The sequence below is a fragment of the Strigops habroptila genome, chromosome 1 (genome assembly GCF_004027225.2).
Source record: "Strigops habroptila isolate Jane chromosome 1, bStrHab1.2.pri, whole genome shotgun sequence".
Lineage (NCBI taxonomy): Eukaryota > Metazoa > Chordata > Aves > Psittaciformes > Psittacidae > Strigops > Strigops habroptila.
Genome location: NC_044277.2, coordinates 52,707,349 through 52,851,527, shown reverse-complemented (window position 1 = coordinate 52,851,527; position 144,179 = coordinate 52,707,349). Strand labels below are relative to the sequence as shown.

At 41.2% G+C, this 144,179-nt stretch overlaps 2 protein-coding genes across 4 annotated transcripts; one reads left to right on the top strand and one right to left on the bottom strand.

Annotated features, from left to right (window-relative positions):
* Positions 1-56,073: 56,073 nt before the first annotated feature.
* APCDD1 (APC down-regulated 1) lies at positions 56,074-88,551 on the top strand. Its single transcript, XM_030470895.1, has 5 exons — positions 56,074-56,156; positions 65,454-65,637; positions 67,075-67,606; positions 80,969-81,290; positions 83,304-88,551. Exons 1-5 carry the CDS (start codon positions 56,099-56,101, stop codon positions 83,750-83,752), a joined length of 1,545 nt encoding a protein of 514 aa, XP_030326755.1. The 5' UTR covers positions 56,074-56,098; the 3' UTR covers positions 83,753-88,551.
* A 9,340-nt stretch (positions 88,552-97,891) lies between these two features.
* On the bottom strand, positions 97,892-130,374 carry VAPA (VAMP associated protein A). Of its 3 annotated transcripts, none has more exons than XM_030471026.1 (6): positions 129,771-130,374; positions 111,730-111,882; positions 106,777-106,880; positions 104,682-104,762; positions 101,805-101,981; positions 97,892-100,817 (listed from the first exon to the last, which is right to left on the bottom strand). In XM_030471026.1, the coding sequence occupies exons 1-6, from the start codon at positions 129,844-129,846 to the stop codon at positions 100,659-100,661; spliced, it is 750 nt and encodes a 249-aa protein (XP_030326886.1). In that variant the 5' UTR covers positions 129,847-130,374; the 3' UTR covers positions 97,892-100,658. The 3 variants fall into 3 exon arrangements, with proteins under 3 accessions (XP_030326886.1, XP_030327064.1, XP_030326970.1); XM_030471204.1 differs by lacking the exon at positions 129,771-130,374 and adding an exon at positions 118,777-118,809; XM_030471110.1 differs by lacking the exon at positions 129,771-130,374 and adding an exon at positions 118,542-118,726.
* Positions 130,375-144,179: the final 13,805 nt, after the last annotated feature.

Below are 144,179 nucleotides of genomic sequence, written 5' to 3'. Positions count from 1 at the left end.
CTCAAAAATCCCTTCTGATGGAGGTCTTCGGCAAAGCCAGAGAGTTCCATCACCCCATGGGGCCCATCAGCCACCACTACACTGCCCCAGCACAAGTCCTATTGCACCACCTCCCCACTGGTGCCTCCTCTCCTGCTCTCCTCATGCAAGGAGGCAGTGAAATGGGGGGAGGCTTGAGTGTGGAACAATTGTTCATATCTTTGTGCAAGGGAACTTTGGGATTATTTATGGAAATTCAGATGTGGCTAAATAACATGCTCTTCTGAGAAGGAAAATTTCATTTGTTGGGAGGGGCTGTTGGGGGATTTTATTTTTTAAATGCAGTTTAGAAAACAGCTGTAGAGAAATACTGAAATAAAACAAATGTTTCTCAGGGTATACATTTCATGCAGTACCTGCCATCACTGGACTTTGTTGGTACCCCAGCAAAACATGAGACAAACAAGATCTCTCTCTTAATTGCTAAAAAGATAAATATAAATTAACTAGTACTTTATTATCAATTTGGTCCGTGCCCTGTAGAGAATACTTTCTCCCTTTCATGCTATTGCTTTTCTAAGCGTGGCAGAAGAAAAAGACACACATATAATAAGCTGTCCTGGCTTCAGCTGGAATAGAGTTAATATTTTTCCTAATAGCTGGTGCAATGCTGTGCTTCGGCTTTAGTACGAGAACAATGGTGTTAACACACCAATGTTTTTAGTTTTTGCTAAGTAGTGCTAACCCTCATCAAGGACTTTTCAGTCTCATGCTCTGCCACTGAGGAGGGGCACGGGAAGCCAGGAGGAAGCAGAGACAGGACACCTGACCCAAACTAGCCAAAGGGATATTCCATACCACAGCACGTCATGCCCAGTATATAAACTGGGGGGAGTTAGCGAGAAGGCCAATTGCTGCTTAGGGATGAACTGGGTATCGGTCAGTGGCTGGTGAACAGTTGTATTGCACATCACTTGTCTTTCTTGGGTTTTAATGCTCTCTTTTTGTTATCTCCCTCTTTTATTATTATTATTACTACTATTATTGTTGTTGTTATTGTTATAACAATAGCGATAAAAGAAAATTGAGAGAGCGAGAGGAAACAAACAAACTAAGCCAAAAATCCCAAACACCCATGGCTACAAAAATATATCTATATAGATCTATATAGATATAGCTAAGTATGTTTAGAGGGATGGTGCTGTGTGGATCCACACATGGATCTGCTTTGAAGAAACTGTAGCTAATTCCCTCCATCACTTCCAAGTCACTCTTGAGAAGACATGCAGTGACATCTTCCCTTAACATCCTTTTTGTTTTAAAAACATCGTTGTTGCCAAAATCAGCACTTTTTAGTTGACTACACATTGATTTAGTGGTGTTGGGAATTTAGTAGTCAACTAATGAAACCAATCAGTCTAGAACTTGAGAGACTCCAGCCTAAAATCTGCTCTGTCACAGATTTCTGGAGTGACAAAGTCACATTTAGTACATGTCTACACTGTGAAATGTATCCCCAAACCAGGACAAGCCCGAACCACCTCATCTGTACAGCAGGACATGTTCAAAGTAGTGCCTCCAGACTAAGCCTGCTCACCTGCAGCACCCCTGCCTGCACTCCGAGACATTTGAACACACAATCCCTGCCCAGCAATGGATAGAAAGCACAAGGAGAGCCATAGTGGGACATTTGGATACCTCTTCCCCCTGCACCAGCATCTTCATTTGTTGTCACCTTATTTCCACACTGCTCTTCCCTCGCGGCTGCAGCATTCACCTCCAGAAGACTGAGCCATAGGACCATCATTCATTGTACCCTTCCCCTTGCCATAAGTTAGGCTGAGTTTAACAGCTTCCATAGATGTGTCACAAAGTCTGTTTCCAGTTTGTGAGTTCATAGTAAAGCTTTCTTGTCTTCACAGCTACTATGAGAGCAGATGTCCTAATGGATGCAAAGCACCAGACCTTATGGCCTGCATAAGGGGCTGTGTGAGGAACCAAGGAGATTTGGGACCTTGGGTGCAGTTTCACACTATATTACATTGAGATTACTTTTTTTTTCTCATGACGCTGTTTTCTTGTGAAATTGTTAATTCAGCATTGTCAATCCAGCAGTTTTCACCAAGTACACTTTTAGGAGAAAAAAAAAGAGGGAGAGAAACAAAAAGAAATTCTTACTGGGATGGCTGAACATACAAAAAAGTTTGTAAGTGAAACTTTTGTTGAGAAAAAGAAATTACTTCACTAAAAGCCTGGGGGATGAAGTGTAGGGAAGCTTTTCAGTAAGACATCCAAGCTCTGTGTAGTTCCAGTTTGTAAAAACTCTTCCGCCTCTACTAGCTCAGCACAACCATACCCAGGTAGGTGGAAACTACAGCCCACAGCAGAGCAGCTGTAAACTGGCATAGCAGGACAGGGCTGCAGGAGAGAAGCAGCCACCACAGGCACCACAGTGCTTCCATCCCTCCCATTGCTCCAAGGGTACAAATCAGTAGGAACCAAACAGTGTCAGACACCAGCTTTACTATGAAGGTCCTTCACCAGGGAATGAGCTTCAGGACTCACCAGTGGGATCTGCGCAGGACCACACAGCAAAAAGAGAAATTAAAAAGAATGAGGAAAAATGAAAAAGCCCGTACAATCTATGCCCTTTTCACGCCCAAAAAACCTCAACGCACAGGACTGCTATGCAGATTGCCCAACACAACACATTAGCAGCATCCATCTAAGCCAGTCATGCTTTTTCTCTCCTTTCTTTTTTTTATAAATCATGGCAATCATCACACACCCCATTTAATCATATACCACAATCATCATGTCATTCCCACTCATTCTGGCTGTGCAGGACATAACCCATGACAAAAAGTTGAATTATCCAGACTTCATTGCAGTAACTACAGAAGAAACAATAGGGGAGAATTCCGTCCAGTATCACCATCTGTAAAAGTCACAAGGATGCTTTAAAAACAAAATATGAATTTGGGAGATTTCTCAGATACATGTTTCTCAATGTTTCTGCAGAGTGGGTGCCACATAAACGCATGGGCCTTCATCTGGTAAAGGTGATGGCTTTACAAGGTAGAGAATTAGGGAAACAGTATGTAGCTACATCTGTCAAAATAAAAAGTGACACTCAAAAACAATAGCACAGGCTTCCCCATACATCCTAAAAAGGCTGAACCATTAATGCCTCTAAATTTAAACTTTGTCAGAATCCAAAATACACCAGTTTGTTTCTCTACTTAAATCAGAGGTTAGGTAAAAAAAGACACAAGCCAGACTAATCAGACTGCATTAAGATGGTCAAAAAGCTGTTTTCAGGAATGGTTCAGGTTAAAGTGGGATGATAAGTACACCTCATGGGATATACAGCTGTTCTGTCTCTTAAATTATGCCTCTGAGATTCACGCTGGTGCACTAGCTTGAGTTGAAACCTTCAATATGATGAGGGTTCTTGAAATATATGTTGGTTGTAGGAAAAGAAATAGTACCAGCTTTTGCAGGCATATTGGTTTCCGCTAATACATAGTGTCCTAGTCCCAGAAAATGTTTACTGATTGCAGTAAACATTTTGATTACTGGAAAAAAATAATCTTGAATTAAAATACAATAGGTATATTAAGAAATCTCTCAGTAGCAACAGATTAGGAGCATCAAATCCTGCCAGCTCTTACATGTGCGCTTCATTGTAAACTCATCAGTAATCCCAAATTAGGCACACGCAGAAGTGTTGAAAGGACTGGGGCTGTCAGAGAGTCATCCTCCAAGTATTGACAACCTAAGTAATGTGCTAGCTTCAGCTAGACTACTCAGAGTTGCAAGAAGGACCTCGTATGAGGCAACCGCAGAATCAGACCCCAGTTTATGACTGAATACTGGCACCTCACAGCTAAGATGTAAGGCTACCAAGTAGTGTCCTTGGCACTTACTCTGCAAGCATGTAAGTTCATGCATAACTTCAAGACTTCAAATAGTCTTGATTCCATTAAAACAAATCACAGAATCAATTTTTACACCAGAAAAGGTTTTTAGTGAACAAGTACTGCATATAAACTACTTCACAACTTTGAGTGGTAGGACCTAGCTTCAGTGTTTTCCATGGAAGAACACAGCATTGTTACAAATCACCAGATATAACACAGATCATTTTAATAAGAAACAAGCAAAAAGGTATGGAGTTTAATAGCATGGTAGTATATTCAATGCAGAACAATGAATAGTTCCCATCTCTGCAAGCTTATGGTTTAGATGAGAGCAGAGGCAAGTAAAAACCAAGAATACCTTAGAGTGGGAGGAGGAAACAGTTAAATTCATTGAATTCAGAACGAGAAATTATATTTAGATTAAGGCATCTAATGAAAAGTTAATTGGATTAGTGAAGAATAATTGGATTTAAGATGACATATGATTGTCTTTTTGCTATAAACCTGTTGTATATACCAGCCTGGAAATGGGAATCTCTTCATTGTGCTGAGCTTAAAAATAAGCATTAAAAAATTAAGAGGAGACATTTTAAGAGGTTTTTACTTTTAAACTGAGCATGAAGCATTAGCAGACTAGTTTCATATTCAAGAAGGATTTCATTTATTGGTTCCCTTCCCTTAAGTTCATTTAAATATTCAAATATTTGCATGAAGGGTAAGGTTTTTATTCAGTACACTGCAATGGAGTTGGTGACATGTGTATCTACTTAGGCCAAGATGACGTTTCATATTGTTACAGGATGAGAAAAACTAAACAGGCACCCCTTAGATGTTTGTCCCTTACTGAGAGAGAAAAATCCCATAAGAGCCATCAAAGCACAATGCAGACTTAAAATAGCAAATTAGTAATCAAAACTGTCCAACACATTCATCTTCAAAATGATCACTGAATGCATGCTCTGCCTCTCCCCTCAGAGGCAGAGGACTGGGGGGGCTGATGATGATGGAGGGTTTAAGAACACGAATTGAATGCAAATCTGTCAAGGAAGAGAGCAAGGATAGGCTGCTCAGTCACAGAGGGAAGCTCTGCTTTCTCTGTGTAAGTGCTTGTAGAAGACCATTTCTGAGGAAATCCTACCTATAGAATTAGGATCATGAAAAGAAACATTTGTGGTATTGCATAACAAAAGGCAGTTTTGCTAGTTCAAATACAGCATTGCTTAAGCAAGTCTCCACCTGCAAAATGTTGATCACATAGGAAACACCATTTCACTTGTCAACCACGTTTTGCAACGCAGTCTCTAAACAGCATGAGATTTTCAAGAACATTTATGACCCAGCTGCTCCCACTGTGACACTGGAAAATGTATGAAAGTCTTGATTTCTTACATATTGACAGTTTAATTCCTATCAGAGAGAGGGGATTTCAAACATCTTCACAATTGTGTCAGAAATAAAACAGCCAGATATCTAAGGATCACAACAGCAGACTTCAAATAAATAGTCTTGGTCCACCTTCTGCTTGACTGATTGCAAATTTTCCTCTTTTTACCAGTGCTGCCACGGTATCGTTTTTATACAAAAAGGACAACCATGCACCCCACTGAAGAACAAAATGAGTAGGAAAATGCATCTCCAACCACAGGATAAGAGTATATTTCCTAGACCAAATTGCTCATGACCCAGGTTTATAACAAAACAACCAATAATCCAGAAGAAATACAGTGGAGTGGGAGGCAGAAGGGTTTTCAAAGCACAGTGAGATTTCCATTTTACCTAGACCCTTCTAGATGATGCCACTTAGGATGCAGCAGCTGCATGTAACCTGCAGAGCATGTTACTGCTGCCTGACATGCTAAACCATGGCAGACTGCAAGGGAAGGATACCACCACAGGTCCCATAGTGGCCTCCTGAGGAACGCTGCAGAGGAGAATGGCAACATGAAACATGGTCAAAGCCAAAAGGACCCCGTGATAGATATCCACATCAAGCACCACTGAGCCTTGTTCCAAGGTAATGGAAGAGCTGCAGACTGACAGATTCGCTCCTCTTGTGAGGCATGGTGGGCAAAGTACACTTGAAGTGTAAGGAAATGCAGAAAATGGAACCTGACCCTTTGGCAGAGCTAAAAAGGCTTTTTAGTTCCTTTTTTTTTTTTGGACTGTGGCAGAGCTGAACACATGGCAGTGACAGGCAGAGCACTGCTAAGTCACAAGGAGCCTTGAGCTAATGGCCAGGAACACATGCTTACTGTGTGGAGGTCATTCAGCGATTCTCACAAGCAAGATCGGAGTGAAAGGCAAGGGTGCAGTAGTATGTTTCAAAAGAATAAGGGGACCTTTTTCCTTAAAAACAGTGTTGCACTTACAAGCAACTCACCCATTCTATAGATTTATAAGCACCCTTCTCACAGACTTGCCAGACTCTTGCCTTCTCTACATCTCCAAGCCTACCTACGTATGTCTAAAGCCTAAGCCAGCTTTAGGATTCTCTTTATATCACATCTCAAAATCGAGATGTGCCTGCTCTAGAAAAAATATTAAACCCCACAACAACAACCCACCCACCCTGCGACCCATCACATCTTCTCTAAGGCTCCAAAGTTACTTTCCATCTTACTAAAACCTAGTGGTATGCACAAACTCACTCCACCCTTTAGCCCAAGGATTCCCTCTCTAATCACAAACATCTGGTTAGAAAGCATTTCAGCTGCTACTTTGTACTAAAGTTAACAGGTTTGGTAAAGCCGTAAGTACTATTAAAAACATCCGTACCAGCTTACATGCATTTTTTTTTAAAGCCTTTAACTCAAGGCCTTTAACACAAGGCTTTTGCGCATAACTCTGCTGTTTGTTTTACATGCTTTTGTCTAGAAACCACTCTTCCTGGTCTCCCCCAACCCGGAATCCACTCTGCTCCTACCTGCTTTGCTAACCCCCAGCTCTGAATGTCATTAAACCTTTCCCACTAGTACCCACTTTTTAGGACCTCACAGTGAAACTAATCCACCCTGCAACCACTTCCAGCTTGTAGGTAACTCACCTAATCAACAGTGGGTTTAACATGTCTCCAGCCCACTGAGACAGAGAGAACAGAGAACATCCCCACCTAAACCCACCCAAGACCTTGCCAAATATACCATAAGGTGGTGTGTTATGCTAAATGCGTGTCAGACCTTTCTGCCACTGTGGAGCCCACCAGCCCAAGTCTCTGGACTCCAACCAGATTGTTTTAGGTAGTTCCCAGCATCTCCTTCCAGATGTGCCAGATCCTGTTTCAGCCTTAGGAAATAAAACTGCTGACTCCAGTAGAAGTCGGGTTGTGGTCTTTTTTACTAGAGAAAAAAGAGCCTTAGGAAGTCTTAGTAGATATATCACTATAAAGGCAGGGTGAAAGGGGATCAAAGGATTTACTGAATGAATGTGTCATGAGATGTTAAGAAGAGAGCACAACAGGAAGCAAATAACTCACAGAGATGCTGGCAGTGCCTGCAATGGCCCTCAGCACAGAAATCACCCAGAAAGAGTGAAAAAAGTCTATACAAGACTAGAAGACAAATACCATATATCAGTGCATGGGTGGGAAACAGGAAAATAGAAAGGACCGTTCTTCTACTAGTCAGCTTTGCGAAATTGTTCCACCACAACCTGGCAACCTGCTGTTGGATCTGGCTGATTGCTACAGCCAAGGTTCCTCTAAAGTTTACAGTGAGGCTGCTGTAAACAAATGCTTTTCCACTAAAACCCATATAAACAAGCCATCCGCTAACACACTCTCCAACAATTGTATACCGTCAAATGGCATGTGAGGTCCAAAAAGTTACTCATATTCAGAAGCGAGCAGCAGTTGTTTTGCCTATCCCGTTTCAACTTCATTTCGTGAATCAAAATCAGTTTCGCCTACCCCAGGGCAAATCAGAGCTGACTCAAGCCCAGAGACTTTTGTTCACACACAGGACAATAGCAATTCTCATTATGGGGGAAATGGCTACAGCCACTGGAAATCTAACACAGCAAGAGCAGTGCTTTTTTAAGCTACTAAAAGCTGATCTTTCTGCCATGTAGGAATAATACTACATTTCTGCAGCTCTTCTACAGTATTTATTGATTCTGTTACTAAATGTAGATTTGGAGCCACAGCATCATCAGATAAGCAATATAAGCAATTATGCCTGATGACTTAAAATAAAGAAGACAAATATAGTAGTGTTTTTCTAAACACAAATCTAACTGGAACAGTATGAAATTATATTGTAGAGAGAAACTTCATCTGGATCTCAAGATCAAAGCCAGAGTCTGCTGGTTTTTCCTTCTGCAATATCTCTGTATCTAGAGAAGAAACAAAATATTTTCCTGTGTGTTGATATTAAATGTTGAGCTAGCCAGAAGTCCCTGAATAAAAGGCAAATATTAGAGGATTCTTCTGTCAATTCTCTTGTTTAACACATCAGTCAGTAATCAAAGTATTGCTAGTCCTCATACCCTGCTTGAGGTCTCAGGGGAGCCAGGAATGATATTCACTGGGGTTTTCTTCATCTGCCCAAAAAGCCAAAACCAATGCCTTGATCTGTAACCAGACTGCAAATACTGTATGTCATGTGTGGATCAGTCAGAAGACACCACACAACTGTTATGTGCACTTCAACATCGAAATTCATTTCATACTTAGCTCATATCATGCTTTTCAAGATTATACTCTTTCTCTGAACTCCAACAACTTTTAAGCTATAATTGCTGCGTATTTAACTAAACCAGCTGTGTTCTTCAAATACCTATTTAACTCCACCAATAAGTATTTCGATGCAGTAATAAAAGGCTATGTTGAAAACTAGTTATGATTTATAAGGCAGCAGAGCCACAATAACTGAGAAAGCAGTCCCGAAAGGGACCTCAGGAGATAATTGGGTTCACCTTCTGTCCTTGAGACCCTCTCGGTGTCATTCCTTACTGATGTTTGACTGAGCTATTCTTGCTCCAGACTTCATTCTAGTGTTCCCTAGGCACTTCACTAGTCTAGTATTTCAAAATCCCTTCTGTTAGACAGTTTTTCTAATATCTAGCCTGCACCTTTATTGCTGCAGTTTTAAACCCTTTGTAGGTCACCCCTATTCACCAGAAACCTGGAGAAAAAGTCACTCATTTCTCTTTTGTGCTAGTCACTTAAACACTCGAAAACTGTAATCCTATTTCCTTTCAGTCTCCATTTCTGCAACCTGAGTAACCCCAGTGTTTGAAATTTTTTCATAGTTTCTATATCATAGGGTTGTGGGTTTTTTATTATTTCAGTTATTTTTTCCCCTTTTTTCTGGACCCCTCTCATTTTTGCTAGGGAAAATGCCCAAAACCAGATACAGTACTCCAGATGAATCCTAACCATTCTGGAACAGAGCAGGAGCTTTCTTCACACATCTTGCAGGCAAAAACTAGTTTACAAACCAAAGTACAAAGTCCATCTTTAAAAAAAAAACAAACAAAAAACCAAACAACAAAGAAATTATGACTTTCTATTCAAATTGTGACACAAAACAACCCTTGGAGATTTTTCTGCAAGAACTGCTATGTAACCAGTTGTTCTTTCCCTGTTCGTGTAGCTCTTGCTTAACTATACTAATCCAGATTTATAATAGCGACTACTACTACACTACTGAATTCGAAGCTAGTGAATTCAATCCCATTCCCTCAGGCCATTTCTCTAAGCCCATTCTCCAAGCATCCCCTTGGTTAACCCAATTGCTCCTTCTTGTTTCTACCTCCAATCAGAAAATCAGTTCTATAAGCTTATTCATTCAAAAGCAATGGCAGAGATCTCTGTCACAAATCACAGCTATTATGGAATTTTTTACTACAATAAGGAAAAATTTAAGCCAAACACAAATGAAGAAAAATGAATGAAGAGAAGGAAGATAAGAAACTTCTGGGTAGCTGGCCTTTTTCACAAACACACACTTCTGCCAAATGTCTGATAATATGGAATGTGGCATGCTAGGTAAGGAAAGAAAATATTGAATGAGCGAGAGTAAGTGCCATAGGCACAGACAACAGGGTTGGAATCTATCCCTCTCTAGGAAGCATAAGAAGAGAGAAATTCCATCTCCAGATTATAACAAGGAAAAACTTTTTTTCTAAATGTCTTGCATATTCTAACCATGAAGCAATAAAAATCAGACAATTTAAGCCCATAATCTGTTGTCAATATGATCACTCAAGCATGGAGGAATAACCTGGCAGCTGATAAAGACAAAGACATTCATGATTTTGTTTATTCCTGAGACAACTGTTTCACCACATAGCTGTGCATGGAGGAACAGCAGAATTAAATTATCCAGATGAATGTTCCGTACAGTGTCAAAGACAGAGGAACCTGAGATCTGAAGCCGTAAGAGGTTTTTTAATCATAGCCCAGCTACCATCTGGAAAACTTTGTGGTACTATCAGTAATGTCAGAAAACCTTCAAACATTTACTGTGCAAAAGCCTGCAATCCCATGACACTGAATAGGGCCTTTCTCAAACATGGTCACTTGACAGGAGTGGACTGAGAATGCCCAAAGCTAAAAGCAAACATCAGGACCCATCAGCAGTTTTAAACCAGTTTTTCATGGGTAATAAAACTAGCAATACATGATCTCATCTTTTGATTCCTCATTGTCCAATACAGATGCAAGGCCCACTTGAAACTCTTGCCATCATTAGGGATTTCCAGACATCTTTACCTATGGTAGCAGTGCTTACACTCTGGCCCCTCTGTAAGCGTCAATGCTAACATTTCTCCCTCCTCCATCTGTCCAAACTTTTTGAGATGTAAAAGCTTTGTGATTATTACTGACTTTTTGAGGTTGGTTGAAACTGGTCAATGGGTTCCAAAGCGGGTATGAATATCAAAGGAACATGCAAGAGGACATGCAGGTAACAGTTACTCGGGTTTGATGAGCGCTTTCTGACTTGTGGCAAAGCCAACTTCATTGATATCGGAAAGAAGTTTGCTGAAGGATGTTGTCTCCTAGGCTCCACAATAAATATCTTCCTACTCAGTCTTTTTTTTCTTTATCATATGAGGTTTGCACAGATTTAGATAATTTTTAGGCCTTAATTTAATATATGTATATGACTGCATACTGATTATTACAGGCATATTTAAAGATGTGAACCTCTCTAAGTCCCCTCCTAGTTTTCTGGGCTGGGGCATTATTCTGCTTTGTGATTGTGTGGTTATTTTGCTTTTTTGTTCTATTTGCCATCTAATTCAAAATGAGACACACTAAGTCTACTTTTTTTTGGCAAATACCAGACAGAAAACCTTGTCTGTGAGGAAGGAGGAAAAATTATTTGGACAATTAAAAGACTTTGAACTGCAAAACCTCATCCCCAGTTTTAGCACATACTTTGAAGGAACGAAAGAAATAAAAGACATGAAAGAAAGTGGAAAATTTGGGATATAAATTAAGATGGGTTTACCAAAGGTTGAACTTTTCAGAATAATAGATTTTCGTATGAGGGAAATGAACCAATTTTTGTATATCTGGACTTCATTAAAGTTCTTTCTACAGTGTCATATGGGAAAAGACTATGCTGTAGAAAATGGGAATTGAATTCAACAATTGTAAGAGGGTAAGAAACTAACTACAGGGAAGGATGTGCTGACAGCAAAACAATTGGTGGAGGCGGGGGGAGGTTGTCTTGGAATCCTTCAAGAAACTATATATTTTCATTCGTGCCTCTGGCTTAAAAAACTATATGTCAGAAGGATGGACCTATTAATCAAGAGGACAGCCAGAGTGTCAAAGAATGGGGTACCTAAAAATTGTCACTTGTGCATCACCTGCAATATGTGTATTTCAGTAGATAATGTGTATTGTGACTGTAACAGTACGTACACTGGATACCTACCACTACAACTGAAGCTGCTGGAACTTTCTGGTGGCAAGGGACAGAGGGAAGGCAATTCCTAGCTACTCTGTCTGGACATTGCGAAGAACCAGATGACCCTGAGGCATGGTGCTCTGGAAATCAGTCAGCATTTCAGCAGTGCCAAGAACAAGGTCAGGCAGTTAGAAATCCCTAAGATTTTTTTGTCATAGGCTGGGATTTCAGTAGTTTGATGAGGAGCAAAAAAATGAATTAGTCAGTAACAGGAGGAGCAAGAACCACACCTATGCTATCACTGTGAAAGAAAAACATGGTCCTGATATATATGGAGGCAAAATTATTTCGCTATCCAGCAGGAATACAGATTTCATTATATGAAACTTTAATGAAACCACCTCTGTAATATCACACAGTCCCAGTTATGCATGAAAACACATACTGGAATAGGTGTGGATTGCTAGGCTGGATGGGGCTAAATCAATTTGATTTGTACACACTACAAAAAGGAGGTTGAAAGAAGATGTAAACACTATCCACAAAAAATAGCATGGAATATCAAATGCAGATACCGCTAAAAGTTAGTTAAGCTGCAAGACAAGATCAGCATAAGATCAAAAGGTATAAAATAATCATTAATACATTTAAGCTGTAGATTAAAAGCATTTTTCTAAAAACATACAGAACCAATATTCTGACCCTAACCCCAAACTTGTAATAACTCATTGCAAGATACAGTTAGCAACTCAGAAACGCCATTCTAGTCCAGTACTTTTGTATTCTTCCTAATAAATATTCTGACCCTAACCCCAAACCTGTAATAACTCATTGCAAGATACAGTTATAAACTCAGAAACTCCATTCTAGTCCAGTACTTTTGTATTCTTCCTGATAAATAGGCATCCTAGCCTTCTACACACTGAGAAAAAAATAACTAGCCCCAGTATGGTATAAAGCTGGCAAATTAGATTGAGTAACCTGCCAAACTGAGGCCTACCTCAGGCCAAATTAATATGGACAGAATTGATTTTTTCTTATGTGGTAGAGTATGTGTTAGGGAGACTTGTAATCTATAAAGCTAGCTTTCTGCATTTCACGCCAAGATTTTTTCTTGAGACTTGCAGGCTCAACTGTATAATCACTAATCTTTCAAAGTGACTAACTTCAGCCAGAATTACATGCATACTGGGTCAGCCACTTGAATGCATTTTAAAGAAATCCACAAGACATTGGTTCAACACGCTCGAGACTCTGCAAAGCCCCAGTGTGAGGCAGTGCTAATAGGAATTTTCCACTTTTTAATTTCAGTTTGAATACATAAATTTAAATGCATTTCTATAGTGTTCTCATGGTAGTAAATAACAATTTGCAAAAAGAAAAATCCTGAAGCAATCGAATTCCACAGCACTTTAGATGAATCATAGAATCATAGAATCATAGAATCGTAAGGGTTGGAAAGGACCTTAAGATCATCTAGTTCCAACCCCCCTGCCATGGGCAGGGACACCTTGCACTAAACCATGTGGTTCAAGGCTCTGTCCAACCTGGCCTTGAACACCGCCAGGGGTGGAGCATCCGCAACCTCCCTGGGCAACCCATTCCAGTGCCTCACCACCCTCACTGTAAAGAACTTCTTCCTTATAGCTAAGCTAAACTTCCCCTGTTTAAGTTTGAACCCATTACCCCTTGTCCTACCACTACAGTCCCTAAGGAAGAGTCCCTCCGCAGCATGCTTATAGGCCCCCTTCAGATACTGGCAGGCTGCTATGAGGTCTCCATGCAGCCTTCTCTTCTCCAGGCTGAACAGCCCCAACTCTCTCAGCCTGTCTTCATACGGGAGGTGCTCCAGCCCTCTTATCATCCTCGTGGCCCTCCTCTGGACTCGCTCCAACAGCTCCATGTCCTTTTTATGTTGAGGACACCAGAACTGTACACAGTACTCCAAGTGAGGAAGCTACATGAGTTCATGCTGTATTCTGAACTAAAATTTGTCTTGAAGGACAATTGTACCCAAAAGTTGAGATGTGGAAAAAGTTAAGTGTTTTGTAACAGGGGATTATTCCCGGAAACAATTATGCGACTTTGGTGTCCTACTCTCTTAAACAACTTCACTCTTCTTTCATCAGTCTCCATTTGTTTATTTATAGATCATTCATGTATTAATATTCTTTTTCACCAACTCAAAAGACATCTTCCCTATAGAGTCAGAGGGGTATACAATAAGACAGACTGAAAATGGCAAAGTATATGTTTTCCAAGAATAAAAGTTCATCTGTGGCAAATGTTTTCCTATCCAACAAAGGCCAAAAGGAATTACTAGCAAGCTCCTTAGGAGGCCTCACCCCTACAAATAAACACATGGGCTGAAAATGAACCCGTATACAAGGGTTCATTTGAGAACTTGGAAAGTGCTGTCATATTATGTGAATATGCTGGCACCCAGCAAGAGATGACAATTAGTGGAGGGCAACGTACCTTATTGCTTTTGCAGTGTTTATGGAGCACATGGCACCATACCTCATTGCTTATAGAGCATTTTTAACAGCAATGTCTGCAGCAGGGAAAACAGCTACTCCCACAGAAGCAAAGACTGTAAAAGCTTGTGGGAAGTTCAGATATGACTAGAGAGGAGCCAGCTACTGCAGCCTTTCATTACTTACAGGGGCTTATAAGAAAGGTGGAGAAGGACTTCTTATCAGGGCCTGTAATGACAGGACAAGGGGTAACAGTTTTAAACCAGAAGAGGTAGTTTTCTATTAGCTACAAGGAAGAAATTCTTTACTGTGAGGGTGGTGAGGCCCTGAAACAGGTTGCCCGGAGAAGCTGTGGCTGCCCCATCTCTGGCAGTGTTCAAGGCCAGGCTGGACAGGGCTTTGAGCAACCTGGTCTAGCGAAACATGTCTGCCCACAGCAGGGAGGGTGGATTACGTGATCTTTAAAGGTGCCTTCCAACCCAAACCATTCTGTGATTCTACTTAAACATTCAGGTTTCAAAACTAAGAAGCTGCGTGCACTTCCACAAATTATATCAAAAAATTTAATTTCTATTACTAAAAAGTAAAGGATGTTTTAAAAAAATTACTCCACAAGCCTACATAGATTAATCCAGAAAGTGAATCTTACTCTAAGTTGTTTTCATGTCTTTGTTTTTTACAGTTTTTCCAATTTTTCTACATTTAAATGGGGAAAAAAACATCAGCAGAATCCTACTAGTTTAACTGCTATGTAGTTCTGTAGATCTTTCCTGTTGAATAAAGAGTTCTGTTTGCCATGTAAAAGGATACCATCATTATCATAATGAAACACCTCATCAACAAACACGAAGATCTTGTACTGCCCACAAAGAGTTAATACAACCTATTAACCCTGTAAATTAGGGAGGCAGGTGAGAACATTTCAGTGGAAAGAATTGCTTTCTGAGGTCTCTGCCAAGAAGCTCTGAGAAAAGACAAGCTGAAGTTGACCTTTACTTTTTCCCATGGGTGTTTTGATTGTAAAGTAAAACCCAGTGCTTGCAGAAGCAGCATGTTTGAGTGAGATACAGATAAATCACCCCCGTTCAGAGCAAGGAGGAAAATCTAACTGTCTCAGAGACAGTTACAGAGATCTAATCAAAGTCACCCAGACCTATGCTCAAATCTGTATTTCAGACACCCCTCAGTTTGAAAGGGGTATTGAAAGATACCTTTTGCCAACTGAGACTTAAACAAAGGACTCCAGAGTCAAAATGCTCACAAATTTAATCTTCCTTGAGCCTCTGACCCATTGTATGATTTTGAGCCCAACTTTTAATTTTCTTACACCTAAGTCAGCTCAGCTGGAAAACTAGGTAGGAAAATGGCTTCACTGAAAACCAGATGCTTCATCTAAGCCAAATTCCACTGAAAAATAAGGGAACATACACTTTCTTTAAACCAATCACTGCAGTCAATAAATTATGCTGTGGGGGAATGCAAATATAGTCTCTCACAGAATATAAATCATGGATTATGATTTGTTAAAAAAAAAGAAACAACACAAACAGGAGACATACAAAAATATTAGGTTCCACAGAACAAAGTCAGCACTTAAGTCTGGATTCTGCAAATGCACATACATACATATATAGCTTTACTCACATGAGGTATTTTGGAATTAGTGAGATTAATTGTACGCATATAGACTTGACGTATATTTCCATAGAATATGAAAGCGAGATGTTTTCCATGCATTGTAAATTTAGTATCAGATTTATTCCATATTTCCTAGCTGACAGATTCACCAAGCAATGAAGGACCAATAGTGGAAAAATAAATTGCATTGCATCTATCTGTAATGTTCAGAGCACAAGCTGGTATATCAAATAGCGTGCTACTGTTCCTATGCACCTCATTCTTTCTCACTAGTTTAAAACACTCAGCTTACCTTTTTTTTGTCCTGCTTATTTCATCTCCACATAGGCTTGTGCATCCTTGGCACAGAGACCATTTTTACGCACATCGAGGAAGTCTCTGAGGTACCAAATAAACAGTCTCCTCTTAGTGTAGTCTATATATTACCCAGGTCCACAGAAAAAGCAAAGTCAGATAAAGATTATGTTTTAGGGGAGTCCATAAGTAAGTCTGAGGAAATTCTATTTACTTTGGTTAAACTTTGTTTTTCCCTCCCAAAAAAAAGGATGATAAATCAAGGCAAGATGCTATATTATAATCATCACAGGGTATGGAAATACTGAAACAAGAAACAGTAATCATTTTTAATTTTGCAGAGTTTTCTATTTCTTTGGGAAGTCTCTGTGTAAAACAACCCAGTGAACACTAGAAATTGCAAGTTCATTCTGCAAGACCTAAATCTCCCCTCAAGTCTTGCATTTCTCAGCTACTATTTCAGTGCTGGCCTTGTTACCAGTCTTTACTTCCATTAAAGGCTAAAGACTATTTACACATTTCATAACAGGATGTATTCACAAGTGACACAGGACTCCAGTCTTCAGTGCTTTAGTTCTTAACTCCAGCAGGGCTGCCAAAGAACCAGTACAGCAAAAATAGGAATATCATAGTACTGTTCACCCATACCCTATCTAATATCTATGGGGAATAAAGACTAAAAAGTGAAAAAATGTGATTTTGAATACACAGAAATATACCTGCTTCCTTTGCATAATAATGTGATTTCCCCTATGTCATCCATAAGCTTCCTGTTACCAGTGCTCAAAAGGAAAATAGCTAAATTTTAGTGCTGTAGGACTTCCTTTGCACAGCTGCACACATGCAAATTGGTAGAAGTTATTCTAAATAATGGAATTAGGGGTGTACAGAAAGAAATGCAATATGCTGAGAAGAGTCCACACATCTTTTGTAGAAGGAAGTCACATAAGTATGCTGATGTAGCTCCTGGAAGGACTCAGAAACTGTGGACAAGGGGAATTCAAGTGGATCTGATCGTTTTGGATTTCCAAAAAGTCTTTCACCAAAGGCCCTTTTAAAAACTGATTACCTGAACTGGATAAATAAGGTAAGAAAAGACATACATACTCCCACGGAGAAGTAACTGATTCAAAGTCAGGAAGCACAGTGTAGGAATAAACTATGAGTTTCTCAGTGTCCTTCCAGAGGCTCTGTCCATGCTGTTCAGCATATCTCCCAGCACATTCTTGCCCCTGTGAAAAGGGATGAGACTACTGCAGTTTCAAAGATATTCAGAGCGAAGATGAGGCTGACAGTGAGGAGCTGCACAAGGGTTTCATAAAACTGTCTGAGTGACAAAACGGCAAATGAAGTTCAGCGTAAACAAATGCACATGGGCAAAACAAATCCTAATTTAATCTTTACTATTGCCACTTAGGGGCATATGCTTAAAATGGAGAATCATTTTGAGACAGTACTACGGACGTCAAAGTTCACATTGTTAGAAGACATAATTAGACCAATTCATGTAAGAAAAAACTTTTGTGAGCTGTCAGATGTTGAGACACCCACTGCTGGCTCAGGAAACACTTGAACTACATCTCACCAAAGCTTGAACAGTGCACCAGAGGCGTATCATTACAAGCTGCCCAGGTAGCAGCTACCACTGAAGTCAGACCGTTGAGCTGTGTGTGCACGGGGAACGGCTCCTGCTCATGGTCTCCCATGGGTCTGCTTCAACAGCCAATCCATGAATGTTGGATGGCAACATTCCCCAATACAGGTAAATATGATGTCAGGGCATAGGGAGGTTTGGGACCCTGTTCTGTCACCAGCTGGGCTGGAATTTACAATGCCAACAACTTATTCAGTGGGAACAGCAAGAGTTTTTTGCTGCCTTTGGTAGGGCACGGCTCTCCCACCTTTGATGATTTGTTTTATTGTTCTGTGCATCTCTCCATGGACATTTTTCCACGGGACCATGCTGACAGGAGCAAAAACACATTCATTTTGCTGACACTTCCCAAGGGAAAACATGTCCTAAACAAAACCATTTTCAGCAGCTTTCTGTGTGAAGGGGTGATAAGATGGCTCCCCGGAGGATGCGTGCATGTGTCCCCTCAGTAGCTGTCTTCCCTCCTGCCGAGCACAACTTGCTGGAATTGCACGTACAGCCCCAAGGACTGATTTTACTCCACCCACATGCTGCCAGGAGGTTTTTCAGACTTTCATCATGCTGTTTCCAGGGCAACCATTGATCTCAGATTTCAAACATTGCCAGAGCTGCATATCCTATTGCTATTCTCTCCTCCTTACGGAAAAAGACATCTGTGAGCCAAATTTTGCTGTAAGGATACTCTGTATTACACACACTCATGGGGCTCTAACAAGCCCATTACCTAATGCCTGGGGGTTCTTGGTCTGATATCTTATACAGTACGTATGCACCAGGGAGCTAGAAAACACCACCAATCAATGTGCCTTGAGGTAATTGAGTCCTCAATGTTTAATTTCTTCTTCTCCTCAAAAAAAACTTTACAAATACGGGGTTAGATCTTATTCAGGGTATCTAGGTTTTTTGGGGAGGGTCCTTCCAGTGTAAGATGTGTACTATTATTAAACCTCTTTCTGCCACTTCCCACACCATTACTATTCAGGAAAGATAAACAGACTGCAAAGAACAGCCTGCAAGGGAAAACCTAAATTCATGGTGTAAGCATTTGAAAGACAAGAGATAGGAATAAGGCTTCCAGGGTCTCAAGAGGAGAAAAAGAAAGCAAGCAGGACAAATGGAGGCAATTGTACTGCGTGAAGAGACATCCACACATGCTCGACTGCCTCTCTGGATGTGGAGCCTACAGCCCAGGCACAGTATTTCCAGGAAGATCAAGCCTGTTATGAGTCAGCTCTTTGACCTCCTGCAGGCATCCCAGTGGCTGAGCAGCCTCCAGCTCCTGCTCCCCATCAAGAATGGGGCAGGATCAACCGTTCTGGAAAGCAGAGGCAAAGTCCAGCCCTAAATGGGGTTCTTTTATGAGGCCAGTAAATACGAAACCCCTTGGCTTATTTAGCCCCAAAAGTCAGCGTCCTCAAAAGGTCCCCCATAACCACATAGTTAAGGACACAAACTCAAGAAGTCCTGCTAATGCAAAATACCTTGCTGAATCTCATCCTAAGGACTCTGGAGAGAAGAGACAAAAAGCAGCCTTCTTTATGATTCCCTTTTGAACTAGCTGCATTATTTCTGGGCTGTACATTAAAACAGATGTCTCATTGATTTCCCTGTCACAAAGAAATCATTCTTTTCATGTCTTGTGACGAATGTTTCTTCAGATGAACAGCTTCAACTTCAAACAGGATCTTTACCTCATGGAATAACTTTTCCCAAACTGATTTTAAAATATCTATTAGCAAACCAAAACCAGTCTCATTGCGTTTCTTAAGCAAAGGGTGAAGAGAAATACTCTCTTTTCAAAACTATGAAAAAGGTCACTGTCATTTGGCATTTTTGTCCTGCACAGCACTGATCACGATGGGACATAACAGATGCCTAATTAAGGAGCATTTACTTATCCTTTTTTTTTTAATCTCATTATCAGCCCTGAAAGAGTAAGTCCCAGACACATCTATGTTTCATTTTAATCACTTCTCCTTCATTAACAAGGGGAAGTTTAATGTACTTAAAACTTTCTCAAACTACTTTTGTAGGGTTTGCTTATTCTGTAATCCCTGGAAAAACTTTAAAGGAAAGGGAGGGAAAATACAGAAGGCTATAAATAATGTTTTCTACTGTGAAAGTAAAATGCCTTTTGCTGAGCTAAAAGAAAACTGGGGAAATAACTTTATGATTTATTGAAATGCAAAAAGGGTGTAGGTAGTTAAGGTATGGCGGCCGGAAGATATCGCGATGTACGGAAAGAGAGAGCCCCCCCCTAGGTACTCTCACAAGCCCCATAGCATGGAGAGGGGAATTGTGGGGCTAGGCTGGACAATACCATAAAAGGTAAAATTTGTTAACCTGCCCTTCTGATTGGGTCAGAACAGGTACTTCCGTGTGGCCGAAAGGTATAAAGCACCTGCTGTTGTTTAATAAAACGCTATTTGGTCATCCTCCATATTGGTGTCTGTGATCTTCTAGCCCTAAGCCAGGGGTTGGCTTAGTTCTGCAAGTCTTGGCTGAAGCAACGCAGCAAAGGGAAGTGCTTTATATACAGTTTTGGATTTCAGTTTAGAGAAGCACACAATGCTAGAAAGACTACCTTGGTTGTTTCTTCTGAATCCTTGGCAAGACAAATCCTTTGTCCCACTTGAACTCACTATAAATGGGGAATAAACCTCTCCCATGAGCTGCTTCGTTAAATAGAGTCTGGTGGGGGGCAAATGCTTGATGACAACTTTAACACGGCTCTTGATTTAGCAGAGAGAATTTGTAGTGCCATTCTATCCAGCAGATCTTTTTTCTCAAGGGATTACATCAATAGTAAAGAAAAGATCATCTTACAGTGAATATGGCATGAATAGCTGCAAGCACCAATTAAATTCACAGGCTGCTGCTATCTCACCAGAGCACACCTGAGCATCTGCTTCTTCAGAATATGGTTACAGTAGCTGCTGGTTGCCTGTCAAACAGTACTTTAAAAGGTCTCGTACAAGGGACCAAATTACACTCTCAAAATCACTTTGTTAAATCAGCATCAAGCTTGTGAACACCCTTCACATTATAAATTTAATTTAGGAGAAGATCCAGGTTTATGACTTTAGATTAAGTGCAAATATAAGAATTTGAAATGCCAAAGCTTAGTTTCCACAAGGCTCTCTGGCATGGATTGCTCATCTTCATCACAGCTGTATCTAATGACATGGCTGCTTCTGTTTCTCAGATAATACAGTATAATATAAAATGAAGAGTGGTCTTGAAGACTGGAATTTCACATTATGAACTCTGGAGTTTCTGTTCATCTGTGCTGTTCTGTGTGTGTACTGGTGACCGCTCTGTTTACATGCCTGTGTGTACAGACCTGCAAAATAAGGGCGGTACCAAACAAAATAAATGCATAATTCAAAGGTCAGAGCTGCAAGTTTCCCCACCCCAGAAATCTGAAATACCACAACACATCCAAGAATGCCTCTAGTGGGAAAGGTCTCTCTTGGCTCCAAAAATTATTTTCAAGCAGAAACAAGTTTTAAAACAAAATGTCAGTCAATAGGAAATGTTATATTCCATGACTGATCCTTCAACATACCTTCTTCTGTTTTGCTCCTTCTTATCAAAAGCTCTCATGGCTTCTGGTAGAGTAATATAGTCCTGTCCTTGCTTTTTATATGCACAAGTATGGCACTCCGGTTCACATGTGGGTGATACTTGCAGCCACACATCACGAAAACAGGGCCACATATACATATGGTATGTAACATGTGCAGATGTCCGTGACTGCTTATGTGCAAAGGCATGCATGCAAATACCAGCAGACTTGGAGCTCCAGCAACACGGGCTGTGTTATCCCTCAATCCATCCCAGCAAACCAGCTATTTTAGGCACTGTAGGAGCACGGGTTACACTCAATACAAAAACAAACATGTGGGGTGACATCCTCTCCACATGAAAAGACAAGCCTGTAATCTCCCTGGGTGTCAATTTAGCATAATCCCCACAGAAAGGTTTAGCTTGCTTTAAAATACACAGATGTCGTATTTAAGAAGGGCCCATTCATTTCAGACCCAAAATACATAAACATGCCTTGAGTAATAAAGCAAAAAAGGTACTTTTTGCTGATGTGTTGTGGTTTAGAATTTCTGAGGAGGTGAAGTATGGAGCTCAGTTGTTGTTTTCGTTTTCGGTGGGGTTTTTATTAAGTTTTAATTTAGTTTGGCTCAATCTTTATTTTGTAGGTATGTAAATACAAGAAATCCAGTGCCAATAGCTAGAGCAGTAATTCTGGTCAAAATGAAACACAGAGCTTTAGGCTATAAATGTAAGACAAAAATCAAAGGATTTAAATGAAATCTGACAGGGCAACTCATTAAATTCAAGACTATCCATGATATTTTATTAAACATCAGTTAAGTGCATCTTTAAACAAGACGAATGCAAGTTCAGGAAATGAAACAGTCATTGCCTAAATATTTAACATGCTAGAGACAAAGGAAACACACCACTGTTGAACCAAATCAGGGAATTGCCCCAGCTAGCTCATTGCCTTATCTTCAAGACCTGTCCATATTAGCATCTCCAGAGGCATTTGTCTTCTTTCTAGAATAAATTCTTAAACTGGTTTTGAGATTGGATGACTGAAGTGACACAGTATTTCTGATAAGGCCACATCACCATGAAGATATCAGAGCTTTTAACTGTTTGACATCTTATCTCTTAGGCATTTGACCAGTAAGTTTGAGTTCTTTTTTTTTTATATGCTGAACACAAAGCTTTCACAATAACGCTCAAATACTTATTTTCAGGATATAAAAACTGCTATAGCGGGTCAGAATCAAAGTCTCAGCCTGCAGTCCTGTTTCCAACAGTGTCTAGGTAATTCAGTGGAAGACACACAAGACCTACAGCAAGTAACTGAGGTGATCTTCTCTCCTCCTATGTTGGAGATCTGACTTTAGTTTAAGATCTTTTTCTGTGATGATGGTGTTAATTCAGAGTTCCAAATGTTTCTTCCAAAAGCACATTGCTTTATAGCTTTCTTTGAATTTTATGTCATTCACTCAAGCCAGTTAAGCCCCTCTGACATTCTGCCCAGTCACATTTATTGAAATAATTTGGTGCTATTACACCGCTTTTTTTCATCTCTTTTTGTATATCATCAGCAAAGCAGGTAACTTCTCTCTTAGGATATGAATTCAGCTCCCTGTTTGTAAATATTTTTCTATAATATTATTGGGCTTTGTGGGGTGGGTAGGTGTGTTGACTTTCCTGTTTTCTCAAAACACTTTGTTTCTCACACCATGACTATCTAAACCTTTTGTGGGGTTTTTTTACCAAGATGAACAATTAAATTAAAAGTACCAACTTATTTTCCTTTATCTGTTATTTTATTATGATCCAATTTAAGATCATTAATAGACTGCAAAAGCTGTGCCAGATACATTCAAGTATATCGTCATAGTCTTAATCTTTTATTTCACTTTCAATGTTCTTTTTAAGCAAGAAGAATCACTCAATGCAAATGTTGCTGCTCTATAATTACTCGTATCACCTTTTGCTCTTTCAAAAGATACAGATCCAACACAATAAATAAAGCATGTAAATTAAAACAATAAGAATTTTAGGTAGTGAGAACTTTAGATACTTAGCTACTGCCTTAAGCATATAATGTTAAGAAACTGCTCTCTTCCTGTTATATGTGCAAATAACTGGCATGTAGATGAGGTTATAGCAGAGCTTTTTTAAAAATAAGTAGTCCCATTCCTGGCATTTTGAGGGCTAACATAATATATGCTGATCTGCACTACAAACAGCCGTACTGTTCACCTCACTGCTTAGACACACATACATTGTATGGCAATTCAAAACAGATTTTCCCAGTCCACCAAATCAAGTCCTCAATCCCCGGAGGATTAAAAATGGCAAAGAATAGGGAAACTTAAGTAGCTGCCAAAATACATCTGAGTGTGGCCACTCTCCTCAACCTCTCTTGCTTTAACAGGCTACATGAAATGTGGCTTGTTTTACCATACATCTCAGGCCATGGTCGCACTTTCCTATTGTCACAGCTCTGTAAGCTGTGTGCGATGGGTGTGCAGTCTGCTTCTCAGAGGACTCAAGACTGCTACAGATATTATTTTTATCAAAGTTATCACAGGCATTGTATTAAAATCAGAAGTTTTACCAGCAATGCTTTAAAGAAAAATGAGAGAAAAAAAGGGGGAAGGGGGACTTCGGAAAGCTTATCAACTGAGAGGAAGATCAAGTCAAAAACAACCCTGTTTGAACCACAGATGTTTTGCTCTGACAAATTTAAAGAACCAGTTTCCAAAAAGTACTTCTTGGGAGCAGTATGATGGCCATTATACGTGGTTGCCCTATAGATGAAGCAACATTCCTCATTTCATGAGGAAAACCAGTAGTGACTATTCAAGTAGAAAGGAGAAGACTGCTTTTACATGGCAGAATAACTGTCCCTGAAAACGTTAAAAAACATGTACACGAGAGCCTTAGCAACATGGTTTAGTGGTGGACTTGGCAGTCCTGGGGTAAAGGTTGGACTTGATGATCTTAAAGGTCTTTTCCAACCTAGTTGATTCTATGATTCTCTGCATTAATCTACTTCTGGTTGTGAATCCTAAATTGTCCATGTATACAGAGCAGCCGTGTATACAGAGGTCCCAGATACCACTGGTAAGCCAATTTCTTGATTGCTCATAGTGCTTTGGCCTCGGACCATCATGAGTATGTCTGAGCTGCAACTTGTCTGCCCCTCCATGCAGCCTGTTTTCCACATCTTTTGTGGCTTGACATACCTGACACATAGCCCAGCATGACACATAACACATAACCATGTATGCTCCAGCCAGCTTGCAAAACATTGCAACAGGTGCAAGTCTCCCATGTGTGATAACATCATGCCATCATACCCAATCCACTACACAAGAGCTGATCCCTTTGGCCATGGTACGGTCTAAAGAAAGCCTAAGCCTTCTTCACTTTGTCTAGAAGTATGAATGTCACCAGCACTTTCATAAAGACTCTCAAAGCTGGTAGACCTAAGACAAAGTTACTGGTGAGCCATCTCAACACAGATCACACAGGTCAGCAGCCGGTTCTGTAAGACTAAAGGCAAGAAACACAGCCTCATTCTGGGGTGAAAAATTCCTTCTTCAAGTTCAAGGTCAAGTTTCTGACAGTCCACCACTCATACTGTGACCCAACACGCTCCCTGGGGAAACAGGGGATCTCAGCACTATCCAGGAAAAGTAAAACCTCTGTTCACCTAGAGAGGATGGTGTGAATGGCCACAGCATAAGTGTTGAGAAATATAACCCAGGGGACGGGAGAGGGAAATGGAGCAAAGGGAACTTCTATGGCTGAGGACTTTGTCAGAAGGCAGCGGCAAAACAATCACGCGACTGTGGGAGTTTCTTCTAAAGGACACATCATTGGCAGACTGAGTCCAATGTCCATGAGCTCTTTGATCTGAGCTGTGAAAGTAAATTATTTACAGGGCTAGATGGTATCTTTGGGAGTTGTAGTAGTATTGTCTTTAAATTTCCTTTAGCTGTGCATAATGGATGGGCAACATGTTAGTTCAGTCCTCATTTCTCAGAACAACAGAGGTGGAAGGGGAACAGACTGTTTAGTTTTGACATGGACTTCTCTTGGAAAAAGTTCTGCTGAGAGGTTTAGGGATACTTTTTTGTTGTTGCTTTGCATTACCAGTTTGAACTTAAACACCTATCCCACAGCTCTATTGTTCTCCCCTGGAAACTCTTAATCAAAGTTTAAACATTAATCAAAAAGGAAATAAAACTAAAATTACCGTTAAATTACAGTGAGTTATGTCTTGGCAACTCAATCCTTTTGACCCTGCTATCACTTTGATGAATCCAGCCTATTGTGTTGTGTAGTAAAGTGTTGGCTGCAGGAGCTATAACCACAGGCTGCGAAGTAGAATACGACTGGTTTGTAGATGCCTCTTCTACCAAAGCCTCTGAGAGTGTGTAGCAATGTCATAGATTGATTTAAATTAAACTATTGAATAAACCTAATGTTCAGGCAACAACTCCCATTCATCAGAGAAAAGCCTGGAATTGACTTGAGCTTTGTACTGTCTGATGAAGATCAGTAGCTTCAAATTCTCCTAGATCAATGGGGTTGAAATGTTGCAGAGATAGTAGTTTTCCTTAAGAAGAATTGGTCAGGATCTACAATTAGTAGATCTACCATTAGTTGATTGTAATCAATTAATATTAATAATCCACTGTTTGTACTAATAATCCACTCATCTCACTTGTCTTGGCAAGACAAGTAGCAGTTCAAATGGTCTTCCTCCAACCTGTGTAAAGGATCAAAAATCCTTGCATCCGATAGCCTTTGTGTCAGGTTGTCGCACAGAAACCTGTATCAACATCTTCAGCTGCACCCAAAGCAGAGAGCTTGCACTGAAGAACAACTGATATATTCTGCAAGCAACTGGACCTTTATGCTGTAATCATGGTTTCATGTACAAAGGGGACCTCAGGTGTTGCAACTTAGGAAATCCAGAACAAACTCCCAGCTTTGCTGTTGCTCTGTGGTGGGACCTTACCTATGCCATGTCAATGCTCTGCCATTCTCATCATCTCTGCTTTAGCTTGACATTTTGCACTAAACCCACATCGGGTCATGTAGGCAGTAAAAATAATAAAATTCTGTCAAGATCTAGATCTAGCAGTAGGCTGCAATTACCATTGGAAAAAGTGCTTTTCTAGTGATATCATTTCAGTGCTATCAAAGCTGCCTGAAACAAATACTTCATTGTGTTATTGCATAAACATCCCTCTAGGTCATGTCTGCATTGATGAACTTTGTCTATGCCATCAGAGGATGGAAGATGGCAGAAGTAGCCAAAGTGCGTCAGCTCTGCAAACCCACTGTTTCCTGGTTCCACAGCTAACCCAACTGTGTCCACACATCATTGCTGGGGAGCCGGCTCTTTCCCAGAAAGAAAATAGAAAACATACTGTGTCATTGTGGGGCAGCTCCAGCACATTAAATAGAGTCATATACTATCACTTCATAAGCAAAACCTGCTGCTGAGGGGAAAGAAAGGTTATGTTTGGGTTTGAGGTTTTAAAAGCATTTTTTTTTTCTTTTTCTCTTTTACTCTTAACCCAAAGGGATCCAAACCAGAAGTTCCTTCCTGTCTGAAAGAGTTAGGCATAGGACATTTGTGGCCTGATTCTCCTCTCTACTTGAGTTAAGTCAGATATACCTCCAGTGAGCTGACAGAGCTACTTCAGAGTAAAACCAGGGCGAAGGGAAAAAGAATCCACGCCACACTAATGAAGTCATAATGGCAGCAGCTATCCAGAGCAGTGTCAGCATTTTCAAACCAAAATGATGTTGATCTTTCAGCTGGAACACACAAGATTTTGAAGCTCATTCAAGTACGCTGCACCAAAATATTCAATTCCTTTCCAGCATTGTTATATTGCAGTTGATAATATGGGTCTGTAGCCTGCTGAGGCCAAGAAAAATGGCAATGACTTTACCCTCTTTTCTCTGCTTGCCAGTTTTTAACCCAGATGAAAGAGAAGGCTAATTAAAATCACTGACAGTAATGGGTAAGTAACCCTTGCGGGTTCCACAAGGTGTGACATTCTCCAAAGCATCCTGACACTTGGTGACCAGAGGGACTGTCGTGGTCACAGCCTACAGCATGCAGACCACAGAAGTCATCCAGCAACTCCTGCAGTCAGACTACAACTCTTGGGTGACTTGGAAAGTTTAGATTAGAAGAGTTTAGACACTGGAAATTATTTTGAATATTTGCCTCGAGCAAGGAGAAAGAACTATCATCATGTCCCTCAAATCTTTTTCTTTATATAGTTGGTTATCTTCATAGAGTCTACAAAAAGAAGAGTCTCAGAGGATTCTGTCCATGATTGATAAACAAATCTCCTTTCTTTGAAGAAAGTCAAGTGCAGCCTCCAAGTTCGGTCCCTGTAAGAATTTGAGACCCAGAAAAAAGTCAGAGTTTCTGGGCCTAGTTAATCCTGTACAGGTAGACTCTGCCATGTGGGCTATGTATGTTTTCAGCATACAGCGTTCCTTGTCTGCGCAGTCTTTACTTTGGCCTTTGAACCTCATTTGTAATTCCCCACTTAGCTCTTGATCCTTCTTCACAGGCTTCTGATTTGACCTTTGCTATTTTTCTTCTTCCTAATCCTGACCTTCTTGTCTTACATTGCTTAAAACTTATCTCATTTGCTATCCCAGAATCTGCTCTGCAGTTTATGGTCCCTAATCTTGTGGTTAAGCCTCTGAGGACCTTCTTGACCAGACCTTCTAGCTAAGTGCAACCTATTTCCCAGATTCTAATTGGCTGCAGAACCTTCACCCAATCTCGAAACCTGATTGCCATTCGACTCTTGTCAGGGGGGCTGATTAGCCAGCGTGTGTGTTTTACATCACACAGCAAAGGAACATGGCAAAATAGCTCCTGAGTCATCTGTGATGACTGCTAATACCCAGCCTACATTAATTTCTAAGCAGCCCCATCTCTTCCACATCAGAAATTCTCCTCCTTTTGGGGAGATTTTTTGGGCTGAAATTGTTCTGAAATTGCTTGCATTCCTGTACTTAAGCATTTGAATCCAGTAGGGACCCTGAACTATCAGTAGATAAGCTGGACCCACCCTGCACACTCCCAAGATGTCTTTTTCTATGTTTTGTTGTTTTGTTACAGAAGTCGTTTCCCACTCTGTCAATGAACAGCATCAACCCAAGGCAGTGCTAACCATTCAAATGTCCAAGCCTCATGTTATCCTTCCAGTCTCATCGCACCTTTTGCCATAATCCCCTGTTTACCTTACCTCTCCTTCCCACTTCCATCCTGATCTTCGCAGTTCAACAGCTGTATTGACCAGGAGAGGATTCTTGTGGGGTTATTGGGCCCATCTTGTACAGCATATGATTCCTGTCACACAGCTGAATGTTTGGCAATATCAGAGTGGCTGGACACCAAGCAGCCACAAGGGCATTGCCCTTCCTTATGTCTGCCTTTCCTGAACTGAAGATCAGTTCAGGATCTCAACTACTCAACTTCTTCTCCACCTCAACTACTTCTTGAACAAGAGAAGCCCAACCCCACTGATGAATGTAGCTCCCCTGTCCACACCCTGGCTGGATCAGATGGTTCTTTGGGTGGGGAAGGTGGGATGCTTTCTGTCTGCATGCCCAAGCTCTTTAGAAGTCTGGGTGCTACAAACAGCTTCAATTAGACAGCACCATAAACTTAGGATGAGACTGATGAAAAAGCATTGTCCTCTTCCATACCACCAAACTCAGAATCAGCTCAAAGCTACTCAAGCAAAATTAGTTTTAGGTGCTGTTGGCAAAGTCATGACTATTCAGAATAAGTTTCCCATGCACAGGGTATTCAAAAACAGGTGTAAAATTATTTTGACTAATATTAGAAAACCCTGTAAGAACAAGCAGATACTATGCAAAGAATCTTTGTCAGGCTATACAAAGATATGCCTTCTCAAAGTCACAGGCAACTTTTAATAAGTTCTAGAGCCTGTACTATATCCTTCCTTTAATCACCTCCTAATATCTGTAAAGCAGCATGATCCAGAAAGTTGCTGGCCTCTCCAGTAAAGGAAGTAGGGCTGGTGAGTGGTTAGGAATCTAACAGCAAGAAGTTATGTGTTTCTCCTCCTTATCTGTAAAAGATACTCACAGACTGACTTTTTCTTTCCTTTCTGGGGAAATAATCCAATCTGTATGCACTGGCCCACTGATGATTCTCTGACTTTCTGTCTCCCCTCCTGACAGAGCGCACAAGAAACTAAATAGGTGCAGGTTTAGTATTTTATTACTTCTATAGCCTTATTCTGAGATGTTTATAAAGAAGGAAATCGACCTCTTCCTGGATACCAATGAACTGTCAACTTCCTCCAGCCAGCTTCTTTCTAACACATGAAAAGCATTTCTCAGGCAGGATTATTAGCTTTGCTCCAGCTATAAAAGACGAGTGAAAAGAAACCAAAGGGGTTGGAGGAGGAGTGTGCCTCAGATCCTTTCCTTGAACTTTCCTCATACTCACCAGAAACAGGTAAGAGCTCAGTACGTGGCACACATCTCAGGGTGTGTTCATGCTTCTTGAATTTGGAAAGGATTTGAGCAAGGAGAAGGCAGGCAGTGTGTCAGAGCTTCCACCAAAGCAAGGGGGCTTAGACAGGACCTTTCCTGCACACTGAAGTACCCAGAATAAACTGTGCATTGTTCGCAAAGATATAAACAGGAGGTTCTTTAACTTTCAAGCAAGCCCTTGCAATGCAATTTCAATTCTTTCCTTCACATATGTATCTGGAAATGCTCTTTGCTAAAATATAAATGCCCCAATTCTCTGTGTCTCAGCAGGAAACCTGGGATGCCCATCAACAACATTGGAGCTTGCCAATACCCTGAAATCCATAACACTGGGTAAAGCACCTGGTCTCACCGTTCCTAGGTTAATTTTTATGCTTTCTTTTTTTTTATATCAATAAACCTGCAGGCAACTGCATACTTTTCTCAACAAGTCTCTGGAGGAGAGTTCTGTCTTTTCTACCTTAAAGGAGGGTTTGATTTCAATGGTTTTCCAAGCTGGGCTGGGATCACAAATCAGGCTTGAACTATTGACCCACCTCTCTAAACTTCTGGGAGGTAAGCTAGAGAAATTCATGCCCAATACCAGACGTCTGAGCCAGGTGGGGATTTGTAATGCTGGTGCCTTTAGTGGGATTAGGACACCAAGCCACTCATGGCTTTGACAAAGAAATAGCTGTTGATCAAGAAGAGTAAATACACACCTCCTGTGATGTGATTTTGAGTCCTCGTATATGAGAAAAAGACTGGGAAAAGCCCCCTCCTGTACAGTCAGTTGGCATGGTGGCCAAAATAGTGCATAACAGGGGGGTAGATAAAAGTCAGGTTTAGTGCAGAAGGTAGGAGGTGAAAATGAATTACGTTCTTGGGGGTAGAGAGGGGCCTGAACTCTTTCAGGACAAAAATAGCTGAAGCTTCAGAAGAGAGAATAAAAATATATCCCCAGAGACAGCCTAGAGGCACAGTGCTGCACCCTTGCAAGGACCCAGGGGAAGAGACCTTTGAGGTTAGTTGAACTGGTGGGTGGTAGGGGGGGAATTTTTAAGGTTTGATACTGGGATAAGAGAATAGGCAGTTGCTACAGGAAGGAAGCTGGGCCTCGCCTCACTACAGGGAAAAAAGCACTAACAGGAGGAAAGGGAGCCATGCATCTGAGCTTAGGGCACCCACCACTAACAGCTCAAGAAAGCTGCCATGCTGCAAGAGTGGCAGTGCCAAAGGACTAAGAAGTGTGTGACAGGGTTGTGGGCTGATGGTCTGAGACAAATTTGATGGCAGGATCCCATGTTAAGAAACAGGAGAACTTCACAGTCATGTAACTCTCTTGCAGCTACAAGAACATTTCCTATTATTCTCTGTCTGGTCCACTGGTTTACATCGTGCTTTCCCCTGGCATGAGCAGCCCAAAGACTTGTCAGTTCATGCTATCAGCCAAGATAATATTTTGTCTATAGTCCACCCTTGCCCTCCTGGTATCAAACCATTATTTTGGTTCATTTTCAGTTTACAGAAGTTACTGATGTGGCAGCTGCCCTTGCTTCCTGCCAAATGGAAGAAAGAAGAAAAGATAAAAATACCAGGAAACTGTCAGAAACAGTCTTTCTGCAGCCAGCAGGAGAAAACAATCATTGAGAGGCATTTTGCCTCCACCTCTGGAGAAACACAGCACACAAAAAATGGACATTTTTTCCCTGGATTTTTTTTCATCTATTTTGAGTGGTCCTTCTCTCATCATCTTATTGTCCTTTTCCAAAGATTTAAGGGGATTAGTGAGCACTTTATGCTGCGTTTGGAACAATGCCAGGAAGGCTGAAGGAAGCTGAGAACAGACATGTCAGATAGATACCCAAATTTCAGGGCAGTGCTGTTGACCCCTTATGTGCCCAGAACTAGTTTCCAGCCCTAAAGGAACAGGGACAGGAAAAGGTGAACAGGTCTGGACACATCAATATAAACACTGACACAGCAGTTGGTTTCTACTTATATTCTCATATAACTCATGCAAGGCTGTTTATACAGTAAAAAATAAAATCAATGCAAAAAGTAGAATAAATCACCTTGGGGGTTTTTCGCTAGCTATGACACTTCGATGCAGTTTTGCAGCCTGCAGTTTTCCTTTGAAGCACCTCATCCAGAAAGGCTTCTGTTCACTCCTTTTCCAAGCATCTCAGTGCAGACATGCTCCAAATACATAATCAAACATACTAGTCCCAACACTGCTCATGAAACTAGACTTAAAAACTGTTCTGCCAATCCACCTGCAAACAATCCTACTTAAAAGAAGAGAAGAAAGAAAATGAAAACCAGAATACCAGTGCACAGATATGTCAGTTCAAAAAAGGTTCTTCTCCAAGAGCATCAAGTTTGGGTAGCTGAGAAAGCATAAGCCAGGCTCAAAACAACTGCAACACATGCTCACTTCTCAACTTCTCATCAACTTCCTTGGTGCAGCTTGTTTCACCACCTGCTCTGAATTTAGGGCCTGATGCAGCAGTGTTTAACAACAAGCATGGTTACTGCCTATTGGTGTCAATACACATTGGGTTGCTTGCTGCAGGGAGGACCATGCTGGTTTAGCTCTCCAGCATGAAGCTGTGACTGCCTGAAAGGGTCATTTCTGCCTTTGCCCCTACTCTCCAATGTTGTTTCAGTCTTGCACTTGCATTTCCTGTGGCGATCTTGCCCTGACCTTTGACAGGCTCCATGCAGTTAATTAAGTTTGGCTGCAAGTTGCTTCATTTCTAGCTGGGTTTCATTTTGCCTGTTCCCTTTCCCTCTCCACTGCAGGACACAACTCTTCAAGGGAGATGAATTCTGCCTTCAGCTGGAAGTCCAGGGTTTTTTTTTATTGACCTAAATCAAACTCCAGATTTGCATTGACATCAGAATTTAGTGCAAGGACTTTCAAGTCCTGCCAAATTCACAGAAATGGAGAGCAGTATACTTAAAAATCCGCATCTACTCATTAAGGTATTTTAATTAAACATTATTTATAGTACAATTGGACATAGATATGTGCATTTTGAGTGAATATTAATATTTTAAGGTATGCAATTAAGTGAATCATGAAAATAAATTAGATGCCTGTATTCAGGGAGTCAGCAAAAGAGGAAACTTTCTGTAAGAGGATTTCTCCTCTTGTAACTGCTTAAGAGTTGAAATTATATATGCTAATACTAGAAGGTAGCTCTTGAATTAAAATATCACAGAGCCCTCAAAAGAGAATAAAGGGCTAGGTAAGAATGATTTATGTGCCTTTACACAAAGAATGATACTTTTTATATATCTTTGACCTTCTAAGGTCAAAGGGATTATAGGACTGTTTGAAGTTCAGGAGGAGCTGAGCAAGGAAACAAGAGGGCTTTTCATGGGGTGATGAGAAGCTGTGGCTGACATTTCAAGAGCAGAAAGCCTATTTTTATTAACTCCTTCTTCCTCAGGTAAAAAATATTTTTGACAGAAGAAAACAAAACAAGCACACTTTTAGCATGAATATTAATATTTTGTAAATAAATACAGTTATATCCAACACAAAGTAAATTATCTACTTACTCAGCCACAGTGGTAAAGTGTGGAGAAGAGCATTTTCTTCTTTACCTGTTTTGAAATATACTGAATTTTTGTATTTTAATGCCACAGGAAAGTCGTGATGCTGAGTCCTTGCAAAACTTAGGGTCACCAATATAAAAAGAGTCTATTCCAGTGTTCCCAATTCAGCTACCAAACTGAAAATTCAGTGGGGATCTTGTATGGAACACTTGGGTAAGGCTTCAGTTCTCCTTTTTCACTTTTGTCTAAATTTTCTGAGTTTTTATGGGCAAAATTACACTTTCTCACTTTTCCAAAATTACTTTTAATCTTCTAGGTCTAGCACAAAATTGGAATAAAAATATCTCATTTCTTGCTCTCTGCTTACCCTCAAGCTATGAACGCTAGTACTTGACTGTCATTATTGCAGCTTGCTCAACTTACATTAGACTTTCTGAGCATAAGCTGAGGTTGCCAACAAAAGTTTTCCATCTGCATATACAAAAAGACATACACAGGTACTGTTTTCTACAAAAATACAATAAGGGTTCTTCTCAAGAATGAACTTTGGAAACTGAACTAGAAATAGCCTGCAAGCTTAAAGAATGAGTAACTTTATTCCATGCAGAAGAATTGGCTTGGTTATCAGCCTCTTTCCTTGTCTGTACCAGGAAAACACAGGAAGTTTCCATGTTCATGAAGATGCTGCCACAGAAATGTACAATTCTGGAAAATCTATTCAACCCTAATCCAGGCCTCTCTCAGCTCATCCTTTTCAGTAAAGTAGTTTGAAGTAGCTGTTTCCTTTTATTCTTTAATATTCTCTCCATAGATACCCAAATGCCAAAAACAACTTCAACATAGCTTATTCAGTCAAGGGCTTAGACCAAGTACAAAACTATACCTAAAGGTTATGGTATCTGCCCTATAAAATCTACAATTCAAATCCTTTCACTGCCTATAGACCACTCCTACGCCTCTATTTGTGTTGAGAGAAATGCCATGTATAGTCTTGATTTCTAGAGCTTTCTGAAAGAAAAGGTGAATTTCACCTTAAAGGCTTCAATTAGCCCACTGTTTACTCTGGACTCACACTGTAAATTCATGCATGTTCAAGGACATTTTTTATTTGGTGGAGTATCTGCCATGTAATACATGTAGCAAAGGGCAGACTGGTCAAATTCACCAAATCATTTTGGCTTGAAGAAAAGTTAAAAAGGTCAGACGCAGGAAAGCATTAGTTGTGGTATTCTTTTAACTAGAATTATATCAGTTGGAGAACACAGGTGGATGTGAGAAAACACTGACTGGTTTCCTTCCTCTGCCAGAGGAGATGTAAACAATAGCCCACACCTCCCAGAAGTTCACCAATAATATCAACCCTTTTCATATTCAGGGCAGGGTATCTGTCTCAATCTGCCCTGTTAACTAGTTTCATTAGTAATTAAAGAACTTAAGGCATTTCTAAACTGCAGGTTTCCCTCCTTTCAGTTGAGCATTCTACCCATTGGTATAGGGAGAGACATTCACTTGCTCTAGTTGTCTCAATTCCTAAATATCCCATACAGGGTAAAAGAGTTTCAACACAAGAGACTGAGGAAGCTGCACTAAAACCTGACAGTTTGGATGTTCACTGCAGAGATCTGACTTAAAATTCGCTGATTTCTGATTCAGGGGCTTGGTAGCTCATGAAAAGTGAGCTTTACATGTCAGAAGTGGTGAAAGGCTACGCCATGCAAAGAAGGCATGTGTAAACTCACCCTTCATCTTTACCACTGCTGTGCTTCAGAACAGGGGTTGGAGGGAAGGTGCTTTCTTCTGGTCTGCTTTTTCTTAAATTGGAAGGAGTTGGAACACTCCTCTGGGCTCATTTTTGTGTTCCAATCAATGTTTATACAAAGTTGAAAAGTGACAAAACAGGAGAGTTATCTGGCAATAGGTTAAAAGTATCTGACTCCTCCTTTTCATTTTCCAGTTTTGTGAATCTATCCATTTCCTTTGCTTTTCTTGCAACGCTTGGAAAACGAAATGTTTCATTTTGGGTTGAACAGAATGTTTCCTTCAACATAAAATGTAATTTAGAGTTTTTCATTCCTCCTTGAGGAGAAAAAAAAAAAAGGAAAAAAGTCTAGATTCACTCTAATCCAAACCAAAATCTTGATTTTTCTTTTTTTTTTTTTTTTTTTTAACACAGTCCCCAGGAAAAAAAAAAATCAATTCTTCACACAGACTTAATGATATATTCAATCAACTGCAATTGCTACATCTCACTTGCTCAGCTGCTCTAAGAACTCCAGGCTAAAAACCAAATTGCTGCAACAGGAAAAAGTGTGCCAAATACCTCTAAGTAGAAGACAATATGATTATTGTAAGACAGGTGAAAAAGGGAAAGGGGAAATGGGGGAGGAGAGAAGAAAATTGTCTGGTGCTCTCCACAGCAGGGTAATTCCCATTGACAGCCACAGCTATTCTGACTTAGAGAAATGTGAAAAGCATGCAGATAATGGGAAATCTGGATCTGCTGTTCTGTAGCATTAATTAAAAAAAATTAAAAGAAAAGCAAGTCCAAACTCCTACACTTCTAGACTTCCCTGCACGCAAAACCAGGTGAGCCTACGCCAATTCCTTCCAGGATGTGTGTTGAGACTTGGCTGATGCTGCATTCCACAAATAATTCCTCTTCTCTGTGCCTGCAAGACATTTCTGTGTAGGAATGGGAACACAACCCAACACTTTCAATTAAAATAATTATTCAAAACTGGTGAACTCTGAGATACTTCTGCTGTTTCTTGCTTAAGAGGTGGCACTTACTTCAACTTTCAGAGATACAGAAAGGAACTTTGTTTATAGATCAAATGCAGTTCTAAGGAAATCCTGCATCTCATTTGCCTCTCCTGAAGATCATGAAACCCTCTGTATGGCCTCCTTTTAAGAGGACATTGTTAATATGTAGAGATAAGGATCTTACTGCACATTCAGGAAAATGTTCCTAATAAAACACAAACAATATGGCTATAAATTTTGTGCAGTAAAAGGACTATCATCATATAAAATTATTGTATTGCTTGCATAGAACAATGCACCATCTCCCTTTCTAATGCTTTAATATTAAATAAAACATTTCACAACCTTTTTTACATGTTTTACATTAGTTTCTCTATTAACATAGTTCCAAAGGAAAAGATGAGATATTATTTGACTTCTTATTTAGATGGAGAAAAACTAGCTGCCTTCTGGATTCATGAGAATGGCACATATAAACAAATAGCCTTTTTTAAATTACAAACAGCTATTAACTCTCATTTCTTATGTAGGATCATTCTCGCAGAGAAGCTGTTCTGGTGCTACAGGACTTTGAGATTTCTAAGCTCCACTGGTTGGTGTGTGTACATGCATTAGAGCTTTGCTGAGGCAAGTTCTATTCTTTGACTCTAAATGTCTCCCCTGTGGCTCAACCCTTTCCTGTTGCTTTCATGAAAATGAGAAATAGTCCTTGATCACAAAGTTCCCAGGTTTTTCCTCACGTTGACAAAGGAGATTGTTGTTAGCCTGCTGGCAAGTGTTTTGAACTGTACCAAAGAAATGGGATTCAAGTGAATATTCTCATGGATCAGGAAGGGGGTTTATAATCCTCTGTAGAAGCATTAAGGACACAGCAATGGGAGCATGCAAGAGGGGCCAAGGGCAACTCTCCATTAAACACAGCTCTTAAGGCAAATTCTCAGATTTTTCCACTCATGACCTCACTTCCCAGTACACTTCCCGGCTCATGACCCCACTTCTGATTGCAAGCCCTACTCCTGCAATCAAGTTCCCATCAAGCCACCTCTTAAGTACCATGACCTCTTGTTTGTAAACTGGTGTCCTAAGGGTCTGGTAAGGGGTAACTCCCTTGTGGTCCCACAGCACAGATGCTGCCAGCAAACCATAGAGCTGTCAGGCTGCCTGCCTGTATGCTGTACTTCCGACCAGAGGCAAAGATATTTCCACCCAAGATTTTGTCTTGGAGAATAATGGTCATGACATTATGCATCCTAAAAGTATAGAAAAAAGGTGTCTAAAACCTGAAAATACATGTAGGCCAAGATGCCCACAGCATCTCCCCCTGGCCAGCCTGCACCTCTGCCCATGACTGCTCAGGATCAAAGGGACATTTCCACTTACCACCCAGATCTCCACATAGGATGCTGCAGGGCTGAGTGTGGCCACAAAGAGGATGTGAAACCATACCTTGCCATGACTCTTTTGCAATTACTTCACCCACAATTTGCAATGTTCCTTGTGTCACTAATAGAGGGAAGGGGAAACTAAGCCACCCTGGTAAAACTCCCTTGATTTTTAATCCTTCTTCATAAATCAGTTCCTCTGCTCCTTACTCTGTGGCTGCTCATCTCTCTGGCTTTCCTCCATTTTACCATTGAAGTTAGAGAATTTTCAATCATACGACCTTCTTCAGAGGCAGTCTTTAAAAGAGAATATACAACTAATCACAGAAGAACTACAGACTTGGATAGCGATTTAGGACTCACAGATGTTCTCCTCTTCTTGGTATCTCGTCTTTTGAACTGCCCAAAATCCAACTATGTTTCATTTATCAGATTGTAGATGCCACTGCAGATTGGTAGACCCCTACAAGGATTCGTATTCAGTTCTGCATGGAACATGTGCTGTTCAGCTTCAGGTACTTGCATACACATCCCCACAGAGGGGAAAATGCATCCTACAAAAAGATTTTTTGTTGTAATAACAAATAATTCCTGTCAGGGTGTTGGACCATCTGCCACACATGAGAAGTGTCATCTCTAACCGCAATAACCACGTAGGAAACCTTGGATTGAACTGAAACCTTCACATGCATGTTAGTGGTGATGCCACATGACTCCCTTCCTCTACCCTGCCTTTCTGAATACAGGGGAGATCTTCACACCTATGCTCAAAAACACACAAGCATGGATAAACTTTATTTATCTTTTTTTCCCCTTAATGAACATGCTTGCCAAAATGCAAGCCAGGAAATACCAACTTCCATAGGCATTGCCGCTGTGGGTGGTTTGAGGCTGGTGCACCCATCCCTCTGGGGGAACAGATGTTGCCACTGATTCACTTTGCAAGCATGTGAGTCAAAGTCTACATCTGTGACAATTTACAGTAAAGAATTGTGAGCAGCTGCAGAGGAAAAAGCACAGAGTAAAAGTCAATCAAGATGTAAGGCAAGATACTGCATCAAGCCTGAAAACTGACAAATGGAATCCTTTCAATTCAAGCTGTGGCAAATTTACCTGTGCAGAAGAAAGAAAGAGACAGACAACAGTCCACTGAGTGCCCCACGCACAATCTGGGGTGACTGCTCTCTGGTGCCTTACATACCTCCTTTCACATTAAAAAGAGCTGGAAGAGGTCTGTTGGATACTGTAGGACTCCTGGCAAACTTCTGATCCAAGTGCTGCAGCCCTCTGCACCTCCTCCCCATCCCTTCCCTGACCCAGTGAATTACTCTGAGGGTCTGAAATGCTGCCCCTTGCCATTAGCAGTCACAAAAAGGCCTAAGATGTTCTTCATTGCAATGAAAATGTTGATTTAAGTCTGCTGGTCACATTCCATTTCTACCATTTATTTTACCCCTTTGGTACAATACTGGCACACTATCAAACTAAGGGAGGTTGCTTTGAAAGTGGGTATGCCAAAACCCACTTCACACCACAGGCAAGTTGCAGGTCAGATGACAGCAATGTAATCAAAGTTTATGTATTGCTCATTGTTTGTAAAAGGGTTTGGAATTCTCTAGGTGAAAAGTATCGCCTACATAAAGAAGTAAACTACCTCGGTGCCTAAATCGGAGAGTGAATACTGGGAGGAAAAAAAGTCTGCAAATATTTTATCAACTTTCTAAACAAATGTCTCCCAGCTATTTTTTGCTCCTTTACATTTGCTTTTTCTGGATATTTATGATATCTGGTTTTACTAGATCAAGTGTTTGTAGAAGGTAGAAACACACAAGGTTGCGTATTGAGGAAAACAAATTTTAAATGTGCTTTATCCCCTAACTTGACAAGAAGCAGCATTATATTACTGCACTGGTCAGTCACAAAATAGAAACAATTGTTTCACCATCATTTCCAAGTTATTAGTATGTACCCTAAACATTGGCCCTAATATGGAAACTTGTCAGACCCTGCTCTTACGATTTTGCAATAATGAAAACGGATCACTGATGAAAATTGATTCCTTCCTGCCTTTTCAGTAATAACAACTCTTTGACTTTTAGCCAGTGTCTACTTCATTTTTTAATAGCTGTTGTCAAAGGTCTTTCAAAGTCTAAATAAATTTTACCAACTCATTTTCTTATCCACTGACCACTTCGTTGACATACTGCACCTTGAATACCCTGTATAGTTTTGCTCCTCCAACCCCCAAAAGGATATATTTGAAGAGGGAAAGGTTCAGGGAAAGGTCACAAGGATGATCAAAGGTGTGCAACAGCTTCCCCACCAGGAACCACTAAAAAGAATAGGCTGGAAACGAAACGACCTGGCAGGGGTACGACAGAGGTCCATAAATCAGACGTGTGTCATGGGGGGAGCAAGCTGGGCACAATGGGAGCACTGTCTCCTCTGGGCACGAACCAGGGGCATAGCATGAAGCAAGAAGGTGGCAGGTGGAAAACAAGGGAAAACAGAGGCTGTACATGCAACATGTTGTTAAGCTCTGGAGTACTTTTGCCTCGAGATGCTGTGGATACCAGGGGTTTCAAAAATCCACCAAATTTGTGAAACAAAGGTTTGCATGGTACTGCTGCATTTTACAGACACAACTTCCAGCTCGGGGGGGAGGCTGAGCCCCAGATTGCTGGCTGGCAGGAGAGCATACCAGGCCAGTACCACTCACTAAGCACTAAGCCCTGTTCTAATTTTGCCCAGGCATCCATGGCTTGCCAACATTAGAGACAGGACCCTAGGTTAGATGGTGCCTGGTCTGACCAGCACTGCCATTCCTATGTTCCTATTTTCCATCTCTCATGATGAAAACTACTTTTAGTGGCAGATTTTTGCTAGCATCTCAACCATCTCATTTCCAAGTTACCTGCCAACCTTCTTCTGAGAACAACAGCTGGCTTTAGAAACTCTTCTTCCAACATTTCTGTCCTTCATCTTTATCACAGAAGGTGACCTTTCTGGAGATAGGTCTTCTGTGCAGTCATCTGAGGAATGTCCCAGTCATTGATAAAGAACTGCACCTGTATTGAAGTCAAGGGGAACGTGCTTGATGACAGACTTTGGTATTGACGCTGCAGTGTGTAGAAGGTGTGTAAAAAACAGATAAATTAATCCACAGAATACCTGAATCCCTGTGCTTTGGGAACTTAGTCAGCACGACATGTCAGAGCAGAATGACCAAAGGACAGGGTGGGCGGAACCCGACCTGTAAGTTTAAAGCTAAAGAGAAGAATTTTAAATATAAATAAACAAATAAATAAATAAATAAATACCAGAAAATAATCCTGCTTTACTGATGTCCTGCGTAAATGCTTGTATGATATTTCAAAAGCTAAATTGGATTATCTTGTCCTCAATGGTAAAGAAAAGTAAGTTAAAAAAAACCAAAACCAACAAACTTCTTCTAGACAAAACTCCTGTTGTGGAGGAAATGAATAAATATATTTGATTGTCAAGAGGAACTATAATATTTTCAAACTTGTCTAACTGTAATTAAAAATTCAGGGCCTGTCAGCTTTTTGTCTTGTTTACTTGCACTCAAACATTCCCCCATTTGTTCAAAAAAGATACTTTTAAATTCATTTATGCGCACTGAAAGCATAAACACCAAAGCAGCAACAACAGAGCAGCCAACAACAATCCTGGTTGCTAAATTTGACAGGGTCAAGCTAAAAATCCTGTAGCTTGCTTGATAAATGTTCAATCTAAAAAGGGTCTTATCCTGGACTCATCTCAAACTTCAACTCTTCAGAAGACTCTCAAAATAGGCCTTCCATGCCAGTAAGACATCCTGCACTAAGAACTGGCTCCGCTTGGAAAAGAATGGGGCAATATGGACTATTTGACATGAAGAACTAAAGTTTCTGGATTTCATTTCTGGAACTGTCACCAAACCATTATATAATTCAGTCAGCAGGATGGCAGGCATTTTTTCAATTAAAGAGGGTTTTCTTCTATCAAAAAATGTGATTTTTGATGTTTGTGTTTTTTAAACAATCCCAACTGATTTCTTTTTTTATTATTTTTTAAAAGCTTTGACATTTGCTACTTCAAAAGCACAAGAAAACTCTCAATTCTCTCTCTATTATCTTTGTTTAAGTTTTTCTTTGCATTGGGAAGAAAAAGGTCATAAAAAGATACAAAAAACCCAATCAATACTTTAATCTTTCTATACTCAATTCTGGAAAACTGATGAGAGACCAAAAATGCCAATCAAAAATTGTTTAAAATGCGCTTTAAATGATGCAAATTTTTTTTTTACATTTAAATAGGCAAAGTACTGAACTGAAATCTGGCTCACTTCACCCATCATACAAACAATGCCCCAGAGCAGAAACAGCTGAACAACAACCTTAGCCTCGGCTGTAAGTCCAGGACTGTGGGGACTTACGCAGTCCTGGACTCATGGTGCTCTGCATCCCCCAGAGTATACCACTTGGGATACCACCTAACCCTTGGCCAGTCCTTCCTAATGTTCCTGGCAATGGCATAGACATGATCTCCTCATGCTAAAAAGTGACTGGGCTGAGCCATAGTAATTTTTTGGGCAGATATATTCCCTGCTCATGGCCACCAGGTGACCAGAGAGGGGCTCGTGCTGCCCAAAAGGAGTGGCTGCTTTCCTAGATGGGAACAAGCATCCAAAGGCAGAAAATCTAACTTGGTTCTTTCAGTGCCTGCCTGTTAAATTACAGACCCCATCTCTGGGAAGGCTGGACTGAACTTCCCATTTTCCACCGTGAGGTCCTGGCCCCAGGGATGCCAGTGGCCATATTATGGGGAACAGGCAGCTCCTGGAAGGATTCCTCAGGAGGGTGGCCTAGGAAAACTGCCTGTCACCCATGCTCTTTCACCATTGCGTGGTGTGCTGGCCTCCCTGTAGCCCAAAACGCTAGTGAAGGCAAATCCATTCTTCCATGAGAGCACAGCTGATGCTGGCCTCTGTAAATGCTCCACGTGCATGTGCTGCATTCCCGAGTACACAGAATCAGAAACATAGAATCAACTAGGTTGGAAAAGACCTTTAAGATCATCAAGTCCAAGAAATGTCAGAAATGATTATGCTAGAAATTGATGAAATTATGCACAATGTTAGGAGCTTCCAGAAAGGAAATAGGAATGTTTACAAACATATAAGATGACATTTCATCTGAAATAAACTATGTGGACATGGTATCTTGCTTCATTCTGTATAAAAGTACATATATATCACTGCTGATCCAATGCGCTTAACAAAGATAGGAAATAGACCTTAGTCAAAATTAATTTAGCTGCCTGACCTACGGAGTACATGCATGAAAATATAGAGTATGCCTCATCTTTTCCTGTATGTATGTGATAATGCCTACCTACTCCTCAAGGTTATCACAAGAACATTTTAATCTGATTGAATTTAATTCAATGCTTTAGTGCTACTTACCTACAGCTTTAACAGTGAAATGGATGCATCATTCATACACATAGCAGGACAGAGCCATGTCCTCCAGACACAGGTATAGACACTCCCCATATATATAAGATTATTCAAGGACTTGCATGTTCAAGAATGGAACCTAAACTTTGTCTGTGGTGCCTAGACAGTACATTAGTATGTGCTGGACTTGTTATTATTTATTGGTTCTCCTTTTTAATTCTTATTCTTTACTAGCCTGATTTATTTTTCACAGTGGTCAATCATTTCATAGAATAATGTGTCTTTTCTGAAAGTAATCATGCGTTAATTTTTTTTTTCTTTGTTTCTTTTTAGTATTGTACCACTATCTTCTGAATTTCCAAATAAAAGCATGACTGGAATAAAAGACAGTTAAATTACATCCACATGGATACTAATAATCAGTTTCTAAAGTCTCAGACAGTTGCCTAATCAAAACATGAAGCATATGGGAAAGAAGGGAGCCTAACATTATAAAAACCAGCAATTCTGTACTTCAATTGTTTAGTCTGCGCTGTTGAGGGGACATGAGTGTAGGGATAGGAGGACAAGAATTAGAAGCTTAATGCAATTATTTGGATGCATAATGATGTTAAAGGACCTCCACCTACACATGTAGACCAATATGGTATACATTTAGGTCTCTACTCTTCTAAAAGCTTCTATTAATTTTTGTTTCCTCTATATCTGTACATCCAGAAGGTCCAGGACCTGATCTAATGTCATTGCATCCACAGCCTTGTGTAGAAGACTGAACAGTCTTACTCCTAGAAGCTTCACTAAGAGCTCAGAGTGCGTATAAATTATCATCTTTTCAAGGCCCAAAGGTACAGTGCAACACACTGTGCAAAATGAGTCATATGGAGTGGGAATGGCTGCAAGAGTCCTTCAGCCTGACTGAGACTATTGGCAAAAGGCAAAAGGTATGCTGCATCACGACTCAACAGAACAGGATCCCTCATGATTCCCAGTTTGTGCATTTTACTAAGGGACAATTTCAGCTGGGGAAAAGCAAATTTTTTTTCACAACTGCAATTTGCTGTTCTCCTGCTTTCAGTTCTACTCAGGCAGAGAGAGTGAAAAAAGTTTCTTTTTCAAAGCCCACATTTGTTTGCTCTGACACAGGTTTTGGTACGTTGATGCAAAGACAACGGTTTTCTCTGTCACCACCTTGCTCCCAGAACAAGCATTCAAATCTGAGCTATCTTGAGTGGAATCCAGAAAGGGCTGAGAAATTATGGTGTAACATGAAGTGATCCAATTTCCAGAGGAGAATCAGACCTTCACTTGCTGCACTATTCAGCTACTGCTGATCAGTACATCAGGCAGCCAATCTCTATCATCAGCAGTAAGAAAGTACGGCAGTTATAAAGTGATTTTCCCTGGTAGATCATAAAGTGATTGTCCCAGATGGGTAAGTACATCCTCTGCTCACCATGAAGAATCTGGAATTGTTTCCATCTCAAAAGCAATGATGTCTTGTAGACAAACAGTGCCATGCATCTCAGAAAGCTTGGTACCAAGACCTAACTGCAAGACCTGAGATAAATCATGTAGATTATTTTTTAAATGCTCACTAATTTTGGATGCCTCAGATGGAGTCATGTTTTTCTGTATGTTTAATACATGTGTTTTGAAGATGCATGGTTCCCTTGTACGAGAAGGACTCTGATCCCCAGACTCCCTCTTTTAGCCCCAAGCCTCTTCACTAGATTCACAGAGGACATTTTCTGATAAGTAAGGTGAACTTCTTCTCTGGCCTTTCACGGAAGTAGTGAAAAGTTACTAATTTCTTGCTGAATTCTTTGAAAAACATATTTCACCTTAAAGTAGGGACCCAGCTAAGACAACTCAGAAAATTACAAGCCAGTGAAAACAACAGATTACGATGGAGACTGTTATGCAAACTTAATGACTTCAGTTCAGAAGAAGCATTTGCTGAAGTTCAACAGATCATTTAGCTTTAGTTTCTGAATGTATGTGATGAGATTGTTCGAGTTTAAATAATTATAAAAACTTATACGGGTTAATGTTCATTGAATGCAGATACAGCTTGCAAAAATTTCTTACAATGCCAGTGACTTTCCAAACAGATGTTTTATTTTAGTGTTACAAACCCAAGCTGTTTAATCTTGTGATACAATCTACAGTTTGGACATAAAAAGGATTTGGCATAGATACATATAAATACATCTATATATATTTATGTACGTGTGTGTATGTATATATATATACACAAACACATATATGAACATGCATATACTTAAGATATAGCCTAAGTGTTTTAACACTAATATTCATATGCAGAATAGAAATAGTAGCAGAATATAATGTAGTTGGTATGATAAATCATACCCCATTCTGCTTAGTGCTTCTTCAGCCACAAATGTTTACCAAGAGTCCTTCATCAGCAGATAAGTATTTCTTTACAAAAAGCTTATAAAAATTTTCTTGTTAGCACACTTAAGTGTTAACTGTCACTACATCTCTGAGGTGTTACTTCCCCATATCATTATAATAAAGTATCTTTTACCTATAAGTGTTTTGAATTGCCTCTGCTCTGTCCAAGTGTCTGAGACTATTTAGCTAAATCATGTTTTCTTCAACTTCAGCAAGAAGTGACTATGCTATTAATTAAAAGCCTTCTGTTACACAGGAGGTCGGGCTAGACCAGGGGTCCTTTGGTGTTATCACCACAGAGAGAAAAAGGGCCAAGGTCTTATCACATAAAGTCAAGGTATGAAAAAAGAGTGGAGGTACAAAAGCACAGGACCAATGAGGGCTCCATCCACTCTTAAAGTCTGTCTTGCGTTGCTGCAATATAGGCAAATTTCCTTGAAACTTAGACTGTAGAAATGTGCCTCCATTCCCACTCTTATCATTTATACCTTCTTGGAGGCAGGATGCAAAGCATACGTGAAAACTTCTCAGGACTTTGAAAATGAACACTTAAAGCCATTTCCGACCCAAACCAGCTCCTAGCCAACATCAAGGAGGCATAAAAGTGGGTTAAAGAAACCCAATTGTTCACTTAACAGAGAGGATTAAAATGTTGGCACTGTTTTCTAAAACTATTGTACAATTTTTCATTCCGTGTCAGATGTGACCAATTCTAAATGCAGCCCATCACAACTCATGCTCAAGCCTGAACCATTGCCACTTCTCCTACTTTAACTTTTGAATACACAGACGAACATCAATACTATGACTGAGAAAACTGATGGCAAGACCTGCTTTGTGTTGCATGCAAACACCCCAATAATATTCATTTGCTATTCCATCATATTGGATGTGATCAAAAATTTCTACAGCAGCCTCAGGGAACATCTCCTCCCTCTTTTCTTTTCAGTGGGAATGAATCTCCTTCTCTACTTGCAAATTATTTAGAAGCATTTAATTTGTGATAATTTAAATTTTTCATGAGTACACCTTTCAAAGTGAGATTCTGAAAAGTTTTGCAAGAAATAAGTATGCCTGTGAGATTCGGCCTACAGAAATTGAGATAACCAGCATAATGCTAGTTCACGGCTGAGCTAGTACTGGAACTTGGGAGTCCTGCTTCTGAGTTCTCTGATGTGAGATTGTATGGATTTGAAAAGATAGTCATCTTGGACTCCCAGAGGAAAGTGCTCCAGAAGAAATAAATCACTGTCAGAAGTGGGTGAGATTCCACTTAAGTAATGCCAGGGGTGAGTTGAGCAATTCATCTTCAAAGAAGTTCATTGCATCTTATCTCCAGGAAGATATTAATGATATTAATGGCACATTTATGCAATGTAAGTTTCAACACGCAAATTATCTTTATTAGGACCTTTCTTTCAGTTGTTTGCACTTGCTTTCAGCCTGAACTATAAAAGATTTGTCACTAGTCCTACAACCTACCCCGCTTCAGTTGAAACCAAAGGTGAAATTCCCACTGACTGCAGTAGGAAACTACTGAGCTGTATAAACCTGGACAAAATCTGGAACAACATCCTTGGTAGGAGAGGTGCACTTGAAAACTGAAAGAGCAAGTAAAGGGATAAGTACTTTCATTATCGTCAGTGTTGGTAAAAGGTAGGCTAATTGCTATCATTTATTTAAGAACCACTGTGCATCTCTCTGTTCCTGGGATAAAATTTATTCTACCTATCATGCTATAAAGCATTCCCAGTGCTTACACCTAGGACATTTCACCAATGAATAAGGAATACATAGCTCTTCAGAGCAAACTTCTGTACTGTCAAGATGCCGAAAACCAAATATAAGCAAGTAAAAGAAAGTTTGGGGAGCTCATGAATAGCTACAGGCTCATGTCAGACAGGAATGAGATGAGTAATTACAGTTTGGTAATAGCTGATCATGAAAGCATGTGAGCAATTAAATTGCACTTCTTTTGAGTTCTTGATTTCCCAATCTTGACGTTCAAGGGAGGAGAGAATCTATGAGTGGTGGAATGTCTTGAAGAGGGCCCTTTACACCCAGCTGTCTCTACCCCTCTTCCCCTTCCCTTGTCTTCCTTGGAGGTGTTAGCCCATAGGAATGTGGACCCTGTTGTAGTGGCATTGTCAGAAAATTTAATACAATGATAAAAACAGATGGTAGTTACAGAAAGGCACACTGTTTTGCACAGAAAGGCACACTGTTTTGCACTCTGTGAGTGAAATGTTAGCTCCTACCCACTGCCTGGGTCTCTCTGTGCTGTCTCCTCCCAGAAAAACAAAAATCCACGAGGCATATCTGGTATGACCTGAGGAATTTGTATGAACTTCACCTCTCCCTTTTCCTTCAAAATAGCTCTACTCATCACAGGCAGCTTGCTCCCATTTCACACTCAACAAGGCTCAGAAGAAAATTCTGCTCCCCACACGTGCATCAACTAATTGCTCATTTTGACCACATTAGGTTCCTCCAGATCTGGAAGAGTAGAGACCAAAAGTGAAAGCAGCAGCAGCAGCTGTCTGCCCCTTGATTCACAATGGAGGCAACCTCTGCAAAATGCTCCTTTAAAAGTATCTCAGGGAGTTTCCCGCACTTGCATGATGAGCAGGGAGTGCTGTGTGCAAACTCTTTCACATCAGACAATCACTACCAAATGTAATTTTTCTTTCTGTAATGTGATGGGGAACAGTTCAGTAATTAAAGAATGGGCTGCAGAGGATATTTTTAGTAACTTAATAGCTTTAAGATCACTGAATTATCTGCCAGGAGTAAGTCGCACACACGTGTGGTTATAGTTGGAGTAGCCACAATTATTCCAATGGGAAAAACAGTTCCACAAGTCACCTGCTCATGAGGTGTTTATTTGTGCATACATGTGTCCAACAGCGAAAGAGTGTTGTGAGGGTCAGCATGCTTGGCTGCCTGCTCCATGGTCCACATCTCTGCTCTCTGTTTTTGTCCAAGAGCATCCCATGTGCACAGCCCCTTTACTGCACAAGGCAATGCAGGTGCAAGTATGTCCCTTTTGTGCTTTTTACAAACCTCCACAGGTATATGTTCCTTGCTGGTGCAAGGCTAGGCAGCAGTGTGAAGGGAAGGAGCTGAGAAAGGGGGCTGGGGAAGGAGCTGCTGAAGTTCCCAGGGCTGCAGGCAGTGGATGGGATAGGGACAAAGGGCTTCTGCACTGCTGTTAATTTCTCCCATGGCAGGAAGAGAAGGTACTTCTACGCGCTGTTTGACACAAGTTAATTGTAACTTTGTCCAGACAAAACATAAAAGGCAGGAGACATATTCTCTGAACACAGAGACCATGTGATGATCAGTGTAGTTGTCTGTAGTAGGCAAAGATGCAAAAAGGGACAGAGCATCCCCCTGTTACCCTGGGTGGTTACTCACTAGCTATTTTCTAGAGCCAAAATAGCAGCAGCCCCAGAAAACACAGAGGTGACTTGCACCACTCTGGCTGTTATATTCCTACTTCTTGTACTAACTGCAGAAATGGGAGAGGAAAGAAACATGCCAGAATTCAGATGGTTGTTATCTTTCCTTTACTTCTTCTCTTCTCTTTTTCTCACCTACAACTGTAATTTAGCAACTGCTCTGAGAAACTTGTCAGTTCTCTCCAAGAAGGTGCTGGTAATATTTTCCCAGCAGATAAGCAGTTTTCCTACAGGACCTGGCAGCTTTTAAGTAGCCTAGAGAGCACCTTACAGCTGCGGACAGAATTGTCTGGGAAGATTGCAGCTTAATTCAGGTAATCAGCAAACTGGCTGGCTGCATAGGGATTTGAAGAGCATGTGCTTGGATAATGCACTATCCAGATGTTTCAAAGACTTGATGAATATAGAAAATAGACATATTTTATACATATATACATACTGTATATGTACATACATCACCTATACAAATATATGTATATAACATACATTTTACATTGGTAAATAGATGGAAATAATGGAAGGAATTAAAAACTTATTGCAGTTGATTTGGAATACTCTGAGATGGCGCATATACAGGCTGCCCTGTATAGGCTGTAGAGTCTCCCAAGTTGGAGATATTCAAAAGCCATCCGGACATGACCCTGGGCAATTGGCTCTAGGTGGCCCTGCTTGAGCAGGGGAGTTGGACCAGATGACCTCCAGAGGTCCCTTTCGACTTCAACTGCTCCATAATATTTCTTATTTAAAGCCATATAAATGCTGTTCTATGTGTAGGTGAACTCCCACCCCAAGTTAAAGTTCATATTGTACATGCATTGCTTTTTGTTCACAAAGTTATCCACAGATTTGTACTTTTTCCCACTGCTGGGGAAAACGAGGCCCTGAAAAAACAAGCAACTTGCACTGGCCTTGCATATCAAGCCAGAGAAGAAGCTTTGCCCTGGCCTCTCTTCCACCCTAGCTACCAAGACTAGAAACAGTAACTCTCCAAGACTTCTTGTTGCTTATTCTCTTTCCACCTCCTTATTTTCAAACTAAGCGGGAAAAAATATGCTTCTCTGCTTCTTCGAGCCAACTGTGCCCTCAGTGGCCATGCTGATTATGTTTGAAAGCGCATAGAAGTGGTACTCTTTTGCTGAAAGATGCTGGTTAGCCCCCTTTGGGAAGGAGCTTTGGTAAAATGCACTTGTACTTGAACATACAGGCGGGTTTGAGAGCCAGGACCCTGCGACTAGAACTCAGTGAATGGTCTGAACAAGAATCAGCTTTGTAAGGAATGAAGAAAAAATGCCTGCCTGTGGGTATGTTTGAGGCATCTGCAGAACTCCAAAATTGTCACACCTGCAGTTCGAGATCAAGATTGAAAGTGGCTGCTGTAGTATCACACTGAGAAATAACCAACCATAGAATGAGAATGAGGCTGGATGCAAGCCATCCAAATAGCCACTACAAAAACCCAGGGGCACTGTGAGACATGGTCATACTTTCAACTTGTGTTTGGCCATTTGTGTATCTATCTAAGACACGTTACAAGAGACTCATCACCAAACACAAAAACTCAACAAAACCATGAAAGAAAATTTCCCACCCACTCCCTTAAGGCAACACTCAGGGTCCACTGATTCTAGCTGACCACTTGGGTCAGCTATAGGCAGAAGCAGGGCTTCTTCCTCTCCTCGCTGAGGAACGGCTCTATCTGTAACAGAGCTGTGTGGAATAGGTTGTTTCCCAACCTTTGTCCCTCCCCTGCTGCAGAAATTTGCCAAGTGGAAGGAAGACCATGGCCAGTGCTCTGTGAGGGATGAAAATCCTCTTTCCCCAAGGATGTTATTAACCTGGAGAAGCATTGGCCTCAAAAGGACTGCAAGAAGAATATAAACTAAGAAAGTAGTTCCCAGGTGCATTAGCTGCTACTTGAGACTCTTACACAAGCTTGGCAGGTCACATTAATCCATTTTTCAGTTTGGAAATGAAATCTGCTTCTTCGGATGGTTTATAAAAAAATTGCCAGAACTTCCATTTTCTCTAAGAAATTAATCAAAATCAATTTTAACTTCACTCTGAGAAAATATAAGCAGTAATGAACAACACCATATATGTATTTAAATTTTTCCAGAAGCTTTCTTTTGTCTTCAGCAGTGGAAACTGTCATTATGCCAAGCGGTTGCACAGCGCTGCAGAGCAAGAAGATACATGGAGGGCACTTTTGCCCAGACTGCAACAGATTTTCAATCTGCTGGTTTGGCCATGTGGAGTGGTTTGTTGTGTTGTTGGGGGTTTTTAAGTTACAACATCAGAAAGCCACTGTGCAAACAATAGAAGGCATAAACAACATTTATGAAGACATTTTTACCGTGCTCATTCTCATGGTATTTGAGTGCCAAGGATGAAAGAAATGAGCAGCACTGGAGAGGGTTAGGATGGCTGCTCATACATACACTGGATGAAGAAATACCTTTGGCCCCCATCCGCTGTGCTTCCAGATGAATGCCGTCAGTGTACAACAAGCACTAGCTGTTCCAGCTGGCATTTCCAACAGCGTCGTCCAGGTCCTGATCCAGCCCTTGTTATAGTCAATGGCAAGACCCCTGCCAAGCTTGCTGGGAGCTGGACCAGGCCCTAAAGCTCTGGTTGTAACAACAGCACCATGAAATTGTACGTGCTCGTAGAAAAGTAATTCTACACAGAGAAGTTCCTCTTTGGCTCTGAACAATCAAATCACAAGCACATTTTAAATGCCAGAAACAAGTGGAGAAACAAGAAGGAAAGAGCTTATTTTACGGAAAGCCGTTTGCTTTGTTTTAGTTCTTCACATCTTTCTTTGATTTTTTTGTCTGGGATGGCCCGAGCTCTGCACAGTCTACTCTTCACATTGTTTTATACCTTTATTCCCACCTACTTTTCAAACTGGTTTAGGAAAACTAAAAAAATAAATAAATGCTTCAGATAGCTACATTTTTGCGAAACCAGCAAGTCTGTTCTAGCAGATGGGCTCTGTGTGTGTGTGCATACATGTCTCCGCATGTATCTGAAAAATAGAGGGAAAAGAGCCTATCTTTGCCACAAGATCTACATTTTTACTATGTTTGGTCTATATTTTCTATGCCTGCTACCAGCCAGAAGAGCTTCAACATTGTGTCTTAAATGAATAAAATAAATTCATTTCCAAAATACACTTCTCACGCTACTTATCTACCTAAACAAGGAAAAGCAATAAAGGATAGACCTCTGTGGTAACTGATGGCATCTCAGAGTCACAGTCTGCAGGTGAGTGTTACCACAGGTACATGCTTGAGAAAACTAAACCCAGACTGAGCATTCCTTAAAATAATAATGAAATTCCGGTGGCTGCGTTGAAGATCAAATCTCTGGTAGGGGAAGGTGAAATATTCTGCGCAATTTGGGAGCTGAACACCTAGAAAATATTGTCAAAGGTTCTTTCAGTTAGTTTTTTTAACAAGGAATAAGAAAAAGATCAGAAACTTAAACAGCTTAGTCTAAAAATACAAAAATGATAGATGCAGTAACTGACAAACCCTGCTATATCCCATAAACTATAACATTTTCAATCCAAATCAAAAAGAGAAACAAACCAATTGTCATTTGTTTTACATCACAAAACAGTTTAACTTCTCCCTCAAACAGCCAAAGCCAAAATAAGAAGTCACATAGTGCATATTTCTATGTGTCGGACAGGCTCCAGGTGCATCTTGCGGATTCCAGCTCAAGCTGGACATGTAGGAAAACTTCTCTCCAAATCTTCATTAATTTTGATGAATTTGTCATGGACAATTCACAAATAGAAATCTGACAGACACTTCATTCTTTTCGAATTAGTCACCCCACTCCTTTCCAATAAATCCTTATGGCCCACTCCTTTGACTTCTTCAAGAGAACATATTATCTTTTTAAAAACATAATATAGCCATTAGCAAATCATAGTTGTGGCACTGCCAAAGAATTACTGAGTTGAAGAGTGCTGCCCCATCCCATTCTTCTCCATGAAGAATAAAGTGTCCCACATGCTCATTGCCTCTGTTCTTTCCCATCCTCTCTCTCTTTTCTTTCACCACTAGATTGGCATTGGCGGCCGGCCAACCAGCCAGCACTTTAGCTAGACAAGTGCTATGCTGATATGCCTGTATCTTTGAAGTGTCACACAACAAGTCCAACAAGTTAGTTTTCTTCCTATTTTAATACTTTTTGCAGAGGCCCCCAACCACAAACTACATCTCCCATCAGTTTTGGTGGTGTTTTGGTTTCTTTTCAACACAGCTCTTTTCTGTGCAAACTTCTGCTGATGACTTCCTGTTTGAAATGCTTTGACCCGGATGATATTTTTGAGGCTGAGAAATGCCTTTAGAAACGGTTTTACATTGTACCTACATTAGGTATATAGCCTGCCCCAGGAGCCCAAGTTCAGAAAGTCATGGTTGGATTGGCTAATACAATTTTTAATGAGCACTGATGTGACATGCTGCTTAGATCAAAGTGCAAAGAGATGTTATTTGTCACTGCTTCCCATTACAGCACATTCTGAACAGGGGGAGTGTAATGAAACAAGTAGGACTGGCTATATTAAAAAAAAAAAAAAAAAAAAGCATCAGGCTGAAAAAACCCCATATCCTTAAAATAACACAAAATTAAAAAGACAAGTAAATGACAAAGTATCGACTGTGTTGTTTTTGGCAAGTTGTCCTGTGTCTGAACCCATTGAGTATTGATTTCATTTTATTTCATTACCACGTCTGAAGCTGCACTGATAGTAAAACACAAGCAGAGCCTAATTTACCAAGATGGCCAGTGGAGCAATAAAGTCACTGCCCTTTCCTCTTGTGAAAAGCTGTTAATGATGCTGCCATGGGCACTGTCACTTCCCAGGGGAGAAACTGTGGGCTTCTGGGATAATTGATTTTGGGGATAAATTACTTTTTGCAAGCAATTCTGAGCATCATTTTTCTATGTTGCTCGATCTGGGGATGGTAAAGCAGCTTGCGCCTATGGAGAAAGCTTCTCCTTTCAGATGTTGCTGCTTTTATACAATTATACTTCAAAACTGCTAGTCCTTCATTACTGCTCATGGTGATGCTGGCCTACCTTTTACATTCACGTAAATAGCAGGTAACTTACACTGGGAGCCTCCCCATAGGCCCCATTACCTGTATGCCTGCCAAACACGAGACTCTTCAAGCTGGCTTCTTGCACCAGCCAGGACCCTTTCAGGATGATCTGGTGCACACGGCCAACACGGCAAACCCCTTTCCCACATATGCTGCCTTTCACTTCTCCTTTTATCACCCATTTGCGTGCCCAGCGTTATCTCACTGAGCACCTTGACAGGAAATTCTCTTAGGAGAGGCAACCATCACACACAGATCTGAAGTACATCACAGGTACTATAAGCATCTGAAATACAGATGGTTGTACTGTGTTTAGTCACTGTTTTCCTTGCTCACTGGATCTGTTTCACTTACTGAACCTGCGGTTGAATTAAAACTACCTGGGTGTCTCTGCTGCTGTAGGATTGTTACAAGTGGCAAAATCAGAATTTTGTCCTGGATTAGTCCTGAAAGAGGCTTTTTCCAAATGCACTGTGTCTAACAGCATGAATCACCATCCTTCACATGTATGCCTGACAAACACCTCTGTGGCAACTACAAGAATGGGTTGAAGATGAGCAACCGATGTTGGGTAAAGGTACTTCTACAGCCTTATCCAGTGTTACTTGCCCATGTTCATAGACACCTATTTCTTGAAGGATGTTGGTTTTCTCTGTGCACCTCTCGCCAGGCCAGTGAGAGGGTGTCTGACCACTACAGGCTTGTGCAGACCGCCACCAAGTGCTCTGGAAACCATCCTTTCTGGCTGGAAAAACATTTGTGTGAAGGCGCAAGCATAATCCTGAGAATCCAAGGCACTGGAGCTCTAATTCTGACTCACCACTTACTTGTTTCTGTCTCTGTTTCCTCCCTATGTGTGTGAGGAAGGTTAAATTTTTTCTTCCCTCTCAAGGGAGTTGGAAGGACTCATCGTTTGTATTTCTTTTTAACTATGCAGCATTTCAACACTTCAGCTTAGTTAATGTGTTCAAAATTCGGTTACATTGATTTTCGCAAAATTTCCTCCAATTTGTTACACATTCTTCGTCATGAGGCCTTCCAGCTGATCCCACAAGTCCAAACACACGCTAGGAAGGATGGTGTCCAGGGGACACTACAGACGAAAGCCTCGTGCTTAAACTCAGGTACGAGTCACTCACATGCACAATGTTAAGTCCATGCGTGTTTGCATGATCAGGGCCTAAGACTAGACTAAAAAGCAAAACTAACCAATACCAGACATGTGAAGAAGCATACAGGAGGGTGCAGCAGCAAAGAGGGTAACCTTGGCATTTATCTTTTAAAATGCCTGATTGAGGTGGAAGCCGTAACCAGACAGAGGTTTCTTTTCGAGGCAAGGACGCACGACAGCTTTCCTTCTCCCCAGCTCACGGGCGCAGCGGCGGGGACCTGCTTCGCGTCCGCAGGGCAGTGGGATTCGGCCACCGGCACCTCCTGCCCTGCTCGGGCGCTGTCCGCGCACCTGAGGACGGCCCCACAGCGCCGCACGCCCTCACACGCCTCCTCCAGCCCCCACGGGCACATCCTCCCCGGCGCCCCATTTCACCACCCCAGGGCTGCCCCCCACTACAGGCCCCGTGGGGTCCCCTTCCCCCGTCGTGGGAGCGGTGTCCGTCGGGGCCGCCCCCCTCCCCGCCCCGGGAGGAGTCCCCACCTCCCGACCCCTCCTCCTCCTCCTGCTGGAAGGGGAAATATGAAGCGGAGCCGCCGCTGCGCTGTGCGGAGACGGCGAGGGACGCAGCGGCGGCGGAGCGGGCACCCTCGGGCACCGAGCCGCGGCCGAGCCGGAGCGCTGCCGGGGCGGTGCGCAGGGCGGGAGCGCTGAGGAGCGGGAGCGGCGGCCCCCGGACCCGGAGGGTGCCCGGCGGCGCGGGCCCCGCCAGCCGCCTGCCCCCCAGCGCCGGGCCGTGGGCTGCCCGCGGCGGCGCTGAGGCGCGGGCGGCGCGGCGGGAGGCGGCAGCCGGGGCGAAGGAGCGGAGAAGGGGCGCGGCGCGGCGATGTCCGCCCTGTACGGCAGCCTGATGAGATACCTATTCCCAGCCCTGCTGCTGCACGGTGAGTGCGGGGCCAGAGACCGGGGACTACGCGTGGTGCGCCCGAAAAGCCGGCCGGGTTGCGGGGAGCAGAGGGTCGTGGGTGCGTGCGCTCGCCCGTCGTGGCTGCGGGCGCTGAGTCCCGGCTGCTCAGGACGAGGAAAGGTCCCTATGGATGCCGAAGCAGGCAGAGACCTTGTGCGTTCAGCCTGACCCCCTCGTTGGCGGCACCCCTTCGCACATCGCGGGGGTGCGGCGCGGAGCGACATCCAGCCGAGGTGGGGGAAATCACGCAGGAAGCGCCCCGCTCCGAAGTTTGGGTCGGCGGCGTTATGGTGCACTCTTGTAGCTGCTCGGCTGGAGCTAGTCCGGGCACCTCACACCGAGATGCTTTACTCACTTCCAGGCGAGGGGCTGGCTCCACCGAACGCCGGGGAGCTTGGGTGAGACATCCCGCGGGACCCGCATTTCATCTGCGGGAGAAAAGGGGTTTGCCATGGAGGTGATAGCTGGGAAGCCTTTGGCAGCAGGTTATGCCAGCACCAGGTCGTGTACCCAACTACAAACGTTTTGTTGAAGAGCACAAAGATTCTGGGTGTCATTATGCCCAGTCCTGCTGTGACATTCTCCCAGCTTAACCCCGGATTGGCATTTCACTGAAACTGCACAGTAGGCAAAATTTTAGTGAGAAAAGCCAGCATGTTTAAGCTTAAACTTACAAGTTCCGCTTGTAAATCCATATTTAGGCACTCTATCCAGATAACCCATCTTTCCAGAAAGCCAGTGTCCTTCAAGAACGACTTCTGAAAAGGAGGTTATTTAATGAGCTGCTTAGGTATGTCTAACATTTGGCAGCCAGATTTGAAAAATCTGGGCGCGATATTGTTCTGAAAGTGTGACTCAATCTACTCGGTTACAGCATCGTTTTGAAGAGTGTTCCTAATTCTGAAGTACTTTGTAGCATCCAGCCTTCTTCAGTTAAATTTCTTAGGACCCCAAGCTAACTCATAAAAGGAGAATTCTTTTTTAACTGTTACAATGCAAGTGACCTACATGGATTCAGTGTGAGATCTGTGAGCCGGGGTAAGGATTTCAAAGCGATTCCTGGGGTTGATTTTGCGGAGCAGGAATTGTCTCTCCCTGTGTTTGTACAAGTGCTAAGCACACAGATGGTATTTAATAAATAATAAAGAGCATGGGCTTCTGATTGTGTATTTTGTTTTGAGTAAGAAAGAGCAGGAGACCCCATTCCCCAGGAGGTGGTTTTATACCGGTCTCACAGCTCAGCCATGAAATCCGGAGAGCATAGAAACGTGTTTAGCTGAGCCAGACCTGCCAGGATGCCAGAGGTGTTCTTTAAAACTCTGTGATCTCAGATGTAAAAGTTGAAATGGGAGGTTTGAAGTTAGAGGGTAAAGAGAGGAGGTGTAATTACAGGGTTGGACTCCTCGGCTCATCTGCTTGGAATTACAGAGCAGAGCTGAACCCTGGCTGGAGCAGGAAACAAATCAGGGCCAGTGATCAGATCAAAACAGCAGCTGCCAAAAGAGGATGAAGGAGGAAAATCATCAATTTCTTCCATCTGCAGTTACGTTTCACCAAATAACATAAACCTAAGTTCATGTAGAAATAACTCAGCACCTTGTGTATAAAGACAAGCACCTTGGTAGTGCAGTTTGGATCTGAGCTTCCAGCGCTGGGAAACTACTGCCCTCTTACAAACTTGAAAATGACATCAGTAGCATATAATGCACTGAAACGTAGCCTGTCTAAATGTATTTATTTACCCCGTTAGCTTTAACTTGGCCTAGAGCTTTTCCCTTTGTACCATAGAGTCAGTAGGAACATATGTTGGTCAGCGGCTAGCCTGAATTGGTAATATGTAAGAATAAACCAGCAGTCCCAGGGGATCACAGTGTTAAGCCTCTTTACAGCACACGATGTTTTCTTTTGCATTTCTATTGCACATGGCAATTTAAGGGTTAAAAGCGAGTGAGTGTGTGTGGGTGGTTGAGGATTTTTACGGCTTAAAGCTTTATAACACAAGTTAAAATGTCCTGTAAGGCTAAAGCTTCAGCTTTCATTACATTAAGAAATGCGTACTTTAGCATCACTGAATTGAAATTTGGAAAAACTTGTCTTCATTAATCAAAATAAAACCTGTATAGTGTCAAAAAAAGAAAAAAAAGTTTGCAGCTGGAAGTTGTCCATTATCACTGTTTTCTTTGCTTAGACAAAAAGCCACAGAAGTTTCAGATGTCAAATGCTAAGATCATTCAGCTCCAGAAAAAGTGATTAATAGAGGCTACGTTCAAGTGGATTCAAAACAAATTTGGCTAATTTCTCTTGTAGATGTAATTTTTTTTTACAAATACAGATGCTCAGAAGAAACTTTAGGGTATTTCTCATTACGTTACTGTTAGAGTAATGAATTGGAAACTTTAAAACAATTTGTTGATAATGGAAATAGTACTAATAAAGACAGGACTGCTAGGCATTTCAGAGAAAAACTGTTTATGCTTTTAAAAGTTTTCTGGCGATGTTGCTTAAATTACTTACATGGAAGTGTTTTATTTCAAAACTCACTCAGGAAAATAGTAAGTAAATGTATTGGAAGATATAAATACCTGTTATCCATAAAATGGGCAAATATTCTGCTTCATGCTAGAGGCATGTGTGGTCTGTACCCTTAGTAAAATACTGCATGTGGAAATCTGGAAGACAATAAAGAGAAAAAGAGCAGAAGACACATTGCTTAGTGTAAGACTTGCAGAGTTTGCAGGGACATGGACTCAATTTTATTCACAATTTCATCAGTGTAAATTTGATTTCACTCATCTCTGTAGCTTGACTCTGGGAGAAGTGTGGTACAATGTGGGTGTCATGAACAGTAAGGGCAATTTTTGCTCTCCATAGGATGTCCGTATGAGGTAGGCTGACAGGCAATGAGGCCCAAAACTAGCCTCAACCGCGCTGAAGGCAAATACGTTCAGCTATTAAAGGCAAGGCTAGTATTTTATTACCAATGTGATGCTTTAAGCAGGGCTGATAGGGGGTAGGATTATACTCAACAAGCTTTTTTACAGTTGTCTTTATGCAGACACAAATCCCATCCATGCTGAGGGCTGTTCCACCTGAATAAATCCCAGTGCCAAGGTGTGGGTGGAGGACAGGGCAGAGGTCTGCGGGCTGTGCAGCAGATGTCTCTGACAGAGAGCAGATGTTTCCTCTAAAGCGGGCAAAACCAAACTACCACCAATATTGAACCGCGCTTACAGCCCAGTGCTGCACCCGCTCGTGCCAGTGGCAGAATTCCCAGTGCCCTGAAGGGAGTTGGGCTTTAACCCTTTGGGGTTTCATAAAGAAGCCCATGATCCAGGCAGTGGTGTTTCACCCTCCACATGTAGCAGTAGTCATCTCTGCTAAACTGAAGATTATGGCTGTGTAGCTGCTTGGTTCTTGGTCCTCTGACCTCTTCCAAGTTGGGGCACTGAGTAAGGACTGAGCTGTAGGATAACAGAGAACCTCTATTTTGGGCCTGTCAGCCTTGGAGGAGATTCTTTTTAGCTGATCCATCTAAATATACTTTAGATGTCTCTTCAGGATCTTCAACACTCTGAAACATTGGAGTCTCTTTGAAAGCTGTACCTGGAAACTCTGTATGCCCAAGAAAAGCAACAGATACACGTGAAAGGAAATCATTGTCCTATCCGCTTCCATGGCCATAAAACTTAGCTTTCCTTTCCCAACCCTTTTGTTTGCAATAGCTAATTTAGGTCCCAATCCTGTGAGAACTCTTTGAAGTTTCAAGTGCAGGGAAAACACTGGTAAACACAGACTGAGGCTTGGAAACAGGACATTATATTCTCCATGGCAATTACGTAAATTTGTGCTGTAGCTAAAAGCCTGTCACGGACATTATCTAACACCGTCCCACATCAAGACAGAGAGTAATCCAAATATCTATTTATTTAATTGTGCAGGGCAACTGCCCAGATAAGGAAAACTATAAACTTAATCCAGCCAGTTATTCATTATCTGTTGCAAGGTTTTTTAAGTTTTGAACAAGTTCTAACTTGAAAAGAGTTTGCTGCAGAAATAAAGCACGAATGTTAATATGTTTCTACTGGAGTTGAAGCCATCACATAGTTTGAACTTGTACTATCACTTGAGCTTGTTTTAATTTGTAATAAAATTGTGTGCTTCTGGATTTACATTGCCATAAGTGAAAGAAAACATGAAGTGGTTTCTGCTGAGCAATCCCAATCTAAATACAGGTTTGAAGCCTATTTTCAGGTAGCATTTATTCTCCCATTTAGCAAAAGGTGAACCTGCTGAACACCTAACAGCTTGGAGTCTGGTTTGAAGCACTACACTTGGACATGTTGAAAGCCATGGTTTACATTCTGGTAGAGGAGTCCATTAAACTGATTAAATCTAAACGGTTTAAGATTATTTGCATTATATTTTGCAATCTGGCATAAAACAGAATTTGGCCAGGAAGTTTAGGCAGGAACTATAAGAATTTGTGTTCAAGCACAACTCTACTTAGCATTATCTATGTTGCAGTTGTACATTATTTGCATACTGTTTTTCAGAAAACCAAAACATTTATTCTAGCATCTTGCAGTTTTTTGCAGAAATGTTGGCAGAGATCTTTGTTGTAGCCAGTTTTGAAACATGTTTAGGTAACGGACTGCCAACAGATTGCCCTTTCAAGATTTTTATTTCACTCCCAGCTATGTGCAGAAATCTTTGAAGAACTTGAAAGTAACCTATCTTCCCTTAACAATTATTTTTATCTTGAATGGTTGTTCCCACATCAGATACAGGTTTATAGGTGAATTCCCACATCAGATACAGGTTTATAGGTGAACCTGAGAGCCTGAAGTCCTCTTGTCTGGTGTAGTGTGTGCTCCTATCCACGTCTTACTGGAGTGGCAGCTGTGCAGATCTCCACTTTCCCACTCAGATGAATGTTGCATTTGCCCCAGTAAAGTGTGATCTGTGAGGTCCTGGGCAGGGATCCCCAGCTAGCTGTAGCACCTCTTACACTATTTTCAATTAGTTTGATGCTAAAGCTGTGATCTATGCTGCCAGAGCTCGATTATGAAAGAGAAGCTGGATATCAACTCATCAGAAAATGCATTTCTTTTGCTTTGTTTTTCTAGCTGGCATTTCTGATGTATTCTGGAGTTTTCCTTTGGGGCTTGCTTCTTTACGTTAACAGCCAACATGGGGTGGGTGATAGAATCTTATGACCTCCGGTTGTGGTGTAGCTAAAGTAAAGGCCAGCCAGTGGCTTCACAGAGTTATTACTATTAGTCTTGTGCAGAGATTGGTTTTCATTTAAAGTCTGCCACACTTTTTAGTAATAACATGGTGGATTTTTTTTAATTTTTTTTTTTTTTCTTAACAAGTGGGTAAGGTTCCTTCATAACACACGAAAATTTGAAAGTCAGTCAGTCAGAGAGAGCCTGAGATACTCAGTTGAGCCTGAGATGCTTACATGGCATGTTATGGAGGTCCTGAAACCTACCATCTGTCTGTGCTGTAGAGAATAGAAGACTTGGATCTCTTTGAATGAAAGTAATGGCTCCAACTATGTTGCAACTGCATCTAGGCTCCAAAGTGGGCTTTAAAAGAGCCATGAAATTCTTTTCCCAGTTTCGTGAAAGCACATTTTAACCTTGAGCCTTCCAGCAATGTCCCATTTAACATGGCCACATGGATCTTTCAAAAGTAAAATTAGTGACATCATCCCTGCAAGACCTCAGCTTTGCAGAACACCTCATAGTGTACTGCCAAGGATGGAGCAGGGGGACACTGCACTGTCCTTGAGCACCTGCTGCTAGGAAAAGCACAGGAAGACAGTGTTCAGTTTACTGCCCTGTGTGGGAAGCGTATTACTAGTCTTGCTGTTTGATCTTCAGATGGTACAAGGGGAAGTTATGGCTCCTTTGTATGGCAGTCATACGTACAGACATGTCAGTAAATTCAAAAGCGTGGAAATGATTACTTGGTAAGGAAGAAATCCAAGCTGAATTATTTCTTTGCCCCAGCAACATAAACATAGGTAAAGGTCCCATTGCTGTCTTTTAATTTTATACCGTAATTCATATTCTGATATTCACATCCTATTTATGTCATGTTGCCTAGTATGTGTGTGTTTTCTACATCCCTTCCTCTGTCTCTGCAGCCTTCATTATGTTCTCATGCCTGTCTTGATTACTTAAAGTTGTTCTTGTCCTCATTTGTCTCAGTTGGATGGATAGAGTCCCAAACAAATACCGTCTTCACAGGTACTGATCTCTGGGGCTGTCAAGGCAAATCTCCCTTCTGCCCACTGGTTACATTTATCATTTGCAAGTTGCAGACAGACTTACATACATGTGACACGGAGAGCTGAGACCCAGTTGCTTTAGAGCTATATCAAAGACAAGACACTGTATAATACCACATAAAGTTTGACTCCTTTTCGAAAAATCTTTCTTTTCATTACTTCCCCCAGGGAATAATTGGGAATGTATAATGTGGTTACTGCATTTTCTCCTTTGATATGTGCACATCCAAGATGGTATCCTCCCACAGAAGGATTTTTGCTTGGAGAAATGAAATGCCCAAGTATGTTTAAATTAATAAATCATGCATTTTTAAGTGTGTCTGCATTCATGAATCATATGACATGAGCTAGGCAAAATACAACTGCTTAAAAGCAAGTGGTATAATAAATATGCCTTGGAAATAGCCACTTGAACCATTTCAAAGCCTCTTCTTAATGGCAGATTTCAAATGCTTAACAACTTCAAGTGGAAATGTAAATTTTCAAAGATTTTTTCATTGTGAGATAATTTGTCTGCAGGAGACATCCTGACAGCTATGTTTAAAGTTAGTAGCCCTGGGGAGTAGTGGAGTCACCATCCCTGGAAGTTATTAAAAGATATGTAGACGTGGCACTTAGGGACATCATTTAGTGGTTGGAGTCAATGATCTTAAAGGTCTTTTCCAACCTAACCCATTCTATTAATGGCTACAGCCTCTACCAGGTACCTTGCAGGAGGTGTCTCTTCTGACCTAAAAGATGCTCTGCCCCATGGACAGGAGTGCTCACTCCATTTCATAATGAGGTGCTGAAAGAATGTAGGCTTTTTGAGTGTGTGACGGCAAGCTCTCAGTCACTAGCTGTGATTCATAACTACAAAAATAAATACACTGGTAAACTCACCAGTACCTGGCTGAGGTGGTTCTCCTGGTGGTGTGAAGACTTGTGATATCCACTCCATACCCACAAGGCTTCAGATAAACCAAATAAGCCCAGATTTTTGAGAGTGTCAAGTGCTCCAGGTCAGGCACAGCACAGCGCTGCTGTGCAGAGATGCTGGCTTCAGCCCAGGAGGTTGCACCTCTGGGTACATGAAGCACTGACCCAATCTAGTAAATCCTGCCTCTCCAAAGATGTAGTCAGTGCAATCTGAGAAATGGTATGGCCACAACAGCTTCACCCTGCCATGGCCATACCATTTCTCAAGCAGTAATGTTTCTGGCTGTAGAATGGAACTTGTTTGGCACTAACATGAATGACTCTGCTCAGCAATGTAGAAATGCCTGAGAAGCCTTGACTTCCAGAAATGGAGAAATATTGACCCCCTGAAAATCAGACTCCTTTAACGCCAACTCAGATGGCATGCTCAAATATCAAAGCATCTCTAGTATTTATTACACTTTAGAAAGTAAAGCTGTAAATTCCCATTCACATGGAATAATTGTATGTACCCTGCAACAAAGCTACCAGATTTTCCAGTAAAGACTTTGTGAGGTTGTATTCACTGATCTCATTAAATCTTGAGATCACTCAGTACTAAGCACTGCTTACATTCAGGTATTTATTGTATTCTTTCTGATCATTCTTTATATCCTGCTAAACAGATAAGTCCTTGACTTTGTTTAGCTTAGGAATTGATATTTTTAAATGGTTGACATGTATTTATATTTTTAGCAATGCCATTTTCCCAGGTGTTACCCAAGTTTCTTCCGGAAGATCTAGCCAACATAATGAATCACCGACACCGTTCTCTTTTTTGCAATAGGAAATGGCAAATGTTTGAAACAGTGTTTAATCGAAATAAATAATACTGATTTTCTTGTAATTTCTGTAGCAATGCTGTGTGCTGCCCAAGCATGTGCCAAAGTGTTAGATGAGGCCTGGGGAATAAAGCATAGGATGCTGTGATAGGCAGCTCAGCACGGTGCAGGGTTGCACCATGCACTGGTTATTCCCAACAGCCCAGTTCCTGAGCTGCTTCAGCCGAGAGGGAACCAGAAAAGACAGGGGTGAATCCCAGACCCTGCCCCTGGGAGCATGTGTTAGAAAGACATCCCTCTCCCAGGACGGCTGCCCTGACTTCCCCGGCACACAACCAGCCCCCTACTTCACCCCATATTGATTTTCTAGCCTGCTGGTTCTTAAATTCCTTCTGGCAATGAAATGCAGTTTTCAACCCATTATGTAAGGTTCATGTTTGTCACCTCTTAACCTCTGGATATGTGTTTTTCTTTTGATCTGTGTTTCCAACATATCTAAGAGGAGGCTGTGCCTAAAAGAGTAAAGACTCATTCCTTCTGAGGCTGCATATTCATTTTGTTCAATTAATATTGTGGAGAGAGAGTGCTGGTGGGTTTTGTATGTATGCATTACTAGAAACCAAAATGACTGTGTGCTGGAGATAAAATTAGCTTTTGAAATTCCTTTTCGCCTTTAAAACAAAAATAGCAGGATCTGCCTTTAATTGACCACCTCAGTCATCACAGAGGCTTCCTGCGTGCAGAGGCTTTGCTTTTAGTATCTGTTTCGCCTTGGCTTTAAAGAGTAGTCCTTATTTGCAAGTTTATTATAGAAGCATTCAAATTAGAGGTGGGCTAAAACCGCAAAGTGTATGTCTGGATCTGGATGCAACTTTCTAAAAGTTTCAAGGTCCAGGTTTTTGATTGGCCTGACCAGAGATTACAGAGGTGTCTGTACAATTCAGGTTCAAAGCCACGTCTCCTGGGTGTGGAAATGCAACACTTCTGTTAAAACTCTTTTCCTCAGTGTATATCTTAAAGCAAATTTCTTCAGTGTATTTTTAGTTGGCTGACAGAGAGGGAGAGCTTCCCATATATTTACATTTTTTTTTAAGATGAGAAAAGAAATGCAAACATTACTTTCCAAGACACATAATGCAAACAAGCGTCATTGAACACAAGACGTTCACAACCTACTTTATCATATTGAAGGCCTTCTCAGCAGTGTCTCATGATAATTTACACTTTTCTATCACAGGGCTGGGAGAAGGTTCTGCTCTTCTTCACCCGGACGGCAGGTCCCACCCTCGGTCCTTGGAGAAGAGTGCATGGAGGGCTTTCAAGGAGTCACAGTGTCATCATATGCTGAAACACCTTCACAATGGAGCCCGGATCACTGTGCAGATGCCTCCCAATATTGAGGGGCACTGGGTCTCTACTGGGTAAGGAAAGCTAAAACAAGACACTTGATTGATATATGTGGAAGAGAAGAGGGGAAGGAAGCAGAGAAGGAAGGATGAATATTCCTGCTTTAAGCATCAGAGGAAGTATTTTCTTTAATATGGTGATGCTCTGAATTCCAGATGCTTTCTATATGTTTATGCATAAAAGAAGGAGTGCGTTATGTACACTAGAATAGGATGCTATAAAGCTGTCTTGATGAACCAATTTATAGTCTGGAATTTGAAGAGCATGCTGTGAAATATCTTTAAATCTCTCCTTGAATAGGAAGGAGCCCAACAAGTTGCCAAAATGAATGCTTATTCAAACATAACGTTGTGCTATCTTCGACTACATGCATTAGATCCATTGAATGCGTCCTTGGTTTCAGAGCATGTGTCTAGCACAGGTTTTATTCGCAAAAGAAAATAAGAAGGTGTATTTCACCACTTCTATTACCCTCTATACATGGTGACTTGTAATTCAGAGAGCTGTTTTGCTTCCTGTATCTCAGCAGGCAATATTCACATGCTTACTTGAAGTGACTTGTAATTCAGAGAGCTGTTTTGCTTCCTGTATCTCAGCAGGCAATATTCACATGCTTACTTGAAGTGACTTGTAGTAGGAAAGACTGGGGCTTTTAACAGAAAACAGTGTATTTATAGTAACCTGTGTGGATGTGAAAACGGGGACAAGTTTGAAAGCACAGAAGGACTTTCTACAGCAAGTAGAATTTAACTGCCATTTACAGCTTCAGGGAAAAAAAGGGGAGGGGGGGGAGAAACAACCCACCACAAAACCTGAATAATGCATGGTCCAATTCAAGCCAAATAGAAGTTTTGCATTAACAGTCAGAAGACTGTATTAGCTGCCACTCCTGTTGAAAGTTCGAGTGGAAAAGCTGAGGACGCGATTCTGCGTGTCCTGTGCAGACCAGAGCTGGAGGAACTTCACTGGTGGAGCTTCTACAGCAGCATAAAAGCCAGTTCTTTGTACTTCTTCTGTGGATGTTTGGCATTTCACTTTCTGATGTTATCAGTCCTTTTGCTCAATCTACCACGTAAAAGAGAAGAATAGATGTTTAATAAGCTGCTACTTTTTTTCAGAGAAGAATTGAGTCACATGGTGGTCCCAGACAAAAATAAAAGTGAAACATGACCCAAGGTGTTTAAACATACAAAGATAAAACCCCTAGCTATGATCACCATAAAGCAGGATATTAATAAGTGTTACAGCAGAGGAAATCATTGGTTAGTTGGCAGCCCACAGATGCCCAGTTCCTATTTAATCCCATTCATTTAATCCCAATCCCAAGAGGGACTTCAGTCCCAAGTGTCTCTATGGACCCAATGTGGGTTTGCTCAGTCTTGTTACCTGTAGTGCACATGATGTGCCACCTTGCTAAAATGTTGCTTCCATCGCTTTCTGTCTTCCCACAGCTGCGAAGTTAGAGCAGGTCCAGAGTTCATCACAAGATCTTACAGATTCTACCACAATAATACATTTAAGGCCTACCAGTTTTATTACGGTGGCAATCGCTGCACAAACCCTATCTACACATTAGTTATACGTGGCAAAATACGTCTCCGCCAAGCATCCTGGATCATCCGAGGGGGTACAGAAGCTGATTATCAGCTACGCAACATACAGATCATATGCCACAATGAAGCAGTAGCCAAAAAATTAAGTGAGTTGGTGAACCATACGTGTCCTGGATTTATACCAGAAGATAGTCCCTGGGAGCAGGATGTGAGCTATGATTTACTGAGAGAAGAGAATGGCTGTGAATGCACCAAAGCTCTGAATTTTGCCATGCATGAACTCCAGCTGATCCGCGTGGAGAAGCAGTACCTGCACCACAATTTAGACCACCTTGTGGAGGAGCTATTTCTCGGAGACGTTCATACTGATGCTACTCAGAGGAGGTACTATCGGCCCTCTAGTTACCAACCTCCTCTTCAAAATGCCAAGGTACGTGTGTGTATATACGCCCTCTTTTTAAGATCCTAGTGACAAAGCCCATGTTATTCAGCTCTTCTGAGTCAGCGCACTAGCGTAACCTAAAATGTAGATGTGCTTCTAATACAAGAAGTCAACAGCAGCCTTACAGATGATGCAGCCAATTAACAAAAGATCACAGAATGTATTTTGTGGGTGACCACTTTGCTGTGGTTTATGTGACTGCATCAGATATGCAAAAAAAGTAGTCTGATGAACTAAGGTCAGTACAGGCCACTCTGAAGATGGAATCAAAGACTCATATGCAGAGGTAGGAGTGGTTGGCTGGAACCACGGCTGTAGGCTAGCAACTGAGAAGAAAGCTTCATACAGGACTTGAGAACGGAGAAGAGAAACAAGCATCAGTGGATGCTTGTATAGCTGTGGGAGTGCCAGGAAGCAAGGAAATCAAATTTTATCAGCATATGGAAGTTGTGTGATCCATAACCTGAAGAGAAAAAGAGGAAATTAGAGGGTGGACACATGAAAGGAGCAGCATGAAGGAAAAAAAACTGATGGGCTGTACAGGTCATGTATCCAGATGCAGGCACACACATTAATAAAATGAAAAACAGGTGAATTTCAAATGGGGCTCTAATTCCATTTGATAATTCAGTTGTTAAAGGGGCCTCAAAGTGCCCTCAGCTTCATTGGGAACTGATCAACTCATAGTAAGCTAAATAAAAATCAAACAGGAAGAGTAGACACTGTTGGCCTCTAGCAGGAGGGCTGTCTATAGATCTTTCCTGGTGACATTTCAAAGGCAGACGGCGATTAGAACCACATTGCCGGGTGCCACTGCCATTGGTGTGCTCCAGCTGGGCGCTGCCACAGCATCGCTTCCAGCTAATGGGTTATCACGATTTTTAATCATCTCATCACAAACGATTCAAAAATCAGCTACAGCTTATCAACAATAGCAGGAAACACAACAGGGGAGGGGTGAGTTTTGATGAGAAAGCCTTGGCTTTCCCTTCCATTCAAAACCGTCTGCCTGGGGTTGTGTCTGCCTCCTTTGAACATCAGATTTCAATAGTTCTGGACCTTCCGTGATCTGCTTTTAATCATTTTAATAGCCTCGCCTAGGGATAATTTTAATCCATGGTCACCTCTGTTTCTGTATGAAAGCTGCTGTCATTTCTGTCATTCTTATGCTCTCTTCAAGTGACCAAGGACAAATTTGCATTTTCATTTTAAACATATTTCCCAAAATGGAGAGTTTCAGCAGCAGCAGATGAACCACAGCATGTTCATCATCAAAATTTTGCTTTTCTTCAATTAATTCAAGCAAGCACATTGACAACATCTTTGCTTATTTGGGAGTGAGAGTTCCTTCCTAAATCTCTTCCTTGCAGGTATCTGTAGGTACAAACTACCTGGCACTAGCTATATGTTGTAGCTGTAGAAAATATTGTATATCTTTTTCTGACCACATGAAACAGAGAAAAAATCTTGATTTAATTCACCCTAGCTAATTATTTTTTCTGGTCAAATCTAATTGTCTTATGAAGTTGTCTTATTATGAACTGATAGATAACATCAGAAATGCTTACACTTCCACTTTGTGGTAATTTCATTACAGTCAGAATGATCAGGGGTACTATCAAGCAGCTTTTTAAAAGTAAGAGTTTTGTCCAGGTCTGCTGTAATTTTAGGACACATTGATAACAGTTTTCCTGCCTGTTCTCTTCTGCTATTGTAGCATCAGTATTTCTGTTTAAAATATAATCCCTCTAAAATATAATGCTCAAATTTAAGGGATTGAGTCTTTCAAAAGAGGTCTGTTTCTTGAGCCAGGTTAGCTAAATAAACTGTAGAGCACTGAACCTCTCATTTATGTTCACAAAGCTCATTATTTCAGGCATGAGCGGATCCATTCTGACCTGAGTGGGTGATTTCTCTTTCTGGAAGATAAGAGCAGCCTCAGCCTGCCTGCCTGAGTCACTCTGCACACCATTATCCCTCAGTCCCACGTGTCCAGACTGGCAGTTCCTGCCCCAGGGGTACTCATGTGCTCCAATCACAAAAAGCCTGCTGTGTGGACCCCAGGGGAATCTTCCCCATCATATATTTAGAAGAACTGCGGGAGAACAAGCCAACTAGTTATCCATTGGTATTCATGAATACCAGATGAATACCAAAGAATACCAAATACAATTTTTGGTAGCCAGGTCTTGTCAAAGGCTGAATCTTGAGGCTGAATTTATGACTCTGGAAGCCCATTCATATTAATACTATTGCCTACAGAAAATCCTGTTAGTATAGAAAGCAAAGGCTAACTTTGGGTACACCAAAATATGTATAGATTCCAGCACTCTGTGATGAAACTCCTGCAGTTTAATAAATGGGGGCTCCAGGTCCTGACTTGCAGGCCACTGCTTAACTCTCAGTTTGGCCAGTTATGACTTCTTGGCAAGTTACATTACCTCTGTTCTTCCTCCAGCCATTGCCTGCATGATCTGCTTGGCTCCCACAATGTATATATACAGCATCTGGGTTTCTGGGACACCAGTCTCAGTTAGAGCCTTTCAACAGGAAAAGACGCATAGGTTTAACACAAGTTTTAAGTGTGCAACACTTAAAATAAGCGCCGCTTCTTTTTGTGGTTTTTGGTAGGTTCTTCTTGCTCAGATTTGATGTGAGATTTCTTTTTTATCAAGAGAAGGTAGTCCTGACGATACTAGGCTTTCAGCACAATATAAAGAAACATACCCCTAAAAAATGAACCTTTGCCTCAGGGGCCATGAAAGATTCCTGGGTGTTGGTTTGTATCTGACCATGAAGTGATCTACACCAACAGGTTCTCAACCCGGCTGTCTGACCTCGTGTTTGCCAAATGTAGGAAGAATAGTAACAGAGATGGGGTTTTTTTTAAAGGTCCAGGCAAACATACCGTTGAAAGGTTATAACCCTTCTTCTTTGAACTCTTTTCCTTTTCTAATTGTTGCTCCACTGGGACCCAGCTGAAAATGAGTTTAAATGCTAAACTGAGTTTAAAACTACAAGTCACAGACTCCTCTGGAAACTGGACACCATGAATAAATAGAAACGTTAAATCAACTTGTTTTTTTAAGGTTTCTACAGTCATACCAAAAGGTTAGGGAGGCCAGGAAATTGCTTCTGAAGTGAATCAGGTGTATTGTGTGGAATCTTTCATTTAAGGCTTTTTTCATTTCCTTTTTATTTATTTTTATTTTAAACTTATAAAGGCCTGCCTAAAATAAGTTAAGAGGATTCACATTTTGAGTTAAATTTATGGTTAAGCCTCTATATAGAAGAAAGTTCCACCCAGCTCAAGAGTTTACACAACCTGTAAGTTGGATGTGGTAGCCACATTCATTACTTATGTGGTTGAAATGAATGGTAATTAAAAGCAAATGATTGCTGGATACGTTAGTAATGCCAAAGCCACATGATCAGGACTTTAAACAAATAGAATTGGATCTTCTCCAAATTCCTGCAGTGATTTCACCACAGGATGGTAAATCAAAAGGGCTGTCCAAAAACCAGACAGCTTTATGCTGAGCTACAAATCTGCATAAATTCACAGATTACCGTATCTCAAGGGTTCATATAATATCAGGGAGCTTTTCAAAATATATAATATGTCATCTCTTAAGACTTTACAAATACCCTTAGATAAGAGCATACCTTAAACAAATTCCTCCTGTAAAATACATGGAAGTTCCTAACTGCAGCTGAATAGGCCAATGTATAGATTTATCTTAACAGTCCTCTAGCCTGGCTCAAGATACCAGTTAGGACTTCCTGATGAACAGGGCTGAACATTTTGATGTCTCTTGACCTTGAGAGTTTATCAAGGGATTCAAGCTATTGCCCATGCAGCTTTTTCAGCCAGCATAACAGACCACATGGGTAAAAAGGGCAGGATGGGGAACTGCTTGGCCATCATCACACATATTATACAAAATATTCCCAATTAGGACAACACCAAGGAGTCTGGCTGATGGGTTGTAAAATCACATCTTATTTACGCATACATCCTTGGACTTGTAGCACGAAAGAAGGCTCGAATGCAGTATTCATCTGATATGCAGAAGGACAGAAGATGTTTTCAGAGATAACTGCTCTAAAACTACAGGAAATGTGTGCAACAGCAATACTGGAACACTTACTCCACATGTAATTGCCTCAGCAATAGTGCTTTGAAAACAAAGAACTCCTTATGCTATTTTATCATCTGACAGAGTAACGGGAAAGATCAGAGCAGAGCTGTGATGACCGGTCATTCTAGTTGGATCATTATTTACAAAAAAGTTGGAATGGTCTGGAACATCACAAGCAACCGAGGATAACCTTCCTTCTGCCTTTGCCACGCTCGAGCATTTGCTGGCCATGCACTTTCAGTAGGACATTTTCCCTTGAAAATACAATTCCAATGGATTGATTCTCTATTACAAGTTTATTTGCCACTGGGAGCTGACTTCCAGCAGCATCTCGCATTTGCAGCTAATGCAGATTCAACATATGAAGGCTGGTGTTTGGGCTTTTCTCTATCAGGCAGTGAAAGAACAAAGTGCTTAACGTTTTTTGTGCTTTTCAAAATTTGAGTCTTCATCTCTTTGAAACTCAGTGACTTCATCTATAGGGGAATGCTATGTCCTTGAGGAGCTCCCAGGGAAATGTGAGCATAAATCAATAAATGGATGTTAAACGTGAAGTGTCTCAGAGAAATGTGCAAAACATTATCTCAAACAAAAAGCGTAATCTTGGAGGACAAAACTCCTTTGTTTGTCAGAGTAGTGTAACTAGACTTCTAGATTAACCAACACTTGAAGGGATTCTTTTGTTCATTATTACTTGCAAAAGGCTCTTGGTTAGGGCAAGCAAAGAAAGAATATTCGAAAGAATGCTCAAATAGGTTAATTCCAGGTTTATGAGCAATAACAGCACGTGTGATGCCCTCCAGAGATGAGAGAAGCAAACAACTTCTAGTTGAGGCTGGTCCTTGTGGGACTCGGCAGCGCTGTTGGCTGTGGCCTTACAGAAGAGTGCTCCTCTGAAGGTGCCACCCTGCATCTACCGCCTACTCCAGCATCAGTGCTAGGCGAGGGCTAGAGCAAAAGGTTGCTTCTCTGTGTGAACCTTTGAAAGCTGTGTTGCTTTTAAAACCCTATTCGCCTTTGTTGATTTAACTACCACTGCAACTGCAGTGAAAGCCTGCCCCAACACAAATACAGTACCAGGGATCGAAATTAACTCTTTAGCATAGCAAAAGAAAACACGGGCCTTCAGATCAACTCAACATATGTATTTAGCCTACTAACACCTTCCTTATTGCTGGCATCTAACCACAATTGCTTCATCCTTTGTAAGAGCGGAGGGAGGACTCGCTGGTAACATTGCTACATGGTTCAGAGGTTGATTTTGAAGACATAATGAACACATAAGGCAGCGTTAGTTTGGAATACTCTGTTCCTGAAAATGGACATTCAAACTGTCCCTTCGGGTTTTCCACGATTTTTTCTTGTTTGATCCTTCCCGAAATATTCATGTCATCATCAATTACTATCAGTTTAGTGGGAAAGATGACATGCAAGCACATTCATCTGAGAAAAAGGCCATTTTTCTCTTTGTTCTTGCCTTTTGCCGAGGCTAAAGTAGTTTATATCAGAAAAGAACAAACAAAAGACTTTGGTGTTTCATGTTGGTTGTGATTATTTCTGTTTTATGCAGGCTTGTGCAACAGAATTGTTGTCTAATGGTAGTGCCTTCAGATTCCTTCACTATCTTCCCCTTCATGAGAGCGGTTAATAAAAACCATTCCTCGATATCTTAAAATATATGGTACGCACTTGCAGATAAATCTGAGCATATCTCCACCCTCCTTCTTGCTTGCAGCACCTCTGTTCCCCACCAAAAGAAATCCCAAACTGACAGCCCTGCAAAGGAGTTACAGCTCTCTCCAGCAGTTCACTTGCTTCAAGATTTTTAATTAAAGTTTTAAATCTTTGTTAGTCTTCATTCCATTTGGCAGGCTGAATTATAACTGTGTCAAGCCGTGCTCGTCAACTCCCCAGAGCCAGCCTAATGCACATTAGCCAGCTCAGCTTTATATGAGGTCATGGAAAGCCTGCAAATTATCACTTTTGTGGTGGAGAGAGATTGTAGCCATTTGTTAAACTGTTGTCTTGGTCTGCAGTTATCTAGAGCAGTGGAGGAGCGGAGCTTGATACTGAGTGATAAAAGTGTCCTTTCTGTGGACTCGGCTCCTTGGCACTGTGAGGCAAAGCTATCTAACTTGTTTTGATGAGTTGGAAGCATTTCCGTGATTTGAATTGGTTCTCCCGAGGGTTTCCATCTGTACTCATCCTGGGAGCACTCAATTTCTAGCGCTAAAGCCTGGCACCTGTTTTTCTTGGGTGGTGAGGTTTAAAGCATCCTGACCAGGCATGCCTTGTTCCAGTCGCATCTAGCCCTGCCCGTGACACATGATATTCAGGTGGGTGTGAGAGAGCATTACTAAGCGTGGCTTTTTTTTCCCCTCCTCTTCAGTCCTTTCCCTCATGGTAATCCATACATTCACACAGCAGGGGTTTCCTACCCCAGCTTTTGTGACTGTTAGACCCTGCAAGATCCCAGACCACCAGTTAGGTCTACACTGCACACACAGTTCAGTCCTGAGCACATGCTTGAGGAAAATCCATGCCTGGTCCCTCACCACACATCTTCCTGCAAAAAGGATATACTGGGTGCAACATACCAGACCCAGTCAGTGCTACATGGCCCATTTGGTAACATTGCATAGTCAATGTCAGATAAGCTGGCCACAGGATCCACCCTAAAAGGAAAGCCCCCAATGCAAGAACAACCCGAACTTGTGAACAACTAAAGCCTAGGCTGCCTTGCGTGGGCTCCGCAGCCTGGTCAGGAGCCTCTTCCCCAGTGATGGGAGGGTGCAGAAGGGCATTGGGGTGTGCTGGGGCTTTTGCTAGCCCTTGCTTCTCATGATACCATATAGATGCAACCTGTCCTCTTTTTCCAACCATGAATGAGACCTGCTTCTTGCCATGCACTGGCAATCAGTGCAAATCAGGGCTGGCCAAATGTGAGAACCTGGATATTTCCATCAAGCTTCCCATGCTACAGCCACCAGCACAGACATGGGGGCTCAGACAGCACAAGTAGTGTTGTAGAAATATTATTAATGTCAATACATGACTTGACAAAGGCAGGATATTGCTACAGAAATTTGAAGTAAGTGACTTCAGTATGGTCTTACCGTAAGTGAGCGGGGGGGGGGGTGGCAGCAGCCCTTCAGGAGAGACCAGGGAGGGAAGGGTGTATTTAGAATAGCCACGTTGAATATCTTGGTTTGAGTAAAAGGTGAAAGTTGAAAGGCCTGAGCCCCAGGGGAGGTATTACAGAAAGAAGCCACTGCTCTGCCCAGGGTTTCAGGTTGGGTTTGACACTGGCATTGCTGCGAGGGAAGAGGAGAACAAGGAGAAGTCCAAAGGCAGCCCAGCTGATTGTGAAGAGTATGTGCTTTTCCATCGTACTGAGGCAGACCTGTTACCTGAATCTTTTAACCAGGTTATGGTATGGGAAGGATATGTCCACCATGCAGTGGCTCCAGGTAAAAAGAGAAGGAGAGACGATTTCCCAAATTGATTCAGGAAACTCCTGTGTAATTCCATGCAAATTTAAAGACCTTGCGGGTGTAAAGCAAACTGCTACTGAGAAAGCTAATTGGGTTCACTGCTTCTCAGAATTGTCCGCTGCTTCTCCTTAGCCTGGGTCAGCTCTGAACAGCAGCAGTCCCACATCTGCCCCAACACCAGGCTTCCTATAACAGCAGTTGCCCTATCTTTGGATGGTTTAGGACCTTACTGCACATCTCTACCTTCTATGCTTTTGTCTTAATGTGTCTGGTCTGGTAAAATACCAACTGTTTGCAACTATAAAAGATGACAGAGGGAGCCTGTCAGAAAATGGTCAAAATTCTCCATTAAAATGTCCTTTTTAAAAGAAGAATCTAATGAAGACTATCGCATTAATTTTTCACTTTGTTCTGCTAAGAACACACTGCATCTCTCATAAGTAGTCTGAGCAATGAATCTTCCATTAAAAAACAGTAATTTCTAGTTGAGATTATGTTAATTTTCCATTAAGTATCCAAATATCAGAATAGTCATCTGTTGTAATTCTACAGGAGAAAGGTTGAGTTACAATTTGAGCTGTTTCAGACAAATAGTGCTTTAAGTTTTCAGATTGAAATACAGACACATTTTCAAGATATAAAGAATAAATAGATTGATAAAGAAATATGTTTTGAACAAAGTGTTCAGTTGGAAAATAACTGTATTACTCCTTACTATTAGTGCTTGTTTGTTTTGTCCCTAAATACAGCTTACAGTACATCCTGCAGGTCTTTTCTTCAATACTAAGCATTTATTTCAGCTTCTGCTTGAACCACAAGGAAAAGGTAGATTTTCTGTACATTTTGAAAAGGGTTTGGTCCGTTGATGTCTTATTCTTATATAGGTACATACACAGATGTCAACGGCATTGAAATGTAAAGGTGTTCAAAGAAAACTAGAACACCTTCCAAAAAGATCTTTCTAGCTGTTACTCAAAGCTTATTTCACCATTGCTCAGAGAGCAATTGTGTGATAGTTTCTTTGGCCTGGGCCATAAAAAAACCACTATGAAATGATTAGAAGCAAATTAGCCCTAGGCAGCCAACGAACCCCGTGGAATTTAAGAGAAAATTAAATGATGCTGAGAGGGTTTATGTTTCTGACTATCCACAACAATTGGGAAAAAGATCAAGGAACCTCATCCTTGTTTGCCTTTTTTTATTAGAAACCTCCCTGCTTGGCTTCCAGAGCTCTCTGGCCTTGTTACCACTTCAGCTGAGACAGCAGGAGGGAGGGATAAGGAAAAATGTTTTTGTGGAAATTCTCAGATCACAAACTGGTTTCTCCCCAATACAAGAACTGTGTTTCCAGCCAAAGATTCAAGCTTGTTTCAGGCCACATGGCCTCATGGATTAATTGATAATTTGCTTTAAAGAAACACCTGGGAGAGTGAGGAGTTGGGGCACCATGGGTTTGGCACTGCAGAGCTGCAGGGAGGCATCCTGTATGGGAAGGGATCTTCCAGTTATTAGGCAGCAACCATTTCAGGGACTGGTCCTTCTAGTCAGGCCCCACGATTAAAAGTATTGCATTGTACACCTAAGATAATCAGAACATAAAACAGATGTTCATCCTGTCCACTGCTCATTTTATTGCTTTTTAGTTTATGTCATGCCCAAATGAGCTTTTTATTAGAGAGTACTTAATCGTGTTTGGACACGAATGTCCTCTGCCTGTGTTCCCTATTTTCTTTGAACTCTGTTTTTAGAAAATAATCTTTCCGTGAGACACATGGAAAGGGAGTGATTTGCAAAGCCTCAGCTAGTGTAATTAAGAGCCAAGAGCAGCTGACCTGAAAAAGCAACAGTGAAAAATACACTCAATTGTTAAACGTAAATTACTCCATAATTAAGTCAAATTGCCTCATAACAAAGCTAGATCTTTCCATCATCCATTACTTGGACAGAATTGTACTGAGGGAGTTCACACGTGGCATATTCTTCCACTAAGAAGTTCATAACTCTGTGAAAGATAGTATCACAGGAAAAAACCCCAAACATTTATGTGGGCTTAGATACAAGCGCTTGTCTCAGGGAGCGATGCGTTGAGGCTGTATGAGGTGCCTGAGCCTGCCTCATGTCTCACTGTTGTGAAAGGGATACTTCTGCTCCCATCCTCACCACACCAACCTCTCCCTGTCCCACTCCCTTTTCATTGCAAAATGTGCCCATTCACCTCAGTCCCTCCATCCAGGCACAACGTCAGTAGCTAGAAGGTAGGCAGCAGCGCAACTGGACAGACCTTCTGAGCTGGTGCAAAGCCTTTGGAATTAGAAGAGCTGCACAGAGTTACAGCAGTTCAGCACTGCAGAGATCAAAGAGCCAGGTGAGCTACAGAAAACTCACAGAAATCAAAGTGAAGTTTAGCACTGAGTTAACCTGGGCCTTCCTTGAGTTGGCCCAAGGAGTCACCTCCACTCATAGTGTAATGACAGACATTGTAGTCACACTGCATGACTTTCGTAAGTTTTGGGAACTCTTCCTTTTGCCTTAAGACGTGAACCCACCCCTGATAAGGAGAAATGGGCTGCTTGTAGGTATGAATTTTTTTCCACCATGGAGTTCCATGGACGTTCTGCCTAGTCTGCTGCTGGCCACAGCCAAGGGACTAAGCAGCTGCAAGTGTTGCCAGTCTACACCTTCTACACTCACTTCCAGTATGATGGAGAAGATGTCAAACTATGGTAATACTTCCAGCCCAGCATCAGAGCCTTGACTCATCATACCCATTTTTTTTAACATTGTAGAGGAGAGGTGAAACCTAAGATCACTGCTAGAAGAACAGCAAAGAGAACATTTATGCTTGATAGTCCTTCCTGGTCAAGAAAGTAAAAAAAAAAAAAAAATGTTGCTGCAAATAGGATTGATTACACATCTCCTTCTTGTCCATTCACTAGACCTGAGAAACAACAGAGGAATCCCACAAACAGCCAAGGGTGACCAAGAAGACAACAGGCTGGGTTTCCAGATTGGTTTTTTTCAGATTTTGAACAAGGGCAACAAAAAACACTGGTTCCCAGGTTCAATTGCTTTTGGCTCACAAACTGATTGTGGAGGATGGGCTCCTGAGGGGAAAATGGGAGTATAAACCAAACCAAATATTGCGCTGCCAGGGTCTCCTCTGGGAGCTGATAAGAGCTCTCAACTTCAATAGAGAAGGGACTGTATCAGAAATTGTCTTCTTCTATTGACCAATTCAGCTTTTATAAGCTATGTTTAGTTTTACAACACTGTCTTTTCCTCACTTTCTTACTTCACTTTATGTGAGTGGGGCAATCACAGCAATAAAGTTCCTGTCATCAGGGCAGTTTATTAGCCCTTAAAGTGTTAGGAAGCAGTGACACCAGTCTGCCCTGTGGCAGAACAGCCACTCTGGAGAAATGAGTGCTTGATAGACACCAGCATCTTCCCCAGAGCAACCCCTTGGCCTGGATCACTGCAGGTGTCCGTGCAAGGCAGCAGAGGCATCTTTTTAGATACTGATTCCCAAGAAGAGAAAGTGTTATTTCTATAACAGTTCAAAAATGTGTGTTTCCTTGGTGCTTTGGTTGGCAGTGAACAGAATCGCACACCACATCCAACAGTTCCCTTGCGCACCAGCAGCGCTCAGCTTCTGGCATCCTCCTTGGAGCTCAATGGAAACAGGGCAGCTCTGCTGCTGCCCGACGTGTGCCAAGGTAGTCTCCACCTTTCCCCAGCACCAATTCATTTCCTAGTCATTTATAAGTCATCTGCCCCCCAACAACCCTGAGCCACGAACCAGTAAACCAGACTGCTTTCCAGAGAAAAAGACTGACATCTGCTGAAGACAGCTAGGGATTCAACAGACTGGTTCTGTAACTCCCAAACAACCTTGCAGAGGAAACCTGCTGAGATTTTATTGTAGGCAAGAGGAAGGTGGACACTGGGATTCTATCAGATTGTATTGGAAGGTTTGTTCTAGGAATAGAGCTACACACTATTAGAATATTAATGTTAGTATTAGTAACTGTTAGGTAGTTTGTTGGGTATTTTATTTTATTTTATTTTATTTTATTTTATTTTATTTTATTTTAAATCCAGGCCCCTGAAATTTCTGTCTGCTTTCTGACAGTTCAGTGTCTTTATTTAGCCGCCTACCAGCCCTGTCTTAAACAGAAAAGCTGTAATTGTCTGTGTTTCTATGAAATGAGGTTAAGTTACACAGGAGGGCCACACAAGAAACATACATCATAATACGAAACATAACTGGATCTTGGTTCCGCTCTTGACCATCAGAAAATCCAACCTGAAATTTGCAATCTCAGAAAATGGCTCAGTTTCACAGTCCTTATGCATTATCTGTGCTTTCAATGTTCAGGAGAGCCAGGAGTTTTGCACCAGCCTCTGCTATTACTACGGCACAACTGTGCTAACTTCACCAGCTGCAGTTAAATTACTCGATTAAGTGTTCTTTGTATTTTCACTGAGATACTAATGGCCCTTGCACCTGCTTGCAGAATTTACCTGAAAAAAAAGAAGTATCTTAAAATTGGTTAATAAACTCCACAGTGAGAAAGAACTGCATCCACTTCAATAGCATGCTGACATGTGGTTCACTAAAGACCACATGTTTTGGGGTGGAAAGACCCTCTGAAGGTCACCAAGTCCAACCTCCTTCCTCCTCAGAGAGGGGCTGTTGGCCAGCACTAGTTCAGATCAACCTGAGCTACATCATTCATAATTATTTTGCACATAGACCATTATTCTAAATCGCAGGAATGCAGAACAGCAGACTTTGCATGGATCTCACTGACTTTTGGTGTCTATCTGGTCTGGGATGGGGCAAATATAAACCCTGTTTAATGTGTGTGAGAGGGATATACCATGGGAGTTTTATGTTGATTCTCTGAAGACAGCTACAGTCACATTACTGGAGAAACTCAGGGCACTAGCGAAGGTTGTGTAAATGTCACCCCTGAAGTGCGCCATGAGCTGAAGGCAGTGAGTGGAGAAATGCTGACTCCATAGCAGCTCACATGGACTTTAAAGTATGAGCGATGAATATGAGCATTTACATTACAGAGAGACCTCAGAGAAATCTCAGAAAAGAGGACTGGAAACGGGTGCAAATTAAACATATTTGTATAAATTTCCCGCCCCCGTGGCTTCATAGGGAGCTTCTGCTCTTAACCCAGTGCACTCTGAATTGCACCTCATGAAAACACCCCGCACTTTGAACAAGATGGATGTGAGGAAAAATGTCCTTAGGACACTGTTGTCTATCTACAAAAGGAACTAAAAGGAAAGCAGATGCAAAATAAGAGCAAATGCATTCATTTCTAACAGAAGTGTTGCCAAGTCCCTACCATAGTAAATTAACATCTGCCAGCTTCTCACACTATTTGAAGGATAAAGTCAGCCTTTTCTAGATCCTATAAAAAGCTGAACTAAAATGTTCAGATAAATGCAGATGAGGGAATTAATCTCTTAACTGCTCTCCTGTTGTGCAGCCTTATATATACAAAACCAAATGGTGCCATGTTTCAAGTGGTTTGAAGGGTGAGACTAACAGGAGAACACTAACTGGATAATGAATGACAATGTATTCTTTAAAATGTGCAGTTGGTGTCACTTCAGCACAAAACGGATGGCCTTATTCATTGCCCTGTATCGCGGATAATGCCTAACGAGGGTTTCTCTCTGCTTCGTTTCAGAACCATGACCGCACGTGCATCGCATGCAGAATCATCTACCGTTCGGATGAGCACCATCCTCCCATCTTACCCCCCAAGGCAGATCTGACCATAGGGCTACATGGAGAGTGGGTGAGCCAGCGCTGCGAGGTGCGACCAGAAGTCCTCTTCCTCACTCGGCACTTCATCTTCCATGACAACAACAACACCTGGGAAGGTCACTACTACCACTACTCCGACCCCATCTGCAAGCACCCCACCTTCACCATCTATGCTAAAGGACGCTACAGCCGGGGAGTGCACTCATCCAAAGTCATGGGTGGCACAGAGTTTGTGTTCAAAGGTAGAGTGTCTTGTTAAATGGGGGCAGAGCTGGTCAAATAGTTATGGATCAGAGCAGAGTTCACTTGTAACAGTTTGGTTGGTGATTATTTCATTGTGTCGTTTTCAGGGGTTAGTCATTTCTTGGGAAGCTCACTGGCAATGTGTCAATGCCAGCCAAACTACACAGCTGCACGGCATTTCACACCACTGAAGCAATTCTCATTTGAGGGAGAGATCTTTAAGTACAGCACAAGAAAATAAGATTTCACATCACTAAGTGTTGGAGTCCAGTGGCCAGATTTCAAGCATCTAAGCAGGCGTCTAAGATTAGATCTGTGTCTTAGGGCTCCCCTCAGGAGAGAGAAGAAAGCACCTTCAGAAGGCATTTCAGGTCTGAGGTGGTATAAATAATTTTCTGCCAAAGACATGTAACAGCATGCGTCTTCATCAGCTTCCAAGGAGCCCTAGAGGAAGTAAGGATGTCCCTAAAGACCGCTGATTAATCCCACCACAGTGAAGATGAGATGTATCTAACCGAAACCCCTCAAGTACTTTGGGAAGCAGCACACAGCGGTGACGCTATCCGGGTCACTGCGGCTGAGAAGCCTTCCTGTGTAAACAGCCCCATAGCGCTCTGCTTAGAAAGAGCGCAGTGGCTTTAACCACTCACACAAACAAACATCTCCAAAACACAATGTTCTGCCATGGCACCAGCCCCAGCAGAGCTTCTGAAAGCCCCAAGCACTCTGTGGTCTTTTTCCTCCTTCTTTCAGTTACCATGTGAGAAGCATAATTGCATGGCTCCAATTTAGGAAAGCATCTATCTATAAAAAACAATTTACTAATCTGGGATTTTCATAGGAGGCAGGAGATGCCCTTGCCTGTCAGAACATCTGCTCTTTAGAGCTGCATGCAGCATGTCCCAGCTCACCCCCTGGAGAGAAGTCCAGTTTTTTCTTGACTTTCTGGTTGATGATATGCCAACTTACATTATGGGTCAAGGTGACTAACTTGGTTTTGCTAAAACTTTTAGATTCAGTTTCTATAAATTACCTTTTACACCAGTCAGGGCAAATAATGTGAACTGTAGAGTCATTGCGTCAAATGTCTGTTTATAAAACCTCAGAATAAAACTCCCAACAAGCCTTACTATAAAATGACAGCAAGAGAATTGGGATTTTAGTGTGCTGGGAGGCATGATGGCTCATTATTTCCTCCTGTTTTGTTCAGCACTGATCCATTCAGATCCCCTTTTCTTGATGCAGTGTCAAATGCACACCAGGAAAAAAATCTATCCAGCTTCTATAGGCTCATTCAGTTTGATTTTCCCCAAACTTTTAAACTGGGCTGAAAAATAAAACTTTGTGTCTTAAGCTCTTTAGAAATACAGGCAGGTTAGAATTGCAGAAGCTGCAGCACTTCTACATTTGATACTGCAAGCTGCAGCCATTGTTGAGATATGAGAAAAAGCATCTCTCTGTAGTTCAGCTATATTTTATAGTTCATGCAAAAAAGGACAAGTAATATAGGAAGATAGTGCAGCTGTGGTACTTTCCAAATCTTCCAACTGGAACCAATTATTTCATTAGCTTTACGGCGTAACAGATATTAAAAAATTATGAAAAATACATGATAAAAAGCCCTACTTACAGGTTAACAGAGATGGTAATAAAACATGATTAAAGTTTTATTGTTTCCTCTTTTACCTATCTCCTAATACAACAAACCAGGCTTTTATCTGTAAAGGATTGTCTGGAATTTATGAAAAGCTCTGCTTAATCTCTGACTGAGATATGCAGCCATCAGGTTTTCTTCAACTGCATTGGGGTGTGTGTGTGTTCTGTGCGAGAAGCAATTGCATCAAAGACAGATGATGCAAATAGATCTGCTAGCAACACCTGCAGTATGAAAATTTGATTTAAAATGAACAGGGAGAGACAATTCTGATTTTGCAGGTACACTCCAACCCGCCTGCTGTCTTTGCTTTTGTTTTCATCCCTCTGCTAATAGCTCCTCTCTTCCTCTCTCGCAGTGAATCACATGAAGGTCACTCCCATGGATATATCCACAGCCTCGCTGCTCAATGTCTTCAATGGGAATGAATGCGGAGCACAGGGGTCCTGGCAAGTTGGGGTTCAGCAGGATGTCACCCACACGAACGGCTGCATCGCGCTCGGTATCCGCCTACCTCACACCGAGTACGAGATCTTCAAAATGGAGCAGGATGCCCGGGGCAGGTACTTGCTGTACAACGGCCAGAGACCAAGCGACGGGTCCAGCCCAGACCGACCAGAGAAAAGAGCCACTTCCTACCAGATGCCTTTAATTCAGTGTGCTTCTTCTGTACCCAGATCTGAAGAGTCACCAGAGGAGAATAAAATAAGGCTGTATAGCAGCAGGGCACCACAAAAATATCCCGGCACCTCAGCTCTTGCTTTGGTGTTTATTTGTACTGTGTCATATTGGGACATTCTCAGCTAGAAGTGGAAAAAACCCTTATTTTTCATGACTACAAAGCCAGGATTCCACCAGACTGAGGGTTGTTTTTCTTCTGAAAGAAAGGAACATTTATTTTCTTGATGCACTTGAATGCCTGAGAACTGTTGTTCTTTTCCTTACTTCCCCCCTCCTCCTCGAATCTCGAACGGCACTCGTTTGATGTTTGTGCTTTGAACTTCATCCAGTCTGATCCCTGGCCTGACATGACTGCACAAAAGTAATTGCACTTTAGGACTGCAGAATTCTGGGGGGAGGGAGGAGGTCTCCTTTTATTATTTTTTTTAACTGCTGGGGTGAACGTTATGATCCTGCTTCAGCCGTCTCTGCCATCTTACCATTGTGGTACTCTTCTCCCCAACACCCCGTTTCTCATCAGAATATAGCTCTGGGGAAGGGCTCAGTATTGTGCCAGTACTGTGATAGCAGCTTCCCTCTCTGACTTCACAGCTCTGATGTAGATATGTATATAAGGAGGAAACACACAAAGATTTATCTTGTCATTATCTCACAGCTCGTAACACACAAAGAAACAGCAAAGCAACAGCCCTCTGTTCAGATAGTGCTAAACAGTTGATACCTCTGATGAAAAAAATAGTCCAAGTAATTTAAGCTATTTTTACAATCATTAAGTTGTAAAAATAACCAGTGGTTTAAATATTTCCTTTTTCTATTTCCTTAGCTATGTAATTGCTTCAAGACCTCCCTTTGTTTCTAGTGAGTAGTTACAACCAAGCCGCCTTAAAGCCAGACAGAAGCATTTCTGTCGGATGCACACAGTGCAGGTAAGCTGCAATACAAGGCTGCAGGGACGACTTACGTTTTCACATTGCTGAGGCCTTACAAGCTCTGCCCATGGTGTTTGTGCCTTGGATTTGCTGTCAGTCAGGTGGGCAAAGTAAAAAAATGAGTGGAGTCGTAACATGCAACCCTATTTAGACTGGCCCAGTCTTACCAGAGGAAGGAGCAAGAGTGGCACAAACACAGCCACATCCTCCCTTTACTCCTTGTGGGACAGACTGAACAGACTAGGGATAATGTGGGCCCTCTCCGGAAGCTATCAGGAGAACTGGCTACTCTGGATTTGGAGAAGGCTGAGAGGAAAGGATCAGGTTCAAGATCATCTTAGGAACCTGAACGTGCACAAGTCCATGGGACCTGATGAAATCCATCCGCAGGTCCTGAAGGAGCTGGCGAATGAAGTTGCTAAGCCACTGTCCATTATGGCAGTCAGGTGAAGTTCCCAACAACTGGAAAAAGGGAAATATAACCCCCCAGGGAACTACAGACCAGTCAGTCTCATCTCTGTGCCTGGCAAAATCTTGGAGCAGTTTCTCCTGGAAAGCATGCTAAGGCACATGAAAAACACCGAGGTGGTTGGTGACAGCCAACATGGCTTCACTAAGGGGAAATCCTGCCTGACCAATTTGGTGGCCTTCTATGATGGAGCCACGGAACTGATGGACAGGGGCAGAGCAGTTGACGTCATCTACCTGGACTTGTGCAAAGCATTCGACACTGTCCTGCATGACATCCTTGTCTCTAAATTGGAGAGACATCAATTTGATGGATGGACCACTCAGTGGATAAAGAACTGGCTGGATGGCTGCACGCGAAGAGTTGTGGTAAATGGCTCAATGTCCGGTTGGAAACCTGTAATGAGTGGCGTCCCTCAGGGATCGGTGTTGGGACCGGTCCTGTTCAACATCTTTGTTGGCGACATGGACAATGGGATTGAGTGCGCCCTCAGCAAGTTTGCCGATGACACCAAGCTGTGTGGATCGGTTGATACGCTGGAGGGAAGGGATGCCATCCAGAGGGACCTTGACACGCTTGTGAGGTGGGCCGATGCCAACCTTATGAAGTTTAACCAAGCCAAGTGCAAGGTCCGATACCTGGGTTGGACCAATCCCAGGCACAGCTACAGGTTGGGCGGGAAGAGATTCAGAGCAGCCCTGCAGAGAAGGACTTGGGGGTGTTGGCTGATGAGAAACTGAACATGAGCCAGCAGTATGTGCTTGCAGCCCAGAAAGCCAACGTATGCTGGGCTGCATCAAAAGCAGCATGACCAGCAGGTCAAAGGAGGTGATCCTGCCCCTCTACTCTGCTCTCGTGAGACCTCACTTGGAGTACTGTGTACAGTTCTGGTGTCCTCAACATAAAAAGGACATGGAGCTGTTGGAGCGAGTCCAGAGGAGGGCCACGAGGATGATAAGGGGGCTGGAGCACCTCCCGTATGAAGACAGGCGGAGAAAGTTGGGGCTGTTCAGCCTGGAGAAGAGAAGGCTGCGTGGAGACCTCATAGCAGCCTTCCAGTATCTGAAGGGGGCCTACAGGGATGCTGGGGAGGGACATGCAAGTTCATAGATGAACCATGCTCCCCTGCTTTAACGGGGAACAAGCTGAGGGTATGTCTTAACCTTGAGGCATTTGGGTGGTGGCTTTTACTGACATACACATGTGTTTTGGCTCACAGGAGGAACAGGAAGCTGTGTAAGAAATGTAAGGAGTAAGGTCATAATGTATGAGCAATCTTCATCAGTATGAGCAACTTCTAACTTCTCATACGAGTACTGTGTGAGAAAAAAAGCCTTTAATGTGTTATTTTCAACATCATAGGAAAAGTATGTCTTGAATGAAGGTCCTTCAGCTTTACATAGGTGAGTCTCCATACCGTCTGCTATAGCAAAAGCGCTCTTTGAAAACACAGTGACAGCATGGACCTTGCTAGCAAAGCAGCAGAAAAAAGACATTTCAGCAATAAATGGTTATGCTTAGACTTCCCATCTCCTCAAAGTCCATACCTTCTTGACAGTTTTCCAACTTGGTATCAGCCTCGGATGTAAATTTCCTCAGAGTTGGAACAAAATCGGTTCACCTAATTTTGAGACAGCAGGAGGAGGGAGAAGGAACAGTATCATAGACTCACTGCCAGGTCAGGTCACATCTTCGACATTGTTTCCTCAGACAGATGAAAAGTCACAGAAAACTCATTAAGAGTCAGGAACAAGGCTCACAATGGCTCAGCAGTCACTGGAAGAAGTGTTCAACCATCCACCTGATATCAGATCCTCCTTCAGCCTGATGGAAGATGCTGAAAGCCGATGCACCATGATGGATCGACCCTTCATGAACAACAGCTGCTCTGATCAGCATTTCTCAGTGGTTGTCTGCTCCACAGAGTCAAACCTACTTGAAGAGTCAGTTCTAGATGAGTAGGTAGGGAGGCATCAGAAGCACAGTTTTAACTGGAGGGTCAAAAAGGAAACACAACACCTCTGAAAGAGAAGCTAAGAACCAGAACGGAATTTGGTTTTCTCTAGCTATAGACTTGAGTTGTATATTCAGCAGACTGACACCAGCTTATCTCCAGCTGAGTTACTGAGCTATTACAGTCAAACAAGTGCCTTAAATACAAGCTTTGCTTCTGACTTCTGTTTGAGACTGAGTGGCATATGACTTGAATTCATATTAGCTTTTATTCATGAGGATAGGTGTGGCGTGATGTTCCTTAAATTACACGAGACAAGCTTCTTCCACCATTGTTAACCATTCATTCCCATGTTAGGTGGTCCTATCTCTGGAAAACTATCAATGGCTAGGAGTTGTCAGAACAGTTGTCACTGTTCCTTCTCTATGCAAGTGCCACCACAACTCAGTCCCCGCTGAAATCTGCCCATGCTGGTGATGCAGGATGGAGCAACAGAACTGCTCTGCAGCACAATGTTCTACATTCATCAAAGTAAAGATCTACAGTTTATTAGTGCGTGTGGCTCCTCTGCAAATTGCCCAATGCCAGAAATATTACAACAGTTTCAAGAGAAAGGACTGTCTAGTTCTTACCTGACTGGGCCCTCATTTACTTTATTTGTAGCATTGCCCAGAAACATAATTTTATGATCTGGGTTCTTAGTGTATGCTGCACCAGCTGTCCTCCATGTGCCTGTATATTTTTTCTTTCTATTAGCCAATATAAGTCAAGTTGGAAAAAGATGGAAGTCCTCAGAGTGTATAGTTTATTTGCCAACCCATGCTCTCTCCAAGGCTTCTCCTAGGTTACAGGCACAGAACTAGGAGCTAAGGTTCCTTGATCCTCTGGTTTCATCACACACTAAACTGCTGCACAGCACTGTCCACATCTATGACGCAGTATATTCCATTCATTTTATTTCTCCAGCCTGACCTCATGTGCTGGCAGGCCTGGCTTTTGAAGAAGTTGAGCTGCAAGTAGTTTAGCACCAGAAGACCTACAAACTGAGTGATTTGTCCCATTGCAGAAGCTTTAAAAACAATAAAGAAACAATTAATGGTGGTATCTTCAAGAACCACTAGTGTTGCCAGGACAGGTGGAAGTTTTTCGCTCAGTTATATCCTACTCAAGGAGCCACCTGACAGAAGGAATGGTAACCTGAAAAAGTTGTTGGGCAAATTGTTTTAACAGCTCCTATTTAAGAAATAAGACAAAAAGGATCAGGAAAAAAAAATAAACAAGTATTCTTGCTCTGTTCCTATAACGTTTACATATTGTGCCTGCTGCCCTGGGGTAGAATGTCATTTTTATGAACAGAAGTCCGTATTTTAAGATATGTCTGTCTTGCTTGAGTTGGAGTGTGCTTGCTTAAAGTGCAGGATTTAAAAAAAAAAAACAAAAAAACCCACAACTTTTTATTTTTGTAAAGTTATAGAAAATATTTTTCCTCTTAAACTATGTTCCAGATTAAACTGCTGGGGAAGTTTAAGCACTTGTTAAACTATTGATTGAAATAAAAAAGCCTAACTGAAAAATTAAGGATTTCTTTGCCTCCTATACTTGTTAGTTTTCTGCACTGTGGACTTAATACCTGTACGAAAAAATGACAGATGTCCCAGAAAGCGATAACCAAAAATCCCTCTCTTGAGTAATTTGTGCACAGAAAAGCTCATTTCTTACTACATACACAAGAAAACATCTTTTCTTGAGAACAAATCACTAGAAACAGCTCTGATGGGCACAGCTGGGATGCTTTGGGTTTCACAGCACATCTTCATGTTCTCTGAATAAAATGGGGGTTGGAATTGCCCAGTGCGTAATGATGGTGGTAGCTTTTAAGGAGAGCACGGTCAAAGCAGCTGTGTCATGACAAAGGGTGTACTTCAACAGAAACCAAGTATTTTTCATAAATGAGATGTAAGCAAACCAACCAGCATTACTGCTCTACTGTTGCATCTCACTTGCTTTAATGGCTACAACCTGGGAGAGGGAGCAGGGAGGGATCAGAAAGGACACTTTTCTTAAACAGGAATTAAAACCCGAAATGAACTGAGAAGGGAGAGCAAGCCACAGGATAACAAAAGCATCTTTCCTCAGTGCTGTGCAGTTTCACCCCTGCCTAACTTGCATACAGAGAGAAGATGTGAAATGCAGACTGTGAGACTTCTATCACCACCACCACAGGCTTTGGAGTTGAGGGACTTCTGAGTGACTCAGGAGATCCCTGAAAGATGAGCTTGGTTTGCAGGAAGCATGCCCTAAATTACAAGGTACTCCGAATGCTGTAGCCACAGCCTGTGAAGAAATGACCTCCCTTCCACAAAAAGCAGTGGGTGCATATGTATTCAGGCATAAATAGATTCTATGTGGTGTAATTTACTCACTCCTGACACAACAGGGAAGACTAGGCGATAAAAACCAGCACCGCTCTTTCTGAATTCTATAGTTTCATTAGTGTTCCATCATTTTCCCCTCTTGCTACAAGTATTTGTCAGGAATTTTTTCCTTCTAGTCTTCTCCTCTAGTGCAATCACTATAGGATTTTTTTTAATTGCTATTTGCTGCCAGCAATAAACAATAATAAGGAAATGAAGAAACAAAATTCCCACTCCACCACTGAATCAGGAAGAAACAATCATGGCTGTGAGAAACGAAACCATGAGTACCTTCAATAGCTAAGGAAACAGCAATGTTGGCCTGACCAATTATTTATCTGGCACCTTCTCCCACCCTTCTTCACAAGTCTGCTCCAGGACATATGATCAGTCCATCCGATGAACTCTAGTTATGGCGCTACCAAGACCCAAAGACAGTAATTAATTCCTACATGTCTTCCACTAATGGGAACTGCCTGTCATCATCCCTTTGAAGCAGGAAGACACGACTCCCAACATCCTTTTCCCATGGGAACTACATCAGTCCTTGTCTGCTGCCACTTCCAAGATGGGCTATTGGAAAATGAGAAAGCAAGCTGTGCAAGCCAGTGCTGTCTTCAAATAAAGAAATGGAAAAAGTCGAGGGGAAGTTAGGTAGGGGGGAAGAAAAGCTGGGAAAAAGTTTACACTTGGAGTTGTTAGGCATTAGATCTCCTAGATGAACTCTGCTGAATTCTGCAATTCCACCCACAGAAAAAGCCCGGGATCAGACCTCTACGTACTTTCATCCAGAAGACACATGCTTGCTAGACAGAGACAAGGCATTATGAATTCTCTCAATAAATGCCCAGCTACTGGATCACTTTTAGCACCAAACAGTAGCTTGAAGACCCCCAAAGATAAATCAAAACAATATATAGAGATCAGCCTTATTTAATGCCCTATTTAAGGTCCTATGTACGGTTGTAAACAACCGTATCTTCCAGCAATCAGAATTAATAGCTTCAACATTGTAAGCAAGAGACACACAGGCCGCCAAATACTCCGCCACAGAACCGAGCTGTACATGGGAACCCGAGCAGACATCGCCATCTGGCGGCTAACACCTTCTCAACAGCCGGTCTCCTGGTAGCTTTCCTCCCTCCTCCCCAAAATTCCAACGGGAATGCAATTAGAGGAGCCGGGAGGCAGGGGCGACCAAAATCAGCCACGCTTTAAGGTTTAGTCCCCTTTATCAAGGACAATAAGCAGCAGCAGAGCTCAAGTGAAAGAGAGGCCAGGCATGCTTTCCTTTAGTCTGCTTATAGTAATTTAGACCACTTGAGAAGGTGAAATAGTAATTATGGAGCAGAGTGCCAGCAAGTTAAGGTGACACCACCATCTCTCATAAAAGATCATCAGAGCCTGGGTAACTGGGTAAATTAAGAGGAATGCATATTGGTCCTGAAGCAAGTTCTTCTACTGAGCCCAAGGTTTTAGCACACAGAAAACAAAACATACACACATATTTTAAAAACATTTTACAAGTCTTCCCTCAGGATCAGACTAACACTACATTTTCATTTGACATGACACTCTCTCCTTACCAGAGGGGCACACCATCCATGGGAATGGTAGTGATAAAAGAAATCACAGGAACTATACTTGGAAATCTTAAACTACGCTTCCAAGAGTTAAGAAATGCCCAAATGAAGCTTTGCCCCTGCAGCCTTCACAGCAGCCTCTCCTGCATGCCCACTGCCCAACAGTCAGGGCAAAACTTGTTGAATCTATGCAGCATGCACTAAAGGAATCTCTTCTTCACACTCCATAAGGGATACTGGGGAAATGATTGTGTGGTCTAAGCCGTACCAACCATTTCTGCATGTTTTGTTTTAAACTAATACTTGAAAACACTATTACTAAGCTGCAAACCTTGCATTGCTTCAACATATTCCTATCTGTCAAAAAATGTATACATAAATGGCAACTGAAAATGTATATATATACACATATACATGTATGTATATGCAGCCCACATGCAAGTACCTTATCCCTGGAATTACCAAAACTTTTAATGAGGAGTATCACACATTCACTAAACTCTTCTAAGAGCCATACAAACTCTCAACCACACTACATATGCTAAAAAATATTGCTAAATTTTGACACACTATGATTTTATATCTTATGATTATTATCAGCTCACCCTGTTATAAGAGCAAGTGTTTTAGCTTCCATGATTCCAACCTGGACTAGGCAATAGCTACCAATGCACAGCTACAGGAAAGGGAGACTTGGAAGCCAGCAGGTATGAGACTGGGAAGGATTTCCTGTAAAAAAAATAAAGAATGTATACTTGCAGAGGCTCAGAGTGCATTTAAGAGGGGGGGGGTTTACAAGATGGCTCCTATTTGGCAAGAATAAAGTATTTCTGCACCCAGTTGCCTTCAAAATTAGCAATTTTAACTCAAAAATTAGAAGCAGTCAAAGGAGGAAAACCAGAGGCAATTGAAGCAATTACAAACATATAACACATTGTAAAGGCCTATAGTAACCCACTATATAGTGGCCTATATGTAAAGGCCACTGTAACCACCAGTTTGCATATCAGCATACAGGCACCCCAGAAAGATTTACAAATCAGATGCAAATATGAATGTATAGAGACACACACAACGGTTTTGCATAACCCTGTTATTACGCCTGCCCACAGGGCGACTAATGCTTGTGTGGCTCACCTTATGAGCCGCGCTGCATGCACAGAGCGCCAGAGGACTTGGTTCACACAATGCTTTCTCTGCTGCACTCTCAGAGCAGTAGCCAGGGAGATCAGGAGACACTGTCTGAATGCTGCTGGTTAGGTTGCTGAAAATGCTTGTCTCCAATTAGCTCTTTCATTTCTATGCCTCTAGGTCCACAAATGCAACTTCTACATACCTAGACAAGTGGTCTTACAAAACCACAGTTATCTGGTCTACGAGAAGCTTTGAGCTCAGTTACGGCTACCCTGAACACTCCTCCCACTCATTTGCAATCATCAAATCATTAGTATTTTCTGCTGTAATACCTGAGCAGAGCAGGTTGGAGAAGTGAGGATGCATACATGGAGGGCTACACCTTCTTCCAACTCTCAGTGTTTCTCACTCCATTATTTAGCAGCTTTCTTGCATCGCCTCCTTCCTGCCTCCAGGTAGACCAAGCTCCATTCCCACCCTACACACCTGCCATGAGCTTACTACAGTGAGAGGCTGAGTTCTCGCCCAACATGCCTGGTAACCTGCTCCCTTGCAACACGCTCATCTCCTGCCCACATTGCTACCACCAGCAGCTGCCAGGGTGTTTGATCTATGGCCATGCTGACAGCTTGGCAAGCACATCAGCAATAACTGGTCAAACAGCAACAAGCAGGGCAAGTATCCTTCCAGCTCACTGTGAAGGCTTGCCCTGGATGGAAGCACCAATCTAAATGTCTTTCATCTCAGCTCCGATTTTCCTGTAATTGGAAGTAGTTGGTATCTGTGAAACATCAACCTCTCTATCAAATGTGGCTTGAATTAAAGAGTTCAAATTCACACATCATGAAGATGCTGCAATCACATAAACCTTGTCAGTTTCAGTTAAGTTTTTCCACAAATCCTGGAAGCAGGATAAAGATATAATTTCACCTCATCAAGAAAATCAAAACAGATTGCTTTCCTGAAGCTGGGACATGAAATAAGAGGCCCAAGGGATGAAGTATCTCAAGGTATTATGCAAGAAGTTAAAGTCTTAAAGCAGTGCTGTGACATTAAAGGTCGTGTTGGAAATCCAAAGTTAGACAATCCTGAGCATGAACACAGTGAAAATCCTTCTCCTGGCATTCTCCTGTTTACAAGAGGGGTCACCGTGTTTGAGGCTTTACATGCTGAGCTTGGAGAGAAATTCCCATTCCTGGAGAAGGCCGCAGCAGTTTCCAGCATAAATCCAGGGAGAAGGCAGGAGCTTTCTAACAGCCCAGATGTCCTGGAAAGACAAAGCCATTTCTGAAGTAGTCAACCTCGCTCTTCTCATGGTCTCTTCCTACCATACTCCTTTTTCATTCATTCGACACCAGCCTCTCCTGAGATGTGGGACAGGCATCTCATTTCAAAACATTAAACCTGAGGTGACTAAGACAATCAAGGAAATTGGCCACTGCCTGAGCTCCCATCTTCTATGAACCACTCCATTCATTATGAAAGCTGCACACTTTAGTAACTCCGATTACAGCTCTAGAGGCCTGTCTCTACTTGACCCAGGGTTCGAGTTTTGTTTTCTGTAGACCTTCCTCCTAAGCCTTTCCAAAACACAGTTCTATAAAGAACTACAGACTGTCCTACAAAACAATATAAAGCAATGCCTCTCAACCATTAACAGAGCTACATCTTTATAATTTAGATTCTCATTAATATTCCTCATACTAGTGCAGAAGTGTACTGCAGCCTGAAAAGCAGTACTAACAGCAAAGCATTTATTCATTTTGATTGAAAACACGTTAGCGGATTTAACCTCTGGCAAGAGCCTACTATTGCTGGAGCACCTTCACTTGCAGGAGTCAAACATGCTTAGGTTTTAAAGAATTGTTTGGCTCTTCTGAAGAACTGCCTCTGAAAGTCAGTGTAGCTGTCTGTATCATCTGTATCTGGACTATCAAAATAGCAAAGGAAAAATATGTTGCCAGTCCTGTGGGTAAAGCAATTGTGATGGGTTAACCCTGGCTGGACACCAGGTGCCCATCAAAGCTGCTCTATCACTCCCCTTTCTCAACTGGACAGGGAAGAGAAAATACAATTAAAGACTTGTGGGTCAAGATAAGGACAGGGAGAGATCACCCACCAATTACCATCACAGGCAAAACAGACTCAACTTGGGGAAATTAACTTATTACCAAATCAGTGCAGGGTACTGAGAAAAATAAAAACCAATCTTGTACCACCTTCCTCCCACTACCCTCTTCTTCCTGAGCCTAACTTCACTCCCAAATTCTCTACCTCCTCCCCCCCAGCAGCACAGGGGGACAGGGAATAGGGTTGTGGTCAGTGCATCACGCATTTCTTCCACTCCTCACATTCTTCCTCTGCTCCAGTATGGGGTCCCTCCCACAGCAGACAGTCCTCCATGAACTTCTCCAACGCGAGTCCTTCCCATGGGGTACAGTTCTTCATGAACTGCTCCAACATGGGTCCCTTCCATGGGGTGCAGCCCTTCATCAGGAACAGACTGCTCCAGCGTGGGTCCTTTCCACGGGGTGCAGCCCTTCATCAGGAACAGACTGCTCCAGCGCAGGTTCCTCCATGGGGCCACAAGTCCTGACAGCAAACCTGCTCCATTCCGGGCTTCCCACAGCCCTGTCACAGCCACCTTCAGGCATCACCCTGCTCTGGCGTGGGGTCCTCCACAGGCTGCAGTTGGATATCTGCTCCATCGTGGACCTCCATGGGCTGCAGGGGCACAGCCTGTCCCACCATAGTCTGCACCATGGGCTGCAGGGGAATCTCTGCTCTGGCACCTGGACCATCTCCTCCCTTCCTTCTGCACTGACTGCAGGGTGTCTGCAGAGTTGTTCTCACACATCCTCACTCTTCTCTCTGGCTGCAGTTGCTGTTATGCAGGTTTTTCCCCCTTCTTAAGTCTGTTATCCCAGAGGTGCTACCACCATCAATGATGGGCTCAGCCTCGGCCAGTGGTGGGTCCATCTTGGAGCTGGCTGGCATTGGCTCTATTGGACACAGGGGAAGCTTCTGGCAGCTTCTCACAAAAGCCACCCCTGCAGCCCCCCTGCTACAAGCACAACCTTGCCACACAAATGCCATACTAACAGGGTAGTTGTACAGATTTAGGACTATTTGTTTTCTTTTAAAGTACAAATAGCACTGTTTCCACTGAAGTTTTTTTGCTACACAGACACATTTTTACGTTCCAAGACTACAAACACTTGCCCAAACGTTTAGTGTCTTCCCTCCCTTCTCCCCCAGCATCTTTAACAGAGGTCAGGCATTGTAATCCTAGTGAGCACAATCCACTGTTAGAACACCTCCCCAGCAGCCATGTTTTCTGTCTGTTTAACACTTGGCTTCAAGGAACAGAGAAGCCAACAGCTAAATCTTTAGGAAGGTACTTTAAAAGCCTATGAGAGACTTCCAAGCAAGATGAAGCAGCATTTTGGAAATCAAAACCAAACAAAATAAAAAGCAAGCAAACAAACAAAAGACTTGGACAAGGCTCAAGGAAGGCTTGATAAGAAATGGAACGGAGTGTGCACTAGAGAACAAGAGCTGTGCCTAACCCAACCCGCCCATTCATTTGTCCCAACACTTATGCCTCAGCTTCCCCATCTCTAAAGCCTCCTCATCTTGTAAGGAGGATAAACCCTCCTTACAAGGCAGACTGAGACACTTAAGAGATTGCTATTTAATTACTACCCACTCCAAGAACAGCCTAAACATTCATCACCAGTAACAATCTGAATTCACCTCTGCATGTGAACCTGCAACAGCACTAGTAAAAACTTTCAAGAACAGCCTGAAATAATTATTCCCAGACTATGGCAAGTTTTTGTTTTAGAACTTGAATGATAAACAGACTAATTTTAAAAACAAATCAAAACAACTCACAACACTTTTTTCTTATACATGTTTAGAAGTTACGAATAACTACTTCAGTCACCTTTCAATTAATTTTTCATTTATTTCAAGTGTTAGAGCTCAGACTGCTTATCTATAATAGCTGTCTGCCTCACGCCTCTGTGCCTGGATACCATAACACCCTTGCAATTTCTAAAGAGGAGGGAGGGAAAGAGCAGCATTCCACCCTGCCAGCAACAGAAGTAGCTCCTACATAAACAGGGATTCAATACCCTGCTGGCAGTGTTATCAACATTACATAAACTGGTACCAAGCTTTAAATAAAATGGTGGGAGATTCTTATTTCACGATGTAGTTGAAACATAATTTGTAGGGGATGAAACAATGGATTTCATCTAAAGCAGTTTCCAGATCCAGGTCACCTGCAAATACATAAACCCTTGTCCCAGTAAATGAGGAACAGGCACTGACCTTACCATCTAGCAGTAACGAGGAAGCCAGATAAAAGATAAGACTCAATTATTTTGCTTTTGCACAAGACCTCATTTCAACATATCCATTTGTCACTTAAAGGGCAAGCAAATAAAGATGACAACACCGTCACTACCTCTGCTTATGCAGCCCTGTCAGACTGAGCAATTCTTAAACACACACAACCTGTAATGAAAAACAGCACAACCGACCAACTTCGATGATATACTTGGTTACATTGAGTGCCCCTGCAAAAGAAATTTAGACAGGAAATAAAGAAATTGGTCTCATTCAATCGTCGTTAGTTTCAGTCCTTCCTACAGGAGCTAACCCCTGTGAAAACTGACTCCTGTGTTTAGCTCCCCCTTTAGTCCAACATTTAAGTGTGCCACCAGCCTAAAGCTACCACAGCACCTCACAATCAGCAAAGATGAAGCCTCCTGGCAGCAGTGGTCAGTGCTATATGCGGATGTGCCTTTCAGGACACACTGCCAAAGCCATTCCAACAGGAACCAGTGCAGAAAGCAAAGCAGCAAACTCTTATGTTCACAGCAAAGTGGCTGAACAGACAAGCTAGAAAATTTCAATCGCACGCAGAGGGGGGCATTTCAATGTTACAGTAAATGTTTATTGGGGTTGCTCTGTAACTGCGTAGCTCTTGTTCCACCTTTCGGCACAGACTGAAGCAAGTGTTTGCCCTGGCAAGTCAGTTCAACTATAAATACCAACAGACTCCAAACAGGAACAAGGAAAATTTTGTCATGACAACTACTGTCAATCTGATAAACCACCAGTATCCTCAGTGTTGCCTGGATTCAGGCACCTGCTCTTCACTCCAACGCTAAGTCTTCATCCCAAGCAGCTTCATGCTATTTACTGGCAGTACCTAGAAGCAGGGCAGTTACACCGCCTGCAAGGTGGACTAGAAACACCTATTCAGTATCAGCAGTCTACAGAACATATAGCCAAGGAGAAGTTCCAAAATAAAAAGAACACTACTACGTTTTTAATGGTTTATTAACACTTCAACTTTTAATATCTTTGAAGGCAGCCTGAAAGATAAATTTTGCTTGCTGACTTTGTCTTTTCTCCTTTGGCAAAATGCCACCTTCCACGTCCTCCCTTCACCATCCCACCTCCCAAAAGGTTAATGAAATTTCAAACTAGTGTCTGGTTGCTTCTTATATGGAAATCAACTTCAATCACAGCAGCAGCAACATACAAGCCTGGGCAATAGTGTTTATCAACAGCTTTTAGAGAATGCATAGAAATGCACAAGTTACTTGTGACTTGTGCATTGATACAAATAACGTTTTCTTAAATGAACTTCAAATATATACATATATAAAAGTGGGTTAAATTTGGTGCCCCAAATTATTACATAAGCTGTATCTTCTATTTAACTACGCTTTCCTCCCGCCCCAACCGTCATACTACCTTTTTTTAAAGTATTACATTATAAAAACTTTAAAATACTACTTTGATATCACATACTTGTTCTATCTTGCCCTTTTGAGAAATCAGAAGGGTAATGACCTACAGTGACCTACAATACGTACTTAACTGAAGATACGCATTTATCCTCACACAACTTTATGGGCATACCAATAGAAAGCAGTGGAGAGACTGTATTCCCCCATGCTTACATACACAAGTAAGCAGGCAGACAAAGCAAGAAGTTCTAACCATTTCAGGAACAAAGACAAACCATTTAATCCATATTACATAATTCACTGAATACAGTTGATCTCATCCAAAGTGACTCCTGAGAGCAAAATAGTTTCAGCATTACATTTTATATATAGCTATGAAGGGATTACTGGAAACCAAGACAGTGTCCTTATACCATCATTAAGTTACAATGGTTACGAGACCGCTGCACACTTTTTACTTTGAAGACATCACTTAAACCACGACCAAGTTTTACCACCACCTGTTATTTATGAAAAAAAGTTATTTCAATCTGATTTTATCTTTTACCTTATTTCTGCTGCCAGACATCAAAATCTAAGACAGCTGCATTGAGCAGTGGCTCCTTTTTCTGTTCTCAAGTCCTGAAAGTGCTAGCTACCCTTGAAAGCCTCCATACATCATGCAGTAAACATCTTAGTAAGCATCTTAAGATCTTCCAGAGGATTTTTTTTTTCCCTCATTTCCCTTCAAGGCAGGAATGACTGCTCTCTCTGAAGCAAACTACATCCTGCACACTATTGCTTTCATTATTTTCCATGTAATCAGCTTGGAACAGGCTATGAAAGTTTGATGTGGCAACGTTCTGTTAGAAAAAAGATCAGGAGAATTACACCATTCTGAACCAGCGGAACCAAAATAATCAAGACCTTAACATTTTTTCCAGTCACTGGGATGGAAGGAGACTTGAATGCAGACACTGGAACAAGTAATTGGAAACATCTGTGCTTGCATGCGTAAGTGAAAAGATAAGCAGTATTTGCATTTTCTTCATCATCTTCCTTGCATTTACGCAAGATTTTATAAAAAAAGTTTATCACAGACAGCAATGACAGAACATGATGTAATTATAGTTTGGGGTTTGGTTGGTTTTTTTTTTTAAAGCACTAGAAATCAAAGGCAATCAAGATAATGTACATCTTCTCCAGAACATTTTTCTCAGCTACATAAGGTGTTCTTATACCAAGGTCTAACACACTTAGCTGCACCACATCAAGTCAAGCCGTCCAAGACCATACACAATTTTGCTTACAGGAGTATACCCCTTCCACAATTTTTCAAGTTTACAAGTAATTCCCTGTATTGGGAATTCCCTGTATTAAATTATGCTAAATAAGAAGTACAGGTAATATTTTGTTCCAATACTATTGTTTGTTTTTATGACATATTCAGAGATGAGACAAGACATAAGATTAAGTGCAGGGAAGCAATTCAGACCCCTCCCCAAATGCATTCTTTAAAACTTAGCTGTACATTGTTAACACAGGTAGATCTGCCAAGAGTTGCATAAAATGACTTTCGTTTTCAAAAGGTGAGCAACTGAGGCTCACTCAGCAAGTATCAACTCTTCTGAATCATGGAATTCACTATGGGTGTCTGAATAATTCAACTTGCACTTTTGAATATCAGGTAAAACAGAACTACAAACTGAGCAAGTTAGTATAAGTGAATTGAGTACCCTTACGAAATCGAAGAATAACTTTGACTCCTGGAAGACACCCAGAAAACCCAAAGATGGAACAGAAGGTTGATTATTACACTCCCGCACAAACCAAGCAAATTGTTGCTATACCGAAAACATTCACGTCTGGTATTTGTACCTGCTGGGTATACAAATTATTCTGTCCCAGATCAAGTTTGATAACCATCCTCTCTGTAGCTGAAACCAGCCAGAAAACAATTTATTTTTTTAAACAAATGGAATGGAAACCTTTTTCCCCACCCCCCGAGCTTCAATTACAACAGTCTAAGCCAGAGACTTAAGCAAATAAACTTCAAAATAGCCATTTGTTACAAGTAGCAAATTACCATGAACAATGAATTGTTAGGAATCCCTTCTAAAAGTACGACACACACAAACAGGCTACCCAGCAGAAAAATCTGTTAACAATTTTATTTCTTTTGTAATGTTAAATATTATGGGACAAGATTGTAAGGGTGAAGAACTTTCAACAATGCCTCACAAGGAATAAGAAAGAAATTCTGCCATGATATTAGCAAAGTAAGGTAAGGAGAAAATTTACACAGTAAGAGGCACCATTTTCCCCAGAATACCTCTTGTCATATTCCTGAATGAGTGGGATTAGCAATCTAATAAATCATTTTTCAAGAGGTAACAGCAACAGATAAAATTTTAAAGGATTATTAAAATAACATTTACAAGACTCTGAACAATTTTTGAATTCTTATTAAAACCACAGAAAGAAAGAACAATTCTTTATTTATGAATTTTCATAAAGGACTGACTGTGCAACTGACACCTGCTATTGATGACATAATGTACAATTTTGTCCAGTAGCCGAACAGTTTGTCTTTTCAAGATTGTGTTTTCTAACCGTGCGAGATCATTAAAGGCAAAGCCTGTTATGATGCTGTACACAAAAATGGCCACTTGGGCCATACTACCAATGAAGTGGTAGGTAAACAAATCTTTTTCTGGCCAAGAAGGAAAAAAAAAAAAAAAAAAAGAAGAAGAAAAAAAAAGGAAGCTGCATTTTGCATGCTTCTCTCACTCATTCTTTCTACAAGATGAACTTCCCTAGAAAGAATCCAATGAAAATGGCTGCAATTACAACAAGAAGTGAAGGAAGAGAATTAGAGCCATTATCTCTGAGGGCCAAAGCTGTGGGTGATCCAGATTTATCCGAGTGCGCTACCTTTCTGAGCCTCAAGCCTTCATCCTAAGTCGGGGGGGAAAAACACAGATGGAAAAAAGTTTATGAACACATCTTCTTTACAATAGTTAAAAACTGAACTCAAAGACCAAATTTACTGGTTAACATTTAAATAAAGTTAAAAAAAAAAAAAAAACAAAAAAAAAACCACACCAACCAAAAAAACCAAACAAAAAACCACACACATACTTTACACCACACCAAAATCCAAAATATGAACACAGCAAACCATAATGTTTCAAATAAGGACAGGTAATCCACTAGTCTCCCTCCCTGCTCTTGTTAAGAAAGATTCTGAAATTCTTACTACACACAATGAAGAATCCTGCTTTTACTTACTATGTATTAGAATATCAATAATTCCTTATTGTGAATGAAAACCATCTGCTTTGTGTACTGCTTCTCCAAATGTTCCAACGTATCAGAATTAAAGATCTGGAGACATTTCATGGTTCTTTAACAGGCTACTATGGCCAATGACATTGTTAGATATCCAAAAGCAAATATATAGAAAGTCACATTAAGTCACGTATTGACAAGTTACAGGTTACTGAATAGGACCTTTACATAAAAGCACTGGAAAGTTGTTTTTGCTTACTTCCTCTGGCCAAACCATTGCTCTTGTTCACTAACGATTTGTGATACAGAACGTCACCACTTTGGATCTCATTTACTCATTCTTAATGAATAATAATGCACTTTTAATAAAAGCTACTAATTCGGTATCTCTGATTTAGACTTCAAGTAACTAAACCCACCTTAAATAGAAGAAAACTATGTATCTCAATATCTCATCCAGGACAATTACAAAGTCTGAGAAATTCAAAGTACACAGTATACACAGGACAGTAAAATCGTATTACAAATCAATCTTGACATTCTAACAGTTGTATCTACTTTCTGGAATACACATCTATTAGCCTAACTAGAAACTAGATCTTTCAATGAAGAGGAGTGAAACCACTACAACATAAGCATGGAAGCAGAACTTACTCTCAGGTGCTGATTTTCATCCGTCAGCTTCATAACCTCTGCTTGAAGTCTTTTGCACTCCTCCACTAGCTTCCTTGTTTCAGTATCATTAAGTGAAACACTATGTGGTTTTGGCATCGGTCCATCCTGCTTAGATGTATTCAGTACTGGGGCGGGTTTGCTTGCATCTATATCATTCTACAAATATTAAGAATGACTTGAGAATGTTACTTACCTAGAGAAAAATCACTCACATCTTAAAACTGAAACAATCCAGCTACTAATATAGTTTAAAGAAGTTTATATTTACAGTAATCTGAACGAGACTTCTGTTAACAGTTCAATTCTGACTAGCTCAGCCGTTAAAAAGCAAGTGAAGATTGGACTGTCAGTACTACATGCTCCTGAGATAAAAATTTATACTTTAGCTGCTTAAAACTGACCCAGTGGACATCCAAAAGATGGCATAAAACACAAATGGAAAATACATGGAATTTAAGTTTCATGGCATTTCTGAAATACACATTACTAATTTTCAATACAAGTGAAAAGTCACATGAAAAGCTGTGAAAAAAAAAGCCAAAAATAAAATGAAAAATCTAGTTCCCACAGCTCTGCTCAAAATTTACAATAATCTTCAGTAGACATTAGTAATACAGCAGATTCAACTGTATAGCCGGGTTACTATGTGTAAAAACACAGCATTCATATGGCAATACACTCAAACAGCTCGTATTCAGATTCAGGCTTCTGTATTCCTAGTTGCTTGGCTGCGCAGCTATGTCATTTAAACCACCATACTGCGTCTTTAATAACCAAAGTAGTCCAAAGTACTAAATGTAACTGAAAACCTATCAGAAGATAAACACATCTATGTGATAACACAACATCAAAAAAAAAAAAAAAAAGGCAAGAATTTAGTTCCCATGCAAGTAGCAGTAATTTGGTCTACAGCATCTACTTGCATTTTACATTTCTTGCAATGCAGCCATACACAGCCTAAAAGCCAGCTCCTGCTACTGCCCACAGGTACTCTTAACTGGATTTAAAAGGACCAACATATCTGTATCATGAGGAAGCAGATCAGGATCTGTTGCTTTTTTAATTGGTTTGCTAGCTGAACTGAATTCCTTTAGTAGAACTGAAACTTCACTACAGACCTAAGACTTATCTCTCTGGAACAAACCTCCCTCCTTCTGCTGTTTGACCTCACTGACTGGTTTCTTCGTGACAATCTTCTGGCTATGACTGGTAGGCATCTGAAGAAAGTTGTTGCTGACTGGAGTAAAATACTTGTATCCTCATGTAGGTATATCCTGAGGTGACAGGTGAGGCCTACCCTCAGGACTTGTCAGATTTCTCATTGCTAGGTTTAAGGGACTAAATCACCTGCTGAAGCAGGGTTTTGCAACCCTATGCTGCTACTCAGAAAAATACAAATACCATGTACAGTCAACACTGAAAACATCACATTAGAGGAAGTACAAAAGGAGGTCGTTCTGTATAATCCACTACATTTCTCTCACTACATTATACATTTTATAAAATTAAAAACAAGTGTTATTTTTCTAATATCTAAAGGTAATTCAGTAAGAAGCTAAAAAAAACCCCACAGCAAGTAGATAATTAAGTGCCTTGATAATAAATGCTTAACCTTTACAGTTTTAGCATTTAACACAGGCTTAGGCAGCTTACACCTAAATAAAAGGGTGCATCTCATAAATTATCCTTTACCAAAAAGGGGGAAAAAAAGTACACCAAAAACATTATGCTGACATTGCATCTGAAAAACATCTTTACATTACAGTCCAAAAACTGTATTAAAAGAACTGTTGCAAACACAGCTACTGGTCAGCTAGCAGCATTCACCGAGACCCTTTATGTATGTAAATAATGAGACTGTTTTTACATGTATGGATTCATGCTACTTTCCCCCAACATGCCTTACAGACTACTATAAAAGCTGGACAGTACTGAAAATAAAAGTCAAGGTCATAAAGTGAATAAGGTTGTTTACAGAAATCGTACTTTAGCACTCTCATTTACAATGCTAATATTAAATTAATAAAATAATAATGTAATAAAACCAAAAAGTAAAACATAAAAAAAACCCACCACCCCAAACAACCCAGAATATACAGTATTAAGATTATATAAATCAGAATTTCAAGTATGAGGGTAAATAAAAAGTTCATGCAGAAGAATGTAGTCATAGTCTACAATACTTCTAGGTAACTGACAGATAACTACTATTCCAAATATCAGGCAACACAGACATCTTCAGTCTGTATACAATGAAACTGTCATCTCCTACACAATTGGAATAGATTTTGTCTGAAAGCAAGAGCAAGTAAGATGTGATTTTTACTTTTTTTTGTCTGATTATCTGTCTTTACCATTACCTTAAAAAATGCATTTAAGATTCCTAAAGCAATTTCTAATTAATACTTCCTGAATTAGAAACAGGATTTTTGAAATTGAAAAGCATGTAATACTTTAAAACGAAATGATGCAATTCACTTTTCACTGTACGCAGTATTGTAGATTCTCTTTTTTTAATCTGACAGCAATAAAATCCTAAGCAAATCGATAATAACAAAAAGATAATAATTTTTGGCACTAGTGTCCATTGCTGGAGGCTTTTAAGATGCAGTCGGACAGGGTGCTCCCTTTCCAACAAAGGATGGTTGGACCAGATGGTGTTTTAAGGTCCCTTTCAACCTGAGCTGTTCTAAGATCCTATAAATACTTGAAAAGTTATATTCTAAATACCTTTTCTGTCTCATTTAGTACAAATTCCTACAATCCATTTAATCAACAAATCAAATAGGTTTAAAAAATTTCAAAACAGATTTTCCCAAGTTCCTACCAGTCAGTGTATGACAGTTCGTTACTTACCAGTTTATCATTTTCATTGGGCATTTCAAACACACATCTCAATTTGGAGTCCATTAACTCATCAGGCTTTGCTTCTTTCCACTAAGATAACAATTAATATAGATTGTTACTTAACATGCTGCACTCATGCAAACACCTAAACAGTTCATAAGCTTGCTCTTAGTACTAGCTCTTAGGAAAACACTATCCTTACCCTAGCTGCAATTTTCAGATTTGCTTCTGAACAATGGGTTTTTTTATTCACTTTGACTACTGTGAAGTAATGAGAGCTAGAAATGGCTAATTAAGTCTGGAAATGGAAATGAGTAACTTGAATGCAAGGATGGATCCAGAGGTTTTTTGGGGTCAGGGAGGCAACCATACAGCGTGTCTAACACACAATAAGGAATAAGTACCATCTGACTCAGTTTAAGAACAAAGTTACCACTCCTTGGTAAATGTACTCCTCATGTCCCATCTTGGAAGCACCAATTTTAAACAAAAGATTGAAAGACACCTTTCAGTAACTCTGTATTTAGTTTCAGAGTAGATTTCTTTAGTTCTTCCTATTTTAGATTTTTAACCACTTCCTGCTTTTACTGCATAACACATTACAATTCGGGCCTAGAGAATTTTTCAAAGCCGTTTATAAAAACATTTTACATTCTAATGGTTATCAATATATTTAAATAATTGTGAAATACGCTGGAATTTCTCTAACTAACGGACAATTAGCTATCAAAGCATACACTTCACATAGTTGCCTTAAATCTTTAGGCCCAGAGACTGATCTCATTTGTGGCAATTTTTCCAACATTAGGTCCTCTGAAGTTACCTTAGAATCTTACAGACTAGAATATCCAGGCTTTTCATAACATCCTCTCCCCACACATACACTTCTTCTGTTGTTGTTGGCTTTTTTCAGTAGCACTAGTTGTACAGTAACTTCTAACTACCATTACTGATTTTCCACAAGATCTGATTCTCAGTATTCTATACTTGAACACACTGAGTTACTTCAAAGGTATTTCTAAAGTGGATTTTATATCCTCACCAAATAGTTACGCTTCGCTTACCACACATAATGAAGAACTATCCAAGCATACTAATAAAAAGTAAAATCAGACCAACAAGGAAGAGAGATGTTAACTTTCTACTTAACATGTCTCAAAACTTTAACAAAATCTAACAGGCTTTCCACTGTTGCCAGTGAAGAGTGATGCCACAGTAATCTTTGCCTTCAGTAAGGGGACATAGACTAAACTTGCAGGTCTAGCGGATTTCAGTGATTTATAAAACCTCATCTTTATCATTTGTTTTCCCTCTCCTCCTCTGCCTTGAATGAATATTGAATATTTCTGTGTAAATTCAGGCATTCCTTAAAACAGTCTCTAGAGACAAATGCCTGTGCATCATTCCCTTCCACCTTAATACACATGCTTATGAGAGTTCACATACACTCTAAAGGGTATGTTCTGACACCTGAAGGCTTCTTTCCCATTGCTGCCAGCTTGTAACACCAGAAACAGGTGTCCTTACTTCCAAACTAACAAGTATAAACCTAAATAGCTTCTTTCTGGATCTTTCATCAGACCAATCCTGCCTAAGAACTGAATCTACAACATATTCTATTAAAACAGAAAATAAACCTATCGTTTTTGCTGTGTTCAGCCATGTGGTATCTTAGTCTTCCAAATGTTTTAATTCATTATAATCTCATTCAACGTTTCTCCTAAACACTTTTCAGACCTAATGCACCCATTTCATACACCTTCAGGCTTGTTTAAATATACTCAATTCCTTCAAATACAACATTTATCCCTTCAGATTAGCTGCACAGAAGGTACAACATGCCAAAATTTTACCACTGAACTGACCTTACCTTAGATGCACTACTATTTCCATTCAACCAGTTCACTAGGCAGTTCTAAGAACTGAGCTTGTATTTAATACTAAAAACCCTGAATCACACATGGAAGTCATACTTGTTCAGAGAAAACCCAATTCTTCTACAAAAGAAAACTGCAAAAACACAATTCATTTACACTTAATCCTGAATTGTTAAGGGGGAAAAAAAAAATCATATATACACATAAGTCATTTTACTTTTACTTACCACTGCCTCCAAGTCTGAAATATTTGGTGGTGCATAGGTTGTTTGTACCATAAACTTGTGTTTACTCTTCTCATTTGGGTCATAGTCGAAAGGCTGCAGCATTACTGTTCAAAAGAAAAAATAAAGCATAAAACTGTGATTCTTCAGCTAATCACTGTGACAGGTAATTCACCATATTCACAGCATGCTGTCCACTTTAAACTTGCTTTTCCCTGAGCAGGTACTGAAAGTCAAAATGGAATATAGAGCAGATATACACTGTAGCAACGGGTACTGAAAGGAAAAATCTTTAAAGTTTTTCAGAGTCTGGTGTAGCTGATATCATTATTTCCGTAATTACTATAGCTAAATGACATTTCATATACTAATATGAACAAACCTATCCTCTAAGGCAGACCAGAAACAAACAAACAAACAAAAAAAACACAAGCCAAGCAAACACCACAGGATATTTCTTTGAAATAAACACATTTTATGAGTAAGTGAATGCAAAGTTAAAGAACTGTAGCACACATTATGACAGCTACACATTATGAACCAACATTAGGTAGACCACCAAGCAGCGGGGCAAGTGCAACTGACTTCTAACGGTATATTAATCTAAACTGGGAGCAAAACCACTAAAATACTTAATTCAAACTACAGTTATAGGAGGTAAAGCTACCTGGGCCTTTCATAATACATCTTTAAAACACTTTCAAATTGAGCTCTTTAAAAATATACATATATATAATTACACAACATATTTTACTCATGTTTTAACATTCTTAAGTATAAGTCCAGTCTAACAGCTAACATTTGTCCAAAAGTATACCAAAATCCAGGTACACACTTGAATTCTATGGCAAGTTTTGAGCCTCCACTGCATTTTACCAGTGAAGAAAGAGGGACAGGATTCAAAATCAAATTCCCTATAAAGTTAAAACTCATAATACCTGCTCCTAGCATTTTATCTTAGGTATTTTCTCACTGCGTTTTCAGCTTTCAATATATTGTAATGCAGATATTAACAAAAAAAGCCTTCTGATTGAATCCAGACATTTTTTACACAGCACTGTTTGTGGTGTAAGTCCCAGAAGTAGAGCCTGCAAGCAGCCCAGACTTTCTGCATGACAGCCTTTTTACTATACTTTCAGCTTTCCAAAGCTGAAAACTCTCGTCGGTCAAGAACAGAAACTTGTTTCTAAAGTATTTGTTGTGAAGTGTGCATAAGCTCAGTGAAAAAAAAAATTACATCACTGACACTATTTATAGATTCCCTTATTTCTACAGCACTACAATACTTTTACATGAAAACTTTAATTACATAAGCATAGTAATTTCATCCCAGTTATAAAAACATATAGTCTGCTGGATGGATACATCACATAAGGGTTGTCCAGGTCACCCTGGCATCACTATTTTGTGTGTAGTTTCTTTAGTTCAAAGGGACTGAAATAACATGACGTCTATAACAGACCAGGAGATTAGAGTTTTTATAGGATACAGTTGCATATCCAGGTGCATAAGGGTTTGCAGGAATACTTGAATATACAAGGTTTGTTATGGTAGTGTTGGGCACTACTGAAGCAGAGGGATGGATACACAACCAGCAGTCCAATGCCAACCATGCTGGCTGGCTGGCTGTCTGGAACAGGCCCTGAAACAAACTATCGTGTTAGCCCCCTTGTCTCCTTTCAGACATAGTAAGTTGCCTGACACCTGACTGAAGCACAGGACCACACAAATTTTATTTACAGCAATGAAAAAGCTCTAGCAGAAATACTGATTTAGCTAGAAAACACACTGTATGCTCTGAACAACCTTATCATATATTCTAAACCAATTCAGTCTACAGACTTTGATACTGCTACAGTTTTTACCAATTCGGTTATATTTTGCACAATTCTGAATCTTCACTTGATGTACGGTTCAACATGCTTCCCTTCACACAGAGAGTGAATTCTTCATAGGAGGGTTGAATTACATTAGTTTATAAAATATTAAGTACAGTATCAAAATTACTAAGTTGGCCTTTCCAAATTCACTAGTACCTACGGAAAAAAGGTACTTCTAAATTTAATTACAGTGACACCTAATTTCAGGCATTAAATATTTACAAGTTGGAGATGTTTACTACAGGGTGGATTTTTTTTTCCCTTTAAATGTTACATACAGCATAATCAAAGGATAAGTAAATAATCTCAATCAAATATATTTCACAAATAATCATAAAACAATTGCAGTATTTGAAATGCTTTCAAACAATCCTATTTGGAAAGGTTTAAAGTCAGGTTTCCTTTATCACTGGTCTTACTGCAGTCCAAAACATAACTGATCAAACTAAATTCTTTTTCCAGGTATGAATGCTATAGCAATTTATCTCTAAGAATTGTTCCAACAACAGACTACTGAGTAGCATGTAGTACTTCAGTTTCCAAAAGCCAAGTAACCTGAAAGATTACTTTCTATCATTAGAGAACTTCTTCACAGGCTGGCAGAATCCTTGGATAACTAGTTAAATAACTTTATGTTCTTTGACCACTCCGTAACAGCTGAAAACCCGACTGAACTAAAAAGCAGCAGAAAAAGACAGTCCACAAGTTCAAAGGGCTCTTCAAGCTCTTCACAGTTTTTAGTAATCACAGAAAAATCTCATGAATACACAAATCCGGTTTTAAACATGTTTTTGGAACCCCCAAGTAATCCAGAGATCACTTCTAAGGGAATTGCAACAAATAGCAAGCCTCTTGTCAATAGGCCTGGCTTTTCTACACAGGAGGGCTTTATCTCCACAAAACAAATGTCAACAAAGTCTGAAACCAGAAGGAAGAACAGTAACAAGTAACAGTAACAAGTTGTAAAGGAAGTAAAGCAACATGCTATATTCTGAAAAGAAAAATCAACAATTGTTAACAAGCAGTACATATGATAACAAATAGCTAATTTAGGGCACCAAGGCAAAGAAAAACAGGTCTTACAAAATTAGTATTTTGGGGGGAAAAAAAAAAGTATGAATGTGATTCACAATTGAACAATAAACAAAGTGCCCATGCACTTCCCTAAAATGGCTATTAAATCACATTTCCCACAATGAATTTAAAAACTGGCTTGACTCCGCATCAGCACAACACAATATACAGGCTGAAGACAGCTAACACTACCTCAATATTTACTTTTGAACACAGGGCTTCACTCCATGGTATCCTACAGTGATTTCTGTCTGCACAACAATGTGAGAGAAATCTATTTTTAATTATATGAAAGATGAGTCGGCACTGAAAACATTCAGTTGAGAGACTGATGAGATAACAAAGTGGGTCAGTAGAAAAATTATCTGCGCAATCAGCTTACCAAGTGATCCAAAAGAAACTGTATGCCTAAAAACTAAAAAGATGAAGCTGATACTTTGGGGAAGAGAACTTAATTTTGGAAAGCACTGTGGAGTCACTATAACCGAACAACTGCACATGAAAGTATCTTCACTGTAGCTGAATCACTGCTTGAGAATCCAGTAATGCAAAGAAAGGGATATCAAAGATTCCTTGCTATGCAAACTGAGAAGTCAAGCAGTATAATACTGTTTTCCTTTACTGGAGAACCTGAAGCTGAAATCTTGTTTACAGCTCCAATACTGTCTCATTTGAAAAACTGAAATACTCAAAGCATTAAAAGGATTTGTAACTATGAAAACACTCTTTAGAAAAGGCAAATGGAATCCTTCAATCTATTCGATTCCCTGAAGAGAAAGCCCAGCAATGTCTTGGTCATGATGTTTGACTACCTACAGGAAAAGATCCCCAATACCAGATCAAATGCATAGTTAAGACAAATTGGCACTAAGTTGAAGACAGAAATAAAGTAGGCTTTTGACTTCTTGAATCTTCAACCAATTCTCAGCAAAATGCTCTTTCATCCACAAGATGCTGGACTGTCCACAGTAAGCAATACTGAAGTTTTAAAGGGTCACATTCTACCAATTATATTAGATTAGAAAACTGGTGTCTCTCCTACAAGGAAAGTTACTCTAAGGTTTAAATCAATCCCCATGTTTTCCTGAGTTATTCCTTGCAACTTCCAAAAATACCACATGAAGCTAGTTCTCCAGCTTCTTTCAAACTTGCCAAAGGGTATAAGGATATGAATCTAAAAAGCTCTGAGGATTGTTCCATGTTTCCCTTTTACTTTGCTACATCTCTCCAAGGGTTCTATAAAGATCAGCTTGCTTAGCACAGGAGACCTAGGAGGTCACACCAGTATTGCTTGTGATCTCTACAGCCTGTAAGACCACAGCCTACAAAAAGGCTCTCCAAGTTGGGAAATATGGTTAGTCCAGAGAAATAAAAGAGGTTCTTTTTTTAATCCCCTCACCCAAAAACAAAATAAGAAGAGAGTGTCTCTCTAGTGAAACATACCAGATTTTTCAAATTTAAGGGCTACAAACTGCTCCATTTACCTAAAATAACAGCAAATAATTTTTTTTTTTAAAGCAATTTAATGATTGCCAGTTAACATATACTACTGTGATAAATAATAGAGTTCAGTGATCAATACTATGGTCAACACAACTAAGGTACAGTTATGAACAAATTTTTTTTTTAATGTGATGAACTGCCCGATGCTAAACTTTAAACACATCAGAGCAACAGAAATGTGCCCTACTTCAAGATACAACCACAAATGTAGTAGTCTGAAGCAAAGGTACTGTTAATGTCAATGCCCATTTCAGAGAGCTGCAGATAAATGTGACAAATGGCAAGCATTTCTGTATGGAGGATTTTTCATGTATCACTGCAGCTCTACGTCAAGTTGACATTGCACTAATGAAGTGGAACAGTTATATCAAAAAAAAAAAAAGAAAAGACTTTTTAAAAAGCTGACATATTTCAAACAGCCTCAAAGATCAAGCTTTAGAAAACTTCATGGAAGTTGGCTAAACCCACCTAACCTACAACTGCATGTATTTGGTTTTACCTGAAACAATTACAGATGATCCAGGGTCAATAATTCCGCTGTTCGGCCTCACACAGTATCGACGAGGCGCTGTGGTCTTCACTTTGAAGCATACTTTTCTCTCTGATGGATTTCGTAGTTTAAGATTTGTAGTTACTACATCTGTAAAGGGACCTGAAAAAATGGATTTTTTTATTTTAAATATGCATGTATCTCTGGAAAATAAATCTGTTTGTACAGTATAAATTACTCTTAAAATATAACTTAATGGCAATAAGCTTCTAAAAGCAGGTTAAATCACACATGTTAAGTACATATACTGTTACATGCAAAGCACATTATCACCTTAGTTATAATAATATACATTACAGCAATGAACAAATTACTCTTAAATAGTATGAAAGACTCATGCTGGTGCAAAAATTCATATATACGTATGTTAATTTTACCAAATCATTCTTAACATTTTAAATATCTAGAAGGTAATGATCATATAGAAAAGTAAATTTTGCTGGATTTCTTTTTAGGAATAGAAGCAATGCTCTATTGGAACTCTTTCAAATGTTTAAAGAAAGAAAATGCTGTGATACTGAAACATACTGTTTTCTGTTCTGCTTCTGCACTCCTATAGACTTACAGAAACAGACATCAACCTCATCTTTTAAATTCAAAGCAGGCAAGAGAGATGATACTCTGTTTATGCATATACTCTAACTGATCCACAGAAAAGAAGCTGTAGTTGCCGCATTTACATATTCAATGCGGTGTATTCTCTAAACTGTGTTTACGTTAAATCACCAAATAGGAATTGCTTTTAAGACTGGATCAGACAAGAGGCATAATTTCAATGTCACATCTTCCAACAGAGTTAAACCTCCGTGTAATGCCATACAGTAACAGCACAAAAAGCAAGTAAAGTTCACAGTGTTCTGAGCTGTGTTAATCTCCCTTATGCTATTTCATCTGAAAGCAAGGCTGCACAGGCATGAAAAGACTGTAACTCAGAAACTGGAATTTCGTATGAACATGACATATATGCAATAATATTTCATGTGTACGTTAACTTTTAAGAATCTTCTTTATCGTTCTTTAAAAATTACACATTAAATTACTACAAAATAATTCTCATCAGTACTGAAAACATGACAATTACTCTTCCATTATAAAAAAAGCACAAAGAAAGCAAACTTTGGGTTAAATTGGATGAAAATTATATGTGATACGAGTAAGTGGTAAGGTACAACAAAACCACTAATTGCATAAGACAAAGGAATTCAACTCTTTCTGAACACCTTATTCCACAGAAGTGTCTGGACTACGCTGAGGGAAAAGGTACTGGCCACTATCAAACATGTTACTACACTAGAGGGCTCACTATCTGACCTATGTCATCGTTTCTATAACTCGCTCTCATTCTGAATCCTTGATTTTGAGAATGTGTTAAACAATCTTGACACAAAACACCAAGACACAAATTAATAAAGGGCCAAAAGGAGAATTACTGAGAATACCAAGATGTAGATAAAGATACATGTGAGAGAGTTTCACATTCAACGAGGCTCTTTTGAGAAAATAGGAACTAGTATTACTTGTCTGAAGCTTCATGTCTAATCTGGCTTTATACAGTGGATGAAACAGTCACCCTCACAAGCCAAGCAAATTTGAATCCAAGAGGAAAATTTACAAAACTACTTAAAAGTTTCCTCCCACTTGCCTCTTGATGGCTCTTGCAGGATCCAGTTGCATTTACTTATAGAGTGTGATCCAAAAATAACTCGCATTACCCATACCCACAAGCTGCGCTAAAACCAGGCAGCTGAATACTCCGTTAAATCTTAAACTGGCGATACACACAGAAAAGACCAAACATTTATTTTTTCGAACTACACAAACATTTTTGAGGAAGTTATTCTGGGAGTTCTACTAATAGCCACCTAGGCGTTGCCTCTGCAGTGCTCATTGGCATACACCTCGAATCTGGCTTTCAAAGGTGTGGGCTGTTTTTTTTTAAATTTCAACCCTAAGCAACCTAAGGAGCTCTACTTCTCAATCTTCTCAACTACTTTTACTAAAGGAATTATGTTCAAAGGAAAAAAAAAAAGGCAAAGTTCAGAGGCTCATTTTGAAAGGCAGTAATCTAGAAAAGGAGCTGTACTATTTGAAAACAGCTTCTTTCAAGACAAAGTAGCAGTGAATTTATAAACTGATGATAAACTGAGTTTTAAACTTGGAAAAAAAAAGATGATCTGTTTCTTTTGAGACATGAAAGGTCCCTTCATGCCTGCCTTCCCAAAGTGCATAATAATGAGACAGGATTCAAAATACTCTTCCAATTATTCTGATATTTATTGTCAGTTCTACCGCCACAGATAATTAATTAACAAAAATAATAATCTGCTTTTGTTCCCCAGCTACATGAATGCAATGACCTCCTTTGCATTTCCTGGATACTTCCTAAAAAAGTGCCTTTAGCTCAGGGACATTTTTTTGTATCAGACATTTCCTTCAGAGGGGAGTGAAATATTTTCTGAGGTCTAGAGTACCCTTCTGAAAGCTTTACCTTTCACCTGCTTTCTAAAAGCTTTAAAGAAAAAAAAGAAAGCTGCATAAAGCCTCTCAAGACTCACAACTATCAGACTTAAATAGCTGGTAACAAACTGGTGCTCGAAAGAATAAAGTGACTGAATTTCAGTGTTCGTGCAGAACCTGGATTTTTTGGTAGTTTTGTGGCATACCGACAGACATGGACAGGCAGGAGCACACCCAAGGATAGCAAACCCAAAAAAATAAAAATAAAAAATTCTATCACCATTCAGAGGAGTCTCACGATCTAAATTAGCACGTCATAGCCTTCAAAAAAAGAAACCATGCAATAGCAGAAGAGGATTCTGGAGTTCACATTCACACAAACACTTGGGGGAGTGGGGAAACAAAACACAAGCTGGCACTAAAAGCCTGAGTGCAAAAGCCTAAATCACGATGGTTCCTTGAGAAAACAAGACGGGGAACAGAGAAAACCAGGAAGGAGAGATATTTTAAGCCATACCACACAGACCACATATAAACAAGGAAAAGAACAGGCAAAGATGGATACAGGCATTCCGCACACACGAAGATGGACAAATGCATGCCAACTTCATCGCAGAAGACATACAGCTACACTAGCACAATATTTATTCTCAAAAAGAGCACCTCAATCCCTGCTTGCATGATACCCAGGCCAAAACTGCTTTTTATTTGAGCACTTAAATCTTAGACAGGCTCATGTCTAAATATGCCCACCACACAAAATACCTCATGAGTACTCATCTACTGTTGTTTGCCCAATACTTCCATTGTAAACTGCTTAAGACTATCTTTTCTCTTGCATTTGTACAACTTAAGACAATGGACTTCTGGATCTGCAACTAGGGTTTTTAGAAGCTGTGGTAATTTAACTAACAAAGTCCTCAAACTCTACTGATGTAACCGTGATGTCTAAAGACAAGAGATCATTACTATATAAACCTATAATTTCAATCTAACAATCTCTGGGAGTCAGAGCTACTTTAAAGGGGACAGGGAGTTCAGCAACACCCTTAGTAGTGTAAATTCTTTTTACCAATTACTGCATCTTCCTAGAATAAAAGTTGTGAGAGTGCCAGGTTATTCCAACTGTTTTGAACGGAGCAGTGCAACCCATGCAGAGATTTTTCCCCTCTTTTAGACTTATGAAGGCCTTACAAAGAAATGGCAGACACGTGCCTAATCACACTCAGAAATACTAGAGATCTCCAAAAACACTGTGTACTGAATTTCTATTCCGCAATCTTACAGTACAGCCACCACAACATTAATGCCGGGGCTGTCTCTGGCAATTACACATCTCAGACTACAGCAGCTAGTGGGCAGGAAGAATGACACCGATTCTGTAGAGCCAGTTTCCACAGCTGAAACACAGTGCCAAGTTTCCCGGCTTGCCACAAGCTTGCAAGTTCCAGTGCAGTAAAACCAAAAGACTATTTATTACTGGACACATAGGACCTGTATAGACATCTTTCTGATCAGTGCTGTCATTTTCTTTTCAAAATGAGGTCTCCTTCAGTTCCTCAGCCCCCAGTGTCATCCTTCTACTGCCTGGGATGGTCAAACATAAGGGAAAAAATGATTACATGAATACGCCTTTCTGAAGGGGTTAGAAAAAACTCCTCAGCCTGTGGTACCCCTGGGAAAGGTGATACAGATCACTGTCAGTATCTCTAGTTGTTGGTAATACAGAGCACATATAAAAAGTTACTGAGAAGCAGACAGGTTTGGTTATCAAGAAGCTCCATTTGAAACTAGTAAGGCTGTCATAACGTACACACAGAGCTTGTCATAGAATATTGCCTCTACCTAAAATTGGTAAGAAATTCTAATTTTATTAAATTACATAAAATCTTTGATAATTAGAAGGCAGATAACTGGCAGAGTTGTAAAAAATGAGCATGCATTATGAAACAAGTTCAACAGCATTTTATATGAAACAGCTTAAGTATATTGTCCTCTTCGATTTAAGACATTGAACTGTAGCTGTTGTAAAAGCTAATACCTAGGCTGTCTCTGTCAGAAAGCACTCTATTCCATAAACAGAACTAAAGTTTATTTAAGCTGTAAACTGGCACAATAAAGTGATACATTCAGCCACACCTAAAACAATACAAGTACACATTAAAAAGTACACAGACTGGCAAAAGGAACCCAAACACTTTAAAATGCGTATGTTAACACTATAACTTCAAAAACTATTGGGATTATATGCTTTAAGTCGGATGCTGTTTTTTCACAACTGCTTCACTGCCTTTGAAATTCCAAGAGCACTTTAAACGTACACAACACTTCATGGCATCTTTACCAAAACAAACTTAGGCAGAGTATTTTTCTTTCAGCACAAAATAAAGTCAGGTTGGGCTGACAGAGAAAAATAATTTATTGCATTTGACAACGTGACCACTAATGAATGAGAATGAAGTTAAAATCAGCAGGATAGAAACTAACAGTAATATTAAAAGCCAGCAAGACAAATTTTGAGAACAAGTTAAATGACTTTTACAATAGACCTGACAGGAACAGAAGATCTCCATCAATTCATTGTGCCAGAATTGGAAGTAACAATGGAATAAAGACATTAAATTTGCATAGCCCCATGTAATCTACATTCGCATGATGTAAAAGAGTTGGATTTTTTTTTTTTCTTTTTAATTAGGCCCAAATTAAACTGGTTTTCTTTCCAATCATTTGTTATGGGAATCGCGGAATGGGACCTGTGGAGGTCCCCTCCCTCTGGAAGTCATCGGGGCCAAACCCCCTGCTCAAGCAGGGACACCCAGAGCCAGTTGCCCAGGACTGTGTCCAGAGAGCATGTGAGTGTCTCCAAGGACAGAGACGACAGAGACTCCACAGCTTTCCCGGCCAACCTGTGCCCATGCTTGGTCATTCCCACAGTTAAAAAACAAAAATAAATTGTTTCCCGATTTCAGAGGGAACCTCCTGTGTTTCAGGCTGTGATCACTGCACACCGTCCTGTCACTGGGCACCACTGGAAAGAGCCTGGCTCTGTCCTCTTTGCAACCTCCCTTCAGGTACTTGGAGACACTGATAAGATTACCACCCTGAACCTTCTCTTCTCCAGGCTCAATAGTCCCAGCTCCCTCAGCCTTTCCTCATAGGAGAGATACTCCAGTCCCTTCATAACCTTCCCGGTTCTTCAGGACACTCTCTAGTATGTCCATGTGTCTCTTACAATGAGCTCAGAACCAGACCCAGCACTCCAGTTGTGGCCTCACCAACATTAAGCAGAGGAGAAGGACCTTCCCTCGACCTACTGGCAACACTCCTCCTCATGCAGCCCAGGATACTACCGGCCACCTTTGCAGCAAGGGCACATTGCTGGGCTCTTAGTCAACCTGGTGTCCACCAGGACCCCCACGGCCTGTTCTGCAAAGCTGCTCTCCAGCTGGGCAGCCCCCAGACTGTACTGGTGTATGGGGTTGTTCCTCCCCCGGCGCAGGACTTTACACTTCTTGTTGAACTTCACAAGGTTCCTGTCAGCCCATTTCTGCATCTGCCAGCCCCCTCAGCACTTGTGGGTGCATTCCATGAGGGCCCTAAGACTTAAGTATGTCCAATTTACTTAAATATTCCCTGACCTGAGCATCTTCCACCAAGGGTACTGAAGGAAGTATGTCTAAAAATGAAAGACCAGTGTTCTGCAGTGAGTCAAAACTACCTTGACTGTCAGATAAAAAAGCTAATATTAAAATATGTGCAAAGCACTCTACTGTTTCAAATCAATTTTATAGTACTTTCTGAAAAAGCATAAGTGACACAACAGACACAGAAGAAAGGAATGGGGTTTATTTCCATAAATTAGTTTTAAGAAATTAATATTCAGACCTCTGTGAAAATAATCTGAAGAAAATCCATAACGTGCATTGCCAATGAACACAACTCCTTCCTCTTGAAATAGCAAGACCATGACCATTCAAATACCTTCTTGAAAAATTCGGATTCTAACAAATCACCTATATTAAAATTATTCACAGTCTATGAAGCGTAACAGTTTAAGTTTCATGGATTGATGCTTCAATATTATAGGTCTGAATGATCAGGACTAATCAGTGGATGAAGGTGCGAGATTAGTAATACTACAAATAACCGTGGCTTTTAGGTAGACACGCACGTATTAGAGCAATAATACAATATCTTTCGCTTTTCTTCCTACCCTGGCACTTGAGAAAGAGTTATTAGTTTTATCATCAACTTGCATGTAAATGTCAGAATGCAAAAAATGCTTTATAAGGAAGCTGACACACCACAACGTCCACAGCTTCTGAAGCCTAATTCTAGGCTAGCACTGTTTACTATGGGTAACATCAGATTTTATCTGAGCTCCCCACAATGACATGCTGTCAGCATCCATGCTGCTATGTTTCTGTCAAAGGTTTTTCCTTCTAAAAAGTGCTGAGACAATGCCCAGGTTTTAATCCTAAAAGAGCTCATCTTCCTCTGTCAAAGGAGCAGGCATGCATGTATGGCTATACAGCTTACTAGAGGTGCTTGTGCAGACGCTGGCATGCATGCTTCACTGGAAGCTGGTGTAAAAAAAATGGGAATTTAAACCTTTTGCCTACCATTCTGACAAAAAAATAAAAGAGGAATACAATACAGTGGCATTTCAAAGCAGACAAAACAAACAATTTTTTTTTTGTTTGTTACATTTGCTGGATCAAAATTTCCTATTCACCCCAGCCTGTTACTGACAAGTTGTTAGCAGCAAAAAAAATACAGTAAAAATGCAATAAGCATCTATCTCAATGGTAAAGTACAGCCACAGAGCATTACCACGAATTCTGGTAAAGAGAACATTATCTACTTTATATATTAGATAAAACACAGACTAAAAGGAAATTGTCCTGCATTTAATGTTAAATATGGAAAATGGTTTCTTTAGCCTCAACGACAAACACCGCTAATAGAACAGAATAGAATAACATCAAATAACTTCATCCAAAGATAATGCATTTAGCAAAAACTTAAAAATCTAGCAGTGAGTCATATGTCTATTCTTGATATTTTTCCTATTGAATGAGTGCCATCACTAAAGAACTGTCATGTTACTAACATCAAAGGCATGTCTGTTACTTAAACTTAACCTCCACGTTACTGTGAATTCCTTATTTGCAATTTAGCTTTATTTAGTTATATTGTTATTCTTGCTGCCGCTAAAAGCATACTAAAATTGGCAGCTCATAATACTACTAGGATAAAGTCTTATGAATCTAATGATACAGTATTAGTCATCCCAAAATGCTCTCACCACTGAAATAACAAGAGCAGTGGAAATATTTTACTATTGCTAAACAAGAACATTTAAACCAGCAAATTAATCCCGAGGTCCTGAAACAACTAAGTAATACGTACAAGCAATCTTTCAGCACAGATGTAATAGTAACAATTTCGGTCAGTACAGAGAGCGTTATAAACCCTTCCTGCTGCAGTAACTATTCCCTTTATTTGCATAAGGTAGGATAACTAATGAATTTGACAATTACAGAGGCTGTTAGGTATCAAGAATACCAGCAAATTTGAACAGAACCAAATAAACAAGTAACTTCTCCCTTTCTTTTTCCTTTGAAACTTGCTTGGTATTTTAAACTGCTATATAGCTTACAAAAGGCTTCAGTGATGCTGAAAAGCCCGGATCTGCCATTTAAAATATTCAAATATTCAGCATCCTAAAATATGCATGCATCCTCAAATACAAAATTTCCAATTGGATACACCTTTCTGCTCTGAATTGTAACATATGAGATACTCTTCAAACTCTACAGCAGTAATCAGAATCCTTGTAATCATCTCAGATGACAGCTGCAGCGGCACATAGAAAATCAGTCTTTCCACAGAAGACCTGACCAAAAGCTGTTACCTAGCACTTTTCCCAGTGTCCTCCAAGAACTGGGTATCAGAGGCCTGGCTCAAACATTAAACAGAACACCAGAGCTCTCGTGGTTTTCACCAGTTTCCTTGCAAGTAGTATCCCAACAGTGCAACAAAGTAACTTTAAAAATAAATCCATTTCACGCTTCTCCAGTGTGGGCAAAAGCCCATGCGTTCTTAAGGGGGGGGAGAACCAACCACCAAAACAAGAGTTTCAGGTGTCTGATGGTTAGATAGTGTCTAACCTCAGCACATAACACAGGGCCCAGTCTAAACAGGCTTATACATCAGACATTAAAATTTCCAACAGACAGGTCTAGCTAATACTGGACTGCCTACCAAAGACAGGAACAGTTCACTTCACTTGCGACGTGACCTTTCATTTTTCTGGAAGCACAGACTACAGGTCTCTGTCTCCCAAATCTCTGACAGCCAAGTACCCTAAAGTCACTCAGGAACACAAAGACAAGCTTTAAATGCAAGTTCCATTCAGTCACAGTCTTGTCCCTCCTCACCTTCACGCCACAGTACTGAGGTGAGCTAATGCAGCCATGCTTCCCAGGACCACTCAGCTCGCTTCTACAGACGCAGCTGGAGTTCCAACTTGAGCTGTAGCACGGAACATGTCTAGTAGATGTCTAATAGACATCCAAATTAGAAACCAAATAGTTTATACTTTCATTTGGTCTACCAGACTTAGTGGCCATATTAACATCATACTGTTAACATGTTAAACATGTTAAATCAACATCATACTCCTATGAATTATAATCACTAAGTTTACTTCACACACAGAGCAGTTAATCCTAGGTATACAATTTTTTATTAATGAACACCCCTTCTTACAAAGAAAAAAACATTAAATACCTGTCTCACTCATGCTATTCTAACGTCTTGGAATGTAATATGACATACCAGCTTCTAGCTTAAGTACATAATTAGGTACCACCGCTGTCCTACCAAACTTTCAAGAATATCATAACCTCATGACCTAGGAAAAGCCTTCTAAAGGCCATACTATTTTGTAAGATGGTATCTGATGAATTTATAACTATTTTTGCCCACATAGTTTTTAGAAGGTTGGTTCAGACTGTCATGGTTCAGATTTGAAATTTAACTAATTTCTAATGATCTAAATACATTCATAGACACTTGATGTCAATTCATTTTTGTACCAATCCTGCCCTTTAGCCTACATAGCTTTTCTTTTCCCCAGTGCTTACTTCTTCTGATATATTTATAGATAGCAATTAGATCCCCTTTCAGTCTTCATTTTGCTAAGATAAACAATCCAATCTATTCTCCTTCACTTATGTTAATAACTTTTTATTTGCACCATTCCCATTTGGGTTCATTTTCTCTTGACTAGGTTGCCAGGGATGCATTCAAGTAAAGCTTCATCAGTGCCATAAATCCTGATATTAATACTTCCCTCATTACAAAACTACAGTCTCATATTTGCCCCATTTCATGACTCATCACACTCACAGTAAACCTGTGATGAAGTACTGGTCTCTAGTTTTATTTCTTCATCATTTCCAACTAAAATGAGAAAATAACAGTGCTATTACTAGCACACATCAAATGCACAATTTTTGGGAGGGTTCACCACATCTAACTTCACATTACCCGTGAACTCTACCAACACAGTCCCACCCATACAAAGGTCATAAATGAAGATACTAAATAAAGCTCAAACACAACACCAGTCCATCCTTTAGAAATGCCCTCATTAAGCTTCCAATAGCCCAACAGCTGTGCTGCAGTTTACAGCTTGTTCCCTTCTCCACCTTACCTTTTGCCACTAAGCTCTTTCACCTGCAACTTAATTATTAGTTTTGCAGATACTTCTGTATCAAATAATCAATATTCAGATCATAGGGCAGAGCCTCCTGAAAGATGTTGAAATATATGGAGCTGGAAACAGCCAACATGGCTTCACCATGGTCTAATCATGCCTGACTAATCTAGTGGTCTTCTATGATAGAGTGACTGCATCAGTGGACAAGGAAGGAGCTATGGATGTTACCTACCTCCATTCCTGTAAGGCCTTTGATACGGTCTCCCACAACATTCTTACCTCTGAATTGGAGACATAGTTTTGAGGATAGACTGTTAAGATGGATAAGGAATCGGCTGGGTGGTCTTGTCCAAAGGGTATATTCAATGCCTCAATGCCAAGTGGAAACCAGTAATGGGTGGTATCCCTCAAGGATCCATATAGGAACCAACACTATTCAACACCTTCATCAATGACATAGTGGGATTGAGTGCAACCTCAGCAAGTTTACAGATGACTCCAAGATCAGTGGTGATGTTGATTTCCTTGAGTGAAGGAATGCCATCCAGAGGGACCTTGATAGGCTTGAGAGGTGGGTCCATGTGAACCTCATGAAGTTCAACAAGGCCAAGCGCAAGGTCCTGCACCTGGGCTGGGGCAATCCACAACATAAATACAGACTGAGGGATGAACGGATTGAGAGCAGCTCTGTGGAGATGGACTTGGGGATACCAGAGGATGAAAAATTGAATAAGACTTGGCAACACGCATTTGCAGCCCAGAACGCAAATACTACTCTGGGCTGCATAAACAGAAGCAGGGCCAGCAGGTCAAGGGAGGTGATCGTACCCCTTCCTGCTCTGTTCCCTACTGCTCTCCTACCCCTGGAGTACCGCATCCAGCACAAGACAGACCTGGAACTGTTAGACTAGGGTACAGAGGAGAGACACAAAAACAATCAGAGGGCTGGAGCACCTCTGCTGCAAAGATGATCTAAGACAGTCGGGGTTGTTCAGCCTGGAGAAGTCTCCTAGGAGACCTTATTGTGGCCTTTCAATATATAAAGTGGGCTTCTAAGAATGATGAAAAAAGACTCTTTACCAGGTCTGCAGTGATAGGACAAGGGGCAACAGAGTTTAAACTGAAAAGAGGGTAGGTTTGGACTGGACAAAGGAAAAAAATTTTTTACAATAAGGGTGATGAGGCACTGGAACAGGTTGCCCAGAAAAGCTGTGGATGCCCCATCTCTGGAAGCAGGTTGGACGGGGCTTTGAGAACCTGGTCTAGTGAAACATGTCCCTCCCAATAGGAAGGGATTCGGACTATTTAAAGGTCCCTTCCAACCCAAACCGATCAACGGTTCTATGAAAAAATTTAATGAAATCCAGTGGTAAGATCCATTTTTGTTTGACAGAGGCACACAGAAGAGATGAAAAAAGGAGACACAGAGAAGGAGGTCTCAGATCAGACTGGCACATCGTACCCGGGACACTCATGCTGCATTTTATTCCACGTTCCACTTATCTCCATGTCTTTAATTGTTCTTTCCTCTAAGGCTTTGCATACTATCAAGGTCAGACCTATTCAAGCACTGAAGTATCAAATTAAGAATTACTCCAAATGAGATCTCATTTTGAGAAACACAGAAGGGAAAAATTCTGATGTGATGTCTTTTTAAAATTCAGGCAAACAGTTGTTTTCCTTGTCTTTCTTACCCATGTTATTAAGAACCAAACACCTGAAGTCCTACACCAGGATAATATTTTGCAATCTATCTTAACTTTCAAGATCTTGTTCATATAGAAATAAACTGAAAATACTTACTTTATATAACCATGTATTTCTAAATACTTTCAAACCATAAAATGAAATATGACATCTACATTGCCAAATAATTTAAAATGCAATGAAATTAACTGTATGCAATACAAAAAAAAACTGAAAGGCAAGAGAAGCTAAAGAGGCCAAGATCAACTATGCACCAGATAAAGTCTTAACTACCTGAAGGAAAACAAAGTTTCTAAAGTTCTAACTTGTGTTTCTGCATTTTTATTTTCAACAATACCACATCAGAAATTATCTTGGTCATTTTGCCAATCCTCCCTCCCCCCCCCCCCCCCCCCCCCCCCAAATTAGCTTATACACACCTATCTGGCTCATCTAGCAATAAATGCCTTGAAAATTAACCATTTTCACACTGGAAAATGTCATACTTATCTAACTAGTTGGTGATTATTTGGTTTTTTCCACTTTACACACAGCAAGTTCTCTCCAGCAGCCTTTTCCAACCTGAATTTATGGCTTGCAAGCTAAGCATGTAATAACCCTTTAATGACTGATGGTCACAAAGACCTGGTTAACAAACATCTCCCAAAGACAAAGTTGGTCAGAAAGTAAAACATATTCACAAACCACAGTGAAGCCAAAACAGGAACAATTTATAATACCACAATGGACAATCAGTACACTAAATGTTCAGACCTATTAACTGACACATAAACAAGCACCTGCGGTAAGTTTCTACTTTTCGACTTGGACTTGAACAATGGCACAATGTTCATGTATAGTACAGGGTTTTTTACAATATTAACATTGATGTATTACAGTGACCTAGAACTCTTCCTTAAGGTCTCAACCAGCATGATGAGTAGACACTATGCTACTTACAATGTAAAAATGAAGCTTTTATAACCAATGACTACACTAGAAGTACAAGATAGTGAGGTTTGGCTAGTGTTTCTCTGTTCAGTGAAGATGCAATATTAAGTAAAACAGAGTCCTACAAATTGCAGGCAAAGGAAAAACTTCCAAACCTTCACTGCTGTATACCTCTGTCATCACAAGATCTTCCATTATTGAGTCTTAAAACAAATGGCAAACTAGATCTCCCAAAATATAACCTAACACCTGTAACATGCCTGACTTCAGAGATCAACATAACTGCCATTTGTCAGATTTAAATGCAGTCTAACACCATGGTAGAGACGTGTATTAACATATCACCTCATAAGCAACATGTGGTAAAAAACATTATCTTCTTTTCTTTTCCTCAACACATTACCACTAATCATTTTGTGCCTTGATTTTCATTAATAACTATTTTAAAAATTACTAATGTTACATCTGAGCCAGAAAACAGTGGATAGAAGTACAGATATACAGCAAGAATAAACAATTCCAGGAATTCCTCTTGGATTAAAAAAAAGTCAAAGACTACTTGTTGAATACTGAGTCATTGTATGGGATGGTCAATCTTTGTCATTACACAATACTCAGCCAGCAAAAACATTAACTTCAATGGAATCATTTCTAAGTATCAAGAAGCCACAACTGTTAGTAATCACAACCAGTTTTTCCCCTCTGCAATCCCATTGTTTAGCTTCAAAAATGTTCTTGAATGAAGATACCGGAAAACTGACATCCCAATTGCCTTTTTTTTTTTTTTTAACCTTAGAAATCTGGGACATTACAAATTTGCTGGTCCTTTGAATAAAGTGAAAACAGGCACAAAATTTGACATAAGCAAGACTTACAAATAAGGCAACAAACTTTAAATCCTGCCTACACTAAAAGATATTCTGTGCCAATTCTGGCAACGGACCTTGAGGGCAGGGGATGCATTTAACGTTGAGCTATTTTTACCTTTAAATTCCACCTTCTCGACTTGCAGCAACACACAGCCTGTGGCTTTCAATGTTACCAAGAGCAGCGTAGTGATTACGAAATAATCTATAGCAATATTCTTGTATTATTTAAAAGGTCATCAAAACCTGCATTTCAGAATGAGCCATAATACTTAAATGAAGTGCTCTCTGCCTCACCTGGAAAGAGTCATTTGAACAGATCAGGTGGTTTTATACACTAAAAATCCTATATTATGAATCAGACTAATAATCAGAAATTAAATATCATCTGTTATACTGATGTCTCCCAGTAACTCAAACAGTCAAAGGGAAAATTCATTGCACACAGACATGCTCAAAGTGGACGTTAGTCTGCTCACTTGCTGACTTATTTCTAGCCTCGAGGTAACAACAAAAACAAAAAAAAAAAGCGTGCTCATTATTTTGAGATGTTTACAAAAGTAACAGAACTGGATTTCACAAACTTGTAAGCACAAACTTCAATAAAGGGTATCAATTTAGAATATCCAGACATTTTTATATTGCTAGTCAGACATCTCTGAATCACACGAAGTTCAAATTCTGAACACTGTCTACTAATCTTCCAAGGCTCATCAAATCAACTAGAGTTGATTTTCAATTAGATGTTGCAGAACCATGTCTGATTTAAAGATTTGGTGAAGGTTTTTTAAAAAGGACCATCATCCAAGACCAACCTAAACTGCTACTGTTACTTACAATTGCAAAACTGGCTTCTTAAAGAAGACTGAGTTTCCATAAAAATGCTAGAAATCTCTGAACTGAAAACTTCAAGTGCTGCTATTAAACTACACACTGCTTAAAAAAAAAATAAAATGCATTTACTCACAAGGAGCCAATTCCAGATTACCATAATCTTCACTAAACTACAGCTACAGCCAATGATGACATGCATGAGTCATATGAAAAAGACCCCAGTAAGAGGCAGAAGATGTTAGTTTGTTTTAAGTGACTCATGTTTCCATTCTTCCTATCCAGTCCTAAACAAACCCAAAACTTCAGATTTTTTAAGCTCAACAAAATACATTAGACTAAAATACAGAAGAAAGCTAACCTACATAGGAGTAATATGGCTGAAGACCTGGATGCAAGTACCACAAGGCAAATTCTCAATGCTCCATGCTGAGCCTCTGAAACCCATATTACATAGTTTATCAACTGCCTCTTAGTTGCATCACTTTAAGTACCATTTTGCCCCTTGTCACATTTGCACAATACTCTGAAACGTGCTTATTTGTTTTGCCATTTTCTTTAGGTATTCCTGATGGTTCCAAAATCCAAAGAAATCTAGCTATCACAAAAGCAGAGGCAATTAACCATGACCCAAAATACCATTAATGACTGAAATTTCTAGGAATACAAAGTACTATACAAACAGGATTCTAATCTTTTGGTCACCAAGGGAAATGTGTAATGTGTTAGCCACCATGGGACCTGTTCTTTAGACTTCCCCCTGAAATGGAATAAAATTCAGAACAAATGTATTACAGACCTTGGTTTTGCTAATCAAGTGAAGCAGATTAAAAAAAAATTACATGAGGCAATGACAAATTTAAAGCCTTGTTAACAGCTCCTTAAGACAAGTCCTATATACTTTTTAACCTAAATAATTCTTTACATGAGGGCATACCAACACATTTTACTGTCACTGTTACCCTAAAGGTCAGCACATCCTGAGGCAAGAAAACCAACAAAATTATTTGTCCAATTTAGATAATTAGACTTAAACTTGATCTCTGTTATACACACACCAGCAGTATTACATTGTCCCAATAAAAAAAATCCTGAACAATCAGCTGCACTGAAAAAAATTACTTTTTCCTACACTAAATTACACTTATTCTGAGTAATACGTTCTCTTACTAACCAATTACTTTTTAAAAGATAACACTCAGAATCCCCTCCTGCTAATACTGTATTCTTCAATGCAGTATTTTAGAACTGAATTAGTTCGTGCCCACGAACCTTTTTAAATACCTCAGAATAATAAGCAGTTAAAAAATATTTATTGAGAGTGCACTCGATCCTCTTCCAATAGATAGCTCTTTCTATAGTATATTACTGTAATAACATAGTAATAGACAGTGCTTTCCATGGAATATTAAGACTGCAGTCTCGTTATGTTTCAGATTTTGGTTTTGCTCAGTCTGCTTTATAGGAATTTTGCTAATACATGCATTAGCCTGAAACCAGAGTTTATACCTAAAGAATACACATTTCATGCTTTAAGTACATAAACACGCAGCACAATAAAGATCATTGACTGACAATGGCTTCATACCGACAGAATTTCTAATCTAGTATTTATTCTGTATTCCCTGTATCATCACTTCGCTTCATATCACACACACATGGCTTCCAGCTTAAGACAGTTCAACGCTTGAAAGCTCTGAATTAGACATAGTAGCTTTTTAATTTAAATTTTCCATTTTCCTCCAACCTGTTCTTGCAGTAAGAATGCAGTGTATTGCAATCTGAGTGCAGCCAGACCTGGCAGCATTTTCAAACACAAAACAGAAGGTTTTGTGAAAAAGGTAAGTTCCTTACTGAAAAAGGTAAGTTCCAGCTATGACTCTGTCTATGAATGTGCAATTTAAAAACTGAAGCTATCAAGAAATTAGTATGTGTGAACAGACAGATTCTGGGGTTTAACTGATTTGATGGATCAATGATGCAAGTATAGTTTGTTAAAAGACTGTCTAAAAGCCAGACCAGCAAAAGGTATTTTGGGAGACTAGTGTTCTCCTCTAACATAAACATTAATTTGTTCTAGTTGTCCATTTAAAGATTTTTTTTACACCATCAAGAATTCCACTCCGTCCCTCTAAAACAATGAAAGATAAGTCTGCTAAAAATGAAATAGAATAAAATGGAAACATTTATAAGATTAGGTAAGCACATGTGCTGCTAAGTTCGGATAACATTAACAGCTTAAAAAAAAAAATCTAATATTGCAGATTCTAAATCTGAAACGTTCCGAAATTTTTATCAGTGCCCCTACGGGTATAAAATATAACCACAGCATACTACTGAAAATGACTTATTCTAGCATGCTTGTGTTTCTGCCCTTACCTTTCAAGAATCACTCATCTTTGGAAGAACCTTCCTTTTCACAACTATCTATTTTATTAGCAGAGAAAAAGCCCCACATGGTAACAGCACTAACTGGGACCTATGTTGATAGAAACGTGTCATGCCAGTCACAGTTGTGCGCTCAGCATGTAATACCCAATACACAGAAACTTCTGAAATGCACGCATTCCCTTCCTTCGTTCCCAAGAAAGGAGCGAGCTGGCTGTTTACGTACCGAGAACCTGTCTGAAACATGACAACTTGGGGGAAAGGGCGGGGAGCCATTTACCAGGCCAGCGGGCCAGGCTGCACCGGGAGAGCGTGCGAGCGCCTGCACATCGGCCACTCGCACACCCTACAGTGATGGTGCAAAACCGCAGCAGCACCGGCGGGGACGCCGGCAGGGCAGGGCCGGGTTCTGACCAGTGCCCGCAGCCGGCCCGCAGGACGCGGAGGGGGAAACACCAGGCGTCAGGGTCGCCCCGTGAATCGTGTTTCCCTCACACACACCCCCCGCTCCCTGGCACGGCGGCAAGACTTCAACCGCCCGCCTCGGGGCCCCGCCGACCCTCTACAGCCAGAGGGACACCCCACGGAGAGCGACCGGCGGCCACGCAGACCCTCGCGGATCCAGAAAAGACATGAGAGTGATTCGCCCTCCCCGGACCCCGCTACTCCAGGGCCGGGCCTCCCGAGCGGAGCGGCGCCCGGCATGCGGGGGGACGCCCCGAGGCAGGGGGCGGACTGGCGCAGCGGCTGGGGCCGGAAGGGGGCGGCCGGCCCCCGAGCGCCGCGCCCGGCAGAGCGGGCGGCGGGCGGGCACCCGCGGGGGCCGCGGACACGCTCTCGAGTCCCCACGGGATCCCAAGATGGCGGCGGCCGAGCCCGTTCACCGGCTCGGCGGCGCCCCCCCACCCCCTGACGGACCCGAGCGGGCAGGGCCCGGCTCGGCGGCCCCGGGGAAGGAACGCGGCGCCTGGAGGCGGCCCAGCACCGAGGCGAAAGGGGACACCCCGCCGGGCTGGGTTGGGTTGGGTTGGGTTGGGCCGGGGCGTCCCGCCGCCCCCTCCCCGCGCCGGGCTCCCCCTCACCTTTGAATTTGAGGTCGGTGGGCGGATCGAGCACCAGGATCTGCTCGTGCTTCGCCAGCGACCCTGCGGCCGCCATCTCGCTCGCTCGCTCCGGCGGGAGGAGGAGTGGGGGGAGGGATGAGGAGGAGGAGGAGGAGGAGGAGGAGGAGGAGGAGGAGGAGGAGGAGGAGGAGAAGGAGGGCGGGAGGGGGAGGCCGGCCGGCGGCGGCGCCGCTCCCTCGCGGCAGGCAGTGTCTCGGCGCGGCTGCGGGCGCTGCCGGCGGGGCGCGGGCCGAAGGCGGGCGCTGCCGCTGTGCGCGCTCCTGCCGCCGCGAGCCCCGCTCGCCGCCCCGCCCGCGTGACTGGCTCAACGGCCGGCCGGCAACGCCACCCCTCCGCGGGCACGAGGGCGGCGGAGGCGGCGGGGCGCCCTTGCGCGCATGCGCCTCGCGCCCGGCGGCTCCCTCTGTTCCCCCCCCGCTTCCCTTCCGTTCCCGCGCCGGCGGTCGGAGGGAGACCCCGCGGCCCGGCCCTCAGAGCCAGCCGCCGAGGAGAAGCGGCACCCCGCCGGGTTCACACGCACACAGAGCCCGGGCAGAGGCGGCCGGAGCAGCACGCGTGCGCTGCCAATCGCCGGAAGGGAAAGGGCGCCGCCAGCTCGGGGCTCCCGGGGGCTACAGCGCCGCTGGGGGAACTACCACTCCCGGCGGGCCGCGCGGCAGGGCTCGGAGCCTGCCGGGAGCTGTAGTCCTTGAGCTGCGCCGAGGTGGGCGCCCTTCCGTCGGGCCTCAAGGGACTGTGGAGGTGGTATGGCCGGCCCTTCCCTCGTAGCTGGAGGAGGGAGGGCGGGCCCGGATGGTGGGTCCCTGAGGGATAGGTGGGAAAGGGGCAAATTGGGCAAATAATCTCAAACTCACCATGGGCACTGGTCGCTCTGGCTTGGGTTCACGCTTGAGGTGTTGGAGTCAGCTCCTGGCTGCTGTGAGGCACCTGCACCTGGGTGGCTGTGGCTCTGCCTAAAGTCACCTCTGTCACCCTGCCGGGCAGCAGCTGGACACTGAGGTGGATGGGCCTGGCTCACAAACAGGCCTGGAAAATGGCCAAAAACTCTCCTCAAGCAGGAAAGTTTCTGTTAGGTGAAGGGTTAGAATTGTTAACAGAGAGTTGATGCTGAGGGAGATTGAGCTCTTGCAAAACTTGAGCAAGAAGTTACAGTCGTTATTTATTAGTAGGCAGGAACATGGGGTATTTGCTGTCCTTCTCACTTGCACATTTTGTCAGACACAGCGTTTTCACAGTAGGCCTTTTCATTAAAGCCATCCTTTCAAGCAGATGGTGCATCTTAGGATATCTGAATACAGCAGTAACAAACAAACAAGAAAAAACAGACAGACAAACCCATCTGAGCCTTGATGATTCCTATGTCCTAAATCTACTCTGAAGACTCTGACTGTAACATATATAAACTTGTACTCATCCAAGGTTGGTGTACAGATGATGGAAATGAAGTCAGAAGAATTAACACACTTCTTTTTCTGCTCTTGCAGTCTGGTGTAGGTGTGCTAAGAACATGTATAGGAATACAATAACCCATTTGAAAAATACCTCCTGATAATAAATGCATTGAAATTACATAAATGCTTTACCTTCAAAATCAGCTCATCATGTGTGGATCACGTACTTTCTTTGGTAAACATCTCTATCTCAGCCCCAACCACGAAGGAGGGGTTTTGAGGCCATTCGGCAGGGGAGACCCTCTGGGTAATTCATGTTCAGGCTCTGCCTTGGCTCCACAGTGTCTTCACCCTCTGTTTCAGCTGCCTGCCTTTCCAGGCCTGCCACCATCATGCTTGCCTGTTTCAGCACTTTTCTCCATGCTTCTCTTGCCAACAGCAAATGACCATGTGACTTTTAATACTATTGCTGACTGAAGAAGAAATAAGTGCTGTAGAAAAGTACTTCAGAGCAGTTTTACCTGATTGGAATTGGCTTCAATAGGTGGAGGTACGTGGTATAGACGTAAAAATGTCACTAGAGGTCTGCAACTACTCTGGCTGCAGTTTGTCTGCTACAGACTTATTTTATGATGTGCATAAAACAGCATCTTAAATTACATCCTTTATTTACAGTGTAATATTTAAAATTATTGTCCGGTGGTCTGCTGGGCTTTGTTAGTAAAACCAGTGTTCCACTCTGTTTATACATTCTTATCCTTCGGATGTGGAAGATCAACTGGAAGATAGAGGGGTTTCTCCTGCCCTAGTGTATTTTTTTCTTCTTCTGTTAACATGGGCCCTTACTCTATTACATGCATTCTCCATTTCTGTTCATGAATCCACTGAAGATCAAGCCATGGTGTACACTTCTCAGAAATGGTAATTCAGCTCCAGAATTACTTGGTGATTGCATACCAGAAGAACTGGGTCTCAGCTTGCAAAGAATCAAGACATGGGGAACTGGTGCAAAATACTAAATGCTACAAGAGGCTCCGTCTTTTCTTCTTTTAATGGGGTTAAAAAGTAACAGTAAAGAGTACAAATTCAAGAGAAGCTTCCTCTGTGCAGATTTAGAAGACAGAAACACCTGTGATTTCTAATTCTCATATCATCTCGTGTAAGAAAATCTGAGGGGAACCAGAAATTAAGTTCTCTCCTTAATATGACAACAGGTCTTAGAGGTTTTGTTTGGCACAGCTGTGCAATAGATATTACTGACGTAAGGGGATGTGCACTGGTAGGGGAAGGACTAGGTTAATCCTTATCACCAGCATATGGAGAGGCAGTGAATGAAGGCTAGGGCACAGCCTCAAGCTGCAGCTCACAGAGGGAGTATCACAGCATCACTGAGGCTGGAGGGGACCCCAGGAGGGACGTAGTTCAATTTCCAACTCAAAGTAGGGTCAAAACTGAATACAGGCCGTGTCACTCAGGGCTTTGGCCTGTGGGGTCATAAAAACCTCCAAGGACAGAGATTTCACAGCCTCCTCGCACAGCCCAGCTCAGTTCTTGCCTGTCCAGCTTCAATCTGCTCATTTTGTGTTATAGTAATGGCAAAAAACATAAAACACTGAGTGGGTGGCTTAATGGTAATTATGTACGAACATGTTTTTTTAATGTAGGCTTTGTTGTTGTTTGAACACATTGAGAACCTTAATAATGCATTAATCTGTTTTGTTGCATTTAGTATCATTTCTGATCTAATGCTTCTATTTAATCCAGATTGATGGCATTTTTTATATTAAACAACACCTGTGCTGTTGATCAGCAGTATCTGGCAGCCTTCTCCGACATCTGATTCATTTTATTTTAACACCTCATAGCGCAGTTCAGGAATGAAATCTTGGATCTACTGCAGTCAGTAGAACTCCTCTCACTGATTTTGGTGAGATCATGATGTCGTTCCAGAAGTGTCTTTAGTGTATTCAGGACTGACTGCTTGCAAAAGGATAACATTTGCTTTATCTGAGCTCAACTTCTGTCTTGTTTGTTTGCAGATCTTCATGTTTGTCACATTGTGAATTCAGTATCATGTTATAGTATCTCAGTTGGGGTATGGTTTGACGTTTTTCAAAACTGTTTGCTATTATATATTGAATAAGTTCTCTCTCTACCTGAGAAGTAACAGAATAGATTCCATTTCATAATAGCATTTTTCACTGTATATTTTGCAGGTAGTTTATTCAGTCCCACCAATTCTGAACTTGAAAATGTTTTGCAGTGAAACAATATCATGACCTTCTTTGCAATTTTTTGCTATTATTAAGACTGTCAGAAAAAGCAACCACGTGCCTCATTACTTGTCATTTAATGGGAAAATTCTAGATTTCATGCAGTGAAGTATCTGTCTCATGCATCCCGCACTGCTAAGTCAGTGAATATTGTAAAATGCAAAGGTATAAAGGTAAGAGTATGTTTTAATTTCTCTTTAAAGAAATACGCAGCCTTTTGGTGCTGCTTCTGAAATACAGAATTGTTCATACAGCAGGCTCTAGTCATCATTTACTTGACTGCTAATGAGTTACATATATAATTTCAGGCTCACTTGTTATATTGTAAATCAAAGGTAAAACTGCAGTCCACACTATTATTGAATATTTATGGCATTGTTCAAATGTTGCCACAGATTGGAAAAGTAGATGAGTTGAATACCTTCAAGTTTGTTCATCTGTATTTCTTTGCTCACTGACATTATTATAAAAACATACAATGCCTGTTGAATATTCAAGTAGAGAGAAGCCAATAACACATAATGGGATTCTCATAAACAGCTATAGCATAAAATTTGTGTCCTTTTCCTATTTTGGACCCAGTTCTGTTCTGAACACAAAAATGCCCTAGACCATTAATTTTTGAACAAGGAACAAGACAAAAATGTCATCTTTTTGACATCAAATGAGATCAAAAATGTCAGCTTTTTGTTTAAAGTAGCATTTAAAGAACTGAATGATTCCTTGGCCAATTTCAGATGTGCTAAGCCATTAATCCTTTGGTAAAGGACAAAGTTATTAAGGAAATTAGTTTTTGAATAGTGTTTTCAAGAATTGATTCTTACAGGTCATATACATTTGTGAGGGATGTAATGAGGCAATTCAATATACAAAATATGAAACGTGTATATTGGTTGTTGTTTCCTGGTGTTGCATTTGTAAAAATGCACACACTCCTAAAAAGTAGCCCAAAATCAAATATGTGTAAGTAAGTGTACAAACATAAGTACGTAGTTGAAGCTCACCTCCAGAAGAGAAAAACTATCTTAAGTAACAGTCTTAACCTGAGAAGTAATTCTGCAGAACCAGCATCATGGTGCCCTGTGGTCATTGCATGTCTTTCTCAATCTGATATTCTGGCAAGCAACATCATGGTTTTTCTCAGTCTCAGTTTGGAGAACTTATCTGGCAACAGGTATTCAAATCTCCCCTTTCATTTGCTTTGTTAATACACATAGCAGCTCTGCAATACTAGCTTTGCCCTCAGCATCTCCTGAGCGGTCCCAGGAAGCCCTCCAATTGTATTGTTAAATTAGGCCTAGGTTCAGTTCTAATGAGTCACAAAGTAAATAGGAGCAAATAATGTCATATCAATGTGTGAAAGACAAGTATTGTACTCAGACTGTGCGTGGCACGTGAAGTGCTTTCCCTCTACTGAGCACTGAGAAGACCTGCACTGAAATGCTGCATCCAGTTTTGGGCACTATCCTTCAGGAAAGACGTGCAATAATTGAAGGGAGTCCAAAATAGAGGACCTGTAATGACTAAGATCCAGAAAACAGATTGAAACATGAGAACAGATAGAAATACCGAGGTTGTTTAGTCTAAGGAAGACAAGATTGACTCACGTGTTTGGTCTTCAAATACATTAAAAGCTGTTGCAAGGAGAAAGAAAATAGTCTGCTCTTGTTTGCTTTGAATAGGACAGGAAGTAATGGGTGTAGATCAGGGCAAGAACTGATTTAGAGCAGATATGAAGAACTTTTTAAGAGTAAGGATAATTAACAAAAGAGATTGCCTGAAAGTGCAATCCATGGAGTCCCAGTCACTGACCTTTAAGAACAGGTTAGGCATCTGTTGGGGGATATAAATTTACCTGATCTTGCCTTGAGATGTGACCTCTGAAGTCCCTTCCAGCCCTATGGGTCTATCACTGTGTAAATTCCAGCATGCTCAAAGATTAAACTTATCATCCACAGTGGAAATGTCCATTCCCCAAGGTCTGAGCTAAAGTCCATTAAAATCAGGGGGAATTTTTCCAGTTGCTTGAATAAGCATTGGATCAGGCCCTAATTGAGTGTGTAATTTGGAGCTGTGCATGGAATTTGGTCCACAATTCTGTTAATGGTATTTGCAAATGAGAAGAATCCAGCTCCTTTTCCCAGGGTACATTAGTTTGCAAAGGTTCCAAGAGCAAGTAAACATACACTGAAGAAGCAGTGCTAGATTTTTCTTACAAAATTGAGTAGAATTGACTGAATACAGACACAAGGAAAAGATCTCGGGGGGAAAATTAGCAACTTTTCTCAAGGAAGAACATTTCAGACAGCTATTTTTTACATCAATTAGGCAGGGCCAGACAGAAAGAGACAGTGAAAACTATGTTAACAACACTTTAAAAATAAATAGGTATTGCGGACGTGAGAAAGAAATGTTTGTCTCTGCTGAAAGACCAAATTAGCTGAGAGTCTGAAAATGGGCAAAGCAGAAGAAGGGGAAACATGGAGAAACTCAAATTGGCAGTGCATTCAGTCAGTTGTACAGTGACTGATGAGAAATATCCGTTCCCCCATAGTCAGTTACCAAATAACATAAAGATTTTCCTCCACTCTGAATGATCAATTAAATCACAAGCACTTATGCCAGCTAAAGCTCTGCCTCTGCAATTGCACATCTATGCAATCCAGAGGAATACCAATATGCATAAAGTTAAGATTTTGCAGATTTGCAGAATCACATCTCCTGTGGGCATCCACAGCCGCTCTGCTTTCATGAGTTGTGTGCATCTCCTGGAAATTCTTTGTTACCCTTGTCTTGTGGCAGGAAAGAGGCAAGAGCTCAAAATGCTCCCCTAACAGGTGCAGGAAGCTAAGGTTACTAATGTGGGGCTAATACACGTGAAAGATCTTTGCTCTTGATTAATTCATTATCTCTAGGAGTAAAGACACAAGGTTTCTAGAATCATCTCCCCACTCTGGTCTGCTTGTTGCAGACATGTTCTGTGCACACAAGCTTGAACATCCTACCTGAGAGATCATTTATGAAATGTTTATTTACTTTGGATTTGGGTGAGAAAAAAAGAAAGAAGTCTGCATAACATTATTGATGAAATCTTTGACTGCCAAATACTGAATTATTTATAGCTCGTTGTACAAATGATACCCACGAGGACCTGTTAGATTGTGATATGCAGTTGATACACTGGATGAAAACAGGGTTCTGTCTTTCAGACTTTGTTCTGGTACTTTGGTGGGTCACCTTAAAACAGGTATGAACCCTTTGCAGAGGCAAAGCTGGAAAACCTGACAGCATTTTTGAAGCTGCAGAAAGCCCCATGTAGCAAAAGATGCTTTGACCTCAATTACCCCATGTGAGACCTTTCCACTCCCATGTGCACCCATCGGCCAGTGATCCATCACATTGTACGCAATTCCCTGATGCTCCCGCTCCCTGTGGGTAACCCAGACCCTTCTGCCTTTCAGCAGATCCTACCTACAGTATGGGCACTGCAACCCTCTTCATGGCTCTCCACCTACAACCATGAATATTCACCATTTTCCTCCCACAGCACCAAGCACTAACAGGGAAGGTTAGGAAAGCATACCTACTCACCCACTACTTTGGTCCTGTGCCTACCTACATGTTGCAGATAAAAATGTAAATAAATTTTTCTCTCTTAAATTCATCAAGTTAAATAGTTAAATGGTTGTAAATATTTTGTGAGCATGCTTTTTAATAGAGGTGTAAATTGTGCAATCACTACTTTCACTCCACAGGATTCCTGGCTTCAATTCTGCTTTGCAGAGGAAAACACTTTCAGTGCATTGAGGCCATTCTGCTCCCACTCCATCACCCCATGACTACTTATGTCTTATTTTGCTGTTTGGTTGGGGGTTTTTTGCCTTCCTTTCTCCTAATCCACATTGTTCCTGCCTCTGTCTTCCTGCTGGCTAGCATACAGATAGGCTAGCAAACTTCCTCTGCTTTCACCTTCAAATCATCGAATCATAGAATAGTTTGGGTTGGAAAGGACCTTAAGATCATCTAGTTCCAACCCCCTTGCCATGGGCAGAGACACCACATGCTAAACCATGTCACACAAGACTCCATCCAGCCTGGCCTTGAACACTGCCAAAGATGGACCATCCACAACTTCCTGGGCAACCCATTCCAGTGCCTCACCACCCTCACTGTAAAGAACTTCTTCCTTATATCTAACCTAAACTTCCCCTGTTTAAGTTTGAAGCCATTACCCCTTGTCCTAGCACTACAGTCCCTCATGAAGAGTCCCTCCCCAGCATCCTTGTAGGCCCCCTTCAGATACTGGCAGGCTGCTGTGAGGTCACCACGCAGCTTCTCTTCTCCAGGCTGAACAGCCCCAACTTTCAGAATTTTGCAGGGCTGTGGGGGCTCCATCACCGCCGTGTCATAGTGCCACCACCCACCAACGCGGCATCATAGTGCTCTGGGGCAGTATAAGGCAGCATCCTCCCGTGTCCCACTGCCAAAGTGCCCGGCTTTGCTACCAGCACAGAGCTGGCAGCCTGAAGGCACCCGAGAGGAATTCCTAGAGGCACCAGTGGAATTACTTGGAGGGGGCTGAAGGCGGAACACTTGAAGCTGCACAAAGCTGCTGGAGGTTCTCTGCTGCAATTCCAGCTCCTGGGGATGCCACACTCATAGCTCATTGGATGGATGGAAATCCTGCTACAGTCTCTGGGGAGCTTGCCATCCTCATCTTCTGGGGAGATAGTGGCAGTTGTCATAAGAAATAGGATGCACAGATGGCCCAGTGCCCTCTCCCAGTGCTTTGGAGCTCCACTGCCAGGCACAGGAAGGATTCTTGCCCCCAGGGTTGATCAGCCCAGCGGCATTTTGCTATTCTTGGAAGCCCCTGAGATGGCTCCAGGCGGAGGCAGAAAAGGCAGTGCCAGTGCCCCCTTAGAGGCATAACCAGCCTGTGGACCAGGAGCAGGTCTTGCTCACGTGCTCAGGGAGTAGCCGATCGCCAGCGCTGGGGTCAGGAAGGAATTTTCCCCCGGGGCAGATTGGCACTGGTCCCCGGGGGTTTTTTGCCTTCCTCTGAGCACTGAGCATGACCACTTGTCAGGGCTCCTGGGTCCATTCTGGCTTGGTTATCGCCTGGCGCTCATGCACCACGATGTGGCCCCTCGTGTCCTGCAGCTGGGGGAGGAAGGCTTTTTTCCCCCAGGGTGGACTGGCAAGTGTTCCCGGGGTTTTTTGCCTCCTCCGCAGCCGAGCACAGCCCCTCCATGGGGCTCCTTTGGGCTATTGTGGCCTAAAGGCAGCTGCTCGTGCTCCACGCAGCTGGCCCTCATGCCCTGTATCTGGGGGGAGGCAGCCTTCTGGACTCCCAGTGTGGCCCCAGCGTGGCCCCGGGACTTGCTGCTGTCCTCTGTAGCATTGAGCACCCCCCCTTGTCAGGTCTTCCCTGGCCCATTCTGGCTGGGTTCTTGCACTGCTCTTGCACCGCCACGGCACTGCTCCTGCCCTCGCTTTTCCTTTGTCAGGCTGCAAGAGATGTTTTTTCAAGCTAAACTGAAGGATGCGTCAGCCTGCTGCTGGCTACGCATGTGCATCGTGTTAGTGCTCGTGGGCATCAGCTCTGAAACAGATTGAGAAAAAGAAAACATAATCTAAACTAAACTAAACTAAACTAAACTAAAATTGACTAAACTAAACTAAGCTAAGCTAAACTAAATTAAACTAAAATAAGGTAAAATAACTTTATTTATAAATAAATAAAATACTCTTTCCACCTGTAACCTTTCTGATTTGTGTCTTTGAAAGTGCTTTTGGTGCTGACCTTGGCGTTTCAGGTAATAATGGTCTCACCATTATACAACTCATTGTGACTGAAGGGAATGGAATAGAATGTAATGGAATAGAATGGAATAGAACAGAAGAGAATGGAATGGAACAAAATAGAACAGAACAGCTATGGTACATTATGCATATAGAAATGAGTCAGGTGGTTTTTTCTTCTTCTTTGTTGCTAGCATGAGAAAAAGCAATTTAATAGAAATAAGTAGCAATTTAACAGAAAACAAGAGCCAGCCACTGCAAACCTGGAATGTGTTTTTTTTCCTGTGCCTGGCCATTCCTTGCATGTTTTCATTCCCCAAGTAAGGCAAATAATAGAAATGAGGAAATCGGGAATATATAGTGGAACAGAGAGTAGTTTCTATTCATTCACCACTCTCCCTTTCTGGGCCAGCACCACAGGCTTCAGAGAGTCCCACCACAGCCAGATAGTGGATAGTATCTCCTCCACATTGAGACTCATCCTGTTTTTAAATCCTGGCTTAATCTTTAAGATCTGAAGCACCATGTTAAATACCCTTATGTCGTTATGTTCTCTTTGTTTGTTCATTTGCAGCAATTTTGTTGTCATTTGCAAAGTTATCAGCAAAGAGTTTATATTTTCTTCCAGATCACTGATATAGACATCAGTGATCTAGAAGCCTTTGAAGCCATTAAATAACCCATTAGAAGAGAGTAGAAACATGTTGATGTAGCTGCTAATTGGTTTGCAAAGCATTTGATATACGTAAATTGATTTTGTATAGTACTGGGGCTTTTTTACGAGACTGTCGTGCAGGGCTACACCAAATGACTTAAAATAATCCATGTGTATAAAGTCAGTACTTAAGCAACTGTGTTTTGCTTGACTACACCCATTTTCCATAAAAAATATATTGATTAACATTGCGTAAGCTACTACCTATTTGTTTCCCATATTTGCCTTTATTAGTATTTTGCCCAGGGTCTATGTAATGCTTGTGGTTATCCGAACCCATTACATTTATTCTTTACATTGTGCCACATTCACTTTTTGCCAGGTATCTGATATTTCTCCTGTGCACCAGTATTTGTTCAGAATGAATATGAATGACTCCAAAAGTATCTCCACCAATTTTTGTCATACTCTTGGGAGCATTCAACCCTGAAGACTTAATTGAGTGCGATTGAAGGGATTAAGTGCGCCCTCAGCAAGTTTGCCAACGACACCAAGCTGTGTGGATCGGTTGATACGCTGGAGGGAAGGGATGCCATCCAGAGGGACCTTGACACACTTGTGAGGTGGGCCGATGCCAACCTTATGAAGTTTAACCAAGCCAAGTGCAAGGTCCTACACCTGGGTCGGGGCAACCCCAGGCACTGCTACAGGCTGGGCAGAGAAGAGATTCAGAGCAGCCCTGCAGAAAAGGACTTGGGGGTGTTGGTTGATGAGAAGCTTAACATGAGCCAGCAGTGTGCGCTCGCAGCCCAGAAAGCCAACCGTATCCTGGGCTGCATCAAAAGAAGCGTGACCAGCAGGTCAAAGGAGGTGACCCTGCCCCTCTACTCTGCTCTTGTGAGACCTCACTTGGAGTACTGCATACAGTTCTGGTGTCCTCAACATAAAAAGGACATGGAGCTGTTGGAGTGAGTCTAGAGGAGGGCCACGAGGATGATAAGGGGGCTGGAGCACCTCCCGTATGAAGACAGGCTGAGAGAGTTGGGGCTGTTCAGCCTGGAGAAGAGAAGGCTGCGTGGAGACCTCATAGCAGCCTTCCAGTATCTGAAGGGTTCCTACAAGGGTGCTGGGGAGGGACTCTTCCTTAGGGACTGTAGTGGTAGGACAAGGGGTAATGGCTTCAAACTTGAACAGGGGAAGTTTAGATTAGATATAAGGAAGAAGTTCTTTACAGTGAGGGTGGTGAAGCACTGGAATGGGTTGCCCAGGGAGGTTGTGGATGCTCCATCCCTGGCAGTGTTCAAGGTCAGGTTGGACAGAGCCTTGGGCAGCATGGTTTAGTGCGAGGTGTCCCTGCCCGTGTCAGGGGGGTTGGAACTAGATGATCTTAAGGTCCTTTCCAACCCTAACTATTCTATGATTCTATGATTCTATGAAATGTGTTTTGCTTTCACTGATGAACATTCTCTCACACATACAGTGAAAGTGAAAGTATTTCATATCACTTCAGTATTATAACAGAAAGAAGCCAGCTTTTCAAAGTAGCTTAGTGAAAACTGTGCTTTCTTATCCAGAAGATAGTCCCCAGGTGAATTCAGTCTCACTCATATCAAAGGCAAAAAATAAATCATTGCATTTTGCTCTAGTTAGCTATTCAGAGACAATACAATTGTGACAGAAACAGTTGAGCTGGATTTTGGCTTATACATCAGTAACAAAACTTTCAACTAAGTTAAAATAGTGGATGTTCAATCTTAGGGGTGGCTAAGCTAAAAAGATCACTCTTTAGGCAGTTTTCACATTCTAAGTTCATTTTCCAAGTCTGGCACGTTATCTTCAGCAAATCTTGGGAGGCTTAATCTGGATAACTTTGATGGATGGCAATGCAAGGAACTGCATCATTACGTTATTACTGTCACATTTTAAATCTGAGAATTATCTTCCTCAAAAACTGTCATGCATTTGGAAAGCTTATGTATTCCAGTGACATCACACCTGGTGTTTATTCACTTTTTTTTTTCCCCTTTATATTTATTGAAAAGTGAAATGAGGTTTTAAATCTTATGCTTGTCTCTTAGAGAGTGAACTGGATAGAGGTTTCTAAATTACTCATTTGGGCCACTGACTCAATTTTAACAAACTTCAGTAACAGCTCATTACAAAAGACTTAGGATGGGAGGGCTTCTGACCACATTATGGCTGGCCCAACTTACAATTGTTTCAGCCTGAATAAGATGGATGAATTCATCCTTAAATGCAAGCAGAAGTGATTCATTTGATGGGATGACCATAGCAATGTCTATCAATTACCTGACTACTTTTCTAGAAACTAGAACTGCAGAGTTTGCCCAAGATGAGCTTAAATAGACTTGCACATTTGCAGGTTTTACTGTTATTGATGCTTTTGTGTGTATTGAGTAGCTAATTAAATGCAACATTTTCCTTCATTGTGTCATCAGCAGATACCAGATGACATCATAAAGAAATGAAATATTTGCAGTTGCCTCCCAGGAAAACTTAGAAACGCACAAAGCCAGCCATGAAGCTCATCTCTGTATGAGACAATACAGAGGCCAGTTCTAATGGAAGTGATGGAGTTGCCATGGAGGCCTAACAGAGGAGGTAATTCAACATACACTGAGGCAAGCTCAGGCCTCAAGGTCTCAAATGCCTGACTGAAAATTGGCCTTATTCAGTGGTCTCATAGGAGGATGGTGTAGAAGAATCCATCTGGATTCTTCTGGCTTCTATCCAGAGAGGATGGATACATAAATTGGAGGCATTTACTTTGGTGTGAGAAGGGTAACAAGTTAGTCTGTCACAATCGGTCAAAATTTCACTCTCCACAGACCAGCTCTGAGTACAAAAGACGTAGGTAAATGACAACTATGACATTATAGTAATGGCTCTGTTTAGAATTGCAGGCAACTGCAAAATTTGATAAGAGAAATTTTCCAACACATAATCATGCATATTTTATGACATGGTTGTGTATAAAATCAGATAGGCCACCTAGCTTGAAACACGGCTTGCTTACATTTCCAGTGTGATCTGAAGGTACCAAAAGAAAATCACAAGTTCCTGAACTCTAATTTCCTGCCTTGGCTGACTGGCTTAAAATATACATTGGAATTATCTAGCATCCAGATTTTGTTATGGCTTGGAGCTCCCACTAAATGGAAGGGAAAATTCCAGTGCTGGTTGAAAATGACAGGGATTATGTCTTTCCTCAATCATCTTGGGGGAATGGGGCCTTCTTATGGGAATTCTGGCACCATTTCACCAAAAAAGCTAGCTTTGTTCAAAAGCAGACCTGTCAGAAGGCAGCATCAATAACTTCAGGCTCCCCTGCACTACCAGAGACATGGGCTGAGTCATCTTGCCAAATAACTAAGTAACTGCTTTCTCAAGAGCTTTGAAACCGTAGCTCCCAGACATCCTCACCTCGCTGTCACTGATGTGATGTGAAACAGGCTTCTCAGATGAAGCCTCTCCTTCTAATCTGGTAGTTGCTTCAGGCCCTGTAATTTTTTTAACCGTGTCCATCACACAAGTAAGGGTGCAATTTTCTGCCATGGTATGCATCTTTCACTGGTGTCTGATTTGCAGCGAGATGAGGCAAGGTGTCTGAAAGACATGCCTGCTGACAGTGATGACTTGGTGACTCAAGTCTTGTGGATTTTTTAAGGCATCAATTTCCTCCTGGGAAAAATAAAATAAAAATCCCTCCATTTTATCTTTCAGTGATGGATGTTGTGTTATTGTAAAGCCTTTATGCTCCCAGCAGCAAGTACTTAAGTACATAAAACATGCTGCGGTTAAATCAAAGCTACTTGGATACATTTATCTCCACCTCATCCTTTCTTCCTTAGGCTTCTTGGGAACAATTTGCCCCTTTTGTGCACAATCATTCCAAGACATCATTCAGCCAGAGTCAGGCTTCATGAAAAGCTAAACCATGCAGGCAGGGTGACTACATAAGTGCACTGGAATGTATTAGCCAAAGCCCTTTGTCCAGTGCTCCAACTCAGTAACTGATGTGTCATGGACTATGTGAAGGGCCATCATATTTTATTCAGTGGACTTTGTGCTATGTAAATTCAGGCATACCCACAGGTAAAGATATGGTATCATTTTTTAGAGGTGGAGTCTAGGCACCTGATGCACTCTTAATCTTGTGTTTGTTTATGCTTATTTATTACCTAGGGTTCTCAAGTAACAATGGTGTTGATGTGCTGTGCTA

Excerpts from the sequence above, each read along its gene's own strand:
- VAPA (XM_030471026.1), bottom strand. The coding sequence starts at position 129,846 with ATGGCGGCCGCAGGGTCGCTGGCGAAGCACGAGCAGATCCTGGTGCTC. Across the intron at positions 111,883-129,770 it reads CACCGACCTCAAATTCAAAG|GTCCCTTTACAGATGTAGTA; the intron begins GTGAGGGGGAGC and ends CCATTTTTTCAG. Across the intron at positions 100,818-101,804 it reads ATGAAAATCAGCACCTGAGA|GATGAAGGCTTGAGGCTCAG; the intron begins GTAAGTTCTGCT and ends CCCCCGACTTAG.
- APCDD1 (XM_030470895.1), top strand. The coding sequence starts at position 56,099 with ATGTCCGCCCTGTACGGCAGCCTGATGAGATACCTATTCCCAGCCCTG. Across the intron at positions 56,157-65,453 it reads CCCAGCCCTGCTGCTGCACG|GGCTGGGAGAAGGTTCTGCT; the intron begins GTGAGTGCGGGG and ends TTTCTATCACAG. Across the intron at positions 81,291-83,303 it reads CACAGAGTTTGTGTTCAAAG|TGAATCACATGAAGGTCACT; the intron begins GTAGAGTGTCTT and ends CCTCTCTCGCAG.